Source organism: Amblyomma maculatum, chromosome 3, assembly GCF_055883805.1.
Source record: "Amblyomma maculatum isolate TAMU_Amacu chromosome 3, ASM5588380v1, whole genome shotgun sequence".
Taxonomy (NCBI): domain Eukaryota; kingdom Metazoa; phylum Arthropoda; class Arachnida; order Ixodida; family Ixodidae; genus Amblyomma; species Amblyomma maculatum.
Window position 1 is genome coordinate 135271384 of NC_139346.1, and position 144179 is coordinate 135415562.

A 144179-nucleotide genomic window follows, 5' to 3' on the forward strand; every position below is an offset into this window, starting at 1 on the left:
GGTGGAGTAGTTTCTCGCTCAAGCCTTTGTGACGCACGGGGGTCCACACCCACACTTGGTCCCCTGGTTCGTAGTGGGCCTCCCTGTGCCGAAGGTTATAGTGTCGAGCGTCGGTGGCATGCTGCTCCTTGATGTGCAAGCGGGCCAGCTGACGGGCTTGCTCGGCCTGTTCTGCGAAATGGGCGGCGTCGGGTTCGACCGCTTTTTCCCCGCACGGGAGCATCGCATCCAACATCGTGCGGGCCTCTCTGCCATATACGAGACGGAACGGCGTAAACTTCGTGGTTTCCTGCGGCGCCGTATTGTAGGCGAAGGTGACATACGGCAGGATCTCGTCCCACGTTTTATGCTCAACGTCGATGTACATTGAGATCATGTCGGCCAAAGTTTTGTTTAGTCGTTCCGTTAATCCATTTGTCTGAGGGTGATACGCTGTTGTTGTGCGATGCTCGGTATGGCTAAGAATTAAGGTGTCCCGCAGTAGCCGAGCTGTAAACGCCTTTCCTCGGTCAGTAATGATGGTAGACGGTGCACCGTGTCTGAGCACAATGTCGTTCATAAAGAATCGAGCAACTTCGCCTGCAGTACCTCGGGCAAGGGCCTTCGTTTCAGCGTAGCGTGTTAAGTAGTCTGTGGCGACTACGATCCACTTGTGTCCGTTCGAGGATAAAGGAAATGGGCCTAAAAGGTCCATGCCTACTTGCTCGAAAGGTGTGAGGGGTGGTTCAATAGATTGTAACATACCAGATGGCTTGAGCGTGGGTTTTTTTCGCCGCTGGCATTGTCGACAAGTCTGTACGTAACGTCTAACGCTCGGAGAAAGATGTGGCCAGTAGTAGTTCTGCCGGACTCGGTTTAGGGTGCGTGTAAAGCCAAGATGCCCTGAAGTTGGTTCGTCGTGGCAGGCCAGGAGGATTTCGTGCCTTAGATCAGCCGGTATAACTAGCAGGTATGTTTTCGCACTCGACGTAGAATTCTTCTTATAAAGCACCCCATTGCGGAGGCAATACGGCGACAACCCCCGAGCAACGTACCGGGGTATTGTAGGATGCCCACCTTCAAGATGGTCAATAATCAGTCGCAGCTCGTCGTCGGCACGCTGTTTGGAGGCGAGATCGGACGTAGTGACTGCTCCGAGGAAGCTATCGTCGTCGGTGGCATCTGACGAAGGAGGGCCGACGGGCGCGCGGGACAGGCTATCGGCATCGGTTTGCTTCCGGCCAGACTTATAAATAACATCGAAATCGAACTCCTGTAGGCGCAATGCCCAACGTGCTAAGCGGCCACAAGGATCCTTTAAGTTTTTCAGCCAACACAACGAGTGATGGTCAGTGATGACGCGAAACGGTCAGCCATAAAGGTGCGGGCGGAACTTGGCAGCGGCCCATACTACCGCCAAACATTCTTTTTCAGTGGTGGAATAGTTACACTCAGCACGGGAAAGTGCACGGCTGGCGTAGGCAATTACTTTCGCGACCCCGTCTTGGTGCTGAACTAGAACGGCACCAAGGCCGACGTTGCTCGCATCCGTGTGTAATTCTGTGTCGGCATCATCGTCGAAATGTGCCAGGATCGGGGGTGACTGGAGCCGGCGTCGTAACTCGTCGAAAGCCATCTGCTGCTCGGCGCCCCAGGAAAATGATGCGTCATCTCGAGTCAGGAGAGTCAGAGGGCTGGCCATCTGTGCAAAGTTTTTGATAAAGCGACGATAATAGGAGCACAGCCCCAAAAACCGTCGGACTGCTTTTTTGTGGGCGGGGACGGGAAAGGCAGCAACGGCAGCAAGTTTCTCAGGGTCAGCTCGGATGCCATCAGCACTCACGATGTGCCCAAGAAACTTCAATTCGGTGAACCCGAAGTGGCACTTTTGAGGCTTGAGAGAAAGGTTGGCAGACCGGACAGCTTCGAGAACAGTTCTCAGGCGGCGTAGGTGTTCTGTGAAAGTCGGTGAAAAAATTATTACGTCGTCGAGATAAACAAGGCATGTCTGCCACTTAAGACCTGTGAGCACAGTGTCCATCATCCGCTGGAAGGTGGCAGGAGCACAGCAGAGCCCGAATGGGAGGACGCGGAATTCATAGAGCCCATCTGGTGTTACGAAGGCAGTTTTTTCACGGTCCCTCTCATCAACTTCAATTTGCCAATAACCACTCCTGAGGTCAATGGAGGAGAAGTACTTGGCTCGGCGAAGTCGGTCGAGAGAGTCATCAATCCGTGGCAGCGGATAGACGTCCTTCTTTGTCATACTGTTCAGTTTCCGATAGTCAACGCAGAAACGAAGTGTTCCGTCTTTCTTTTTAACGAGGACTACAGGCGAGGACCATGGGCTGCTTGAAGGTTGAATGACGCCATCGGCGAGCATCTCCTTGACTTGCTGTTGGATAGCGTCTCTCTCCCGAGGAGACACACGATAGGGCTGCTGATGGATGGGTCGAGTGCCTTCATGCGTGATAATCCGGTGTTTAATGACCGACGTTTGCTGCACCTTAGATGAAGACGTGAAGCACACACGAAACTCCAGCAATAGATCTTGAAGTTGCCTCTTTTCAACGGAGGAAAGGCTAGAATTGATGTCGACAGCGTATACGGCATCATCCGGTTCAGTGCTAGGCGTAGCTTCCTCTGAAGCAAAACATTCGGCGACTTCGTGCAGATGGTCGACGTAAGCAATGACAGTGCCACGGAACAGATGTCGATGTTCATTGGAGAAATTGGTGACAAGTACCTCCGTCTCTCTTCCACGAAGGAAACAAAGACCTCTTGCCACAGAAACTCCCAAGGCGAGTGAGAGGGAGACATTAGGCTCAACAACCCGGAGGCCGTGATGTGGCTCGTCACAAGTAACTCTGGCGAGGATGCTGGCGCGTGGTGGCACTGTGAGGCTATCATCGGCGACTCGCAGCGTGGAGTGGGACCCGCGGTACTCATGCTTTTCAGTGGCCAGTTTGGCGGAAAACGTCACCAAGCGGTTCGGTAGATCTATAGTGGCACCGTGCTCACGAAGGAAGTCGATGCCAAGAATAACATCACGAGAGCATTCGCGTAGAACGAGAAAAGTCGCAACAAATGTGCAGCCTCGCACCGTAACCCGGGCTGTACACATACCCAGTGGTGCAACCACATGTCCGCCTGCCGTACGTATGTCTGGTCCGTTCCATGGCGTCAGCACCTTTTTCAGTGTCCTTGTAAGCCGCCCGCTAAGGATAGAATAATCGGCTCCCGTATCAACTAAAGCGCTGACCTCCTTCGTGTCGACGATAATAGGGATGTCCAGGGAGACCCGGCCAAGACCAGGGCCTGTTGACGACGGTTCGGAGTGAAGTGAGCGGTGTGGTGGCGGAAGCTGGACGGCGGTTGGGTGGTCGGCGTCAGGACAATTCAATGTCGACGGCAGGTCGGAGTGAAGCAAGCGGTGCGGCGACGGAAGCTGGGCGGCAGTTGTGTGGTCTGCGTCGGGGCAATTTAAGCGACACGGCGGTGATAACTGGTCGGCGATGCGGACGACGTCGGGGCGATCTGGTCTGTGCGGCGAAAACTGGACAGGAATTCGGCGTTCAACGTCGGGGCGAATCGAGCGGTGCGGCGGTGGAAGCTTTACGGCGAATCGGTGTGCGGCGGCCTCGCCCCCAAAGGTCGCCGGAGCTAGTTTTCCCGATGAGGACTCGAGGAACCATGGCGTCCAGCGGTATACCGTGACCCAGAGGGTGAAGAGCGACGAGGCGAAGGCGAGCGCGACTCGCGACGAGGACAATGTGGCAGACTGGCGGGTGACGTACGCTGGCGGGTTACGTACTCGGCGATGTTCTGAGGCCGCTGACCAGGCCGTGGACGAGGGCTGTCGGGGGAAAATCCCCTAAGGCCCATCTGACGATAAGGACACTGCCGGTACAGGTGACCTGCCTCGCCACAGTGGTAGCATAGAGGGCGGTTATCTGGAGCGCGCCAGAGATCAGTTTTCCGGGGCGCCTGGCGCCGATCTTCCCAAAGGGGCAGCGGTGCCGCAGCGTGCACAGCGACCTGAGGTGTCGTGTAAGGCGAAGGGGTAGGTAGCAGGGCTGGGCGGCGTGTGACATCAGCATAAGTCATCCGCTCGGTGGGGCCCGGGGGTGGTGGTGGAACGACTGTACTTGTTGGTGGCGTGAGTGCATTCTGGACCTCTTCACGGATGATGCTGGCCAGGGAAGCTGCGCCAGGAGCTCCATGAACTTTCTGGAGCTCCTCGCGAACCACGGTGCGAATGAGGTCGCGAAGGGAGCTCATATCTGCCCCGGGATTGTAGTCGGTTCGGTCAGACGGCGGTAGTGTGGATATGGAATTCAGCGGCCGACCGTACTGGCTGCATCGCTGCTGTAACAGTTTCTCCATGGTCACAGCTTCAGCCAGAAACGCCGCGACGGTGGTGGGCGGGTTCCGCACGAGGCCGGAAAAAAGCTGTTCTTTGACGCCGTGCATCAGGTGCCGAACCTTCTTCTCCTCACTCATGGACGGGTCGGCGCGATGGCAAAGGCGCATGACGTCTTCAACGTACATTGCGACCCCCTCGTTCTGACGCTGAACTCGAGAGGTCAGGGCACGCTCGGCATTCTCTCGGCGGTCACTGTTGGCGTACGTACCGAGGAGCTGACTTCGGAAGGCCGGCCACGTAGAGAATGTGGCCTCGCGGTTCTCGAACCATGTCCGAGCAGCGTCTTCAAGGCTGAAGTAGACGTTCCGCATTTTCGCAGCGTCGTCCCAGCCGTTAAACGTCGCGACCCTTTCATAGTGAGCTAGCCAGTCCTCGGCGTCTTCAAACTGCTCACCGTGAAATGGTTTAGGGGTACGTGGGGTCTGAAGGATGAGACAGGACGAAGGGGTGGAAGGGACAGTCATGGTACGGGCGGGCGGTGTCGTTGCCACAGCCAGAGTCTCTTCGTCAAGAGGGAAGGCCTCGGGGGACAAGCCTCGGAGCCGTCGGCTGGTACGATGAACCGGAGTGGTCACGAGAGGCGGCCGCGTAGGGTCGTCCGCAGGAGAAGGGATCATCGATCGCACCTCCACCAGTGTCACGACTGAAGTCAGAGGGCGCCGTGAAAGTACACGTATCCAAGGACCCGAGAATAAGGTCGGCTTGTCGTTTCGAACACAGAGTCACAGCGTCCAGCACCAGCGCGCCGCTCGTGCCAACCACCGCTTCGTTGTCGTCAGCACCAAACACGGCTGTCGCGCGGCGCTAGGCACGTGGCAATATATATATATATAATCTACGAGATGAGACGGTAGGATGACACACGGTAGAAAAATGATCCGATGTTTCGGCCGGGGTCCGACCTGTGTCACGGAAAGAGGGAATGTTAGTATTCAAATTTAACGAAGGATACTGCAGTTTTGCTGACAAACCAAACGTTTTTCTCGGTATTGAAGGTAATTACGCGACGTCGGTATAGCATTTCGCCGCTTAAGACTGCGTACCAGCAACCGACGTCTTCCTGTTTGTTGGTCTCGAAGTGACCGGGGGTGACCTGATTGTCACTGGACTGGAGACTTCTTTTGCCGCACCTATCGCCTTTCTCCGAGCAGGTTGTTCCACATCTGCGGGGGGAGCTCTCCCTTTCACCCTTGCTTTGTGGACGGGCTTTTTCGCTGATGCAGCGAGATACCTATGTCGGGCGCAAAGGGTGGTCATGTCTTTTGCCCTGGCCCCGGTTTGAACCGCTCCTCGTGATTGGTTGTTCAAGAACGAATGAGAGGGCGTTCTTTCTGAAAAATAAAGATGCATTGTATTGTATTGCACTGTAGTCTATTAAGTGTGGCAGAGGCTTCATGATTGATGCCAACGAGTACTTTGGCATGGCAGCTGCGGTGATTGTTAAAAGCGAAGCTGCGGCAGGTAGGGTGTAAAATAATACTTCGTGGGTGACCCTGTGGACCAAGAAAAGAAGCTGCTCAAAGGAGAGTTACGTGTACGTAACGGAGAAGTATGGTGCGTGGTGCAAAATCGCAGAACATTTCTTTAACAAGCTTTGTTTAGGACAGTTATTTATTTTTAGGTAAGCCCAATGAAGACCTTGCAATTCATTGTCTGCGGGATGTCGCCTCCGCACTTACATCGCTTGTACCGCGGTTGTAGGAGCAGCAAGATCTTAGCTCATTCGGTGCTTCGCTTCTGTTTGGGGGCATCGGAAGCATAAATTGCGGGGGCCAGTTGCTTTTGCCTCTGACCTTGGTCCCACATATATTTCGAGGGATCTAAAAAGTTTTATATCGTTGAAATTTAAGCTCATACGTAAAGGTATGTGGAATTCTAAGAAAGCATGGCAGACGGCCGAAGAAAGCAGTGGAGATGGCGAAGAGATGTTCCACCATGCTCTATGCCACCGATTTACGGTGCATGTTTTACGCAGCGCTACGCTTACAGACAGTGCCGTGTAAACGAGGAAGGAGAAACTGTAAAGGGTGCGAGATCATGGTGAAGCGCCCGTCGCAATTTTTTCACCTCTTTCATCACTTTGTATTGATGGAAATAGACTGTTATCATCATTGTTATGTACTCTCAAGTTCAGAAAAAAAAAATCTTCCGTCGACCGCCTAGCGACGACTTAGTTGCGATATGCGCTTACTGACGCGTGCGTTTGAACATTGGGCAAAGGCGAGTTGGAACGCTGATGTACGAATTTCTTTTCGGATTCTACTACTGTTAAAAGTTCTGTGCATTAGCTTTATGCGTTTGTTATGCTTATTTTCGATTGCAGTCTACCTTGTGAATGCAGTAATATGTAGTCTTTATTGTTGCAATTGACTGCGAGACTGAAAAAAATAGAATTAGTTACGTTAGACTACAGTGAAACAGCCAGCAACGCATTCAACCAAAAGCAACGGACAACAACATGCTTCTAAAGGAAGCCCTAAACTGGGTGACAACAACAAAACAAAATACTAAAAGCAAAAAGGGTGAATTCTCGCCGCTGGTTCTAACGTTTTTGCGTGCTGTGGGATACTGTATGAACATATTCTGCGATAATACGTTTCAGCAAAGTGTTGGCTACGGTTTCAATCAAATATACAATAAAATGCGGTAACATGCCTTTCTGTCTACTTTTTACTATTAAATATCCTACTTCTAGTGCTGCAGTGGCACACTATATTTCTTGCCTTGACGATCGATTAGAATGAGAAAAAAAAAAACACCTGGAACAAGCAATATGCACCTACTCACGCAACCTGAGCTTGGAGTGGATACACGAAAGAAATTTGGACTACCTGCTTTGACACAAAAAATATGTTGAGGTAAAGTGGGCTTCGAGCAGCCAAATGTAGCTAATGATGTCAATTGTTTCAGGTTTGACGCTCAGCTTAGAATTATTTAAAAAGAAGAGTAATTTTGGTCGCATGAATCTCTAAATTTACACCATTATAATGTGCGGAGCACCTTCATATCGGCAAAAATGGTGAATGCAGACTTTATGCAGGATCTTTATTGTTATTATTGGCTAGAATATTAATGATTGCTTCTCTGTGCATGGCTAGACTGCGTCGGAATCGCGGTGACTGTACCTGGAAGCAACAGACGCGTAACAACCGAAAAGGCAGCAATTGAAGACGGATCAGTATCCCTGCCACCCTTCCCTAATCGCCTGCGCTCGGGGCGGCTGGCATGCTACGTTGTAAAACCGGACTGTTAAACGTCCTGTAGTTTTGTAGTCCATCGCCACGCATGCTCCTGAGATTACTGCCACCACCTCTCATATGGGGACCAAAGGGCAGTCCCATTAGAGAATTTATGTGTAGCCGGTGGCTCTGTGGATCGAACCCGACACCTTACAAATGGAAGTCAGATGCTCTAGCACAAGTTGGCAGCTCACCAAACAGAATCCCCTCCAAAGACGAAGTAAGCTAGGGCTGAGTAGCTTCTCAAAAGCAGGCCCCACACATATTTGCAGCAACAAAACGGAGACGAGCCCCTTGTGCCGTGGCACCACTGCAATGCTGCACTGTATTCGCAAACATTAGAATAAACTCAAAACGTGAATCTGCAATGGGGCAAGCGCGGGTACTGGTGTAGTGCCTGAAGCTAATTTTCTAAGGATAGAAATTAAGGGCACCCCGAGATAGCTGTTTTTCGAAGCTAAGGAACAGAAACCAAATACAGAAAGCATAGCTGATACAGCGATTTTTTTTTAACGTAGCAAAACGAAAAAAAAAAGGTCTTTCTCGTGTACGCACATTTCGTTCCCGCGTTTACAAAATTATCCTTGGATATTCTACACCTCCATAGCAACACAACGATTATTAGCAGCTGCCAAAGCATTTCAGAATACCTTTATCCTGACCGTTGATGATGGAAAGTATGTCTTTTTATTTAACTGAGTCACTGCTAAATCAAGGAAATGCAGCAATAGAGCACTCAGGTATGGTTTATGGGGTTTAAAGTCCCAAAAGCATCTCATGCTATGAGACTGCATACAGGAGAGCTCGGAAATATTCGGCCACATGTGGTTCCTTAATTAACGTGTCTCCATCGGAAAGCGACTGCCGTGGCCTGGATTTAATCGACTCGACAAAACTTCGGTACAGCAGTAAAGCGCCCTAACACTGCACCACCACGGCGGGGATAGTAAAGGGGCGAAATGCTCTTAACAATGCAGCGCTCAGTGACCGCCAGGTGGCATTTATACTACAAACTTAGAAGCTGGTTGGTTGTTTTGTGGGGTTTTCCCAAAGCGACTCAGGCTATGAGAGACGCCGTAGTGGAGGACTCCGGAAATTTCGACCACCTGGGTTCTTTAACGTGCACTGACATCGTAGAGGACACTGGCTACTTGCGGTCGCCGAGGCCGGGATTCGATCCCGCGTCCTTGGGAACAGTAGTCGAGCGCCGTAACCATTGCGCCACCCCGGCAGGGTCAGACTTAGAAGCTGCCGGGCTCAAAAAACACATTGCACGTAACATAAAGTTCCCAGAAATACTGCAGAATACACACCTGCTCAAAGTGAAGCGCTGCTCACGTCGTTGAAAATAACGTCTGCCGTGAGAACGAGGGCCCAGAAACAGCCGTCAGGATATTCGGAAAGCTCTTCGTTGTCTTCCTCTCCTGCTGCTTCCACGTGAGGAATTTCAAGATAGCAATGAGGACGCCGAGGTTTCTTGAAATAAAAAACCACGAGACAAATATTTGTGGCAAATGTTTGCCAAAAAGGGGAAGCCGGGTGAATGTCTGTGCACGGTTGTACATAAATGTGGGTTTCGCCAGCAGAAATTTAATCTAGGAGTCTTTATTACTACTTGAAATTGTCGAAACAAAATGCAGGTGGGCGACGCACAATCCAAGGTAGCCGCGCAAAAATAATAAGTGTCCTGCAATCATATTTGTTTCATGTTCTTTGTTAATTGCAGTAGTTTAGGACATCTGGTAGCTACTGCTCTCTGTCATACCTAAAACGAGCATAAATGGAAAAAACAACTTTTAGAAATTAGAAGAGATTAGCATTATGGAATCAAAGAATGTGCACACTCAGGCCATCTTGTTGTTAGGTAGTTGCTTCCAGTGTTTGCTTTCAGTTTATTGAGATGCTACATAGTTCATGCACATTTGACGGTAAGCATATATATAAAAGAAATATGAGAAATCATAGATGTGTTTAAGGAAGTAATTGAGAAAAGGCTGAGATACATTACAAAAATATTTTATTGGAGAGAGACTGGTGGTGCGTGTGTAGTTACGAGTATGTGTGCAAAGAGGTGAGCAGAGAGGTGTGAACACACTGTGGCTCCCAAACTGTGTTCTGAAACCTCCAAGAGGTTTAAGCAATTTGCTTCCAGATATGTTTATTGTCAGTACCGACATGAATTGCCCGTCTTTGTTGTGACAACCCGTTTGCTGTACAGCCTACATACACCGGGACGCTTGTAAAAATGGATTGCAGTTAAGGAGGCAGTATATTCAGGCGATACTCTATGCCACCGCAGTAGTGAAGACAATACGGCAAATTTACTTGTGTTAAAGAATAGCGTATCTTCACATGAGCTAAGGCCAAATTTTATTAGCTGCTCACTGAACCACGAAGAGACTTTGTGATTAAATGGACCACAAAGAGGAACAATTTTCTCATTAAATTTTGCGTCATCGGCAAGGAGTCTGATCTTGGAGAACAGGTGGTTAGGAAAGCTATTTAACTGAGATAAAATAACGAACTCAAAATGTCTAGCAGAACAGGGGGCTCAATATCAGAGGTGACGTAGCGCATTTATTACCATGTGGTTTGGTTGGGCTTCAGGGGTTTTACGTCCCAAAGCGACTCAGGCTATGGGAGAAAGCGTAATCAAAGGTTGTGGAAATTTCGTCCATCTGTGGATCATTAATCTGAATTGACCGCACAGGACACTGGCTACCTTTTCGCCTCCGTCTAAAAGCGGCCGTTTCTGCCAGGAATCGATTTCGCATCCTTGAGCACAGCAGTCGAACGCCCTAACCACTGCACCACAGCGGCGGAGCTTATTAGCTTATGGGTGCAGAGTTAAAACTAAAGTAGACACTGTGCTAACATCACATCTCTTGCTAAACATCAGGACTACTTTGCTAAAGATGAAGAAGACGAAGAGAAAAACAAGCGGTCTATTTAGAAAAAAAATGTGTTGGGAATAAAAAGACGAATTGTGATTAGAGGACAATAAGTAGTTAGTGAAGACAAAAGGGTTGGCTTACGATGAATACACCCGTAAATTATTTTTCTGTTCATTAAAAAATGCGCCTCAAAATTAAAAATGACGCTTCACTAAAAGATTTGTTCTAAATGCTCTGAAAGAATGTGTTTGTGAAAATTCCACAAAGCAGCGCCACATACGTTTCCGGCTTTCACGCTTTCTACGGCGGCACCCCAATCGGTCTGCGTTGGGAAGAAGCGAAAAGGGAAAGAGCGGAATAAACGCTCTCCCGACGTACAGCGAGGAGGGCTCGTCTGTCTTCCGCTAGCGATGTGTGCAGTCTGCTTTCTGGGCGTTCTACCCGCGCCCTTCTTAGGGCATGTAGGTGACCCGCGCATAGCTTCTCGAGGCTCAGCCTTTTACAACCCCTATAGCAGTTTTGAAATCTGATATATAGTAGGGCGAATCTGTGAAATTGGTTCGGTTTGGCACTGGTGTCATCGACCTCGCCTTCCAATCGTTGGCCAAGAACGAAGCGTGCAAATACGAGTAAATATTTAAGCAGTATCTATGACACGTATCTGTGTGTTCATCGAAGAACTGGAACCTAATGGTAATTACCCAGGGAAAACGGAATTTTGTTGGAGAAGGAGATTTACTTTACCCTCCGAATCTATTAAAGTGATGTCCACTGCAAGAAACAACGGTTGCACAACTTTGGGGCAACAATAAGCTGTGCAGGGAACAAAGAACTGTACGAACACGTCATGCAAGGGCCTACAGCATTTTTCCGTTGGAATGCCATTTCCTGATTGATCGCAGAGCCAAATGAGCTCGTTTTTAGGTCATTAACTCTGTCCAAAATTTTCCCAGGTTGCTTGACCAAGCGAGATACTAATAAACAAAGAATTCGTGCTCAGACAATCCAAGTGCTTGCTCATGTTTTGGCGTAGCTTAGTTATAAACTGGATAACTTTCACTGCTTTCCTGATGCAGCGTATTGCGATACAGACGCTATTAGTTTGTGGAATGTGTTCAGAGCAGGGTGATACAATTGGGCAGACAACAAGACATAAATCAGACTATTCGAGACGATACTTTATTTTGGATCATGTTTGAGCTTTTATCGACTATGAGATACTAGCCATTTGAAAAAATTAACCGCTAATGATCAAGTTCAAAGCTTACAGTTTCATGATATGCTCTTTCATAACTTCTAACAAGAATTATTCATTAATTCAATATTTAAATAATTCATTTGTTCAGTACTGGCAAGGATGGCCTGAGGCCGAAGCGGGAAACGGGAGGATTGGGACGCCGGAGTCCGCAAACATGCCTAGTAGTGCCACTGCAGGGGACCGTCCAGTCTTCGTACGTCTGGATGTGGAGGTCAGAAGTACAGTACAGCTGGTGTGCAGGCTCGCCGCTTTGGAGCACGTCCAGGTAAGGTAACGCAGGACAAGAGTGGGCAGGGTTACTGGGTGAGCCGGTCCTGATTCGGCGCCATCGACTCGAAATATCCAGTGGCCGGAGACATAGACGAGCAGTGGCGGGTCGGCGGTAGGTGTGAAGTCGCGGCACCAATGTCATGACTGAATCGGCAGGAGCTGCCGACTGTGGTTCCAGATTGAGATAGGAATGGAACAGTCGGTGCTTTCGGATTTCCAGTCAGACAAGCTAGTCTTTGGCCGTTCGGGCACGTTTGTAGGGCTTAGTTAAAGCGAAGCCGAATGCGTATGTCTGGTGTTCTGTCGGGTATTGGAATCGATTGTTTCGTTTGAGTTAATAGATTTCTGCGACCCAAAAGTGAAATTGGATTGGAAATCGGTATGCTAAGGTACATAATTCATATTTGGCCTAACTACGCGAAATGACCCGTAATTCTGGCTTTTGTAGTGTTTTAGTTGTTTGTAAAGTTTTGTTTACAGTGCAAAGTGGAGTAAACGGGATGTTTCAAACAACATAAATGGGAACGATCACCTGCCCGCTATAATAGGCTTATCATCTTCGCCATCACTAATACTGACGAAACAGCGACTGTGGAAACTTCATTTAGCAGACTGAGCGGTTTTTCAAACATTGGGCAGTTTAACAAATTTATTCAGAAACCCTTAGTGTTGATGCACTAAAAGAAGTTTCACGGCCTGCTTATTAATGCCGCATGCATCGCAATTTCGAGAGTCTGCAGGAGTGGTACAATCAAACTACAAAATATGGTGGACTCAAGAGTGTAAGAGGGCTAAAAAACTACAAAATAAACAATTGGGCGCTTTCCGAAGATACCCGACATACTAAAACCTAATAGTTTTTCAAAACAGAGATAAAATTCGATACATCAGTTGCAATTTTGAAAGACAATCCTGCCAAAGGCATGTGCCGTCCATAAAAATCTAAAACAAATTCTAAAAATATTGTGGGAACGATTATAAACTGAAAGACAGCTTTTCAGTTTTCACAGTTTCTTTCCTGGTAGCATAGGAAGGAAACATTTTGTAATGTTTTCAGTTCACTCTATTACTCATCATCACACTACTCTGAAACATTCCTAAAATGCAAAAAACACAACCAAGAAACGACTCCCAACGAATGGTGGTAGAAATGAAGCATACAATAGCTTAATTACGCTGCAAGAAGTAAAGAAATTCCAAGCTGCCAGTAAACAGACCGCACCTGGTTGACAAAATTCACCACTAAAGGCTCGCTCATCTATCCGAATGCTCTGTATAGACACTATCGATAATGTTTGAACGGAATTTGGGTTGTAGAAAAACTGCCAGAGGTAAGAAAAAAAAAAAGGCTGGTATGGTACCATTTTTTAAACTTCTAAGTGCGCCGACCTCTCCTGGCAGTTATAGGCCCATATCTTACCAGCAGTTTAGCGAAATCTTTTCAGACGTTTTTAAACATAACACTAAGTTTTGTTTTAGGATCCGTAAACTTCTAAACATTCATCAGCGCGGTCTTCAAAAAGGTGTGGTTAAAAGTGTTTTTTTAAACAACCTCCAATGAACCCGAAAATATTTTGTAGAAGTTGAAGCATCATCAAACAAGAGCCTGAAACGGTCAAGCAGTTCTTGGGCTTTCGCACTTGCCACACGTTTGAATTGTTATTCGCTACAGCGTTTTTGCCAGAGTATGCTCTACTGCGCTCGAATAAGAAAAATAAAATAAATTTGCAATGAACGACAGTGCTAATAAACAGTGTTCATGTAATGGCACAGTGCAAAACCTATTTTCTAGATTAGTTCACTTTTGTCGCCAGGAAATGGAAGAAAGTAAAGCAGGAATGCCTTTGCGAAAGCCATCGGCTGGCATGTCACCGCGGCGTGGTAGTGGCACTGTTTGCTCAAGAATTATACGGGGTAACTGCTAGAGTGTGGATAAGGGGCGACATGTCACCACCGGGACAGCTCCCTTCAAAGTCATCCAGGTCGATGTCATACACCACGACCGGCACGTCGCCCATTCCGTCATTGTAGGCGTTGCGCATCCGAGTGCGCAGTTCTTCTGGGCCAGAGAATGCGGCAACCTGGACGGAAAGGGAAGACGTGTTCATTAGTGCTGAAAAATCGCGTCTAAGCGCGTATGTTTCAAGCGTTCAGTTAAACTCTGGTGCAGTGGCCTCAAACACGCTGGCCGCTTACGGCCCATAGATCTGCGTGATGCGGCCAGCCGGCTGTAAAAATTGCAGCATTTGTACATTAAGCATGTGCCAGCTTTAGGAGTCAGGCTTACCAATAGAATTGTTTCAGTCTGAAATAAACTAAAAGACCGCATCCCTAGACTCTACTTATTTTCTCTAAAATGAACAGAAGCGTGGGACCCTTGATCTTTGTTGAGCTTGGACGGACGTTTCCTACCTTCAATAGCGATACGCTTGAGGACTTCAAACATTTTCAAGTATATATTTTTTTTTCGACAGTAAGTGGCACTAGTATTAGACGTTGTACCCTACCAGTAGCTCTCTATGGGACATCCTGAAGTTGCGGGCGTCCGGCGCTTAGGAAGGACAGATCACGTGCTCCTTTCTTTTTCCGCGAAAGATCGGAGGATGCTGCCTGAAAATGAGACAGACTGGTTGCATTTTATTTTATTGTAACTTGTTTTTTATTTTTACCACTTGTATTTTTTCATTGTTATATTTTTCTGTTATTTTAGCCTCCAGGGTTGCGAGGGGCATTTCTTAAAGCGGCTCGTATAGCAGTATCAGTTTGAGATCACTGCAGGTTTCTCTAGAAATGTGCCACTATAATAGTAGTGACGTCATCACTCACGTTTCGCCTATGCTGCGGCGCTTACCTACATCTGCAGGATGGCGAAATAATATTCTCTACGAGTTCCAAAAAAAGCGCCCCTGGAAACAACGTCACTGAATCACTAATGAAATCCACCTGCTTCCCAGCTAAAAATAAATAAATAAATAAAAATAAATTATGCAGGTATGGAAGATAAGTATCCGGAAAAAAGCCCGCATTTGTAAAGTAGGAGAAAATGTTCCCTATGTGGGTGCACACAGAGGTTCCGTAAAAAAATTAATATCAAGATTATGGCCTATTAAGATAAATTAGAGTAGCGGAATGGGGAGTGTAATACTTGTCAGTAGCATTATTTTTAAATTATAGTGCTTGAGATGGTTACGTACCTTGATTTTTGTTTAGAACTAAGTGGTTCACGTGTGTCAATATATGATGTTTTCTAAGTGCAACCGTAAGCTTTGTCAAGTTAGTTTGTTTTCCTGGTAACTACTTAGCTAAAAGGAATACAGACTTTGGCTTACTGGACCATTAAAGATAAAGAATGGAGGACTTTCACTTCAGTATAGATAGATAGATAGATAGATAGATAGATAGATAGACAGATAGATAGATAGATAGATAGATAGATAGATAGATAGATAGATAGATAGATAGATAGATAGATAGATAGATAGATAGATAGATAGATAGATAGATAGATAGATAGATAGATAGATAGATAGATAGATAGATAGATAGATAGATAGATAGATAGATAGATAGATAGATAGATAGATAGATAGATAGATAGATAGATAGATAGATAGATAGATAGATAGATAGATAGATAGATAGATAGATAGATAGATAGATAGATAGATAGATAGATAGATAGATAGATAGATAGATAGATAGATAGATAGATAGATAGATAGATAGATAGATAGATAGATAGATAGATAGATAGATAGATAGATAGATAGATAGATAGATAGATAGATAGATAGATAGATAGATAGATAGATAGATAGATAGATAGATAGATAGATAGATAGATAGATAGATAGATAGATAGATAGATAGATAGATAGATAGATAGATAGATAGATAGATAGATAGATAGATAGATAGATAGATAGATAGATAGATAGATAGATAGATAGATAGATAGATAGATAGATAGATAGATAGATAGATAGATAGATAGATAGATAGATAGATAGATAGATAGATAGATAGATAGATAGATAGATAGATAGATAGATAGATAGATAGATAGATAGATAGATAGATAGATAGATAGATAGATAGATAGATAGATAGATAGATAGATAGATAGATAGATAGATAGATAGATAGATAGATAGATAGATAGATAGATAGATAGATAGATAGATAGATAGATAGATAGATAGATAGATAGATAGATAGATAGATAGATAGATGTATTTATTGAAATGAAAAGGCAGAGAGGTTGGCCCGAATAATTCAAATCTGGCCTGCTACTCTGCACTGGGGAAGGGGAAGGAGAGAAGAAAGAAGGTCATGATGGGTGACGATGTGGGAGAAGGCATATGAAATATATATACAGACACAGCAGCTTGCTTTACAAGCGCGAATCAAGTCCGCTGGCGCTCAAATAACGGCAAAGAGCACGCACTGCCTGGACGCCTTTCCCCTTGTCCTGCCAAGCGCCCAGCAGCAGTTCCTCCGACAGAGGCCTCTTGTCTAAACGCTTCAAGGAAGCAGCTAGCACATTTCTTTCGTTCGCATACTCTGGGCACACCAATAATACATGGTCCACAGTCTCTTGGATGCCACAAGTTGAACATTCCGGTGAGTCCATCTGTCCAATTAAATGTAAGTACTTGCGCGTGAAAGCCACGTTTAAACGAAGTTTATGTATCAAGCATGCCTGATGACGCGGAATATCACGCGGAACATTAAATTTAAATGTTCGATCGAGCCTTCTTAGACGGATGTGTCGGGCGTCTGGTTGAGCCCAGTAAGCTGCTGTAGCAATATTCATACAACTCTTTAGAAGACACGTCGTATCCGCTCTTGAAAAAGGCACAGCTGTTTGGAAGCCATTGATGAGTGCGATTTTCGCTTCAACATCGGCCTGCTCATTCCCATGGAGGCCGCAATGGGCAGGGATCCATTGAAACATTATCGTGTGGCCTTGCAGCTGGGCAGATGTGATGAAATCCATAATGTTTAGTGCCAGGGACTGATAGGCAGTGTGGCGTAAGAAGTTTACCAAAATTTGTAATGCAGTCTTCGAGCCCGTGAATATACACCATTTTTCAGGTGGTTCCCCACATATATAGCGAATAGATTCCCGAATGGCTACAAGTTCGGCAGCGGTTGATGTAGAGGTATGTCCCAAAAGGAAATGCAGAGTCGTTTTCTGAGCTGGTATGACCACAGCTGCAGCGGATGCCTGTGCTGACACAGATCCATCGGTGTATACGTGAATACAATTGGGATATTCTGACCAGATGTGTGCCAGAGTAAGTTGTTTGAGTCCGCTAATTGGTACCATTGATTTCTTTAGTATTCCGGGAACACGAAGGTGCACCAAAGGTTTATCCATAGCCCATGGTGGTTGGGTGGGACGATATGGGAGGGCATATCCTGTCGGTACTTGCGACTGATGGCAGCGGAGTGCACTTGTAAAACTGCAGTCCGGCCTCTCATCCAGAATCTTGCTGAGTGGGTGAAAACGGTGTCTTGTAAGTGCTCGTAAATATACACGAAGTGGTTCGTGTGACAAGTATATGGACAATGGGCGAGCGTGTGCCTCTTCAATTGTGCCTTTGTTAGAGGTGCATCTGGGCAGTCCAAAGCATATTTTCAGTGCCTGCGCTTGCACGCTCTCTAAAGTCCGCAAGCAGGAAATGCTCATACTGCTCGTACTGGGAGACTGTACCGGATGTAGCCAACAAACAGAGCCTCGTAAAGCCGTATTAAGGAGCGCTCATTTGGGCCCCATTTGATGCCAGCTATGTAACGAAGTACATGGCAAAAATTAATTAGCCTTTTCTTCACCATAGCAATATGTTTCGGCCAAGATAGTCGGTGGTCAATAATTACTCCCAATAATCTGTGCCTGGAGACGTATGGCATTACGACTCCATGAAGGGTAATCGGGTAGCGGCTGACACATTTTCCCGTAAACGCGATCACTGCACACTTTTCTGCCGCTAAAAATAAACCATGACGCCGTAAGTACATCGATGTTAATGACACAGCTCGTTGCAGTCTCGCACGTAGTTGTGGGCGCGTCGAACCAGAGGCCCAGATGCAGATGTCGTCAGCATATGCACTTATGTGGATTTTATCTGGCAGTTCACTCACGAGGCCAACTAGCGCAACGTTAAATAAAGTTGGGCTGAGAACTCCTCCCTGTGGAACTCCACGACCGACCTGAAAGCGGGTAGTATCTCCTTCAGGCGTAGTCATGTAAACAGAGCGGCCGCTGAGATAGCTTACAATCCACAAGTACAGTCGGCCACCAACTCCCACGTCGTCAAGTCCATCAAGAATAGCTTCATGGAGGACGTTGTCGTAAGCTCCCTTTATATCTAAAAATGCAGCAGCTACTAGTCGACGGTGACGCTTTTCGTGTTCTACTGTCGCCACAAGGTCGATGACGCTGTCAATGGAAGAGCGTCCGCGGCGAAATCCAGTCATCATATTCGGATAAAGATCATTACTCTCCACATACCACTCAAGTCTTTCCAGCAGCATGCGCATAGAGGACACTACACGAGCCAATAGGAACCACTGCCGTGAATCAGTGGATTTGGCTTTCGGCTGCCGGACTGAGGATCGCGAAAATGAGTTCCGGCCTTAAGGTTAGGTATATTTCTGTAGGCGGAATTTAACGCTTTCGAGTATTGAGTGATTGCTGCGGATGTTAAGGAGTCAGCGTGCACAGCATAAACAAGTTCGGAGGACTCCACTGCAGCGTACATCATGGCTTTATGCCGCTACGAGATGGTAAAAGCAACGTACCACCTACCAAGTTGATTGAAAGTGGTGAAGGCATGAAGCAGTGGTGACATCACATGACCGATGCTGAGAATTGCTGATAAAAGGGTGGACGGTGCGCGATCTTGTACCCGGGCTGCTGGAGATTGGAAGCATAGTGCAAAAATCGCGTAACTGCTTGGAAAGCAACATATGCCTATCAGGTGCAGTTCGCCGTGAACTATCGCTATTGCTGTTTCATTAGTGCAATTGGTTCCGCCGAGTTGATTAATACTCTCCATTTGCATTAAGACAACAGTGTTAAAGTTTGCGTTATCCAGAAAATTCTGCGCCAGCTTTGCGAGCGGAAAAATTCGTTGGAGGCAGTTAGATCTCTCTTAAAGGGGCGATTACATCGATGTATTACCGTTTTATACTTCTGTGAATAATATACAGGTCTCTGATTTTACACGCAAAGCTTTAGTGCCTAGCGCGCGGCGCAAATTAAAAAAAAAAGCGCGATAGAAATCGGAATCGAGAAACTCCTCCCATTGAGACCACGTGACGGGACCAAACAGGACGGAGACGCTAACGCGCAAATGGGAATTGAATCCGAGACCTTTTCATCACTGGTCAGACACGCTTGCTAACCCATTAACCCCAGCCCACTACGGATATGTTCACATGGGTTAGTTTAAACTGGGGCTCCCTAAGTCGGTTGGCCTCTCATGGAATGCTGAACCTTAAGACTGTATGCTATTGAGTATGTGTAAGATAATTGAGGAACACATTGAGGGACTAGTGAATAACCGAGTAGGAGAGGGCATGACTCAATGATTCGCAATGTAAGCCTTGCGTGAGCCGTTAACGCTGTCTCACCATAGGCTTAAAGGCGTAAACTAAGTGTCTCCCAAAAATGTTTACGTGTGAAAATACATTTAGGAGATTTTACTGTGACGGCATGGAGTCGCAAGTAAGTGCACCTGGACATTCAATTTATATAGCTACGGCTGTTTAGTATAATTCGATCTATACTGTTCAGGCGGGCACATTGCTGCCGCAATGAAATGTGGGTGGTAAATCGGCAAGCGCACCTTGAAGCCTCCGCTGTCCGCTTCGTGCGCTATGGCACACTCCGGATTCAGTGGTGATCGCGTGACGTTGTGGTAGCAGACAGCAGCATAGTGGGTCTTCCCCGGCTGCAAAGTGCTGTTGTCCCAGGACGAAGGACCAATACTGACTGCTCCCAATTTGGCTTCACTGGCTGTGAATAAGTCGGGAGCGACCTGCGTAGTCGCATCAAACCGGTGGCGTAATATGTATGTCATTCACTTAAAGCATATCGAAATCGGTGAAAGGGGGAGGAATTCGGAAGAAAAATGAGAAGGTTGCTGCAGCTTCGCGTTAAGAGTAGACGCGATAAAGCCGGCTGTTGCATTCCGCGAATTTTTAATCAGTCTTGTTTAATTTTTTTTTTGGGGGGGGGGGGGGGGGGGATAGGAAGGCACATTGTGTCTCACATTTCGGAAGACACGTACACTTCATTTGTAGATACGTTCATAGGAAATCAAAGGAGCTGTACCTGTCACAGTTCTCGGCGGACACCTGAAACTTGTCGCATGGGAAGGGATGCCGCCTGACCTAAAGGCCTACATGCGCACAGCTCGCGGTAATTTTGCGGTCAGTTTTGAACATTGACGACAAAGTGCAAACCCAAAATGGGGTACGATTGATAGCTACATTTAATTTGTAAATTGCTTTGTAGGACAGAAAAGACGTATTATCTGTCAAAGTTCTGCACGCATCCACAACGGCAGCCGTGGTTGAGGAGCTAAACTGTGAGTTGAGCGGCTGCGTAATGGAACGCTGTTGACGGCGCCTACGCCGGATCTTTTCACGCTGTCGATGCATATCTGAAGCGCCCCATAAGGAAGGGAACACAACCTTAACTACAGGCCTCATTTTCAATGGAGGCGACACGGAGAGGCGACCGTGTGCTGCGAGAGCATACGGACCGAGCACATCCCAAACCTCTCCAACTCCTTCTATGCAGACGACATTGCCTTATGGATAACAATTGGTATACTTTCAGAATTATGGAAGAAAGCCTTCAAGGAGGCGCCCACACGGTAGTGCTCTTCTGCGAAGTCTGAACTCTTGCTGAAGTCTGAACCCCACCCCGAACCGCAACAAGAAAGAAAAACCCTCCATACATGTCGAGGTCAATGGTCTACCAGTGCCAGAGATGCAAAAGATACACATCCTAGGCATGTTATTACAGAACAACGGAAGGAACACGGACACCATCTCCGAACGAACATTCACTGCACACCAAACTACGCGAGTGATTAAATTCAATTCATTTCTATTCAATTTATTTACATCATTGATGTGATTAGTCCGGGATAAAACGTGATTAGTGATAACATGAGAGACCCCTGGAACACCGCCCCCCCCCCTATTACAAGGCATACAGCTAGAAATACGCAATGCAAAAACCTAAATTCCATTTTGGTAACACTTCTACTCAAATACAGCGTATGCATACTTGTACATATTGACATGCATTACATTGACACAATGCAACAGCAATGTTAAGACGTTAATATGGCTCGAATGTCTAGCAGCCTATTTTTTTACAATATCGCCGCTTAACAATAACAGGTGATTCAGCAGTGTTGTAATTCTAAAATGGAGCATATGTTTTCCATAGTTGGTGCGGGAAAAGGAGTTGGACCATTTTCCTCTATTTCGGAGTACATAAGTCGGAGTAGTTTGCGTGAGGTGAATTCAATCTACAATCTCGCGTTGGCTACATCGCAAAGATTTCTTATACCTGGTCCCTTAGTAGTATTCGTAAAGGTTTTAAAGTGAAATGATAACATAACGAGCTAACAGGTGGTCGGCAGGGGCATGATATTCAACATTTGCTATTGAATGAAGTGCCTTTATCGAAGCATACAGAGTTTACTTCGATTTGTTTCCGTTGTAGTACCCCACACATAAAGGCAGTAGTTTAAATGCGATAAAAAGGAGCAGTCTGAATTTTTAACTTCGTTGAGGTAGGAAGAAGATATTGGAATTTAGCAAGAATGTCGACGCACTTTGATGGACGAGCGATAGCGGATTCCACCTCATCATTCCACCTCGTATGATTCTGGAAAAGTATACCAATTATTTTTATCGTGTTCCTGCATTCTATTTTAGGGCTTCCTACCTTTATGTAAATGTTCTGGATGGTCGTATTTCTTGCACTAAACAGACCTGCTGTAATTTTTTCTATAATTAAGAGGAGGGCATTGTTTGCATTTCAGCCTTTTAAACGATATAAGGCCTAATTAATAATAGGAAAGAGGACTTCCAAGGAGGCTCGCCGAATTTCTTTTCAAGGAGGTTCACCGAAATCTAAATTTGTACGTTTATTTTATTATGCAATAAACACATTTCACTGGTACATATTGCAATCAAGATGCCGCCACAGTCTGGAATACGCATCGTTCTTCGGTTTCTTCCGCAATGCGAGCTCGAGGGAGACGGGTCTTTACATACGCCTGCACGTACGCCGCCTAGCGGAGCGATCGACACCTAGCGTCATCTATCGGAGAAATTACAATCTCGTGATTAGTTTAATCTACCCATCTTTTCCGATAGATGTCATCAAGTAGAATCATTTGGTACTGGTTTCATTTATGTACGTCTACCCGTTGTTGAGTTACACCCCCTCAAGATACGTCCCAAATTGAAATATGCTTTGTTTGACTTGTCAAGGGCCTTGCCGGGGTGGCGCAGTGGTTACGGCGCTCGACTACTGTTCCCCAGGACGCGGGATCGAATTCCGGCCTCGGCGGCCGCTTTTCGATGGAGGTGAAAAGCAAGGTGCCCGTGTGCTGTGTGATGTCAGTGCACGTTAAAGAACCCCAGGTGGTCGAAATTTCCGGAGACCTCCACTACGGCGTCTCTAATAGCCTGAGTCGCTTTGGGACGTTAAAACCCAGAAACCAACCAACTAACCAACCAACCGACTTGTCAAGGTGGGCCTATAATTCGGCTTCCGGTGAGATATGTTTGCGTTTAAATGAGTAATTGTATGTATATAACGTTTACCTATTATTTAATCACGGTTTTATTTATATATAACAACCCATAGGGCTTTATTTACATACCAATTTTGGTAAACAAATGTCCTCGGATTACTGTTCCTTGTCGGATTATGCGTAATGGAACGATTGGCAATACATTAGCGGTCCCGTAGCGGAACGGTTTTGCTGCCCCGTTATGAGATTCATGTCGGGAGGTCTACGGGAACTACTTTTAGTAGCCGCCACCTTGGCTCTGATGGCACGACGAGAGCCGCCATCTTGGATTTGGGAAACCGAAACTGGCGTCATTTCGTCCCCTGATATCATATTCACGTGGATCTACTTCTATTCGCCATGTTGGACCTTGATGTCATTATTGGCACCCGATGTTGGCAGTCATCTTCGATTTCATATTCCGAAACTAGGCCGCCATCTTTGATTATGAGTCAAAATCACGCGGATTCAATGCTATCCGCAATATTGGATTATCAAGTTGTAATTGTCACTGAAATGTGGCCGCCATTTCAGATTCAGAAACTATGCCGCCATCCTTTATTATGACATCATAATCACTGGTTTCATTTCTATCCGCCAGAAAGGATTATGACCTCAAATTTGGTCGCCATCTTTGATTATGACATCACAGTCATGTGGTCGCCAAGGTCGGCCGACATCTTGGAATAATTAATACCCTCAAGAAATAATTGCCGACATCTTAGATTTATAACTGATACCACTAATCAATCACCAATTGGCTATATCAGTGACTTCGTCACTGAATCACCAATCAGGTTGCAATTGATTTAGTATGGGAGCCTGCATCTTAGACTTATCGGTGATGTCATCAACTGGCTGCCATTTTGGATGCGATGTCACCAGTCAGTCACCAATTGGGTTGCTATTTCGATTTCTTGTGAGGGCCGCCATCTTGAATTCATCGGATCTTGAAAATTGCATGCATTAAGGTGGTAGCAGACAACGATAAATCGAGAAAAGTGATGAGTAAGAGCTAAAACTCTTAAAACATTTGCTGTCGTTTAGCTCGTGGTTAAACCTACAGTTACGCGAAAGCAATCTGCATGGCTACTCTTAGTTTCGGCTTGAAAGTAAAGACATGGCTTTCGCACATAGTAGTTTACTCTATGGTTTCCGCTTTATTTATGCCATAGGGGAATCATTTCACGTGTGAGCACGCCTCGCCTCTCATCGTTGCCCATACTCAATCGGGTGTAGATTATTTCTAGTGGTATGACATCATCCCTACGTAGAATTCCGGCGCACACCGCCCTTACAGCGTTCGAACGAACAATGTGCCCTAGCAACTCGCTGTTGCCGTTAGCCTCTACCAACTACCGTTAGCCTCTACCAACTTCTTCTACTTATTTTTCTCCTTTTCTTTCTTCTTTCTCGTCTTCATTTTCTTCTCTTCTTCGCCTTTTTCTTCCTCTTCTTTTTATTCTTTTCCTTCTCGGCATACGGCGCACGGTGCCACGCCGATGGCTTGAAAACCTAGCGCAGTGTGGCTTTCGCTATAAAATCGTAGAAAGTTCATGCGCTTCGAATCCGCTTCAGGCACTTTCGGCTTGTGTTAGTATTTCACGTGGCTATGAGAACGCCGCGCGACAGGAGCGACATCGTACCGCCATCCCACACTTGAATGAGCGCTGCAACAAACGCGCTCCATGGAAAGCCAAGGCGAAAGCCTCTGTAGGCCTACGTGTGTGCACACTCGACAACCACCGCGCTATAAAGGCTTTCGCATCATCGCACTTTAATGGTCGAAAGTGCCCCCAGGAATTAATGCGGACGAGAGCCAGTCCAATAAACTTTCAGTGCAATGCTAGTCGCTTCATTTCTCGTCTAGCGCATTGTCACTACCACATGACAATATGAAAGGCGCCCATTGTAAGAATAAACAGAAAGTGTGTCCTTCAAATTGCAACTCGGAAGCACAAGTTTAAATATTGATGCAGAACCGAAGTGCATGGAACACTGGAATGAAATGCTGCTCTATATATGAAACCCCCTTGCTTTAAACATGTCGAGGTGCCGAAGGTCAATATCACGATGCTGCTTCATATTTTACGTGCGAGGTTTCAGTTTCTGGGATTTACATCATCTCAGGTGTTTAAGCAGGTCGCATACAGTGTTCCTCACGAAAGCGAAAAAAAAAAAACGCGCTGACGTCGGCACAGCCGTACCACAACGTGAATACCGCCGTGAACAAAGGCCAGCTCTCTTACATAAGAATTATAAATACAAGGTGACCGTGGAGTAAGAATGGGTAACATTATCGACGTTTTGACAATCGAACCTTCTGATGCACACAAAAATCCGTCTTGTTACTGAAGTTTTTGCTGCGCTCTGAACGTGAATTTAAGGATTTCATAGATGACATACAGTGTAAAGTATGCTAATGAGCAGCAGCAAAAAAGAAGCAACCGCTCCGTAGGGCAGCATGGAGCTATATTTGGATTTATATGGCGCAAAACACAGCAAGTGTGGCGACGAGGCAGTACGCCCATATCTTGGTTGATATGACGCAATCACGATGCGCGAAACATTTGCATTTTGTCTACTATGGGAAAAATTATGTGCGTATCGTGAAATTATGTGAAAATTACGGAAATTTTCAACCAGGAGGTCGACGTGACACAAATAAATGCCTTATTTCTCGAGCATAGACAAGAAAACTCGGGTCCAACTGCAGTGTACACAAGCACGGTCTGAAACAACCGGCCGATAAGAACGGCGTGTGCCGTGGTTGCCGTTCGTTTGTTTAATGGATTTGGTCCTCGAGAATGCAAGTTGTTTTAAAATAAAGTACGCTTGTCCACAACTGCTGTAATAGGACAGGGTCCTTGCGAACCTCACCGAGATCGAGTAAGCGAGCTTGTCCCAGTGGGCTTGTGGCAGGGTGCTCCGGATGTCGGCGAACACGCCCGCTGCGTACTGGCGCGCACCGCTGCAATGGACAACACTGTGGAGCCTCAGCATGTGCGTCTTCACGACCAGGTAGTCGAGCAGCGGCAGGGCCCGCGGTAGCTGGTAAAAATGCAGCTGGGCCGGTACGGGTGGCACGGCGAGAACCACGGACTTGTTGGTGCCTTTGAGCTTGCTGAGGAAGTCGAAGAGATTGTCACCGTCACTGGCGTTGCCGCATGCATCTCCCGGGTGATTCCAATCCAAGTAGACGCCCTGCACATGGCGTAGTAGCTCTAGCGCGCCTGTGCATATTGTGATGTGGGGGTGATCAGGCAGAAGGCAGCATAGAAATATTGGGTTGACGTTAAATACGCTATTTACTACGCTGACGTGTGCCCGGAGATTCACGCATATACGAGGCTGACCCCGCCGGGCGTTCGATCCAAGCGTCCGTGCGGCTCCTTTCATTTGGTGCTTCCTTGAACGCCGCACCATAGGCATATATAGAAATAGACGCAGTACAGCAGACATCAAGGGCGTTTAAAACTGGTTGACAGCAAAAAAAAAAAAAAGTAGAGTATCTGTCACAATTCTAGTCAATTACTAACGGTCTCGCAGTCAATGCCTAAGCAGCGCGGCGGGCAAGGCTTCCGCTTTGAAGCACTTTAGTAGGCCAAAGTGCCTTCTGAATTTTTTTCGCCCGGAGGGTGGACCGTAGCTCTTCAATTTTCTTTCGTGCTTCCCCCAGCCGGCCATCGATACGTTGGTGAGGTTGAAGGAACTCACATTTACGCATTCAAGGGGCAGCTGATAGAGCACTCCTATTACTGAAGCGCACTGCCCATAGGGCATGGTGTGCTTTTACCAACACCACTTCTTGTCTCCTTTCAGGAGATACGACAGCATGTTTCGAAAGCTTCACTCAAGCCGAAAAAAGTGGTACCGCAAACCTGTTCGCAACCTTCTTCATATTATGGGACACTTTGCGTAGGTAGGGGGCGACTTCCGATCGCAATGTCGTGCCCGTGTCTTTCAATGCTTGGTGCGTTGTTTTCCTTTCACTTTTTTCTGGTAGGTTTCGCCAACAGGTGTCACGATTTGCAAATGGTACCCCGTAGTCATTATATTGCTAATTCGTTCACTAAGCTGGTCAGCATTTCATGACCGCGAGATTTCTCAAGCACCGATTTCAGGCACACGCTAGCTATGAATTTTGTTACGTTGATATTGGTTTGTAAGAAAGAAAATTGTATATTTTCTCGGTGGACACCGAAACCGCGCTTTAGGGGAAGGCATGAAATGTGATGGAAAGAGGAGAGAGGGAGAGAAAGATATGCCGTAGTGGACGGCGCCGGAAACATTTTGATCACTTAGGGATCTTTGAATTGCCCTGACATCGTTTCGCCTTCCTTCTAACACGGCGATCGGCGTTCTCAGAATACTTGATGCACAACGCAGATGAATTGAGGAATTTGCGGCCAAGCTGGCATTCTTCAAAATATGTAGAACGTAGCCCGATAAGCTATAAGTATGCGCATATAGCGTAGACCTGCGTTTTCGTGCATGCTGGAAAACGACATTTATCTCCTGCGGCGAGATCACACATGGACTGCTTCTTAGCACTGTCTCTTAGATAGCGCGTACGCCATAACTCTTCTTTGGTAGCACATATTTTCAGTGTTTACTGCAACATGACTCACTGCATAGATGTAAGTCTGAGTTCCTACGTCATATGGGGCCGAATAACGCCGTGTCCGTACGGAGATCCAAGAGGAGGATAGACTATAGCAGATATGACCTGGCATTGAACATTTCATGTTGCTGCCTGCAAGTACGTCACTTGACTGTGAAGGTATTTTCTGTCAAATTAAATTCAAAGCTCATCACTGAACAGGCGGAGAAATGTTAATGCAGTGGGCATAATTGTGACTGAAGAGAAAGCGGCATGTTCTGCATGGATGCAGTGTTCGTAAGTTACAGGTGGTTAACGTTTATTGCGGGCGACAGCTTAATGGATACTGACCACTGATATCAGAAGTGAACACAGACACTGGCCTTGTGGGAGAGTGGCAGTAGTAGCTCAATAAAATAGTAACGTGGGCTAGTCGGGTAGTGTTCATAATGAAAACGTAGGCGCGGACGTAACAGACATGCGCAAAAGGAAGGAACAGGAGACGTCACGCGTTCTGTGTATTCGTTTTTTTTATGAGCCTGCTTTGTTTATGACCACTTAGTTCGTAATGGCAGGAGTAGCTCTTATTCTATTATCTGCCACAGTGGAGCAGATACAGATGCGTGCACTAAAGGCTTATCCCGCCAGAGCGTATGCAGCATCAATACCCGAGAAGTAGAGAGACGAAACAGCAAAAGAACTCATTACCAGCTCTCCCAGACTGGAATTTTAAAATATCAACCACCTAGGCAAGCTCCTCGGTATTACGAAGGCAATGATTGAATTCAAAGGTGACTGTTACGCACGGAGAAATTCGCACGGCTTCGACCGATTGAGTCAGCGATGCTTAAGCGGGAAGATTCCGTGGACAAGAATTGGGAGAAGTTGCGGCTGTCTCTGCGTTCCCCACCGATCGCCAGGTACAGTGGCAATGGCTGGCCCCTGCAGTCGTCGGGATGAAAACGGCACGGAAAGTCAGAAAAGGAGCGATGTTGCACTCTGCAAGCGCATTACCAACAAGCATTCTGTGGTGTGCAAGGAAATGTTAAGCGGACGGGCACGGAAGTTCTTTCCAATACGCCAAAGCCATAACAATGGCTTGCAGCTTACAGCCGAACCTATTGTAAAGCACTCTGTAGTTGGCAGAAGCTGAGTATGCCATGCAAGAAATGTGCCAATTTATTAAAAGGCAAGAGAAAATGCCGCGATGATGGGAGATGCAGCGCTTAGACCATTTCGGAGGCGTTTTGACACTGTAACAAGCCCCACAGAACCCCCCCTTGGTTATTCCCCTGCTGTGCTGTCCAGCTATTCCTTTTATTGCGTGAGAGTAAAAGATGTACACTCTTATGCGTCAAAGGCTATGCTTTGATTTTGCTTAAAATATAACAAGCTGATCACGCAGCAACATGTCCATAAGGCCACACACCTAAGGTCATGCCATACTGATGTATCGACGCCGACGCTGACGAAGGTCGGAGCATTAGGACGTATGTGAGTCATTTGAATAGCTTTTCGGAACTAATTGCATATCGGGGAAGAAATTCTGCGCTCTTATGTCCCTATGACTCCGCAGGACTTCATGCAACGTCTAACGGACGAACCTGTACTCGAGCTCTTCTTTTCCTTCGTCTTGTGTTCGTCAGGATCCATGTCACATCTGAATGAGCTGAAACCCGCATTCATAATGACGTAACACGCCTCCTGCTGTTGTGAACCCCACCCAATAAATCTGATCCTACTTTAGCAAGTATAAATTTCAGTGGACGGCTTTTTGTTCTTATCACTGCGTGCCTGCACTGGGAGATTTGCGTTCGCGCGTGACCGTCAATCTTGACACAGTAATTTGCTCCTAGACCTTCTGGGTGAAATTATTGAGAACAGACTTGCTTGTGTGTAAAGTTTCCCGCGACCTGTCTCCCGGTGAAGGTTCTCCTTAAGTAGTTGTAGGTTCTCTGGGTGCCTTTGGCCTGCGGCTGGTTGTCGTTGGTGAGCGCCAAAGTACCGAACACCATGCCGGTGCAATAGGACACCGGCACGTATCCGTGGTGGTAGAACCGGTTCACCCGCGTATACCTAGAAAAAGAATTCCGCACGCCTTCACGTTTCCATGGATAAGCTGGGGCCAGATGGAGGTCCGTTCGATTGCGAGTAGATTGCGTGGCTGCTATTCCGCTTTCTTAATGTCTTTTGCACAACCTTATAGCTGTCCAGCGCTTTGTTCTCATTTCAGCAAATCAAGCCCACCACTGTTGAGACCACCTAAAGTTGTGAAGCACCACAAACAAGGACAATATAAAAGAAATCAATTAGCAAAAGTTTTTAAAAATAATTTTCAAAAATGCTCTGGTTACATGTCCTGGTGATGCCAGATTTGTCAAGAAGTATTCTTTAACTGTTTTTATGCGTCCATCAGGAACAGCACGAATGGACTGCACTGTTAGCATATATTTTGCCTTTAGGCATGTCTTGATTCTTCTTCTTGCGGTCGCGCTGCGCTTTCTAGTGTGTTATGTTTTCAGGCTAAGCTGCATCATTATATTTATTTTTGAGAGAGCTCTCCCGTGGAAATAAGCGAAGAATTAAGACAATTGAAGCTCCCATATTAGTCGTTGGCGTGCCATCCCGTGTTCAGCGCATGTGTAATAATATAAGTCCGTCAACTTCCGATTCTCGCCTCTAGCCTCTTCGACAACTGCGGCTTGAAGCAATCAATCAATGAAACCTAATATGGAGCAATGGAAATGGCGTTTATTGTGGTGGTATTCATTACGCAGCTGCGCTACTGCTGCTCTTTCGGTACCCTACAGCCGAAAAAAGTTTCTAAACAACTGCATGAATGACTCGTATGTGCACGGCTCACATTTAATTCTGGCCAGTTCCAAACCGCTTTTCATACTTCCTGCCAATTATAGTGAACCTCACCAATTAGGCTGTGGTGTCGCCTATTAAACTGTTCAGCTCGCATGTCACGCATGATGCGCCTTTTCACATGCAGCACGTACATAGTCGTACATTCCAAAGGAAAAAGGAGCGAAGGTAGGCTGGATGGGGCATAATCAGTTTGCATATGGTATAAAAAACTTTAGCATCCCAAAATGGCATCGGCTATGATGCACGCCGTAGGTAAGCGCTTCGGAAATATCGAATAGCTGGAACTCTTTAACGCACGCTCCCATTACACAATACACGGGTGCCATCCGCTTCACCTCCATCGAAGCACGGCGGTAGCTGCGGTGGTCGCACCTACGTCTTCAGGGTTAGTAATCAAAAGTTCTGACTGCTCTGGGGCACTGCGCCGTTCCCCTAATCTCGTATAAATACTAACAGGGTGGAGAGACCTCGCGACCTCTGCAGCAATAAGACGAGTAAATTTTATTTCCAAGCTTTTGGTGTGTATGAAAGCGCTGCGCAGCAGTTTTGGGCAGGGTCACAGCTTGTAATGGAATCATGCTTATTTGATGCGTCTCAGCCAGATACTAATTGCGCTCAACCGTTTTCCCCGCCGACCTCTCTCTCTGAAATACGGAAATAACAATTCGTATTGTTGGTGGTCGTGCATATATTCCCGTAAACGAGCTGTAAGGGAAAGTCAAAGACGAACGAGTGATGATCGAAAACGTAAGCGTTTTGTCTAAGCAAACTTCAGCGCGAAGCTCAACGATCCAGTTACGATCATAAAGATAAAAGAATATACATCCTCATAAACAAAATAAAAGTAAAAAAAAAAACGTGTGTTTATCACGTGTGCAGGGTAGCCACAAAAAAAGAAAAAAAAAACGCCAGTGCGTTACTGCTAAGAAACGGTGAACTCCAGATCGTAACCTGCATGGTAGATTACCCGCGAATATCATGTGAATGAGGGAACAGTGCACTTCAGATTGCTACAGTACTCTGTAGTACTCTCTGAAATTCGTATTCGAAATACGTATTCGAAATTCGAAATACGTATTCGCATGAAATACGAATACGTATTTCATGCGAGGCGCCCGCGCGAGCTGGAGTTTCCGGGCCGCGCGCGCCCGACAGATGGCGTCTGGTGTCGGGAGCCTGTGTGCGAGGGTATACTCTCCACTCATGAAGCAAACGTCGAGTCACATGGTTAGTTGCGTGGTCACACCTGGCGAGGTAACGCTCGAATGGCGTGAGCGCGCCCGGCTGCGATGACGGCGAGTCCCATGGTGTCATGTGACGACACTGCTCCTCCGCTTGAAGGTCAAATTGCGGCTCCAATGACCTTGGCCAAGCTTATGTTTTGAAATTGGAGCGCTTGTTACAAGATGGACAAATTCCACCATGATGGACGTTTTCACACAGTCACACCGCGCCTGTGTCCTACATCGCTTCATCCAGAAATTTCGTCACTCTGCTGGCATCACCTGAGAGAGAGAAGGGCGCGCGATGGTTCGTGTATTTGGCGGCCTTTGTAATGCGAGTTACGATTTTTTTTAAGAGTCTTTTTTTTTTTCGGGGCTATACTATTTCGAGGACGATCGAGCTCGAGTTCTGCAAAAGAAACATACTATGAAAAATTGAAATAATGAGCAAATTAACGCATTCAGCTAATTAGCGAACTAATTGAAACCTGCCTCTTTCCTTGTGTCCGCCGCAGCCCTTATATAGCCCCTGGGTTAAACTACTCGTAAGTCAGTTATCTTGATTTTTACATTTCCGATGTTTTGAAGAAAAAATAGAAAACACCCGGTATATTGGTATCAACCTTACTGACCTCAATCACTGCATCCAGCAAACCGATCTTATCAATGTTTTGTTCATTTATATGATAAATGAAAATTAATGCTTGAAGCGACACGCGGGTAACAGGCGGTAATTCCATGCGAACCTGTACAAACTGCGTCAACACTGAATAACTACACGTGAAGGAACGAAACAAGACAGTGGAGTTATTAAGTGACACACTTTTTTCCGTGTTGCGTTCGTATGCATGCGATTAAAACATACAATAACACGCATGCATTCCTGCAGTTGGATGAAAAATGAACAGGACGGGTTACTCCGCTAATACTTTCAGACGGTGTACATTTCGCTCGGACGGAAAAATATATCCATAAAAGTAGCATGCCGGCATTTTTTCTTTTTGAGGCGCTGAATCGCTGAACGCTTCTCAGACAATTAGTTTACAAGTGATCCTGGCATTTGTTGAGAAGTTATTTATGAGTAATCGATTCAAATTAAAGGCTCTGTATTTATTTATTTATTTATTTAAAAATACTGCAGCCCCTCAAGGAGTGGGTACAAAAATGTGGAACAATTCCACGCATACAAAAGTACATACAAGCATTACAAATATAAACGCTAGAAAAACAACATACAATGCTACGACTCAATTGCCGACGCAAAATCAGAGATTGATAGTGCACTAATGTTGCCATCCAAAGAATTCCAACACTCCACAGTGCGCGGAAAAAAACTGTATTTGAAAACGTCAGTGCGGGCAAAAAAAGGTTGGATATTAAGATCGTGATGGCTCCTGGTAGCAGATGGTTTTGAAAACGAGATATGCTTACCCTCTGAAAGGCAATTAGCAGAATGAACTATGGAGTGAAGAAGTTTTAAGGACTCAGTTTTTCGGCGGGATGCAAGCGGGCTTATGTTTAGGGAAGACATCGCAGATGAGGGTGAAAAATGAAAGTCGTAGCGGCGAAAAATAAATCTTACAGCTTTACGTTGCACAGATTCTATTTGATCGATTTCACATTGCTTGTATGGATTCCAGACATTAGAAGCGTATTCAAGAATAGGGCGAATTAGAGTTTTGTACATGAGCAATTTTGCTTCTTTAGGAGCATCCCGTACTGTGCGTCGTAAGTAACCTACCTTTTTAAGAGCTTTAGCTGGGATGTAATCGGTGTTTTGACCATTGCATATTGTGAGAAAAAACGACGCCAAGATATTTATATTCATGAACCATTTGCAGTGATGCATAGTCATAAATAGAAGGTGATAGGCGGTTGGTGAAAGACATGACAACTGTTTTGCTGAAATTGATGTTCATCTGCCACGTATTGCACCAGTCACGGAACATACCAAAAGACTCATTCAGAAGGAGGTGATCATTAACAGAGTTGATAGTGTGGTACAGTACGCAATCATCGGCGTATAGACGGATCTTGGAGGTTATACTGTCAGGTAAATCATTAATATAGAGCAAAAATAGCAAAGGGCCAAGGACAGAGCCTTGGGGAACACCTGAGGTAACATCGGCTAAAGAAGAATCGACGGAATTGAAGCGAACAGACTGGGAGCGGTGTGAGAGGAAATCGGCAATCCAATCAGCGAGTTGAGAGTTATTGAGAATTACTTTTAGTTTGCATAACAATTTAGAGTGAAGGACCGTGTCGAAAGCTTTTGAGAAATCGATGAATATAGCATCGATTTGGTTACCGGCGTCTATGCTGAGAAGAATGTCATGTGCAAATTCGGTTAACTGAGTCACTGTACTAAACCCCTTACGAAACCCGTGTTGAGCACTGGACAGAAGATTATTTGCTTCAAGAAATTCTATAATGTGTTTATAAATAATGTGCTCTAGGATCTTACATGAATGTGCAGTTAAAGAGATCGGCCTATATAGTTAGAAAGCAGTTGTTTGTTGCCGGATTTATAGATAGGGAGTACATTGGCGAGTTTCCATGAGGAAGGGACAATGCCAGTGGAAAGAGATTTTTGAAATATAATTGAGAGATATCGAGATGACCAGAGGGAATAACGTGCTAGGAAGGTGTTTGGGATACAGTCCGGTCCAGCGCATTTTTTTGTGTCAAGGCACAAGATAAGATTTAAAATCCCCGGAGTGCTAACCATGATATCTGAGATAGAATGATCATGATTAGGAAGACTGAAAGGTGGAATCATGTTATTATCACGTGCAAAGACGGAATAAAAGTAGGCATTAAATGCATCAGATATTTGAACAGGGTCAGTCACAATTTCTTCATTAATAACAAATGAGGTGGAGGAAGTGTTTGAGGGTAGAACAGAGCGCCAAAATTTACGAGGGTTATCTCTTAGCAGCCCTTGGAGCTCAACGCGGAAATAGAAATCTTTAGCAGAGTGCATTTTAATTCGAAGTTCATTTTTTGCAGCTTGAAATCGAGCAACAACATCAGGGTTATTGTTACGTGCCATGTGTCTCAGCCGGGCTACACGACGTGACATCTGTAAAACATCGCGATTAATCCAAGGAAGAGTAGGATTTCTTTTCTTTGTTTTGACGGGAACAAACTGTTTAATGCACAGTCTAACAATTTTTTCGAAATATTCAACAAGGTCATTAACGTCGCCGTCACGGCTGAGCGCGCAGAAGGCGTCGAAGCACTCGGCTAGTTTGTCGATTACGGAGTTGTCGTCTGCGTGGTGGAAATCCGGAAATGACGTGAAGGAGTACTGTGGGTTACTAGAGAAGCGGGACAGGGTAAGGAGAACTGCTTCACGGTCAGAAATACCATCGACAACCGTACACTGAAACCCGGTGTCTATTAGGTTGGGGCTTAGAAAGATTAAGTCTAGCAATGAATTCAGCCTGGTGGGAAGCGTAACTATTTGAGTGAGTCCAAGAGAGAGTGAGAGATCCATCAACTCTTTTGCTAAAGAAGCGTCACGGCCAGAATAACACATCGATGGCCAGTGAATACCAGGCACGTTGAAATCACCCATGAAGATGATGTTTGATACTGAAAGGCTATGTATGAACTGACCAACAGAGTGCAAAACATCAGCAGAGGTTCCGGGGGGTCGGTAAAAAACGCCAATAATAACAGTCTGTTTTTCTAAATAAAGCTTGCACCAAATTGACTCGGTGTTGCATGGAGCAGGAAGTATAGAAAATCTAAGATAAGAACGCAGAAGTAAAGCAACACCACCTCCTTTGCCCTCATGCCTGTCAGCACGGATAGCAAGGTAACCAGGTGGGGTAAATTCAGAGTCATATATGTCAGGGTGAAGCCAGGTTTCAGTGATGCCAATAATGTGAGGGTCATGGGAGGACACAAGCGCGAGAAGATCAGGGAGTTTGTTAGAGATGCTTCTAGCATTAAGATTTAAGACAACGAGACTTGGTAGCGAGCTAGGTGAACGTCAACGGGGTAACGGAGGAAGCTCACTAGATTCGGTAGCTTCATGACAGGGTAACGAATGAAGCTCAGAAGATTCGGTCGCATCGTGATGGGGGTCCCGTTTCAAGCTACTCGAAGCTTCATCCCATGTGTACCTGACACCATCAATGAAAGCGTGATTGTACCGAAGCTTCACTTTTGAACCACCGTCACGAAGCGAGGAAGATGCATTCCATATTTTCTTACGAATGGCACGGACGCTCGCAGAGAAATCCTCAGTGAAGTAAAAATCTTCCCCTTTGAGTTTCGATACGTTTTTCATGACAACAATCTTCTCACTGAAGTCGAGGATCCTTAGAATGACAGGTCGTGTACGTCCATCACTGGGTCTGCCGATGCGATGACAACGCTCAATGCGCGGACATTCTATGCGAAGATTTTCGGTAAATAGTTTGCGGATTTTGGACAATAAACTGGCGCCATCTTCATCAGGACTCTCATGTAGACCGTGCACAACAAGATTGTTCCGCCTTGACCGGTTTTCTAAGTCTTCATTCTTTACAACCAAGTTGGATATTGTTTTTTTTAATGAGGTAATGTCCGAACGGAGGTTAGCGCTCAATGACTCAGAGGCTGAAGGAGTTGCAGATGATTCCAGTGATGAAACACGAGCTTCGAGGACATCAAGACGAGCGGAAAAAGTTTTTTTAATATCTGTAATGTCACTAGCGATTCGTTCTTGACCAGCAATCAGTTGCGAGAGCTGAGAAAGGACGTCTGCGACCCCCGGAGTGGAGGACAAGTCAGTATTGGAACGCGTTGCCCGCTTCCCACTAAGATGTTTAGACGAGTTAGCTGAGACTGATCGTTTAGGGGGGCCTGGGTTTTGTTCAACGTCCCCGCTTTGTAGAAGGCGAGAAAAGCAAAATACAGCATTTGAACAGAAGGTAACAAAACTGTGTGGGCAGGAAAACAGCAGCAAACAACGATCATCAGATCGAACGCAGTGAGCGTTCTTTAGGTAACATACCTGCACGAAGAACATGCAACGATTAGGCATCTTGTAAAGGCTGCTGCCGTCCTGCCCACTGAAGCAGTACGCCGGTGCGGTCCGATTTATAGTCCGAGGAAGAGTTGACGTAGACCAAGGGCCGATGGTGATTGGACGGTGTAGACATGCACGTGGGAAGCCGTCAGGTGCCCAGGGGAGCACGCCAGGTATATCACCAACAAGGGTGACATGGCAGTCCGTAGCGAAGCTGATGGTCCCATCCACGTGCCGCAAGCTTGATGGTTGCGCAGGCGCTCTTGAGTCGAAGTCGCAAAAAAGCGAAACAGCAACAGCCGCGAGGATCTGCACGAAGAACATGCAACGATTAGGCATCTTGTAAAGGCTGCTGCCGTCCTGCCCACTGAAGCGGTACGCTGGTGCGGTCCGATTTATAGTCCGAGGAAGAGTTGACGTAGACCAAGGGCCGATGGTGATTGGACGGTGTAGACATGCACGTGGGAAGCCGTCAGGTGCCCAGGGGAGCACGCCAGGTATATCACCAACAAGGGTGACATGGCAGTCCGTAGCGAAGCTGATGGTCCCATCCACGTGCCGCAAGCTTGATGGTTGCGCAGGCGCTCTTGAGTCGAAGTCGCAAAAAAGCGAAACAGCAACAGCCGCGAGGATCTGCACGAAGAACATGCAACGATTAGGCATTTTGTAAAGGCTGCTGCCGTCCTGCCCACTGAAGCGGTACGCTGGTGCGGTCCGATTTATAGTCCGAGGAAGAGTTGACGTAGACCAAGGGCCGATGGTGATTGGACGGTGTAGACATGCACGTGGGAAGCCGTCAGGTGCCCAGGGGAGCACGCCAGGTATATCACCAAGGGTGACATGGCAGTCCGTAGCGAAGCTGATGGTCCCATCCACGTGCCGCAAGCTGATGGCGGCTATGATGTGAAAATATTTTTATAATGTGCTTCCGGTGACTGCTTGCAACATATTATAGAGCTACACTTCGCTGCCCATTTGTATCCGCCCCATTTTCGCAGACGTCTACTGCGCTTCCTCTGTGCGTCGTCTCATTGGATGATCCCAAATCAAGCAGTCGCGATGAGTTGGGGTGAGGCGTGGTTGCCCTTGTTTCCTTTATTCCTCCTTATGCGCCGCTGTAGGCTGAGTTGAGGGAGAAGAGCATTATTTTTGATAGCCAATGACTTCGATGCTTGTGAATCTAAATTAACAAACATCGTCTTGCAGAGTGGGCTGATGGCATACGGATTGCTCGTGCGCTTTTTCAAACTTCAGCAAATAGCTTATCATGGCCCCTTTAAAATGGAATTTCATGGCGTCTGCTTGTTTTCGAAATTTTCGTCGTCGAAGTGTGGACCAAGGGAAAATTGCACCCGCAACCATATCTGATAGCAGATATCCATAGCGACTCAGGTATCGGAGTTGGTCTGTTCAGAAATTAGTTCAGCTTCCATTTCATGCGTTATGCCGGCTGCTTAAGTTCCAGCTGTTAGAAGCCTCATAGGTCAACATTTGTCACTCACAGGGATTCGTAAAAGCAGAACAGCCTTCGGTACTGGAGCTGTGTATCGTTCGGGGCGAATACGATTGGTGGTGTCCCCTGATGCACCAGCGCTGGCGCTTGGCGAATGGGCAGAGAGCAGATTCCGTCCACCGTCCCGTTCGGTTCTGGAACATCCTCGTCGTGGCTGTACAGGGCGCCAATAATCGATGCCGGGGCTGTCGCGGGTAATGTTGCCTGCAGCGTCGAGAAAATAAGGAGACGCGCGTGCAGAGCTTATTGACGCAATGACAAGGCATGAATGGACACTTAGGATAACGCTACCGAATGTTTGCTGTTAGCAATATTATGACGCAATGACAAGGCCGGCTATTGAATGGACACTCAGGATAACTCTATCGATTTTTTGCTGTTAGCAATATCAACTTGTTTTGTATTTCGTGACTTTGCTGACGCTTGCCAGGCAGTAAAGCATAAATTGATGGCTCATATATTCTGAGTTGAACATGATACTTTAAGCACCGCTCTGATTCAATATCGCGACTGTTTGGTGAAAATGTCGAGAAGTTAAGTGAACCATTAAGTAGACGCGTACTCCGTGATCGCTGGCAGTGAGCGGTGTGCTCTACTAACAGCCGAAATTAAAGCTAACCGGACCGAGCTCTAAAGATATTTTATCAATTAACGGCGTTGTTGATTCGATTGTAGCAGCTTTGTTATGACCTATGAATGGCGTTACAGATGCCAATGATAATGTTATTGCGACGAAATCTAGCCTGAATTTCCGCAACTTCTAACGCAGTGGGATAATTTTGAGGGTTAAGTAGGATAGACTATAGCTGTATAGCATTGACGAGGGTCGGTATCCAGCGAAGCTAACACTGTGGCAGCACTCATCGCGTAGGCACTTTCTCAGTTAATGTTTTATCTCAGTAGACAGCGGATGCAATAGACGCTGTTGCTGCTTCTCGTCCCCCCCCCCCCCCCCCCCCCCCCCGACAATGATCAGTAAGGCGAATATGTATGTTGGCCAGGTTGCCAGAAGTGACCATGTGTAGACCCCTTTTCCACCACTTGCGTGCCTTAGAGGCAGCGTGTCTGAAAAAAGATCCGAGGTCCTGGAAGGTTCAACTGCTATCTGAACCTCCGATTTCAAGAGCAAAAGCGAGTTTACAGCGCCTCGCAATTTGGCGACGCACGAAATGGGGAGTAGCTGGTTCCCATGAAGGAGTGCTTTTGAACTAAATAAAAACACGACATAGTGCACTGTGTTTTCCCTTTACTACGCTGTTTTCATCATAATTGAAAACAAAAACGGCCTCACATTCATTTGCGGCTCCATTGAGTTTTTATGGTTATGATTTGAAAAGGATTTATCAACCTCGCTGCTTTGCAGGCCTTATTTAATGTTAACGACTGAACACGCCACGGGTTGGTGCGTCAGATAGATGTGTGCGTGCGAAGAATTACTTCAGTGTTGAGACGTTCATAAGACCGGCGCGAAAACCGCGAGCACAGAGTGTGAAGTATGTATTTGTCGGTGAAACGTCGACTCAGTTTTCACGTCTTCATTCGGTGTAAAATTTGAGAAGGAAAGGCGGCGGATTATTTTTAATTACAGACATTGAAGCACAAAGAACATATACTATTTTTTGCTAAAGAATGATGTGCGGTGTAATGCCAATACTCTATCTCGCTTCACCCTGCTTGAATGCTGGTTCTGAAGCATTTTAATGTTCTTACTTTAGGCTTGCTAGTTGTATTACTTATGTCTTGCATAGTTAGGCTTTCTTTCTTCTCGCTTCTTTCATACACTCCTCACATGTAATCATAATATTTTGTAGCTGTGAACTTCATTTCAGGCATTATTTTTCGGTCTCAACAACAACAGCTGCCGAGTAGCAGAGAGGGCGGACTATCCTGTGTGATAACTGCATCAGGTTTGAGCAGGTTCGCCCAGCACAGTTAACTGGTTATCTACTCCTGTACTAATTTCATAACGACTTTTTCGATGCAAAATGGAGGGCTAGTGCATCAACAGCGCCCGAGGATCTTTTAGACGGACAGCTGCTTTTTCTCCACTGCTCCGCACTTGTATATCGAAGCACTTCAAAACCAAAAACCACTCTAGCATCCAATGCCAATCGCCTTAAACAGGGAACCATACCAAACGCAACTGTCCGCCTGTGTCACCACAAGCTGGTTTTCTCTGGTTTTCAACATCTATCCATTTTTCTGATAAAACTGCACCAAATGTTTAGAAAGAAAAACTACTTGATTAATAAAACGAGCAAACTCAAAACACCTTCGTCAGCGTCTGAAATCACTTCGTCTGCAAGGTACGTTAGAGAGTGGGTTCTGGCTATGATTGTTTATTTTTTTGTGATTAGGACCTGCTGTTAAACAAACACAACCTACCTACATTTTTCGTGTCCAGTTAAGAAAAAATGTAAGGCAGCGCTATGCATGATATCCTAATATTCCTCACTGGTGATGAATATGTACACAACCAGGCATGATCTATGCTATGCGGATGGCGTTTTTGGTGAGTCTCCGTTAGAGTATAATGGAAACTTGCTTGGAAGTAATATACATTTGCTTTGCCTGAAAGGGCAATGTAACGTCGGTTATATGGCCATTTCTACAAATCATCATCATCGTCATCAGCCTGACTATACCCACTGCAGGGCGAAGGCCTCTCCCATATTTCTCCACTTAACCCGGTTCTGTGCTAGCTGCATCCACTTGACCCATGCAAACTTCTTAACCTCATCCGCCCTCCTAACTTTCTGCCGCCCCCTGCTACGCTTTCCTTCCTTTGGAATCCAGTTTGTTACCCTAAGCGACCATCGGTTATCCTGTCTTCGCACTACATGTCCTGCCCATGTCCATTTCTTCTTCTTAATTTCAACTAGAATGTCGGTAACTTGAGTTATGTCTCTGACCCACTCTGCACGCTTCCTATCTCTTAATGTTACCCCTAACATTTTTCGTTCCATAGCCCTTTGCGTCGTCCTCAACTTAAGTAGAACCCTCTTGGTTAGCGTCCACGTTTCAGACCCATAGGTGAGTACAGGTAAGATACAACTGTTGTATACTTTCCTCTTGAGCGATACCGGTAAGCTGCTAGTCATAATTCTAGAAATTGCGTTATCTCAACACTATGTACACAGCCTGCGAAATTGGCAAGAAGAGGCCACGGAAAAACAGCAAACAAAATATATTTTGTATGTTCCTAGAAATCTGAGTATAGTTCGCATTAAAAACGAAATTCAGTATGTAGAAAGAATGCATTCACGTAGATATTATGTTAAAAAAATGCGCATTTTTCACGAGAGAGATCCGAAAAGGTACTTAAGGAAAAGTAAACGACTGGCTTGATAACGGAGGGTACAATAACCATGTTGCAAAGTTGGCACGAAGAGGGTAGAGAAAAAAGCATCTTTTTTATATTCCTAGAAATCTGCGAATAATTTCGGCTGAAACACAGTTTATACTTAGAACGAGAAGAATGCATGTAACTATTGGATTACAATAATGTGCATGTTCCGCAAGGAACCTCCGAAAAAATTTTATAAGCGAAGTGTATATGAAAGATTTAAAACCATTTCTTCGTACAATAATACAATTATTATCCTTGCTGAAGCAAGAGTCTATGTAAAATGGAAATAAAGCATTTTATGAAGGTAAATGTTAATGAAAAACGGCATTTAACAGATATATTTACTTAGTGCGTGGGAGCGCTTCGCTTAGGCTTGGCCCTAGTCAGTTTATCAAGCAAAAGGATACATTTCACGTACTTTTCTCGTACTGGACAATTTTCACCGCCTGCCGACAAGAAAGCTGTGCGCAGATTCCTTGGGCTGTGCGCTTATTATCGACGATTTGTCAGAAACTTTTCGGGAATCGCTGACAAAGGCTGACGTACCTCTTATGCAAAGCGCCACAAGAGAAGCCTTCGACGAACTTAGGCACCGCCTGCAGTTCCCTGCTGTCCTTGGCGACTTTTATGAAAACGCTGAGACCGAAATTCATACCGACGCGAGCAGTGTAGGCCTAGAAGCCGTTCTCGTCCAGAAGGGTGCCGGACAAGAGAAAGTGTTCGCCTACGCTAGCAGGTCTCTCACAAAAGCCGAAGTCAATTACTCGACGACCGAGAAGGAGTGTCTCGCGATCATCTGGGCAATTTCTAAGTTCCGTCCATGCCTATAGGGTCGACCATTTAAGGTGGTAAGCGACCATCACGCGCTCTACTGGCTGGCTAATTTGAAAGATCCCTCCGGCCGCCTTGCCTGATGGAGCCTACGACTTCAAAGCATTTGACGTGACTGTAGTCTATAAGTCGGGCCGCAAGCATTCCGACGCAGACTGCTTATCCCGCGCTCCCGTCGACGCTCCCCCGAAGGACGATGACGACAACGCCTTTTTGGGACCGGTAAGCGCCAGCAGCTTTGCACAACAGCAGCGATCAGATCCTCAGCTGAAAGACCTAGCCGATTATTTGGAAGGCAAGACTGCTTCCCCTCCTGCTCTGCTTAGGCGTCACTTATCGTCATTCGCCTTAAGAAATGACGTCCTCGTAAAGAACTTCGCTCCAAACAAGACCGCGCCGCTTCTTGTCGTGCCTAAAAGTCTCAGGTAGAAAATGTTTCATGCTTTGCACGGCGAGCCAACCGCAGGGCATCTCGGGTTTGCCCGCACGTTGCATCGAATCCAGGAGAACTACTGGCCACGACTGCCTGCCGACGTTGCACGTCGCGAGAAAACGTGCTATGGGTGCCAGCGATGCAAGACGCCGCCGATAAGACCAGTTGGGCTACTGAACTTGACACCGCCCCCAACCCTGCCCTTTCAACAAATTGGGATGGATCTCCTCGGTCCCTTTCCATCTTCCTCTGCGGGTAAAAAGTGAATCATCGTGGCCACCGACTACCTTACCCGCTACGCCGAAGCAAAAGCACTGCCCAATGGTACTGCTACAGAAGTCGCTAAGTTTTTTGTCGAACAAAATCTCTTTTGACACGGCACCCCTGGAGTGCTCATCACGTACAGGGAAACAGCATTTACGGCAGAGCTGACGTAAGCCATCCTGGAATACAGTCATACAAGCCATAGACGAACTACTGCATACAATCCTCAGACAAATGGACTTACGGAGCGTGTCAACAAAACGATTGCGGACACGAATGCAATGTACGTCGACGCCGAACAAAAGACGCGGGACGCCATTCTACCCTACGTCATCTTCGCTTATAATACCGCCGTCAAGGAGAGAACCAAGTCGACCCAGTTCAGCCTTGTGTGCGGCAGGGAGCCCACGAGGGCGCTCGACGCAATGCTGCCGCACGTAACCGATGAGGAGAATCTGGATGTCGGCGCCTACCTTCAACGCGCAGAGGAAGCCCGAAGACTCACCCGAATGCTGATTAAAGATCAGCAACGTACCGACGCCCGACGTTACAACTTACGACGACGCGATGCTGAGTACAAGCCGGGAGATCAAGTCTGGGTTTGGACGCCGATTCACCGCCGCGGACTGAGCGGAAAGCTTTTACACCGATACTTTGGCCCGTATACAAGGTGCTTTGCCGACTAGGACATTTAACTACGACGTCGTTCGCGACGGCGCCGTGCGCACCCAGAAATTATACATGCTGTACGCCTTAGCGATATTACCCGCACTAAAGGATATTCATGTTTGCTTCGCAATGTTTATGTTAATTCATGTCTGTTTATTTTGAAACATTCAGGCAATGCTTTTAAAGGGAGAGTAATGCCGCGAACTATACAAAACTTTATTTCTTCTTTTTCCGACAGCCGCCGGCATGCGGCCTTATCAGTGCGATTCCAACACACGCATCGATTATGTATTCTTTGTTTGGTTCATTTATTTTGTTGCGAGAAGTCGCCTTATTATTGTATTTGTCGCGAAGGATGCGCCGGCATATATCGCTAAGATTCTGACCATTAGCGTCTGTTTTTACAATGTGCTAGGGTATGCTAGTCCCCAGTTGCAGTTTTATCTCGATCTTTCTTCGTAGCCTTTAAAACGAGCGCTAGTACGTGAAACGGGCATTCGTAGTAGGACGACTGCCGAGAACGTTTGTTGCTATCGCCGCCACCGATTGCTTAGCTCTCTTTCGGACGCAAGCCAGTCCAAATAAACAATTTGTTCTACATAATCTCAAGCCTTCTAATTTGTCGCAACGGCATTTTCACCACTACGTGACAATATAGAGTTAGAAGTTATTTAGGCCTGAATTCTTTCTTTTGGCATGCTTCAGTTTCAGCCAAACTAAATTAGATGACTGAGAAGTAAGAACTCTCTAATTTATAATTATTATCCTAATACAGGGAGCATGGAATGACAATTGAGTTCGTTGCTTCTATACTTCTGTAGAAATTTATATTTTGGAGTTACAACGTATCAAATGCATACCTTTTATTGGAGCTCTCAAGGTGTGCAACTAAAATGTGAAAGCTCTTCTACATACACCAGTTCGTTATGACAAAGTTCAGTTACTAAATACATATTTTTCAGTGTTACTAGTGCGTAACGCGTTTAAGAGCGACACCCCCAGCCGTATGATGAAGCCTCGTGTGGGATGCTTAAGGTGCCAACTTGTGAGTTTTGAAACGCCCCTAAAACAGTAACCCGAAAGTCTAAAATCGCTAGGTTTTCTCATGTTGTCGATGCATTGAGAGTGAATGAGGGTATCATGCTATCATCTTTGAACCATAACGGGAACACGTTATATTTCCCACTCGGTGGAAAATCCAGCGTCCGCTTGACTGAAAAATTATCATTAGTTAAGCGTGGTAGTAACGTAGTCACGACGTTACATTTCTGATGTTATTTCAATGAAAAGAAAATTAAGTGGTGAAGTAGTGCAGTTATAGTCACGGGTTAGTCACGCTACCTTCTGGATAACCAAAGCTGGTTTATTTGGTTGGGTAAAAAGAAGCATGTTATAGTAATAAGCATACAGAAAGCTGTAAATAGGCGCGCCTGAGGACACCCGATCGACAATGGTGAAAACACTCGTCCCCAAAGTTTTAAAGTGATTTTGGATATATGGCAAGCGGAGCTAGTAGTTCCATTTCGAGCAACACTCAAAATGGAGTGCAAGCACAGAACATGAAGTAACTGTATGATTGAATGTGCTTTCCACTGGCGAGCCGCGCCCAAATTTGTAAACAGGTGAATCTGCGGCCGCATTTTCTGAAGCGTTAGAAATAATAGAAAGCCCAGTCCGGTGAGAAGTGTAAGGAACGTTCAATGTTCCACCCATAGGCAGCAGCCGATATCAAACTTAATTTAGAAGATATGTGCTGACTGCCTACCGAATCTTTAACTCAACGCACACACTAGCTATTAAAACGAAGTCACAGTTGTCTGCACGTGTACAGTATTGAGCGTGGAGCGTGCATTTTTAAGGTAGCCTTACTCTTGATGTTTTTTTTCGCAAGGAAACAAAGCAGAAAAATTAAGAGCGCTGACAGTGTTTCACATTCTCATCTGCTCCTAACTGGTTAACAGTCGATGGGCTCGAACCAGGCCCATAGTTCGTGCACACCCCGGGCCACTGGGCGGCAACACTACAGAGTCGCACTTACTGTCCTGACAGCTGAATGCGATGCCGGCAGCGTTGGCTTCGTTAAGGCGCCACCTGGTGTAGCCCTGGTGGTTTTGCCGATGGTGACCACCCAGTAAGGCACCAGGAACACAGCCAGCGGGATAACCAGCACGATGCATCCCAGGGACAGCACCGTCAGCAGTAGGGAGACGCAGTAGCAGCGATTACCGTTCAGAGGGCTCAGGGTCTGCACGGGTTCAAGCACTTGCACCTCAGAACTTGCTATCGTCCTAATGTCACATAATAAGCCTGCCATCGTTGCAGGATAGGTTATTGCAATCGTAATCATATATCTAGAGAACTTGAGAACTTGTTATGAAGCGAGGTGATGGTTAGTTAAGAAGTGCTTGGGACTGGGCTAGTTGGAACATCTTCTCATAAATGCTGCGCTGCTTAGTTGTACACGGACAAAGGAACTGGACAAACGCTGAGGTCAAGCGCTTAACCTCAGCGTTTGTCCAATTCCTTTGTCCATGTACAACTAAGCAGAGCAGCATTTATGAGGTGATGGTTAGAGCAGGGGTTTTTCGAACTGTGATTAAAACAATGAGTCTACTTGGGAGTATGTTTATATGTTGCCCATTTACGTGTAGGAATTTAAGTAAAATGTCAGAGGGATGTCTCTGGCCACCCTCAAGCGATCTGAGAGCTCAAGCACGAGAATTGGGGGGGGGGGGGGGGGCAGCAAAAATCCAAAGCAGGAACGCTTTGCTTTTGTTGTCAATGATGGTCGGAACATTTGTTATGTATAACCCTCGAAAATTTGACCGCGATCTTTAGCAAGAATTATGAATACTTAGTATAAACGTCGATAGCCGTACAAAAAGTCTGGAAAGAGAAGGAAACCCCCCCCCCCCTTTCATCACACCATGGTTCAGTCCAGAGCTGGACACTCCAGTATCAAGGCAACAATAGGAAACATAGTTTCGATCAGAAAAGTAATGATTACTGTAGTCATCTTAAGTCCGTCTCGCTTCCGTATAGCCATCAGATGATCTGAAATTTAAGTTGAGGGAATTGGCCGCATTCATATAACAAGCATAAACATTTGTGCCAAAAAAGAAAAAGCCTTCAAAGTGTTGGCCAGCCTTTTTTTTTTATCCTTTAACAAGACGCACACCCGCAGAATTTATGCTAGAATTTGGTATGGCCTCAGATCTTTTCTGGTCAAATGAAGGTAATAACAGCTATTCCTTGAATATTAATTCCAGAATTGAATTTGCAGTGCGCTCCGCAAGGTATTTGCCTGCTGTTCGTAAAGATAACTTTCAAATACGAGGCTATGGACTGAAAAATAAAACTGCATTTCTTGTCTTACATTTCAGTGTAAAGTCCTTTGCACACTCTGATAATTATTTTCGTAATCGAGATATGGAATGTTCAAAACAATCAACGGTGTTTGAGACTCGTCAAGACGCAGTTTATAGCGTGCGTTGTTTTTGAACGAGTTAAATAGTTACCGCTAGTCAAAACATTCAAGCCAGGTTTTACGAAATAGAGCGTAGGGCTGGTTAGAGAGAAAAGCTGTCACCGTATCTTCGTTTGAGAGGAACCCAGTAAAAGAAGCAAGAAAAGTTTCTGCTGTCCGAACAAAATTGCTGTTTGCTATTTGACTGTGCACCTGTTGTGGCCATATAAATTTCTTTAATAACATGAGAATGTTGTGCAGCTGCAACAGAAAAGTACAACAGAACTTCAAACTAGAGAAGCGTAGTACAGAACATCAAAAAAGTGCGACTTTATAACAGAACTACACAATATTTTGTCGTATATTTGGCACAGTTGTGTAGTTTGTCCGCAGGCAAAGTCCCACTGACTGGCCTACAACCGCGCTTTAAGGGAGAGATTCAAGGACAAGTCGGAAAGCGTGTCGGACAAAACACGCACGCGAATTAGTGTCAAAGTTTATACCGAACTGACTTTTGTTCATGATCTCGATTCATGCAGCGTTCAAACGAGTTGGAATTTGTCACTGTCACACTGACATTTAGGAAGGCTGCTGATATTGCCCTGCCGCTCATAAGAAAGATTGACATGCGCCAGCTGCTGGCTGAACACATATCGCCGGAATCGAGCAGTGCCTTGTTTTTGTTTGCTCTGAAAGAGGTGAACACTCCGCAAGCGCACCATTTGTAGTGTTCGATAAATTCACAAACTCAGTCTTTGACAATGTCGACGTTACGGGGAAGACAGGGCGGCCTGCCACAAAAAGCTCGCCTGCGAGCCATTGCACCAGGAAGTGCTCAGTGTTTCAAATAAACACAGTGGAAAACTGGTGCCGAACTTCATGGCTCCAATTTTAGTCTTTATAATTAAAGTGTCATGTGTACACAAACGATGTTATCTCTCCTGGGAAGCTGTAGCTTCGGTGCATTATAACCCTTTATTGCATGCCGATCACGAAAAAAAAAAAAACAACTAACTTTCATCCACTAATTTTCATCAGTGTACAAGGTTAACAGCCTTTGGCATTGCAAGCTGTTCAGCACAGCCCTAGAAAACACTGTACTGGGTCAACGTACTTGTGGCATCTGCAACATACATGTAAACAGAAAAACTGGCTGAAGTCCTTGACCTCCATATATTAAAAGTATTTCAGGTTCTAAATTATTATGTATCACTATTGGAGAATTAAATGAAGCCTCTCTGCGAAACAGTGAAATATTGTATTTTTGTACTTTTTGAACGACGCAAGCACACACGCGTTGGAAACTGAACACTCTCATGACAATCTACCACTCCCCGGTCCTAAGCCTGCATCAGAAGGTGAGAAGCAATTGCCTAATGGCACCAGTAGGGTGATTTCTGTTATTCGCCGGCATTGCTGTGTGGTAACTTTATACTGCGCATTGCACACAGGCTGCGAAAACTGCATTTTCGTTATCTGCGCCAGTACGCATCAGGGAAACTTAGTGATGGGATGTGTGCAAGCCACGGTGCCGTGAGAGTCGCAGACGCAACGCCTTTTTCTTATTCCGCTCTCTCCGCGCCGATGGGATGGCCGAATAAACGCCAGACTTTATCGCGGGCTACGCCTGCGTTATAAGGAGGAGCGAGAGTAGTCGCAGGCGGGGGTCGAGTGGGTAAGACGTTCGCCTTTTGAGCTCGAATAACCGGATTCTAGTACGACCTGTTACAACTCGCTCGAATCGTTTTTTTTTTTAGCGTGAAGACACTGCAACAGATCAAGGTGCACCAATGTCTAGTCACAGGCTCAACTGCTCTTTCGTTGTCTGGTGAGCTTGTAAGATCTGCAACGGGGAGACATGCGCTTGAGCCACTTATTCCGAACTCACTGTGACGTGGGGCCACGTGGTTGTGATATTACGAAAAAGCTTAGCCAAAAGCTTAGCCAAAACTATAATCAGCGACAACAAAACCTGGAATTTTGCGAAAGGATGGATCTCAGAAAAGGCCAAGAAATTCATCTCATAAATACATGAATAGAACCATATCCATCATATATATGGATACCAGCACACTAGTCTGCCCTAGCAACGAAGCTGCGCACCTGCTGGCCTGAGATCTCTACCAAGGGGCAGTGGTAGAACAGCCCGAATGCAATGGAATAAAAGATTGCGCTATCCCATATAATGAGATCACTGATCTTACAAACTAGATCGAAAAGTCTACCCTCCCTCATATCGGTCTCTCACTAACAATCAAGCACGCATTTGGAGGCGATTACAAGCCGGTAACTATACATCTGCCTGGTCCGGGTTTTCTTAACACAGACCGGGGAGGAAAAAAAAATTCTAAATGTAAGAATCGCAGCCAAAAAGGCATGCTAGATCATATAATATGGGAATGCTCCGACTCCATAGACGCCGGCATTATCAGTGACAGTAGAGAAGCCTGGGAGGTTTGGCTGCGGAGTGGAGATCCCATCGTTTTTTTTTTTTTTAATTGGTTCACAGGCATGGAAAGGCGCTGTATATGTCACACTTGCTCAGTGGACACCTGACCGAGCCATAAGGGAAGGGAGGAAGGTGGGTGTGAAAGTAGATAGAGGGAAAGAGGATCCGTAGTGGAGGCCTGAGGAGCAAGTTCGACCACCTGGGTATCTTTAACGTGCACTAACATCCCACAGCACACGAACGCCTCTTGGCTCTATCTCAATCGAAACGCAGCCACTGGTGGTTGGAATCGAACCCGGACACTTCAGCTTCGTCGGGCGTCTCACCACTGCACCACCGCGGCGGGGCTTATACCTCAAGCGATCGGATGTTTTGGGGAAAGGAAGGCGGAGTATATTATAGCCACCTTGTCCTGCGGCTCCTGGAAGGTGAATGACTTGCACACGTTGATACTGTGTGTTGGTTTATAAGGAGGTAGGGAACAGAATCTGTCACATATTTTTGTGGTCATCTGAACCGCAATAGCAAGTGTCATGCTGGTTTAAGGAAAGGCGCAGCGCCACATTTTTATGTCGCATAGCAACAGTTTTTCGTGGTTTTTGAAGGTATAATTGAAACCAGCGCGAAGACCGGGTCTGTGTAGCGTAGTGGAGCTTCCGCTTCAAAACTCATCAGTGTATTTTAGAAAACGTGACCGCACCGAACAAATTATGCAATTCCTCCTACATTCTGCTCCCTTGCTGCTCATAAACCTCACTGGCCTTCGAGCGTATGTGAAGAAAGAACCATTCTGCTTTTCAGTGCAATCTCAGAGTGTTCGCGCTCTCCGCCCTCCCGCTCGCTCTCCAATTCCTTGGTTGTCTGGGCATACCTACCAGAGTGCTTTGGCTCTGGCTTCCGCTCTCGGTGAACAAGGAAGATCTCCGCGAAGGCCGGTGTTGCAGCGAATGATGCTCCTCCGCTCCCACCAAATCTTGTGAAGGAGTTGCTGGCGCTCGAGGCACTGTCGGCCCTGAGAAGCTTCCTCGCAATTGTGAAGGCACTGACTCCTGGGCATATGAGGGTTGCAGTACCCGCACCGGTACTTCCTGTGTGGGAGTTTTAGCATGTGCCTGGAGCTGTGGAGCTTCCAGCGTAGCACCAGCCAGTTCCCTGGCTGCTGCTCCCTGGTTCGGGGCTGCGTGAAATAGCTGCAGCGCTGCCCGAGCCAAAGCCAAAGACGCATCTCGAGCAGCTGCTTGCGCCGCCTCCTCTGCAGCTGCCTGGTCCGCGATCACACCCTGCGCCTGCAGTGCTGGTGCAGTTGGCCTCGTGCTGGGGCGTCTCGATGGTTGGTGACGCAGCGAAGGGTCACGCCGCAGTGGACTGGTAATCTATAGGGCAAAGATCAAGATTTCGACTTTTACTCCGCGTCTAGCAGCGGCATCCCTAGTGAAAAACACCGTATGAGTCATAATAACCTCATACAGATTTCTCATACTAAACCCATACAAATCTCATTGATTCTCATATATTTCTCATATGATGAATGAGCTTAATATGAGATTATATGAGATTTGTGTGAGATTAGTATGAGATTAGTATGAGTTTAGCATGAGAATTTGTATGAGGCTATTGTGACTCGTAGGGTTTTTTCTCTAGGGATTAATGTTAGGCTGTACTGTATATCGTGATTAAAGTTCGTTACGTGACAAACACATGAAAAGTCATATTTATAGGTGCCTTTCAGCCATGTGCTTCAGACAACTTGCCTAATATTCTGGAAAACCTGCGCAGCTATTTTTAACTTATAGAGCATAGATATGAAACTAGAGGTCACTTAATGCATTATTTTGCACCAAACTACTCAATGCAACAGATGTTTGGTTTGGGCTAGTTGGTAGCAGTTTCTTGAAGACATAGCGCAAAAAAAGACGGGGACAACTAACACAGAAGTAGACAGGACGGGCGCTCACTAAAGTTTTCACTTAGCGCCTGTCCTGTCTACTTCTGTGTTGGTTGTCCCCGTCTTTTTTTGCGTTATGTCTTTAAAAAACTACTTGAATTTCACATCGATAAGGCGTGAGGATGTCTCCGCTGGCAGCTGCAACGCGTGCATATGCGATAAGGTGAAATAAGAAAACCAAGTTTGAACTGAAGTGAGTACACATACGATCGGCTAGTTTTGTGACTTAGGGCACGGGAAGATTTTCAAAAGAATATTTACTGTGAAAAAAAGTTGTATAAAAGATTTGTGCGACGTTGTTCTTCCGGAGCCCATCTGTAGGGCCATATACAGGGGAGACCCTGGCAGGAATGTACTGAAGAGGGTAAAGAGAATGCAAGTGCTGGCGGCGGCTAAAACTTTCTTTTATAAGTTGCATACTGGAACTTTGCCAGTAAAAGTGTTTTTGCAAGAAAAAGGGTTATTTCTGCCGTGGGGTGCACATTGCTTAATTTGTAAATAGCCAGAAACGATAGATCACGTATTTCTTCACTGTTGGGAAGGGGTTTATTTTTGGGACGTGCTTCAAAGAACCATAAAGAAAGATTTACCTATTAATCCTTACTGAATACGGTACTTACCCACGCAAAATGAGGAGGGGGTTCCATATGATTCAGTCATGCTAATGGGCCTCCACAGTATATGGCGTGCACGCATGGCAGGATATCACTGTGATCCTGCTGCGCGTCCTGCACGAATTTGTTTTTCCGCGAGGCTCTCCATTGGTTTATCGAGATTGTGAAGTTTGACGATGATAATCATGAGTGGTTGCCAAAGGTAGAACCTTTCATGGATCTTAAGGAATTTTAGAAAAGCTGGCCCCTGGCAATCTTATTAGATCAATGTCTTGTGTGTGTTCGTTTTGTCTTGCAAAAGTCAGGCAATAATGAAAAAAAAAAAAGGGAACGTAGTCGTCGAGAATACCCATGTGTGCACGTGTTTGCAAAACTAAATCACATGCCTTAATGCCTTCCTGCTTGTCGCGAAGATACAACATAAAGATATGAACAGCGCTTACTTTGCATACGTCATACGTCATACCTCACTCAGATACGCTCGCTGAGTCAGATATATTTTCGCACCGTTTGCCTTTCACTGCATTATATTTGGTTTTACTGCAAGCTCCTGTGTATGCGAGTGGCTTCGTTCTTCAAATGTGTTAATCGAGTTGTTCCCTCTCTCGCTTCCAACTCTATACCTAATAAGGGTCAGGCAACCCTTCAAGGAATTTGGGCTTTTTAGTCGTCTGTAGCCGTACGCTGTACGTATCTCACTGTGTTGAAAAAAAAAAAAAAAAAAACTTTTTCTTGGCTCTGATGTGGTGTCCAACGGCACATCGCTGAGCATATAAACAAGAAGTAACACTTAATCAACTTAGCGACTAACAGTTATGTTTGTGACTCATGTGGACGTCATACTTTTAAAGCGTTGGCCGTACTTATCGCTTAGCCAAGGTTACGCTATTCCACGAATCGTATATAAACGGTGGTTGCTAGGGCAACGGTGCGCCAGCGCTGTGCAGAGGGTATCTCCACAAGAACGCCGTTCTTAGAGTTGTTGTGGCTGTAGGAAGGAAAAGAAAATGCACGGGCCTGCTACTGGCTCTGTAGCTGAGCCGCCTCCGCTGGCCGAGCGAAAAGATTTCAGTACGTTCGAGAGCCAACCTAAGGCAGCTGCTAACTGCATGTAATTTCCTCACGTTTCAGTAGAAATGAGTTCACGAAGAAAAAGCTTTTTAGTGAAGGTAACAAACTATTTTTTTTTCGATGCTCGCAAATAAGCTCCGATGACGTCAGAATTCCGCACACGCTATGGCGCGGATGTGGTTATGCGCACTTGGGAGCAATAAATAGTCCTTTGAATTCGTTACCCGACAGCCGGCGGCTGCTTTTCGAAGGAAGCCAGACGAAGAGGCATCCGTATGCCGTGTAATGTCAATTCACATTAAAGATCCCCAGGTGATCGAAACTGCTCCGTAGAACTCTACCATGGCGCTTTTTTCTATCTTTCCACTTTAATTCACTCCATCTTTTCTAACCCTAACGGTGCGGTCTAGGTATCCATAGAAACAAGTACGACAGGTATACTGTGGCTTCCCCCCCCCCCTTCCCTGTGAACCATCCTTTAATCATTTATTATTATTCTTTGCAAGAAACCAACCTTTCACTCTTGCCTACCTTAGCGTGATACTTTTTACCGTATGGTTGCGAACTGTATTCGGGATCTCAATGTGCTACGTGTTCAGGACGTCGTAATGTTGCCCATCTCATGTAGGGCGGTTGCTTCAAAGCGAGGAGAAGCGTAAGCAAACCTAAGCAGTGCATAAATAGCGCTGGGGAGGAAACGACCGCACCTTGATGTTGGTACTGGTTTCTCCATGATGCAAGGGAGCGCTGTCTGATTCAAAGGAAGAGGCGGAACTCGTCGTATACATAGTAGATGCTCTCCAGGTGCGAAAAAATGGCTTCTTGGTCTACTTTTTCTTCTTCGTCTTCTATGCATGTGCGTGCCTACCGTTGCCATGGCCGGAGACCATACGCGTGAAAAAAATTAATTTTCAGGTAATTAGAATTGTAATTTCTTTTATAGATTTTATTTATTTTTATTTATTTAATCATACTGCAGGACCTTCGCGGTCACTTGCAGGAGTGTGTACAATACTAGCACGTGGCCAACAAAGAAGGAAAAAAATACCAAATACAGAAGTGTTCCCTCATTCGAGCAATAACGCAAAGAGTAGACGATTGAACAGAAAAGCCAATTTTCGGGATATAATCAATAAATCATTCCACGGACCTACACATGACCGCATTTTCGGGTAATTTATTCCAGTGGGAGATTGTATCATGGAAAAAGGAGTACTTGTAGATATTTGCACGGCTGGCAGGTTGACGGACTCTTTTACTATAATTAGTTCTAAATGAGTGTTTGAAAGGAGGGTGTATATATTGGTGATTTTATTATTTTAAAGTGACCGTGAAATAGTTGGTACAAAAACTTTAATCTTGAAACTATTTTTCAATGGGATAGCGTTTGTAAATTTGCTTGAATGATTAGGCTGGTGGTTCTAGTTTGGCGTAGATAATTTGAGTAGACAAAAATTACTGCTAATTTATGGGTGCGTTCTATTTTGTTGATTAACATTTTTTTGATAGAGGCTCCAGAATATATCCACATATTCTAGGGTAGGTCTGATAAGTGTTTTATGAGCATGATGATTACCGTGGGCAGCGCATTATCTGAACAGCAATATAGACAATATAATTAAAAAAGTTAAATATTGTAGCGTGTGCAACAGCAGCCGCTAGGCGGCTGTTCATCGAGAGTCTCGTGCGCGGACTCGAAGAAGTGGCCCCGTGGCGTTCGAGAAGAAGCTGAAGTCGGCTGCTGTCACTCGGTTCTCTGGACCTGCTCTCCTGTGCCTGCTAGGTCAACCCCATATTAAAAACCAACCTTCTGGTTACGGGCCTGAACGGTTACGTGACAATATACATTTGTTCAGTCAGCCACAGCACTGCACAAATAAATGCGAAGTAGGCAAAGTTATAACTAAACCGAAAAATCTTTACTGCTCTCAATTTCTCACCGTCTCAGTCATAGAGCGTACAAGCTTCGAAAAGACATGCACATGTAGCGGTACAAGGTTTATACACGTGTACTTCTCCCCTTTTCAGGCGTTTTGCATCTGATAGGCTAGGCCGTCTATCGTTTTATTTCAGAGGCATTGCCAGCATTCGACAGAAGGTCAATGGCAGGAATGGAGTTTGCGTAAAATGCGCTTAAAAAACACGCCTTGGAAGGTAATATTGTGACAGAAAGTGCGGCGAGATATGCCCAAGAAACGGCATACTGGGTAAAGGCGAAGTATGAGAGTAGTCAACGATGGGTGAGAAGAGGACAAAAAGTTTGAAGGATACTTAAGCTCAACCCTTAATAAATATGACGTGACAGCCTTAATGGTCCCCGTTTGTCAAATGCCTTTGGGATCCCATGTATTAATCCTTAAATTTATTCCTCTAATATTTCACAGATACTCTTCAGCATAGAGTCGTTTGTAAAATGCCGTCAGGCATGTATATAAATCCCCTTTTAACTAAGCTGAAAGAATCTGCCTATTTGGTTTTAGGAGTAGGGCATTTGATTTACAAAGCAAAGGTCTCGCAATGCTGAATTCTGATCTAACCCTTGTGGGAATTCAACATTTCCCTCGCCCGCACGACGCGGCGAACACCCTCTCTCTCTCTCGGGGAGCCCTCATCTTTCCCCTTCTGGCCACCTTCCTCCGGTGCTGTGGCGGAGAGCGCGGGGGTGAGAGAACGGCCCCTCCCTCCCCTCCCCTCTCATCGTTGCGGACAGCAGCTTCACCCAGAGAGACGACGCCGCGACGCCGTAGCGCGTGGATGCTGCTATGACACCGAGGAAGAACATTGGGCGTTCCCAATAAACAACTTGGTTTGCCTCGGTGTGACGTTCTTCACGGCCACTGCTGTGGTCAGAGCTAGCGGTGTGGCCTCGGTTCTCAGAGCGGAGCCGCAGCCCCGTGATAATCCCCACAAAATGGCGCCCAACGTGGGGCCCCACTGGCAGTCCAGTTGGGGAGGCTAGCTCACGAAGAATGGTGGAATTCCACGCAGTAAGTCGTCCGAAGTCGGCTGGGCGATCCTAGCCGGTATGCGAAGCCTAGCCCGATGGCAGGGGCTTCCAACCGCTATTGCTATACGCCTCCAGTGAAATCGCAGGTGTGGTCCGCGAACGAGTCATTCTCAAGGCGATCCTGAGCTACTCGTCAAGCTACTGCCAGTTGCCTACGCTACCCCCCTTACACCCGCTCGGGAAAGCCGGCCCGTTGGTTCAGCTCACGATAAGTGCCCACTTGCCTACCTCCGCCCAGAACCGCCAATGCGGTAAGTCCGTTTTGCCCGTTGGCTCAAAACCAGAGCGGCTCAAGTTTCAGAGAGTCTCTATCAACCGTTTGTCTTTGAGGAAAGTTAAAAGGCATTTGTAGCGGGTGCTGCTGAAACCTCGTCGCGCCTTTGAAAAAGGACGTGTACGATGCACTATGGTGCACAATAAACCATATCCAGAAGTCAAGAGTGGATGGATGGGATACAGGACTATTTCTCTCTGAAATGTGGCGGCAGTTTCCACCATGCTTTTAGTTTTTCTATATATATATATATATATATTTAGTGAGATAATAAATCCGCCATTACGTGCGCCCTTTTTGTTATTAAATGTTTATTCGTATACGTTTAAACTTCATGTGACCCCTCCTTTTCAGCCATCAATCTTGCGATCGCTTTTCTCAAACTTTCTACGCAGATATATTGTTATGTATCTGACTATGCTCCAGCTATCTAGAGCTTCAGAGAGAGGGGCGGTGCCTGCATCGTCATCCAGATGGATACCATCACATTCAGTATAAAATGTTCAATTGTGTTTGAGAACTCACCACACACTGCACATGTTTCATCTTCGTTAAACAGTTGTAGCTGCGCATATTAAGGCATTCTGATCTGGAGTCAAAGATCAGGGTATTGTTTCTTCGGGTACCATTTCCTTCTACTGCATTAATCCAGTATTTCCCTTCTGTGCTTTTTAGCTGTCGGTTGATGATTTTCATTTTTCCTTAGTTGTGTCCTGCATACTTACTGATACGTTTCCTATTGCTTTCCCCCCATGAGAGCCAACGCTTTCAAGGTACAAGCATTTAAATACTTTAGCTTCAAAGCTTATGTATTACCTTCCAAATTGCGCGGGCATTATTAGTATAAAAATTGCTAGTGGGCACCTTGGACCACTAAAGTGCGATGAGGCGAAAGCCTTTATAGCGCGGGGGTCCGCAGCCGCGTGATTCCGTTCCCTCAACGGTAGGGTCTTCTGAGCAGCGTCACCTGGCGACAGATAGCGGAAATATTGTAAAAATGAATAATAGGGGGTTTTAAAGCTGCCGTAATCGCAGACTAGTGCTGCGGGAGATAAGGCGACAGCTTCCAGCGTCGAGGAGCCGCCGGCAAAACCAGCCAAGGACGGCGGTCCACTTTGCGGCCGCGATCTAATGTGTCGGCGGAGAGGAGAGTCCACGACAGATTGCCACCGCAGTCAGGCCTGCCGCCAGCACGGGATGGCTCCGGTGTCAAAGACGTCGTCTAGCCACGCGCTAGACGCGAGAGGTAAGCACCATGTTACCGGCATCTTTCCTCTGTATGAAAATGGCTTTTGCGGCTTCGATAAAAGTAAGTACACTTAATGTCAGGGGACTGGCAAGCAAGAAGAAGCAGGGCCAGGTGTACCGCCTTTTAACTGAGCATGGCATCGACGTCCTGGCCGTGCAGGAAACGAAAGTTGATGGGGAAGAAGAGACCGGTAGCATGGTGCGACGTTTCACGTCTAGGTATTTTGCAGTAGTGAGCCACGCAATTGGCACGTCTGCGGGCTGTGTCATTTTTGTTAAGAAATTACCCGGACTCGAGGTTCAGGCACAGATGGCATGTCCGTCGGGCAGATGTGTTTGGGTTGATTTTCTGTACAACAAAAAATATTGGCGCATTATTAGTGCATATACGCTCCAAATGTTGTGGATGAGAGGGTAGCCTTTTTTCAAAACGTACAAAAGTACATTAGTTGTGAGAAATCCCTGATTGTCATGGGCGACTTTAATTGCGTCTTGAGAGGCTGTGAAAATCCAGTACAAGAGCGCTTAGGGACAGTAGTACTGAGGCTCTCTCAGAAATTATAGACACTAGCAACCTTGACGACGTGGCGGAATGTTTAGAAGGATCGCGTTTTGTGAAGTTTACACATTTCCAGCGGTCAAGCCACGCGTGGCTTGATCGCATTTATGTGTCTACAGATGTCATATCAAAATGCAGTAGTTACAATGTAGTACCGATTTCATTTTCTGATCATTGTTTAGTGGAGTGCGGGAAAGGGACAAAAAAGCGAGGCAATCAGTTTTCGTGGGAGACGTGGAAATTAAATAATAAGCTCATTACAGACGATATCTTCAGTAGGAAAGTAAGCAAAGAAATTGACAAAATAGAGTCTAGGGGGGAGATGAAAATATGGCAGCAGTGGGAACTTTGCAAAGAGCAAATAAAGATAGCAGCAATCGAACGGTCAAGCTGTACACGACAAGAAGAGAAGCGTGAGGAGGACAATTTAAGATCCTTGCTGGATAGACTACTTGAAAAAGAAAACGAAGAGCCTGGTAAATGGATGGACGTTACTAGGAAAATAAAAAAAACAGGATTGAACTGTTGGAAGAAGAGCGCTATCGTGGTGCGCTTGTGCGGGCGAAGGCGCAAGATATAGCTGCTGGGGAGACAGCGTTGAAACGAGCACTAGGAATCGAGAAGACGCGTGCTCAGAGAAATCACACTGAACTGATCGAATGGGGCGGAACGTTATCTGGAGAAAGTGGTCATATAGCAGGCGTTTCTTGAATATTATCGAACGCTGTTTACAAAGCAAGACGTGGAAGTAAATGCATTCAAAGGAAAGTTTCTGGGCGTTTTACCGCGATTAGATGATGAGCAGAAAGGTAGGCTGGAGCTGTCAATAACCGCGTCGGAGGTCGAGCTTGGCATAGAAAAATTGAACCCGGGAAAATCTCCCGGCCCCGACGGGTTAAGCGCGGCGTTCTACAAAGCATACAAACATGAAATAGTGCCGGTACTGACAGCCGTGTACAACGAGTCCTACAACGTAAATGTATTGCCCCCGTCTTATGGCAAATCCCACACAGTGTTGATTCCTAAATACAATGAAGCAGATAAGTTACAACAGGTTACAGCATATCGCCCTATCGCACTCACGAATGTAGACTACAAAGTGTTTATGAAAATTCTAGCCCGTAGACTACAGTCAGTAATTCAACAGTTAGTTGGACTACACCAGACGTGTGGGATCAAAGGTCGATCCATTGTTTCCAATGTGCATAGAGTGAGGAGTGTGCTTGAGTGCTGTGATCACACAAACAGTTGTGTAGCCATCTTCAGTTGGATCTGAAGAAAGCATTTGATTGTGCCTCACATGAAATCCTGTTCTGCATACTCGACCATGTGAATGTAGGGTCCGTCATTCGCGAGGGAGTGGCCATGGCGTACCAAAGCTGCACAACAAGATTGATTGTAAGTAAGAGTTTGGGGGCCCCTATAAACGGGCAGCGATCGGTGCGCCAGGGTTGTCCCCTCAGCCCTCTGCTTTTCTGCATTTACATCGAGACACTGTGTTTAAATATCATAGAAAACGAAAAAATTCGTGGCTTCCAATTGCAAGCTGCAGAGGTTAAGCTGCTGGCATATGCGGACGATGTGGCTGTATTCGCAGTGAATCGCGAAGGGGTAATCGAGGCCGTGTCGTCAGTAAAAGAATTCACAAAGGTTTCCGGCAGTAAAGTTAATTGGTCAAAGTCCCTGGGGCTTTGGCACGGAGAATGGCCAACGGCGCCCGAGAAGTTCGCAAACATTTCCTGGGTGACAACACCGTAAAGTACTTGGGAGTCCCACTAGATAGTTATCGCGATAGCGAATCGTACTGGAGGGCACAGACTCAAGTCATGCGGGAAAAGGTGGAGGGGTGGAAAGGGCAACAATTGTCAGTTTTCGCCAAGGCCACAGTGTGCAATGTGTTTTTTATGTCGAAGCTGTGGTACGTGATGCAAGTGTTGCATTGTGCACGGATGAACGTACAGAGACTGCACCGGATATTTGCCATTTTTGTGTGGGCAGCAGAATGGGAACGATGTAGCCGGACAAGTTTGTTTATGCGGGTGAAGGACGGTGGACTGTGTTTGGGGCATTTGTTTCTACGACAGATTGTCAGCAGATTTCTTTTTGTTCGCGATGTAAAAGATCCATTTTTGCGTACTGTGTGCCAATTAAGGCTCGGAAATGCACTGCCGGACTTTGTTGTCTCGACCGAAAGTGTATCGGGACGTATTTTTGGTTATTTTAGAGAAGTTGTCGCTAGTGTGCGATTCCTGTCTGTTCGATTTTCTTATGAATATTTATCTTGTGTAAGCAGGAAGAAGCTGTACAAGGATTTGTGCGACGTAGTTCTACCCATACCAATGTACAGGGCCTTATACAGTGGAGGACCAGGACGCGACGTACTTAAGCGGGTGAAGGCGATGCAGCTCCCGTCAAATGCAAAAACTTTTTTCTTTAAGTTACACACGGAAACACTGCCAGTAAAGAAGTTCTTGGAAAGGAAGAATTTATTTTTACCTTGGGGTTCGCATTGCTTAATTTGGACACAGCCAGAAACTATAGACCACGTTTTCCTACATTGTTAGGAAGGGGTGTACTTTTGGAATATTTTACAAAGGACTTTAAAAAAGGAATTTTCATTAGGCTCGCATGGTATTAGGTACTTGCCAGTAGAGAATGAGGATGGGGTGCCATTTGACCTTATTATGCTAATGACCCTCCACTGTATTTGGCGCTCGAGAATGGCAGGATACCATTGCGATCCTGACGCACGGCCAGCACGGATCTATTTTCGGGAAGGCATGAATACATATATTGAAATTCAGAAACTTGCTCCTGAAGCTCCCGAGTGGCTCGGAAGATTGGAGCCATTAGTGGCCCTAAGAGAATTTTAGCACGACGACGCCACAATCCACCTGGCTGATTGTTGTATTAATGAATGCTCATTGTGCCCTGTAAGTGGTTTTGTGTATTGTGCTGAAGTCAGGCAATAAAGAAAAAAAATTCAGTGGCGCAATGGGTTGACGCTACTTACCTCAGCACTAAGCGAATAAAAGATCTGTTCGAATCCTGTAGGACCAACTATTTTTTATTTTTTTTTATCCGCAACATTAAAATAACCTACCAAGATCATTCCTGGGGAGTGTTCCCTTTAGGTTGCAATATGTATTGTTTTTATTTCTTAATAGCCGCAAAACCAGCCGTGAACAGAGCCACGAAGTGATGCGATGACAATGGTAACACTAATCAATTTCCTTCACCGTAATCATTTCCTGCTTTCAGTGAGTGTATGTTACCTTTAGATTGCGTTCAGAGACACCTTTCGGTAACTATCGCCGGTTAACCCGCTGAGAGGCAACCAGTGAGGAGAAAGAAGTTGCGGGACCCTACCGTTGAGGAGACGGAATTACGCTCCGCAGCCCCTACTACGACACCTCTATGTCATTCTTCTGCCACTTCCACGTTCTTCCTTTTTTTTTTTTGCGGCTAGGTTAAGGTATCCATGGAGAATTGTGACAGATACTGCGCCTTTTATTTCCTGTAAATCAATTTGAAATGCCGCTGATGATCCGGGTTCGATCCCGACCATGGCGGCTGCGTTTCAACGGAGGCGAAACGAAGAGGCTTCCGTGTGCTGTGCGATGTCAGCGCTCGCTAAAGATCCCCCAGGTGGTCGAAATTACCGTAGCCCTCCACCACACCTCCTCTTCTCTCTTTCCACTTTTTTCTCCCGCCTCCTTCCCTTCTCTTACGGTGCGGTGCAGGTGTCCACAGAAACAAGTGTGACAGATACTTCGCCTTTCCCTTCCTGTGAACCAATTATTATTATCATTATTATTAAATGCCACTGATGCCTGCTGCACTGCGTCTGCTTCTATATGTTGTGTGGTGCGGCGTTCGAGGACGTGTTGCTGCACATGCCTGATTTTTATTGAATCACGCAGCCCGAGCTCGTGTGGTCTTAACCTACGCTGTGTTTGTCGAGTAATATTCTTTGTGTGTAAAATCGGTATATTAATTTGGCAATAAAGAACAATAAAGAAGAAGCGGGTTAGCCTCATATATGCGTGAATTGTCCGGTGGCGTCATAAGCAGTCATGACGTCGTGATCGAATGGGACGTCATCAGTTGTGACGTCATGACTGGGTATGACGCCACCCAGTAATTCAAGCATATGTGAAGCTGATCCCGCCGGGCCTCTGCTCAAGGCGTCCGTGCTGCGCCTTTCATAACTAGTCGTGTAGTCATGACCATATGTGACGTCTTCATGATATCACATCCGGTCGTGATGTCACAGCCAATGAGGTCACTATGTGATGACGCCATAGTCACAGTCATTACTTATGAGAAGTTAGTCATAATATTTACTAGTTAGTCATTAGTTAGTATACTTATTAGTGACCAGTTAGTCGTTAGCCATAATTATTACTTGTACTAGTTAAGGATTGACACGGTTGTGGCACTGTGATGACGTCATAGTCACAGTCATCTCTGTCATGACTTATGAGAAGTTAGTTTAATATTGACCAGTTAGTCATTAGTACACTTGCTAGCGACTAGGTAGTCGTTAGCCGTAATTATTACTTGTACTAGTTAAGGTTTGACACAGTTGTGGCCAGACGGATAGGATCATGGCCGCGAGTATAAGCCACTAAAGCGATAATCTCGAGGTATCCCGCGGAACCTCGCGAAGACGTGTGACACTTCTCGTGGCCGGACGGACAGGGTTATGGCCGCGAGTATGAGCCAGTAAACGATTTCGCCTTAATATCTGACTGTAATTCCAGTGCTTCAAAAGATGCCTATCCCTACAGGCTTGTACTGCCTCGTTTCTGGGTTTACAGCGGACACCTAGTGCTTATCATGCAACAGCTCTTGATTTATTTCTAATTTGGACTGTATCCTTCCCAAAAGCAAAAGCACATTCCTGAATGTATGCATTGTCAACACTATCCTTTTCCATCCCTCTTCGCTTTTATCCCTCTTAGTGCTTTGCATCACTTGTACCCCCACGATGTCCTATGCTTTTTTTATCTCGGCGTCGTATCACCCTGCTACCTTAGAAGGATGTTCGCGCTTTTGCGTCTATGTGAAACATCAAGTTATTTGTATTCTGCCGCTCTGAGTATTTCTTGGGCTTATGTTGTAAGCACCTACCATAAGTCAGCCGATCTTAGTTAATACGCTAAAACTGAAGATTAGAACTTGCCATTTGCATTCACAAGAACTGACCAGGGTTTGTAAACCTTCTTGGCTCTCTGCTAACAGCATGCTATCGCACGCATACTTTAAACGGGCGAGTCGCTGCTCTATGACATTTGAAGCCTAATTTGTACTAGTCACCTGAATTATTTTTACAGCCTTTTTTTTCCCCGTTTGCCACAAAAAACCACAAAAAACACTGCTGACAGAGAACAATCTTCTCGTAATCCTTTGCATACCTCAAGTTGGCTTACAATGTTATTTCATGCTTGCTATCACGGTATGTTTCCTGTAGGAATCTATATCACGACCGATACCTTTATCTTTTAGCATGTTTTACAGGAGTTCCATTTCAACGTCTTATGTCCCGTTCATCTTGAGGAATGCTTAATTCATGGGTCTGGTTATGGTTATTTCTATGCATTTGGTAAATACGAGCAGGCCATCATTTAAGTACCGGCGTCCCCCACCGAAGCACCGAGATAGGGAGCGTGCAGTCTGGTTCAGAGAAACAACCTGATTTAATGACATTCTAGTGGAAATAAAAAAGAAATGGACATGGGCAGGGCACGTAGTGCGAAGAGTGGATAGCCGATGGTCTCTAAGGGTAACAAATTAGATTCGTAAGGAACGAAAGCGCAGCAGGGGGCCACAGAATGGCGGATGGACGAGGTTAAGAAGTTCGCAAGGCTAAAGTGGATGCAGCTAGCACAGAACCAGGTTACGTGGAGCAAGGAGGGAGAGGCCTTCGGCTGCAGTGTGTATAAACCGGTTGATGATGATGATAATGATGATGAAACAGAAATATGCCGCGGCGCAGAACTTTTCGTAAACACACGAATTTTGACCAATCAAAATCGCCGTTTATCTTACACACGGGCCCTATGAGAAGTTTCGCAATTGGTATTATTCAGGAGCTCTGGTCGTGGCGTAAGTGGTGCCATCTTTTAATCGCATGAGGTAATAGGTCCAGGAATAACGCGGAATTAACAAATGAAGGCAGTAGAGGCGAGGCTCTAACATTTTGCACCTGGAAGCAAAAATGTTTACAAAGAGCACAATAGAGAAATGCAACCATGCCGGCTCAAAATACCACTGGTACAATGCTCTGTTTCTGCACACAGAGCAAACAAAATGTGAAAAAGTCCTGGCTCAACTCCAGGGCAGAGTACGCATATTGTATTCCAGAGATCCCCTTTTATCGTTAGCTTGGCAGCCTAATGTGACAGTTTTGGTGTCAATATTTTCACGGTGGAGCTGTGTTTTCCTTTTCTATCGTGTGAAGCTGCAGGGTCTCCTCTGCTCAACATGCCATGTCTGCACTACTGTTTGGGATCCCACGTACATTTGTGAAAAAAAAAAGAAGAAAATTAGAGATCTCCCAGCTTATGTCAATGGCCGGTGGACATACCGACATGAGCGTGCCGGCAACGCGCAGCTGCTGTTGGTTGGAGAACAGCCGCCGTTTATTAGCCCTGTGTCTGACTGTTCTAATACAGGATCAGCAGCATTTTCCTGTTAGCCGTGGTGAGGTTGCTAACCTAGACAACATCCTTCTCGTCCTTGGTATGTTAAAGTCAGAGGAATCCCTTTTGATATCTACGAAGAAGGAAATGAAGGATAAGAATAAATAGCGAAATAAATATGCTGTTTTACTACAGACCGCCCATTAATGTCAAGCGGTATGCACGAGGTTTCCCAATTTTCATGCTTTTACTCCGGATGATATAGGAACGATACTAATCATGTCTGAATGCTTGATATTTCCTGATGACAACGTTCTCAAAGGCCAAGTCTTCTGCCGTAGCGTAGCCTGTATCTTCACCCGATTCCCGCCGTTCGTATGTTCTCCCCACAGTAGGCAAACGACGCGTTTTATTACGTACTTCCCCGGTATTGCAATATGGTCGCACGGCAGCACGGAGGTGAAAACATAGTTAATTAATATAAATCAGTAAAAACACAGCAAAAATTATGGCTGAAACTTAAGTTCCGCCCTTACGTGTATGACGTGATAGTGTAGGTGACCACGCGGCGTATGATTCCCCGCTTTATCAAATCCGTATGAACATGCATGTGTGTAGTCTAGGCATCCAAGAGCACTGGAAGAATGATTTTTATTCTATTTCCCCACCTCAAATCAGAGTTGGCAGGTGCTCCCAGCTTTCTTATACGATGTGGTCTACTCAAGATGCACATAAAGAATCAGTGGCCGACCATACAATCTGCCAACTACCACCAGCCAGTGCCATGCCCGTGACTGCTCGCTCACAACGTCGTAGCCGACACAGACGCCGGATTTCTCGCTCACGGGTCTTTAACACAGTCGCGTTAAAAACTTGAAAACATACGTCCTATTTCGCTTTTTTATATATGAGACTGAAGGTGTGAATGAGGTAGTTTTTATGAACGTTTGCTGTTTTTCTGCTGTAGCAGTGTAGCTCATGCCTAAAATAGAAAAAAAAAAATGACGATCTCTTTCTGTTTAAAGTCGCCAGCAAACTGTGCCGTGAATTCCACATGGTAATGGTCTAAATACGAAGACAGTCAGAATAGTAGCGTCTTAAGTGGAATAAATGATATACCCGAGTCGTAAGGGATTCAATATTCGAACGGGAAGGACGCTACGCAGCCGAGTTACGTTTGAAAAAGACTATGTTTGTGTAGTTCTATTTGTTTTGAACTGGTGCTTCTAACTGCTATTTGCAAAGAGAGGTTCTTCAGCGGCTTTAATTTTCCCGCCATAACCGGCTGTAATTTTTCCAAAAGGCTATAAAAATTGCTAAAAATATTTAAGACTTCGTATATGTGATAACGCGAAAGCATGAATAGAAGCGCTAAGGACAGAGTAGCCTCTTCACGATGTACCCTATAGCGTCATTACTGGCACCGCCTCTGTGCTTATGCAAGCACTTACATGCTGGAATCCACCTCAATGCTCATTATTTTGCACGTGTTACACAAGTCACATATTGAAAGATGCTTCCAATCGGTCTTCAGTGGTTGGGGCCATGTTGATTGAATCGAGATAAGTTTAAAAACGCGCACGTTCTTCTTAACATCAAACATGTCGACCCGGCTTGGCGGTTTTAGGGAACGTGTCACGTCACGCTGACCAGGTCTATATGAGGGTCCCCTCTCCACGTGCACACTGCCTCGTGAATGCGAGGAGGAAAGCAGAAGCACGCGCTCAGGGGAAGTGTTTCCTTCCCATGACCTTACATTCGCACTACTCCCCTCGCAGGTATGCTCCCATGCTCCCCTCGCTTAAGTAACACTGAACGCGATTTTGCAAACACGGGTTCCAACTCTGGATTGACGCAATCAGCTTGCCAAGCTAACAATTCATGGAATTCATATTACCTTATAATTATTGCTGACTTCGACAACCCATTCCGGATTGGATGTGAGATGTGGGTGTCAGCGATATTCCATCCTTATTCCAAACTAACAAAAAACAACTCTATCACAAATTGGCGCTGCGATCGCTGAGTGTCTCATCTTGCTTCAGGCAGCAATACACAATATGTCTCGCAGTAAGCAACTTGTGTCCTGTCTTCGATACAGAATGCATGTATAGCTGCGGACATATCCATTGCAACTTCAACAATAAAAAGAAAAAGAAAAACAGCCGTAGCTACGGTTGACTAAGACACTCATACCACTTACTATAAGATAAAATGCTTTTATCCCTGTTAAACAAATGAACAATCAACAATCAAAACTCCTGGAAGAAGTACTTTACTGCCATGCGGTGGTGACAAGCGGACCGCGATTGCACTAAAATAGACGCTTTTGTAGGGCTCACTTGCTCCCGCAAAAGAGTGAGTGCGCGTCGGTCATCGAGCTGTGAATACCGGCAGCGCTTAATTTAAACTTCGAGTTTAAATTGAGCCCTTAAATCAGTTCAAAGAAACTAGAAAAGCTTAGAATCACATGAAAGCCATCGGGCTTGGCTACAACACTCGAGATACACCTCGGTCGGTGCTCCTTGCGCTACAAAAAAAAAGTGATAAGGCCGCAAATCGGAGACAGTCAGCTTGAACAAACAACGATAAGATCTCGTGTCGGAGGCCGTTAACAGCAACAAATAGATAATAAAACTATTCGCGACAATAATGCGGAAAGTGAACCTGAATTGTCTTGTAAGCAAACTAGCGTTTTTTTTTTCACCAGTTTTATTAGGGATGATAAAAATATACCGGATTTCATTAGTTGCGGTAATGTTCGACAATCGAATCGAGATTTTTATAACAACGCACACGATTTTACGGTTTTTAAAGATGACAAATTTCTAAAATCGGAACAGCAGAATGACTTATATGGCGTTCTTGTCTGTGTTCGTGGAAGGACTATATAAAACAGCTTAATTTGTCACATTACAGTGGAGTAGTCGTGTGCTGTGTTGTGTCCGATTTAAAAACGCATATAAGCAGCTCAGGCTATCATGCGCGAAGGACAAGTTTCTAAGTGGTGTATGCTATTTATTCTAAAGTTTGTTTAAGGCACCCACTTCATTTAGAAAGCTAAAAAGCATGATAGGTCAACTAGCCCACTTTCACCTAAAATGAAAGATGGATGGAAAGGAATGTCATCATCATCATCAGCCTGACTATACCCACTGCAGGGCGAAGGCTTCTCCCATATTGCTCCAATTTGCTCGGTTCTGTGCTACTGAATGCACTAGACCCCTGCGAACTTCTTAACCTCATCCGCCCACCTAACTTTCTGCCGCCCCCTGCTACGCTTTCCGTACCTTCCTAAGCGACCATCGGTTATCCTCTCTTCGCACTACATGTTCTGCCCATGCACATTTCTTCTTCTTGATTTCCACTAGAAAGGAATGTGTTCATCCTAAAATCGAGTAAAATACTGTTTTTCTTTGTGTTTCAAATGTTGTGCATGATAATAAAATGCGGTTTATGGTGAGTTCCTCTTCGCATTATTCACACATGGGTTTGAGTCCTTTTCTGAACAAAAAGTTGTGTGTCATGTGGGTTTGAACAATGTGGAGATGGCATAATATCACTTTCATGAAACGTTCCCGATGATATATTTTCCATTTCCCTAAAATTGGCTGCAGGAACGGCAGTTTATTTTCCTCCTTACTCCCATGTCGACTGCCATTCTTCCCTTAGCTCGGTGTGCACTAGCATCGTGCAGTCTCTGCACGGCATATTTATGTTGTTTATTTGTTTTTCACGGCCTTTGGCAGCGCAAATGTCTGCCCTCTCGTTCCCTCTAATGCCGACATGACTCGGGATCCAATAAAATGTTATATAATGTCATTGATTGATTGATTGATTGATTGATGACCTAGACAGGAAAAGTAGGAAAGGTAGGCTTGAAAATCAATATGCAGAAGACTAAGGTAATGTTCAACAGCCTCGGGAAGGAACAGCAGTTTACATTAGGTAGCGAAGTACTGGGAGTAGTAGGCGAATATGTCTACTTAGGACAGGTAGTAACCGCAGATCCGGACCGTGAAAAAGAAATAACACGAAGAATAAGATTGGGATGGAGCGCATTTGGTAAGCACTCGCAGATTATGACCAGCAGCTTACCGGTATCGCTAAAGAGGAAAGTATACAACAGTTGCATCTTACCTGTACTCACCTATGGCGCTGAAACGTGGAGGCTAACCAAGAGAGTTCTACTTAAGTGGAGGACAACTCAGAGGGCTATGGAACAAAAAATGGTAGGGGTAACATTAGGAGATGGGAAACGTGCACAGTGGGTCAGAGAAATAACTCAAGTTACCGACATTTTAGTGGAAATTAAGAAGAAGAAATGGACATGGGCAGGACATGTAGTGCGAAAAGAGAATAACCGATGGTCGCTGAGGGTAATAAACTGGATTCCAAGGGAAAGAAAGCGTAGCAGGGGGCGACAGAAAGTTAGGTGGGCGGATGAGATTAAGAAGTTCGCAGGGGTCAAGTGGATGCAACTAGCACAGAACCAGGTTAAGTGGAGAAATATGGGAGAGGCCTTCGCCCTGCAGTGGGTATAGTCAGGCTGATGATGATGATGATGAATGTCATTGAACAGAGGCTGTTGGTATGTTGTGTATTTGTCCCCAAATAGTGGTGCAATTGCGTTTTTGTTGTGAATGGCTGTGAGAACACACAAGGAGTCTGTGTTAAAGGGCCATTGTCCACCCTCCGGTCGAAAATATTTTCTTCTCCGGTGATTCCGAGACTTCGCCCGCAGAACGCAAGGCGCAAAAATGTTTTTTTTTTTTTTGTTTTTGTTTTTTAAAGAGTAACATAAAGCAGTCACAGCCACCGGAATCACCCGATTCGGTCGTGTTTCTCTCCTCCTGTTCCCTTGCAAAAGGTTTTCACTGTCCGGCCCGCAAGCCAAATTCCCCTTCCTCCTCCGCGTTTGGCGGAAGGTGGGGCGTGGCACTCTGCGGGTGCGAAAGAAAAAAAAAATAAACAGGCGAGATAGCGCGCCTTGCTGCATTCAGTCCGACCGTGGTGAGAAAAACGTGCGCAGCGGCAGCGAGTGGTGGACACAATTAGTGGTGTATGCCCATCCTTCACCCGTCAGTCAGCGGGACGCACCAATGCATGTCGTTTGCTACCCTGACGTCAGCCTAGCGCCCTGTAGAGAACGGGGAAGCTGGTTTCCCGAAGGGGAGGATGAGAGAGCTTTGATCCGCTTTTCTGCTGCTTTGTAGCGCGGTTATCGCTGTAGCATGTTTCACAGACTATCTCCAGTATCTGATCGATACACTGGGCTCCATTGCTTAACGGTGGCCATTTAATAATACTGTTTGTGATTTTCTTGTTCACTTTTTTTCTCACAGCCACTGCAAGTGCGTAACATTCAGCAGTAAAAACGCTTGCACACTGAAGTATTTTGACCTTTTTTTCCCATTGTCCTAGTATTACTGCATAACCAATGTATTTTGTTGTCTTTGGGCCATCTGTATAAAATTGTGTGCACTTGTCATTTTGTTTTTAGGATCTGGAAATTCTTGCAAGTTGTGTTAATGTGTTTTCTGTTTACAAAACTTGGGGTGAAATCATAAACAGAAAGGCTGTACCATGGTGGTCAATATCAGGAAGGGCATGTAATATTCCTAGCTGTTGACAATTATCCTCAAATCTATGTAACAACGGTTTTATTGACTGCAGTCTATAGATATGCGGATGATACCACTTTAATGGCAGAAAGTGAAGTGGAACTCAAGAGACTTCTGATGCGCGTACAAGAAGAGAGTGAGAAGTTTGGGCTTAAACTGAACATTAAAAAGACGAAGATCATGGCGTCTTGCCCTATCAAGTCCTGGAGCATCAATGGACAAGAAGTGGAAGCTGTGACAGATTTTCTGTTCTTGGGCGCCAAGATTACCTCGGAAGGAGACTGCAGCCATGAAATTAGGAGACGCCTGCTTCTGGGAAAGAGAGCAATGGTTAGCCTTGACCGCCTAGTAAAGAGCAGAGACATTAGTCTGCCAACCAAGATCCGTATAACCCGTGCTATGGTCTTTCCAGTTGTGATGTATGGATGCGAGAGTTGGACTGTGAAAAAGGCTGACCGCCGAAGAATTGACGCGTTTGAATTGTGGTGCTGGCGAAGACTCTTAAGAGTTCCTTGGACTGCCAGAAGATCAAATCAGTCGATATTGTCGACCATAAACCCTGACTGCTCATTGGAGGGTCAAATTCTAAAGTTAAAGCTCAGCTACTTTGGTCATCTGATGAGAAGAGAGGAGTCGCTGGAGAAAGATTTGATGTTGGGAAAGGTTGAGGGTCGCCGGAGAAGGGGTAGGCAGCGAACGCGATGGTTAGATGGCAGTCTCGAGGCATTGCAGATGAAGCTATGTGATGTTAAGAAGATAGTGAGAGACCGGAAAGCGTGGCGTGACATGGTCCATAGGGTCACGAAGAGTCGGACACGACTGAATGCCTGAACTGAACTGAACTGAGGAGGAACACTTAGTAAAAATATGGTAGCATATATGTCTCGGTAGGGAGAGTATTTTCAGGATATATGAAAATGTGAGTATGGTCTTCCTACATTCTGGGGATGATTCGTTTGTGTCTACGTAAAGACTGTGTATCCGTGATATTCTATAAGCGCCAGTTGAAAGACGCAAACCTGATTTATGTACAGGGTCCGAACATTTCCGATATGAAGGACTTGCTGACCCGTATCCTATGCAGCCATAATCCAGGCAAGAGCGAACGACAGAGCGGTAGATGTGCAAAAGGCAGGTCCGGTCAGAGCCCCAGTGTTTGCGTGAGAGGACTTTGAGTACATTGAGAGATTTGGAAGCTTTCTTTTGGAGCGTGGTTATATGATTTGATTTAGATTTGAGTTTTTATTTGCCTTGATGCGGTACATATTAAGTATGTCAATAAATTTCTACAGACGGAGGCCCCAAGGTAAAAACCGTCAGAGCGGCCTCCTGTGAATAAGTGCAAGTGCAACGAGGAAAGAGAGGTTTCTGTTAAAAGTTAAACCTAAAAGTCTGTGTTTGTGTTTTACTGGTAGTGTCATTTCATTTAGGTAGATGGTGGGGTCAGTCCTCAGAGAAAAGAGAACAGCTACAGATTTTTGTGTTGAAAGCCTGAAACCATTCCTATCTGCTTAATCGGTTGTCAAATGTATAAGCTATAATACACAACTGTAAAAAAGACTGTCAGGTCGTGCCACATTATCTCACTATCATGGCTACGGCAGCGGATGAAAAAGTTCGAAATTAGTCAAAGTTGTTCGAATTCTAAAAACAGATTCTGCATCTTAATGTCTGTAGGTCGATTGCACAAAAAAGATTTTTCGAAGATATACAGCCTTAAGCTCCATTTTCAGAAAGTTAAACTACTTATATCTTAAAATGTTTAACCTTGTTAACATACGAATCAGTGCTCAACTACTTCTATTCTTCAACAACTTACGCTGTAGCCACCTAAACATTACTGCAGACGCCTTCTTCGTGGATTTTGAAAATAATTCTGATTATGTTCCTTTGCAACGGTATCTAGTTCCTAAACTTTGAAGATTATCAATGAACCCCTTGTAATTAAGCTAGAATTGCAATTCGCTTACTAAGAGGAAAGAATCTATGTGTTTTAACGCACCCGCCTCATACTGCTTCTCAAGCATCTTTATTGTTTCACTAGGTAGTGCACTTTCACATTTGGTATTTTTACAATAAATACCAACCCAACCACAATTTTTATGTACGCGTAGTCCCAGACCACTTCTCAATCGGGGGTCTCATTCATAAGAGCTCAACGTGATGGGACAAATCGTTATTGTTTTTCAAAATTAATAAGAAGTGTTTACTCTTTTTTCCACCCACAACAACAGTACCAATTAGCTGTGCCGTACGTGGTTTGAAATTACAGTTATATAAATGCCTCGCCGGTCGACCTGTTTACTACAGTTAATTGATCGACCTATGTAATAATCATTACTAACGACGCGAATCCCACTCCCAGTCTCTTCGCTTCTGAATGACCTACGTTTCGGTTAAAATAGTAATCGCTGCTTTTCGGTCAATTGCAGATTAAGGGAGCCCAGTTTCATGCCATCATTTGACAAAGTAGCTACCATCACGTGGCCATCATGCTTTATATTTAGTGAAAATACCCTATGAGTCAAAATAACCTCATACAGATTTCTCATACTGAGCTCTAAAAATCTCATATAATCTCATACAAATATCTTACAACTTATGAGAAATATATGGGATTGTACGAGATTTGTATGAGTTTTGTATGAGAAACCTGTATGAGGTTATTGTGACTCATATTGGTTTTTCGCTAGGGACAGTTTATATGAAGAAATGTGGTCACCAAAACCAAACAATTTTTGTATCCCTCCCCCAACCCCCTGCTTATGTAATACCCCCAATGTGGAGGCCTTCAAGGCAATGAAGTGAAATTATGATATTCAGTATTATTTAGCGCACCAGTTTCCCGTCAGATTTGGTGTGAGTGAATTCTCGAAACCGCCCTATATGTTGGCAATGCGGCAAAAATTCACATTCTTCAGTACGGCTAGCAGCGATGCATTTTGCGCTGTTCGACTGGCAGCCATTGCTTGCAGTTATGAAAAAGAATTTCGATCCATTAGTTCTAAACCACGAACAAGGTCTTCCCAGATCTATGCATAATTAGAAGAGATGAGGGCAAAATAATGAGAACTTGGTCCCTATGCAGAAAAGTCATAGTACGATCTTCAAAACTCCGAGGGTGACATTTGTCAGGTGAGGACGAGGCCTACATAGACGTTATAATTATATTTTTATTAGCTGCACAGCAGGTGTGATATCATTAATTTGTGAGGCCTCATTCACACAATTTGCGCGTCAGGTCACACAGCCCACTTCGCTTAAAAGCTTTTTTTCTTCATATTGACTTTCCGCTCATTTTTGTTTGGCTATTCCTTTTTTGGCTGTTAGTGGTGAGCATATGTGTCCTTGTATCACTGGCCTAGCTTTTGCGAACAATTACGTTAGCTCCAAACTCATTACTGGAAATCAGACATGTTATAATACTAGCAACCAACGGGTGCTACCCCACTCTTGAGGGGAATAAATGCTGCGAAGAGGCGAGTTTTGAATTTTACAGCGATGGCTTTAAGGGATGGGTGGCTGTGACTTCATAAATAATTGTTCATCTTAATCAAAGTGTGAACGAGTGGTTCTAAGCAGGCGCCTCCGTACAATCGCAACCAACTAAGCAACCGGTAATACACCTGTAACATGGACTAATTTAGTGTTTCTTTCAGCGAGAGACAATTGCATCTAGTGCCATTCAAAGCATGTCATACGATGAACGTTGTCAGCCCTACCTGCAGAGCGCACTCGGTGCAAAATGAGTTCTTCGAACTTACTCTCCCATGCTCAAGCGCATATGGCCCCGTCCAATCGAGCTGCAAGCTTCTTTCTATGACCGGAATTCCCCTAGTATATTGCTGGTTTAGGTCAGCGTTTGGACTATAATACAAAACAGTGCGTAACGTAGCGCGAGCGGATATGCGCTCGCGGTCAGCGGACACATCGGACGCAGTGGGCTAAAAGGGCTGCCCTTAACGTTCAGATTTGACTCATGTACTCTGGTGGATAGCCTGCATCTCCTACCTTGAGGCAGGTCAGTTTTGAGATTGGTGGCCATTTGTGTGTGTGGGGGGGGGGGGGGAGGGGGGGGGAGGGAGGAGGGCTGAGGTGTCGCAGTGGGGGGAACATAAGCTTTGAAGCCTGCTTGTTGCCTTGCCGAGAAGCACATTTACTAACAACTTTCCCAGGCATTTCATTTTGATTGGTCACGTAATGCGTTAAATTATGAAGAATAAGTGTCCACAGTCATCGCCTTGTGTGGAATGTAGTTTTGGTGGTAAAACAGCGAATACATTTTATAAATACGCAGCTGTAATCTTTCAAGGCAATATTTTCACGCGCTTTTCATTTGAATCCGGGACCTTTACTTATTATTTATTACTTGCCAAGTTCGACAATGCAGATCTGCGGAATTTTTTACAAGCGTGTCTAAATTCCCCTGAGCGTATTGCTGACAAGTATTCCCCTCAAGTGTTTGCATTTACGGCAGCCTCCAGAAATTGTTATGTGACACATTCGAATCATCATGAATATTACCTGAAGCCGCTTTTGCTTTCTTCATAGGCTAGATCTGGACCTATCATCACAAATTATGACCCCAGCCTAGAGGCGGTCATCTTCAAATGACTGCTTTTAATTTCAGGTTGCTTGATTTAAAATCCTTAGCAAAAGAGCGGAAGCTCAAAATCGTGCACGGGAGTAATATCTTCTTGCATTTATTTATGCTTATTTTATCTCTTTATGCAAAAGCAATACTAGATTTCTTGCATTCTTTCTAGTGCATACTATACTCCGCTATATATACCGAAACTACCAGTGATTATTCAGACATACGTGCCAGTATGCCGCCGTGCACGGACTTGCATCCATTTGAAAAGACAATCTCACCCCCACAACGCTGTCGTAACATCGTAACATACTAGGTAGGCTTCTTATCGACGACGTCTTTTATCCTTATCAAGTGGCGTTCTGAACGTTTTTTGATTGGCTTGATAAACTATTAATGCCCTGCCAAACTTAAGAGTCCAGCACAGCTGGTTCGCGATGTCTGTACAAACTGTCTTAACCGCGGTTGCTTGCTTCAGGTTGACGATATCTGTGCGCATAAGTTCAGTTGCATTCGCTACGTTAGAGAGCACATATCGCCAGTCGGCAGTTTATCTGTACTTGATCCTTCATACTCACTCAGAGAGCGCATCCTGATTTCCGTGCTGGCCCTTAGTCATATGCCATTGTATTCGTTAGTTGTCGCTGGTAGAGTGAAAATAGGTTGCAATAAGTAGAAAAATGCTTCATACGTATATTTTAAGCAATGGCTCATATCACCGGTAAAGGAACTTATCCATTGTCCGGTACTCCCACGAATCCCCCACCGAAGTGAGAGTAATTTATGTATACTATTTATACCATAATATGTTATAGCGCATCTGCATAGGCGCCGGACAAGCTGGCGAGGGCAGCTTCAGAGCATAAGCAATGGACCGCGCCGTTGCGCGCTTTATAAAAGGAAAACGCGCTAGACACGGGAACCTTCTGCTTTTGCGGCTTGACACGGAGGCGAAATTTTGGAGCGGCTTGAGCTGACGCATGATTTGTCAGCAGCCCGGACATGTAGCACAGGCACCAGACAACGGTTTTCTCGGTGCACAGGGTAATGATGTTCCCACCCCAAAGGCGACGTTGCTTACTCACTCTTTGCTGCACGTGAGTGACCGGTAGCTATTAAGCATACCCTTTATTCAAAAATTCACCAAGTACAGCTTGCATTTTCGACAGAACTGCCCATTGACTGGTGCCTTGACTTGCGGATTGGCAGTTACAGCTCTGCTGTTGAGGTGAGCTACTGTTTTTATGTCTACAGTGTCATTCGCGTCATGATTACCCACGTTTTCCGACATCAATTTCAGCATCTGTTTCCATTAGCCAGCAGAAGATTGTACTCGGTATAAGCTACCGACACAGAAAAAACAACCTCGCCTCAATTTAATTTTTTTTTTCGCTTTCTACGATCTTCTGCCACATGCATATTACCGAATTAACAAGACGTCAACTACGTACTTGCAGGAGACTTCATTTCTTAAGAGTTAACTCTACATGTCATTCTGAAGTCCTTCGTCTATAATTCTCTCAGCATCTTAAGAATTTGTAGCGCCAGCTGTTGTTTTAGCGAACTTAACAGTACATACAATCTTATCTAAACTGTAGATGTTCGCAGCCTGCATCTTATTTCATCTACATATGCTTTACGCAAAATTAGCATTACAATCTATCCGCCTGTCTATAGCGCTCTTTTTACACAAGCTTTGAATTTTTTTGTCTCATTTTAACCTCCTGTCGTACCTGGAGCAAGCCAAAAAGCCCTGTGTGCTACGGTTGTTATTCATGCTAAGTAATCTATTGATGTTCGAATAATGGTAGACAAAGATCTCACCACTGCAGAGAGAATTGTGTCTTAAGACAAGTTTTCTGTGTCTTCATGGCCTTGTTTCAGCAACGGGTTTTGCTTTGGAAGAATGGATGAACTCACAAAACGTTTCTGTTCAGCATGAAACTTCCGATGGAATCTTTAGTCCACCTGTCTCGCCCGTAGTACCAGTGCTTTCGGTACTTTCAAACGTGAACTTTGAACGTTCTCCACCTACAGCTCCGTTTGGCAATTTTTAATAAGGAATATTTCTTTTTATTCTTTTATGTGGAGTCAGAGATGAGACTTCCGCACCGGGTCGTTTCCAAAAATATCTAGGCTTTTAGTGGGCTGGTAAATGCAAAGTATCACAGTTATGTTAATACCATAATATTTTGATTTGCATCTAGTTTATAAGTTGCCGCACTTCATTTTAAAGTTTGCTCACGCAGGAGAAACCATTATCGGCACAACTACTCGCCATCAGATGGCCGTTGTCTCCCTAGGCCTAGCGTTTTTCCTCCATGCGTTAGGGGAACATATCGAGGTTGCGTTTTGCCGTTTTTTTTCTATGACGGTACGTTTTTCAAGAACAAGACAATTAGTTAAGCATCGCACGGGTGCAGATACGTCATGTAAAGGATATTTAGCGCTGTGGAAAGTAGCCAAGGTTGAACACGAATATATATCATTCAGTAGTGAATTGTGACAAAATTCATTTCAAAGTACTTGTTTGATAGCAATGGCAATAATTCTAGAAAGTAATTACCTATTTACTTGTGATAACGAGTAGAAAAGGTCCTCAATATTGACCAGAAATGCATGACATTCGATTTATGCTGCCGAATGCAGAAAAAAGCTTGTGTAGAATTATTACCTACTCACGGATCGCCCATTTGAAGCAAATTATATTTCTCGCAGAGTAACAGCCACACGTTCATGATAAAGTGAAAGGTCTAAATTACTATCGCATAGAAGTACTTGCGCCAACTGGTTTCATTTTTGTTAATGACCTGCGAAGATAACGTTTTGCATTTGCTGAGAAAAAGATATGAAGGAAAATCACCTCAACTAGGTTAACAAAGCCGGTAACGATTTGATATTTTGTGAAACTTGGGCAGGTGAAACCCATACAACAAAAAGATATGATATATGGTAGCACTAAAGCACGCAGTGTCCAGTCTTCTGATAAAGGAATACCTGCAGCAATTCATGTGCGAGTGTTCCCCTGCGTTTCCTTAGACTTCGTACTTTCATGTGTTGGCTCTTTGATTTGTTCTCAATCACAATCTTGACAGCGGGCTTATAGACGCGCAATATACTAGTGAATAGCGAGTGCTCATACTTTCTTGCGCGATCTTCCACACTTCAGCGGTTTGTTTAATATATAGCTCTCCATGTATTGAAGGGATATTCGCAGGGAGGGGGGAGGGACAGTAGGCGTATTACTCCAATGCTTCTGGATGCAGCAGTATTTATAATAGCCTTCGCAGGTTCCACACTCGCCATTTCTTTGGGGGGGGGGGGGGGGGTATTCAAAGTGCTTGTTGAATAACCACTGCCTTCTAGTTATACATCACCCGTTACGGTGACTGTGCGTCAGGTCGTCATGCCCTCACCAGGCATTCCTGACTTTCAATAATACGGAATGATGTATCGAGCTTATGTGCCCTCAGGAGTGCATGAAGTTGGCCGAGTTGGTTGACATGCATACAGAAACGTTCGCGGGTAGACGCAAGGACAAGTCGACAAAAACAAGGACGAGCGTAGGATAGCGCTCATCCTTGTTTTTCTCAATTTGTCCTGCTGTCCACGCTCAAACGTTTCCGTATTATGTGCCTTCGGCCACAGGGATCAGAGCTTGTTCAGAACTGCTGAACGACTGGCCAATGTTAATGGCTGCCTCTCCCGCAATCTTATTACAGTTGACGTAGTTGTTTTAAGACACCTTTGAACCCTTATTCCGAAATTAGAGTTGACTGCTTTGGTAGTATTGCTTCTAGATTGAGGATGATGTAAGATGGGAAAGGCATCTTATGTGTCAGGTGATAGAGCAAACGCAACCTGACACTCTTTGAAACGTAATGATCAGTGCCGATCGCACTGATCACTGCGCGCCTAGTGCGCGCCTAGTGACAGAGTTGAGACTTGTCAAATCCGTACGAGCAGTCAAAGTGCATTTTGCTACCTTCGATACAACCTGTTTTTAAAAGACTGAAAATGCGAGCTATCCCTTCAGAAATATCAGCGTATACCTTTTGTTGTGGGCGTCAGTGTAGGTCACTCTGTTTTTCTTAGTTGACTCCAGTGCTTGGAGCTGAGGGTGTATGGGTTACTAAAGCTCGACAGTTGCCAGCCAAGAGCTTGAGGATAGAGGTCTGTGGTGGTTAATTAGTAAGTCCGTTAGTTGGAAGGTCCTAATCAGTTGGGCAAAATCTGTGTAGCCATTCCGATCGCAGTACTGTACCTTGTCGCGTGCTTGACAGATACGTCACCACATCGAAGGTTATTTCTTCGGGAAAGTTATGAAATGCGAAACCTAGAGCGAAGTAAAAGAGCGACAGCAATACGGGCGCAATTTTAACACGAGAGCAGAGACCATGCAAACATTCTCTGTGTAGATTTGCTGCGGCTGATGATACCTAATGCTTTGTAGATTTAAGTGTTTGTTGTCAGACAATAAACGATGGTGACACTTCTATGTGCGCTGCTAGAGAAGAAAGAAATGACAAGGAACACGAACTTTATCATGCAAATTTATTTTATCTAACTTTCCCCAGGACACAACAAACAACCCTCCTTTTTTTCTGGTTTCCCTAACCGCTTTCCTGTTTTCTCTTTTGTTCTTTTTGAAGCGGAAGCTTTTAGACTAAACTGACAGTGCACACGGACCTGTTACACGTCATTTGAACTCGTTGGGATGAACGGGCTGCAGTGCGTGTCCTGGGCGTGTGTCAGACCACAGCCCTATGCAAGAGACAGCTAAACTGGCCTCTCAACGAGTGCGCACTCTTTGCGTCAATCAGGCACAGGGAAAACCTATGCGAAATAGAACTGCGCACCGCTGATTCTCCATTGCCGGAAACATACTGAGAGTGAAAAATAGTTCCAGCTGCCATCGTTTACTGACTCTAGTGCCAATACTAGTATTTGTGCTACGCTCGCCGGCAGCGAGTCGTTAGGAACTGTGCGAGTTCAGGAAAAAGGGGCCAGAAGTGACCCGCGTTGCTTCCAGAAACTAGCACGCCGTAGGTACCTACGGTGCGGGAGGACGAGGTGGAGTGTGCAAGAATTATGGCTCCAGTGGCAGCTCTAGTTGAGCTCGTCAGGCATGCGTATTCTCGGGATAACTATAAACAGCCAATTCGCGCTGCCCTTGAAACCAACGTATATGGATCACTATACTTGCTGGGAAACCACTGTGTTAGCGTTCCGTTATCGTTCACCGAAAACCAAGTCCCGACGACTGTGGCGTACCGCTGGAAGTACCCGTGCTTGTGTTTAGTGCTTTCCTATGGTCATCCTTCATCTCTTTATCTCTCTATCTAAATCGCCTGTGCATCGTTATGTAAAGCTCGTTCTATTACAGTAATAAACGGAGATGGTTGTACACCGAGTCTCTTCCTCAATAGCATGGCAGTACACGAAAGCCCTGTTCCTAGCAGCTTTGATGCTAATTGCCTCCAAAGGAACACCATAGTATACACATGAAAGGCCCGAAAAAATAGGGGAAAAAAGCTAGTAGGGCTAATGCAAAATAGGGAAAAGGTTACTTTTTTAGAAACGCAAATAATTGTACGATGCCCATCAGTGCGTGTCCTATGCCGTAATCCAGTCGACAGTCAGAAGCATGCATTCTTGATTTTGCAATCATTGACATGCATGGTACATGAGGAGATGGAAATAAAGGGCGCCTTTATACTGATCGACCGGATCCCATCCCATTTGAAAGAGCGTATACCATCAGAGCGTATTCCACGCAAAATGGGAATTTTTGTGAAAGGAACGGAATAAAGGTCTCTTTTATTTCAATCTAAAAAAGAAAACGCTGCAAACATTTACACGCACATTCAGCAGCACATGCATTCAATTCGTTATCATAATGGCACCAACAAATAAGTGATGGGCACCGTCGCCATGTTAATGATTATCAGTAGTTGCACAGAAAGGAAGAGAAGCATCGATTTGCTACGCTGATTCACTGGATGATAGTTTCTCTTTGTTGTTTTCCGCTTAAGTGAGGAAAAAGTTTAAATTTTAGCCAGGTTTACACATTTGGACGCCATAATTAGTGCACATATTATGCACAAGCTAGAATTCCGCATTCAATCTTTGATATTCTGATTATTTGTTGTTAAGAATTCCAGTTATTAAATTAGGTGAGTTTCATGTTTTGGTGGCTCCTGAATGTTAACTCAGCCGATATCCGAACAAATTAGGTTGCTGGAAAATGTGATATTTTCTACAGCAAGCTTTTTTCTCAGTAATAGTTGAAGTTTAATTGCTAGAAACACATTCTTGGACTTTCTATAACTGGGGTTTCACAAGCCGGTATAATTTCGCGCTATTTGCAAGAGAGAAAACGTAGGGGTGCACCAAGCTCCTCCTTACGGGAACGGTGCTATAGTGTTAATGCCCGCTTCGGCTGTCAATAGATGCATTCAGCATACCGTGAGCCCGCCCGCCACAAGTGTGGATAGCACCGGTTAGTCCCGATGAGCGACAGCTCGCCTTAAGGGCGCCTGATGGCGGCGTGTGCTCGCCAGCTAAGCGCACGCCTGCCGCGTCAGAAACAATCAGAGCGTGTGCACTGCCAGTGAGTAGTCTCCCAGTAAAGAGAATGACCACTCAGTACTCGGTATGCTAAAAGTGCCTAATGTGGGTACATTACGTGACCTAGTAGTTGACGTGCACGGCAGGCGACCCAAAGGTAGTGAATTGAAAGCTACGCCGCACAGCGGAAAGTTTCATCTGCTACGTTTATACATGAGGAAATAAAGCCGTCTCGGTAGTTCGCCGTCGTTTTATTCACACTAAAAGTCGTGTTATAATTTCATTCCGGGCCACGACGTTGACTGAATTTCTCCTGATTCCGATGCTGCCCGCATGACGCCGGGTTTTTCACTGAGCGGGAGCTTTAATGTTGTTAGCTTAATTAAAAGTACAGCTATCATCTGCATAATATTATTCAAAGCAAGTAAAATCGTAAGATGCTTTCTAGTGGTACTCCAAAAGAAATTAGGTTTAGGACCGGACGAGTAAGAATTGATATTTATGATTTGCTTCCGATAAGTAAACTGTGACTGAATAATATAAAATTTACCTCCTTGATGCCTCAAAAACAGGGGACCTTTGGTCGAAAGAGTGAAATTTTCGAAACCATACTCTGAATTTGCTACTAATGTATATTAGGTTTCTTGGTTAGAAAAAACAGTTTAAAAGAAATCTTTGGAAGGTTGAGATTGACCTCTATATATTTCGCCGTTTTTGACGCCCTTCGTGTATAAAACTTTGTAGCGGTTCAGCTCTCCTCGAACCTTGTTTCTTCTGCGTCAGCCTTCGGCCGCAGCCGCATTCGCTGTTTGCCGCTTCGATCCTGGCACGTTTCCGCACTTGGTAACCCTCTCGGTAACTGGCTAGTCAGGCTTCTCGAAGTATTGGGGCCTCGGCACTCTCTCTGAGTATACTATATTTTCTATATCTAGCCAGAGTGACTTCCTCTACGCCAGCCGCCTGGTTTTGCCACGCCATCTGGTCGATTCGCCGACAGTATAGCTCTCGGACACCGCCTGCACTCGACCATATGGCGTAATTACTAGGCTAATAGAGTGGCGCAGATGGAACTAATGAAGACGACGATGTTTGCTCCACAGCGCACGGGTGTGTTGCAGTTTTACACGAAGCGAGATCGACTGCGGCCACAGCATAGTGTGCTTGTGCCTGGGCCAGGGAAGCTTATCTGTTCGTTCTAGCACGGATTTGAATGTTTTTGCGGCGCAGTTATGGCGAGACGCAGATGACATAGGCGCTATCACGATTCTGGCATATGTCCGGGTCTCAATCCTCTGAGTACACAAGATGAGGTGAATGAAAGGTGAATTTATACGCTATATACAGTCATGGTACAAGGCACAACAATACCGGCACGGGAGACGAAAGTTGCTTCGGCCCCGCCGGGGTGGCGCAGTGGTTACGGCGCTCGACTACTGTTCCCAAGGATGCGGGATCGAATCCCGGCCTCGGCGGCCGCTTTTCGATGGAGGCGAAAAGCAAGGCGCCCGTGTGCTGTGCGATGTCAGTGCACGTTAAAGAACCCCAGGTGGTCGAAATTTCCGGAGTCCTCCACTACGGCGTCTCTCATAGCCTTAGTCGCTTTGGGACGTTAAACCCCACAAACCAACCAACCAAAGTTGCTTCGCACAGCAACGGCCAGGGAGACTCCGCCACGTCCGCTCGAGGGGAGCAGCACTGCATTTGCCGACGACGCTCACGAAAGACTCGCTTGACCATCGGCCGAACACATTCTTTATAGGCGCAAAAGTCGGCGTTTGAACGGTCCACTCCGGAAGCAGGAATTAGCAGCGTCCTAAAAGTTCAATAACGAATGCTCTGGGCTCCCGCCGCAGATCGGTCGTGGTGACGCCTCCGTGGTGCCGGCTGTCGTTGCGGTGCCCTTGTGTCTTGTCCGGGCGCGTCCGACGTGAAGGCTTCTACTCAATGCGACGTTGTCATGCGGAGCAGCAGCGGGGAGTGCAAAAGGGCGTCAGGCGCTCGCCGACACTCGCTCTGTTCCTGTCGTCGACCGCTGCAGGAGCCGAGGGAACCGCGGCTAGAAGCCCGATAATAACAACGCATATGCGGAACTTAGTTTGCAAAGTCCAGAGCTGCGGAAACTAGGTACTGGAGGCAAGGGAGGGAAGTGCGGTCCACCTCCGTACCGGATAATTCGACAAACCTTCGCATCCTTGGAAGCTGAGGTGTAGTCGCGAGGAAATAAACCTCTGCTTCTTTTTTTCTCGCTCTATCTCTTTTCTGTCTCTTCTGTCTATGTCACCATGCCAGTGGAAAGACGGCTACGATAGTGTTTGCTTTGTGTCCATGGCCTTCGTAATCTGTCCCTGTTTCTTGACGCCGTGCCAGTTTGGCTTCGCTTGTGCAATTTGCGAAGACCGTCTAGAGTCGTATATCTTTTGTGTGTAGGCTCATTACACGCTGTGGTGATTAGCATCTTTGTTTACAACCTTCGGGTGCCTGGGGGGAGGAGGAGGGTCGTTCGCCAGCACTACGTTAGAAAGCAAAAGTGAGCGCCGGCCCACGCCCTTTAATATTTGAGGAGCCACTGAAGAGCAGCGCTTAGCTTGGCACGGAACCGCTAACATGCATCCTCTCTTCTGAAGGTTTGAAAGTTTTTCGAATACAACTTGGACCGAAACGCAGAAGAGCCGGTGAACGATCACAGGGAGGCTAGTGCACGCAGTTACCCTACGCCCATACGCGATGTATGTATGCATTTTATGTATGTTGCGTTTGCACGAACGTCGCGCCATTTTTAGGACAGAGATTAAGTTTTACGGTCAAATTTTTATATAAGGCCTGCCAAGGATGAGTCCTGTATTTGCTCACTTTCTCACCCCTCACAATCTTATCTCTTCGGTGAACACGAGCTCTTCAGGAGCGAGGTCGCATGCATTGCACGCGTATGTGTAAGCGCTCTCTCAAGCTCCCGTCAATCTACTTTTTTTTCCTAATTTACCAATTTGCTGCTGAAAACAGGTCGCGCTTAATATTAAGTGTTTGTTTGGAGTATGCTTTTCGGAGATCGCGCACCATGCGCGCGGATGCGTGTGAGCGAACTGCTTTAATGCCCTTCGCCTACTTTGCTATTACTGCTGCGAGCTCGTCGCGCTAGATGTGACACTGCTATCAGCTTCTAGCAGCAATGGCATAGCAATCGAAAAACTGCAATAAAAGCAGTAAGATCACGCGCATACGCGCGCGCGGAGTGCGATCTCTGGACAACACACACACACTTTCCTCCCACCTTCCAGAGCGCGTTTGGTGCCGCCCGGCTTTGGGAACGTTCCCTTTCCCCGCACGAAAAATTGTTTGGCCCCTATTTGGGCCTCCAAAATGAAGGGCATAACTGAAGGCAGAATTGGTGCTAACGTTGCAATTGATGGCCGCTGGGAGGTATGTGATGTTTCTGCCCTCCGCCGAACGTACATGAGCTGGGAGCTTGTCGACAACTACTTTTCCTGCACAAAGCAAGAGTTCAAGGTCAAACGTTCGCAGCCGTTGACCTTGAGGGAGAATTTGAGCTTAAGCTTTGAAACAAACGTTTGTTATCTCGTTGAATCCAAAGCCTTTGTTTCGAAATTCGATACAGTTTTGTGATATTGATTGCTGATTGGATCGCGACAGACACCTGGGTGGATCCAGCACACTGAGAGCTGCTTCAGATTGCCCATTGAAATATTCCGTTGGGTTGGATGGCGGACTCAGCCAAGGGGATGTTCTGCCTGCGCGTGGCTTATTTCTAAATGTCTCAGATTCGGACAGACGACACATGTCTCATGTATAAAAAATGACAAATTAGCCATGTTTTCCGAATAATTTGGGAAGTGTATCGATAACCGAAAGCTCTAAAAAATGTTTAATGCTTTTTTGCTTTACTGATTACTACGGCGTTCACCAGCCGGATTTTCTTGTCCTTACGATTAACCCCTCTCTCTGCTTCCTCCTCCTCTTGGCCGTGCACCACGCGGACTTTCTTGCCGTTCTTAAGCTCAACAAAGCCATCGGCATCTTCTTCCTCCAGGCGATATTCCGACTCTGACGGAGTCCTCGCGCATGCCGCCTGCGGTGCTGCCTTGTCAGCATCGGGACACGACATTGCTTTGTGGCCCTTCTGTCCGCATTTCCAACACGAGGATGGATTATTGGTTGCGAGTTTGCGGCAGTTAGGTGCATAATGGCCTAGTTGTCCGCAGAGATAGCACCTCGGGGGTGACTTTACTATAGGTTGTGTCTGTTGGAATTCGGGCTTTTGAGGGGTTTCAGAATTTACAATCCTGCTCAAATTTTCACCTCCCTGGTCTTCTAGGAATTGGTCCGCAAGTTCCATCATTTCTTACAGGTTATTCGCTTTTCTTTCTTTTAAATAAAGCGATAGACCAGGGTGACTGCTGCCCAGGAATTGCTCCTTAATTAGGAGTTCGCGAAGTGCGCCATACTCTAGTTTAATTTTTGAGAGTTCAGTCCAGCGGTCGAAATAATGACTCAGTCGCGCAACATACTGTGTTGCCGTTTCACCGTCCATAGGTTTTCCAGTCCTGAACTTCTCACGAAACCCATCCGTCGTAAAGCTAAACCTTTTAAGCAATGCAGCTTTCACTTTGTTATAGCTGCCTGCATCTTCAGGAGGAAGTCTTCCAAAAACACTTAATGCTTCGCCGCTAAGGCAAGTGCTCAAGGTGGTAGCACATTCACTATCTGTCCAATTTGCGTTTATGGCGATCCTTTCGAAACGCAAGAGGAACGCGTCGAGATCGTCTCTTCTCTCGTCGTATTTCGGAATCAATTTACTTGCGTCTATCCGGAAGCTATGTCCTTCACTGGAGCTATGCACTTCAGCTGAACCGTTGTTGTTCCCCGACTTTTGGAGCTGAAGTTTCATAGTAAGTAATTCTTTTTCTCGCTGAAATTCCTCTTCCCGCTCCTTTCGAGCCTTCTCTCGTTCATTTTCTTCTCTCTCTCTTTTTGCTCTTTTTCTCTCTGGCTAACCCATTTGCGCAGTTCGGCACCGGACAACCCCAGCTGGGTGCCAGCCTCAACCAACTCTTTCAGATTCATATCTGAAGCGCGAACCGTCTGGGTGTAGCCTAAACACTGCTTAGCGAACTTCGCCTAAACGCTTCCGCGCGGCACTACCTCTCGCTACCGCTCTGCTGCTACACTGTTTACGACCTCTTCGTAAACTCTTCCAACTCGTTCTCCGTCCTCTGAGCTTGAGTGCACCAAACGTCCTGTCGCGGACGCCAGAATAATTGTCACCCGTTAATAATTAAGAGGGGTATTATTAACGATGCGCCCTTAACGGTGCGCACACTCCCAGGCACCCTTAGAGTGAGTGGGGATAGCTGTTCCGGTCGCTAAGGAGATGCCCTCGACCTGCGTGGCAAGCTCAGCCGGAATTAAGCTACCTAGTAGTGACAGAAGGGGGTGGCCGTTTGGTGCCCAGCTGTCGCCGGTTCAAACCAGAGGAAGGATCGGAGTCAGAAGTAACAAACAAAACACAATTTATGCACAGCAAGAGACGATACAAATGAATACGCAAGATCACTTGAAATACAACAGACGAGAGGTTCACAGAATACAAACGCTAAGCATGCAACTACAGAATGATTCAATAACACAGGCTTTACAACAGATCAAACACGAGAGAGTTACATAAACAAACACCAAATTGTTCACCGGGCACTGTTGCAGTCCGACGCCTCAAGAGTCACTATGTGGCCGCCATACGAGACGAGCGCCGCTCCCTTGAAAGTCCGTGGGCTTGCCAGCAGCGGGTGATCCCCGGGAGTCCAGCCGAAGAACAGGCGAGCACGTCGCAAAACACTGACGAACTGACTGACTGACTTAACAAGCGGCGCGGTCGCTTTAAATAGGGCGCGCCGCGTCTGTTTGTTAACACGCGTCAAAGCTAGCGCGCACACACACTTAGCTTCGCTGGTTATAGCGCTCTCTTCTCCTCCCGTTGAGCCGCGCGTCGTCATTGGCTAGGTCCCATAGAAGATTCTGGAATTTTCTGGCGCGTTCCAGACCGATGAACCACCGTCCTCCCCGGGCAATGGGAAAGAGGGTTACGACAACGCGTACAAAGTTACGCGCTCTCCCGCGCGGGGAAGGAGGCTTTTCTCTCCATGCTTTTGCACGCGGGCGTCGCGCCGCACCGGCTTGATGAAAATGTGCGCCGATTTCGTGACAGATCTTCTGCCTGCGCGTGGCTTATTTCGAAATGTCTCAGATTCGGACAGACGACACATGTCTCATGTATAAAAAATGACAAATTAGCCATATTTTCCGAATAATTTGGGAAGTGTATCGATAACCGAAAGCTCTAAAAAATGTTTAATGCTTTTTTGCTTTAGTGATTCCTGACAAACCTTTCTAGACAGGAGTCAAAATCACTCATGTGTGCTGTCTACTTAAAACGCATTGCATACGTCGAAGCAATTTATTTTTAGAGTGAAACTCCTGAAGCGTAAGCGCTTCAAAATTTTCGATTATCAATGTGGGATAGCGTTATTCTATGGAAAAATATATACCGGCTTACTACCTCTATCATGAACGGTGTTAATGGACTGTTAACTGCGCACAAGTCAATGTTTGCAACGAAAACCTCAAGCAAGGGCAAGAAGACAAGAATGGCGCGTAGGCATTACAATTAATTTCAATGACGACAATCCAAAGTACACAAAAGTACAATAGCCCTTCTGCTAAATTTTTAAAATAGATAGGGACTAAAGGAAGAGTTCCTAAGGAGAGAAGTTTACTAAAAACGTATCCAGTCTTACGCAATAAGTACAATCAGTTTCGTGACTCCCTACCTCGACATCAAGGCCGGAGAAAAGGAAACACTAAACTGATCAGAGTTATGAGTTAAAAAGGTGCTTGGACTGACCATATGTACACCTCTGCCGAGCGATTGCTCAAACTTGGAATGCACAAAATTTAGATGTAATCGGTGGAGGCGCTCCGAGTCTCCCAATTAGAATAAGTACGAACGAGTCTGACAGGGTGACTTGCAAAAGTAGGACTCTACCCACGCAGAGGGATTCAAGCGAAAGCCGAAATTAGTAGGGAAAGCAGGAATGCCTTGGCAGTCCTTCCTTCCCCATAAACAAGCATCTAGCGTTCAACGTGGAAAGAAGGGCTAAACGAGCAGGAGTTTAGAGCGAAGCTTCGAAGACATGGAAGCGAAGGAAGCTGCACACATTGATGCGGCTAGTGGCAGAACAGGTATGGCGGCAGCCTCGGCAGTCGATGGCCGAGTGACGCAGGTATCCGCGGCAGCTATCAGAGACCGCAACGTAGAGACCGCGGAGGAGGTTGCGATAGCGCTCGCTTGCGTGGGAACAGAAGCCAAATTCATCATTGGCGGCAGCAAAACTACCATCCAAAATTTTGGAAAGGGGAGCATATCGTCGAATACAGCCATAATCCCCACCCAAAAAAACACTGAATAGGAAAACGGAGGTCATTTGGACAAGCGCATGGTGCCGTCCCTGGTAACGAGGTGGCTCACGAGCTAGCTTGTTCTGTCTACTTGTGGGTAACAGTATAGAGCTTCCCGTACACTGGACACAGGACGAGCGTCCGAAAAATTATGGGGAAATTATAATTCGTTATAAATTTGGATGCAAATTGGTGTCACCGCCAGATGTTGACCCAAATAATAGAGAAGCCATCGCGTGGAGGCAGCTGCTGACTAATACCTTCATCAGCCCGGTCTGGGCGTTTCACGCGCTGCTGGAGTTTAATGACATTGATCAGTGCGAACACTGTGTGGCAAGAGGGACCTCTGGGTCACATAATTTAGTGACGACAATCGCCTGGAGGGGGAGAAAATATCTCAAATAAAGAAGCCTGGGAGAATCTTCTTCGAAGCACGAACCCTCAGGCACAGCGGAGCACCAACCATCTGGCAGAAGAGGCCACAAGAAGCCATGCTGCCTGCAGCCTCTGATCCACGTTCTCACTACTCCCCGTGTTACAATGCCTGCGCGCCGGTGGAAAGGAGGTAGTCACCATTTTTGCGATGGAAATAAAATCTTTACCATCAATCAGTTAATCAATGAATCAAACAATATTACTTTTTGGTGTGGTAAAACTATAAAAGCGGGGCTTGGAAGGGTGGTGTGCAGACATTTCTCGAGAATGATTTTGTGATGTCTTCTGATTTGTTTCATTTCTATTCTACTTCGCGCTTTAAACCGGTTGCGAAGTGCACCTCGGCATTGTATTTCAGGATGATCGCGGCCTTTCTTACCTGCCTGCTGCTTTCAACCGTTCGAGCTTCAGCACAGCGACCACACATAATCTTCATCTTGGCAGATGATATAGTAAGTAATAAAAAGTTCTTACGGATTTAGTTGTCTCCAAGGTTAAAAGAACGGAAATACTGAGTATCCAGGAGCATGACATTTGTTTCTTGAGCCGGCACGAAACTGCGGTGTCTGATGAATTGCCCATGCCGTTCCCATGCATAGGCTCAGAACGCACGGGTTCAGTGGCGGGTGCGGAGTAACACACGGGCTAGATTCCTGGTTCTGGAGCTCCGTGGTCCACGGGATTACGACAGCGCCGATAAAGTTTCCTTTTAGCCCGAACAACAGAGGCTAGGCCGCATCGCCTTTCACGTACAAACGATGGTAGCGATGTTTCCATATTTTTGCTACGGGAGTGGCGATCTTCAGCCGAATGATGGTGAAGAAAGTCCATCTTTTCCTATGAATGTGACTGTTGCTGTCAAACCGTCGTCCACGTACTCAGAAATAGCCATATAACGAATTGCTGGTTAAAACAAAAAAGGAAGTCTGAGGGAGCAGTGTGATGGGTCTTATTAAAAGGGGTGGGAAAAACCTGGAGATGAAAACAGTGAAATAAAAAAGATTGTATCCACAGATACTTTTTGTTTTTCCAACCAGAAAAAAATGCTGACAAATTACCAAAACACAGCTTCAACAATGCCAACTTGAACTGATATATTCATACAATGTAACGCACGGCGGTGGCTGCCTAAGTGCTCAAATCCTACTAGCTCAGGTAACGTTTGTACCAAAGTGACATATTTCTTGCACGGCCGCTAATTGTTTGCCATCATTTGAAAAAAAAAAAAAAACCCGCTAGATGGTCAGCGAACCATCATATTTTGAGAAAAAGTATTCTTTCTTGTTTTATTAGTGACAAAGATATCGGCGAGTGAAAACTTCACCGCGTTTTCACATTAAATTCGAATGTCGTAGTGAGTAAAAAAAATAATTCGTGCTATGGTCTTTTTAGTTGTGATGTATGGATGCGAGCGTTGGACTGTGAAGAAGGCTGACCGCCGAAGAATTGACGCTTTTGAATTGTGCTGGCGGAGACTCTTGAGAGTTCCTTGGACTGCCATACGATCAAATCAGTCGATATTGCCGGCCATAAGCCCTGACTGCTCATTGGAGGGTCAAATTCTAAAGTTAAAGCTCAGCTACTTTGGTCATCTGATGAGAATAGAGGAGTCGCTGGAGAACGATTTGATGTTAGGCAAGGTTGATGGTCACCGGAGAAGGGGTAGGCAGCGAACGCGATGGCTAGATGGCATCCCCGAGGCGCTGCAGATGAAGTTATGTGATGTTAGGAAGATAGTGAGAGACCGGAAAGCGTGGCGTGATATGGTCCATAGCGTCACGAAGAGTCGGACACGACTGAACGACTGAACTGAACTGAACTGAAAAAAAGACAGGCAGAATTTGCACTTCGCTCTGAGGTGAATAACATGGCTTTGTTGTTGACTTTTGCTGACTTCCCACGTACGTACTTTCTGATGTGGCTGTCAAAGGACGTTCCTTTTAAGATTGCCGAAGGAGCACTGGTCTCTGGAAACTGGTGGATGCTTACGCAGTAAACTAGGAGAAGAAAGCCAGGGTAATATAAAACGCCCTCACACAATGCATAATATTTCACCGCGTGCTATCCATGCACCAGCCAGGACGACGGAGACTATATTGCTCACCACATGCACAGGGATGGGCAGACACTTCACTATTCGGCGCCTGCCAGATACCGACGCCAAATCTCGACGCCCTGGCATCAAACGGAGCTCTGCTAAGCCAGTACTACACTCTGCCTACGTGTACGCCGTCACGCGCCGCCATCCTGACAGGACTCTACCCAATCAGGCTCGGTGAGTGTCCATTTCCAGTGGCGTCTCACTGCTTTCATTCTCACTCGATGACGCCGCAGAAACCGAGTCGATTGCCGTTATGCAAACCAGAATCGTAAACACAAAAATAATAAACAAGACGGAAATTAATGAGTGGATGCGAGTGAATAGAGTGGAAGAAAAACAAATAGAGTAAATGTTATTGTACAGCTTTTCCTGGTATCGCAATACTTCTACAAACCATAGAGCGCTTCAGCAATCTGCTTCGCCGCTGTTCAGGGTTTTCTTCGCTAAAGAAATATTACGATGCACCAAAACACACTTTCTTGGCATTATAAGAGCGCTGCTATGATGCTTAAGAAGGAGGTTGGTGCCTCTACAGGGCGTACTCGCAGGAATTCCTTTTAGCGGTCTGAAAAACCACTAGGAAGGATGAATCTATCCCAGGTGTGACGCGTCCCTTTGCAATCATTACGGTATTTTCTGGTGAATTTTGCTGCAAGAGAATCACTCGAAACTCTGTACACGACCTCAGTCCTCGATATTCTGAAACTGGACTCAGTCCTTACCACTCGTGTTTGATGGAGTTTAGGCGGCGCTAAGTGGCGAAAATCAAATTCCACTGTGAGAGCAGTCTTCGCTAGCCTGTTTCATTTTGTCTCAATTGGAGCGTTAGGTAACTCAAATAAATTTAAGCCAGAAACGCTGTTGCCGGTAACTGAGTTTGAGTTTCTTTCCAAATTGTCATTGTTTGTCGATCGTCTCATTCGACACCTTTATCCCTGTCTAAGTATTTGGAATGACTTCGTCCTGAGAATCAAAACCAACTAGCCTGACTGCGCCCACTTCTCCAATATTTCAAAGCAGGTGGAAACTGCTTATGCTTTGCATAATTTTACCTCTTGTCTTTCGTGCTTACATATGTGCAGGTCTTCAGCATGAGGTTATATATCCCGGTGAGCTTGGTGGCATGAACACCAGTGTTCCGACGATGGCTGAGCAACTGCGCAAGCTAGGGTACCGGACCTACGCTGTAGGAAAAGTGAGCGTACTTCAATTACAATTCTACGCATTTGGGCAAAGAACGTTCTTTGACCTACTAGTGTGACGAAGGAGTGGAATATCATATGTATTTGAATATAAGTCAGCCCGTTAATGTCATGAACATTTTGCAAATAGGTGTTTTCGCACAGCTCTCCAGATCACGCTCTACGTAGTACTTTTGCCACGGCATTCATTACTAACACTACACTGGCCGTGGCGCTGGTGACACGCGAGAATAGAGAACACACATAACACATGTGCATTTTAATGAAGCTGGTGGAGTAGTGGTGGCCGTTGGCAGAAGACCGCAAATGACATTACAAGGCGTTCGGTTTAGATTCCGGTGCCGTCATATGGTTACCTTTTCTTCTACTTGTTGTTAAACTGTCTTTCATCCCGCAAATTCTCGCCCTGCTAGTGTTGACATTCACTAACAGTTTCAACGACAACCAATCTCTCTATGCTTTCCTTGCCCTCAATAAACGCTGTCTTCTTTCATTTGGATCTTCCAACAGGACCATCATTTTGCTATTCTTTCTGCCGCAACATTTCCACGCTCTCATATTTCTAACGCAGGTGGCGCAGACTAAGCGACATATTCTTACAAGGATTTGGCTCGCTCAAGTGAACGAATATACCTCAGAATGTCCGCTCGGATAACAGCGGCACGGTTCTTTTTTTTGTTTGCACGTTTAGCTTCAGGGAGAAGACAAATTCATTGCGATCCGAGAGTAGGTCGTATACTCACAAAAAAGCGACATACCGTGCTTGATTAAGCATTTATTTTTACAACAATCACATTTTTGTGGCCAAACTGCCGCACACCTCGTCGGCCATGGCGGCCATGTTGACTGCGGCCGCTCAAACCAAAAATGCAAGCTTTCCGCGTTCCTACTGGCTCGCATCCGCAGGAGCTTCCGGTTCGAGAGGACGCCGCGCTGCCCGCGCATCAAATATCTGGTAGGACCAGATCGGAGGCGGCGCGCGTTTTTTCCAACGCCGGGCGTCGAGTGCGCTCCGCCAGGCGTAAAACGCCGGTTTGACGCGGCAAAAACGCTCCATGTATTCCGGCCTTAACGGCGTCCGGCCAGCGGCGGCCACTCGCCTGGGCCTCGATTTTTCGTTGCCGCTGCATGATGTCGTGCGTTCATGGCAAATGAAATGTGTACGAAGCTTGTGCTTTGTCTCAATACACCACATCACCAAATATTGCCGATAAAAGGCACCATAATTTTTTTTATTGTTTCCGGATCTACCGAGCTGCTAGGTTTAACCGAGTTCACTTCGTTTGTTTGCTATGGGGACCAGACGTCAGAAAGCGCGGAAGGTTCAAATGAGTTTCCACGGCTCAGCCTGCATTGGCTAACATTGGCCGATTTCGTATCGTCTGAGAGAGCGGTTTATATCAATGGTACTTTTAAATGACTCTCGTATAACAATAACGACACATTTTAGTTAATAAAATAGCTTTGTTAACTTTTGTACATTTAAAAGCGTTTTCATGGTCTACCGTAGGGACGCTGCAATCGATGCGGCTCTACGGTGCGGTTCCACTGCGTCGAAGAGTCCCCTATTCTGAAGCTCGCCGGTCGGCTGGTACTTTGCGCCGGGGCGTGATATATTCTTGGGCCCCCAACGCATTGGGTCCCCCTGTTCTAAAAACCTCTAATTTTAATTAAAAATTGTGATTTTGGTATTTTCTACCACTCGATTGAAACTGTTTTCCAAGGCCACACATTAAAAGCCGCGTGACAACCTGCAGGAGCGAATAAAATGGCATCTCAGACATGGGGATCAACGCGCAAAATACAGTCGCCATGCGCCGCTTTTTTTTCTGTACAATTTCTGGTGGTGATGGCATTGCTAACTGATTTGTAGTATGAAAAGTTTGCGGTTTTAATCACGGTAGCCATTTTCATATTTGAACGCAGTACTCTGTCTGAATTTACCCTGCGTTTGTCTTAATTTTATATGCACGCAGGATTCTACTTCTTGCGCAGCAATTTCAGATTTCCTGAAAACTGATACCGTTAGCATAAGTTCATTAGATAAAATGCATGCGTCTCTTGTTCAAGCATCGCCATGCGTGTATTAAGAAGTATCGTTCTCTAGAAGCGTTCATCAGATTTGACCCCTTCTACTATATTGTGGTTCCGAAAAACAAAAGACAGATTTACTTGCTATTTTGATACAAACAACGTGAACTATGTCATTAGAGTCAGTGTTCAACATCTGAACTTATACCATACGTTATATAGGTAACGTACGCTTGGATAGTAACTCAAATTTCAGAACGGCTCAAAAGTCGGGCTGCAGAAAACTATTTCTATGAATAACATGGTGACTGAATTTCGTGGTGAAGTGAACAGCTCGTAACAAATGATATATCTATATTTTCTTTCGTAAAGTGCCAGGAATACTGTTGACACGGTAGTTGTAAGTGCTGAGATTTTAACTGGTTTTCTTTTGCTTCCCCCAGTGGCATCTAGGATACTCGAGCGTTGTGTACGCTCCCACACGGAGAGGTTTCGACTCCTTCTTCGGCTTCTACAACTACGGGCAGTACTACTACACTCCCGTGACGAGCCTGGTGAGCTCACCGGTGGTTTCAGAAGGAGTTTTCTTATTGATTTTATATCCACTTTGCTTTTTGTCCTCCACTGCCTCTTTTGGAAGTTTTTCATTATTTTGTTGTAAGAATGAGTCAACTGCTCAAATATATTATAGACTGGAACTGTGATCGGCAAATGCAAGTTGGGAAAAATTTAATGTGTTTATAAAAAGACGTTCTATTTACATTTTATTTACTCGCGTAGCGCAAGGTGCTGAAAAATGACAGTGAACGGATTTAGGATCCCTGAATTACTACAGCACAGCAACAGCAAGTCAATAGCGGGTGTTTTGCGAAGAGTCGGAACAAGTGGGTTTTATGTTTTATGAAGCGAAAATAAATAACATTTTGTTGAAATATATACGAAGCTAGCTTATGTATTATTGGTGATTGATAGGAAATTTATTTCTCTTCTCCATTGTCCGAGCAGCTGCGGCGTTGAGCGCATGATGCGGGAAAAAATTACGTTCGTGGTAGCCAGCCTATGCTGAGACAGCGATTGATTATCGTGTGTGAGCTCAATGATCAATAGCCTCATTTTGATCTAGGCGAACTGAAAGAACTATCTTCTGTGAAATATCAGCGCAGGTCAAGTAACCTACAGGCAGCCGAAATTAATCTAGGAGTTCTTTCCTGCAGCTGTCCTCGTAGACCAATAATATTGATATTACCTCTTGCATTATTATTCTTCTATTTGAAACCTATTGATATATTCTCTTCTACGCACTTCTATATTCCTGCCTATTTTTTATGGACAGATTTAGTGTTTCCTACCCCAGGTTCATCAACAATAATAGTAAAGTCTCTGTTACATTGTCACATCGAACCTGTACGTTAATTTGCTGCACTGCTCGATATATCAGGTAATAACAGGCGTACAACAGGTTCTGTGCTGTCATTGCGTGTTGCTTGCAAAATATGTTGAGAAACTCACGACTACCAACCATGTTAAGGCATTTAGAATAAACTGCCGCACGCATTACTTCCGCAATACACCTTCCATACATCTTCCATACATCTTCATGACACGAAGATGTATGGAAGAGCATAACCGTCTCCAAATACAATGAGATCACATGTTGTGTTTTCTTGAGTGTAATATTAGCCGAAGTTGCTGAGAGTAGGTAACAGGAGAGCAATAAAATGACCCAGTGACGAGCGTCCTTCTTTGGCGAATTGTAATATACATTAAAGAGATCTAATGTACGCATCAAGGCAGTTCAAGTAAGCATAGGTTTTGCAGCGCGTAGCCGGACAAGGACGAAGACGGAGGAACACGTAAGACGTGTTTTTTCACACATCATGTTTGCTGGGCGTTCGAGCCAAGGAGCAAGAAACCCATTTTAGCTTATGGTTCTGCTCATTCAAAGTTGGTTAAAAGGAATATTGTACAGTCTAGTTTTAGTAACGCCTTGGCGAAGTCATGTAAGCACAAATTTCAGGATAGCTTTTCAGCTCATGTGTGCAGGCTGACGCAGTGGGGATACCCGGAGGAACTTCTTCTGTCGCTTGAAAAATGTTAAACAACTCCAAAGGAAAGATGACAGGCCCTTCAGCTGAAGTCCAACAGCGAAATAAGGTAGCAATAATACCTTATATTCACAAGATTTCTCATAATCTCAAGAAGATTGGTAAGAAGGCAGGGGTTCACGTGGTCTTTTCAGCCCCGCACCGGCTATCAAGACTTTGTCGCATGGTCAACAAAACGACAAAGAGAGATAATGACTGCACCATAAGGCACAAGAATCCCGTCGTAACATGCGCAGAAGGAGTTGTATACTCTATTAATACATCGGCCAAACCGGCCGATGTATTAATAAACGTTTAATGAAGCATAGCAATGATTTTTCAGGGTCATCGTCCAAAAACCTGCCAGTGCATTGTCGCACATGCGACCGCAATACAAAATGCTCCCCTGTCTATAAGAAAACGACCATTCTAAACAGACCCCAAAAACAAGCTTACACGCGAAATAGTGTTAGCCGCTTTGATTGCTAGGCACAAGGATGAATGCGTCAGCACATTCTCAGTTTTCCTTTCGAACAAAGAAATTGATTTTCTCTCTGATTGTGCTTGATTTTATCTTTGATTTTATTTGCACTTTTTACATGCCTTCGTTTTATACATTTTGAATTTTAGTCTGGTTTTCTCGCTCTTTTAGATTATAACCTTTCACTTTCATTGCTTGTTAATTCATTTTCTTTCATTCTACATACCCATGTAAGTCACATTGTTCAATTTATTGTTGGGTTTTTGTTTTGCAGTGTTAATTGTTGGCTTTCAATTTTGTTCGAACATTTTCATCTCTCTCTTTTTTTTTCATGTTTCACTTATTTTTTTGTCCATCTCATATGTTTATCTGCAGTTTTTAAACGAGTTCTTCTATAAAAAACGTTTTCTGTGCATCCACTTTTTTCAGCCATTGTTGCTTTAATTGGACTGGGAATTTTTGTTGATTTTTCACGCACTTTCGCCACGGCCTCTTTTATCATGTTATGTCGCTTTCTCATGTTAGTCGTGTGTTAGGCATTTAGATTTATCGATATTTTTATACTCGTGGTTGATTTTCTTGCACCGGTTTTTCACCACGTGTCTAGATTTTGTTCCTCTTGTGGGCGTTTCTCTGTGGTATATATAAGACATGGTGGGCTGATTACCAAAATAAAGTTGCAGTTCAGCGCCTGTGCGTCTTACGTGTTCTTCCGTCTTCGTCCTTGTGCGGCTACGCGATGCAAACACTATGGAAAACCAACTAGCCCGACAGCTTGTCCTCTTCAAGTAAGCAGACTTAGTGTTGTGGGCAACGAGAAGAAACTCTCCGCCACCTTTCACCTAAAAATTGAGATTGAGTGAATTATAACTAGAGCATAAGATTGGGATGGGGCGTATTTGACAAATATTTGCAGATTATGACTAGCAGCTTACCGGTACCGCTCAATAGGAAATTATTCAACAGTTGCATCTTACCAGTGGTCACGTAGGGGGTTGAAACGTAGAGGCTAATGGAAAGGGTTTTACTTAAGTTGAGGACAACGCAGAGGGCTAGGAAACGAAAATAGTAGGTGTAACATTAAGAGATAGGAAACGTGCACAGTGGGTCAGAGAAATAACTCAAGGTAATGACATTCTAGGGGACATCAAGAAGAAAAAATGGACATGGACAGGACAGGTAGTGCGAAGAGAGGATAACCGATGGTCGCTTGTGAGAAAACATTAGATTCCAAATGTAGGAAAGCGTAACAGGGGGCGCCAGAAATTTGGGTGAGCAGACGAGGTTGAGAAGTTTGCAGAGGTCAAGTGGGTGCACCTAACAGAGGACTGGGTTAATTGGAGGAGTATGGGAGAGGCCTTCGCCCTGCAGTGGGTATATTCTGGCTGATGACGATGAAGATGATGATGATGAACTAGATGCGTAAGGAAATATATGAAGGAAAGAGAAGAATTAGGATGGCGTGCAGTGCTGCCAAAAGCTCATTATTATTCGTGGATAACAAAAAAATTGCAGCCTAATAGGTCTTTTTAAATTACCGCTTACTCGTTAAGCATTCCGTTGTCTTTGCGCTGTAAAACAACACATTTGTTGTTTAAGATGCTATGCTATGCTTAAGATCCTCCGCCGAGACCGAACCCCCGTCATGGCGGTCATGATAAAGAAGTGTTAGAGTGGTGATAAGATAAATGATAAGATAAAGAAGGCTTGTGCATCTGAAATTTAAGAAAACAAAACGCGATGATTACTTGCGACGGATGCTTGCGTTGACGCATTAGCACAAGTTAAGACTCAAAAGTGCGGAAGTTTCAAACATGGAGGCTATAAGGAAAAAAAGAATCCTAAACGTTTTTACCACTGTCTGAGGAAATGCGTGTTCTGATTCTACTCGGATAAAAGAAATTATTTTTAATCAGCAGATAAAGTACATTTCTTGTCGACGAGAATTTAGCATTCGGACAGAAATGTTTAATATTGTTACGGGGCGGAAAGCCAATGAAGAAAGGTTACAGATATTGACCGATGGCGAGGATAGATGACGTTTAATGAATCGCGGCGGGTCTAGCGCGAGCGCAACTACTCGCGCCATTGGCCGCTTCTTCCTCGTCCGTAACATTACCCGAGGCCACCGAGCGATCGTCCCGATAGTCGGCGAGGCGTTCGCTGATGTTCATGAGTCTATGGCATGACGATGGGCATGTTTGGATGGTTGTAGAAGAAGAGGAAGAAGGAAGAAGGGAACGGCTTGCCGGCACGATGATTCTCGTTGAAACATGGCTCAGGAGGCTTTCAGACCACAGGTCGCCAAGACCTGATGGCCGAGGCCAAAGCACGCATCGCATGGCATGGGCAGGGGTGATTTTTTCATATACGGCGGCGCCTTCAATCGGTGGGGTCTTTGGTCGAAACATCGGGTCGGTCTGCTCAGTCGGGTCAGTCGGGTCACATGGTCGTTCAGTTCTCTCGTGTCTTCTGGTCGTATGGGTGGCGTCTCGGGTCAATCTCTACTTCGTCGTATCTTCTGATTGGGGCGAGGGACAGTGCGGAGGAAGGGCAAGGTCTTGCTGGGTCTGACAGGTTGTTGAACAGCCATGTGATGCCTCCTAATCTTCTGCCGACGGCGCAAAAAGACGCAGGGCGCCGGAGCTCCGCGCCAGCAGGATGAGGGGTGATGATGATATACCCGGCTCCTACATCCGAATGTTCTGGGGTGGAAAGCCGATGAAGAAAGGCCACAGAACATTACCGATGACGATGGCAGAAGACATTTAATGAATCGCGGCGGGCCTATAGCGCAAGCGCTCCTACCCGTGCCACTGGCTGCTTCTTCCTCGTCCGTAAAAATAATATAAACAACCCTCTCACTAGGTGGGCGAGAGCACGTTCATTGAACTAGAAAGCTATTTTTAAAATAATTAAGTCTTCATGAGGTATCCTTTACCATTGTGCATTGCAGTCGGCCTATATTTCATTTTGTCTGCCCATATGTTGTTTCCGTTTATGTATTGCAGACGCTACCTTCATCTCTAATTCGTATGTTGCTTAAAGGCGCTGCGCGTCATGCCGTATATTTTTTTGTGCTGCAGAGTGACATTTGCGGACTGGACATGTGGGAGAACGAATCGCTGGCTGCAGACACTGGCCAAGAGTACCGAACCAAACTCTTCACCGACAGAGCTGTTGATATTATTCGTGGTCACGACACAGAGAAGGTGCGATTTAGGACTGGTTTACAATACGAGATGGCTCTTGCACCAGAAAGATCCACTGTGAGCAAAGATAAACATCTAGCCTTCGGGGTCTTAACACTGTTAATAAATTTGAAATGGTGTTCTATATAGGTGTATTCTCTTAGAATATATGTCTAGGCGCCAGGTTTTATTTCGGTCAGCCGCATCCGTCGTGCAGCATTTCAGGTTTGGGTGGTGACTTCGCATGTTGATGATAATTTTTATATTTATTCAATGCTGCCAGCTGCCTTTTGGCAGCTAAGGCAGGAGTGTGTACAACGTGTACAACGGATCGCAACAACAGAACTTAAACATAAAAAACTAAAAAATTGGCGCACAGTAACATTCCTGCTGAACATATCAGCTTATCAGCTAGAGATAATTGCATTACATTCCCACCTAAGCACCGGAAAGGTAAAAGAAAAACATCAAGAGCATTCGCTAGAAGCATCAGACAAGATTTATTAAATGTACTGGCTGGAACTGACTGCAGATAAAAAGATTCTGGAGATGGGGAGATTGCTATATTGCAACGTAACTTGTTCCAATCAGGTATCGTTCTTGGAAAGAACAAGAGTTTATAGGCATTGGCTCTGCACTGAGCGATTATAATTGTTTTATCATGTCAGTGCCGAGTTCGCCGTGCTCTATTGCACTGTATAGAACGAGAATGCTTGCAATGCAAAGAAAAAAAAAAGAACGCATTAAAACAAAAGAAAACACTACTGCAGCTGCAGGGAACAAGCCACTATATCAGGGATTCTCCGACTGTACTCCGTGGGCTGCCTTGAAGGGTTCCACGAACTAACACTGGGCACCATTCTCCAACCCCTTCGCTAGGATTTAAAGAGCTGAACATTAGCGAGAAGCGAGCATATAATAAAAGGCTGATTGCCAAAGTAAAGAAAAATAACAAAATGATTAGAAAAAGGAAATGGAAAACCAAGGATATGTCCATACACAAGCAACGTCGCTAGATTATGACAGAGAAGGGGGGGAAACACTGGACACCCCTCTCAAACTTTCTCACCAGTATGTAAAGGGTCGAACATTAGTGGGAAGCGAGCATTTGATAGAAAGCTGATGATCAAACTGAGAAGAAAAGATAAGAAAAAAAAATAATAAAAAAAGTAAGGATATGCCCATACAGAAGCAACGTCGCCAGATTATGACAGCAAAGGGGGAGGGCGGCAGTCCCTGAAACATATATAAATGCCCCTGGGGTTCCTTCAGGTGAATACATTTGCGAACCTCTGCGCTATATTTTGACTGGTCTTCGCAAATATAAGTATATGTCTTATCTAATTTGTTTTGTGTAGCCAGGCCCAGAGGAGAGTTCTCTCGTTATTTCAGCGTCCTTAATTTTGTGACAGCACTTATGAACCTAAAATCACTGTATATGGCTTCTTACGGACCTCGCAGATTTAATAAAAAGAAGAGAAGTACTTGAAATTACTGACAACATAAATTATTATCGGAGTTGAGCGGCGGGACTAGAACGAAAACACACGTGGGATTATGTCACTCTGCTAACACGCGAAAACGGGACAATGACTAAATTCTCTCACAGTTATCACCTTTTTTAGAAAAGAAATCTCCAGAATTATTTCTCAAAAACAACTATCCTTTTTAGAAACGGTTTAACATAGCGCTGCGATTCTGACAGTACATTCCGGCTCTTCGCTCCACGGTAATCGGCTCACGAGGTCTCTGAGTGGACTCACGTTCCTATCTTCCTTTTCACGTCGCAGCCATTGTTTCTGTACTGGGCGCCCACTGCTGCTCACGGACAGGGGGAGAATTTAACAGCTGACGCTCCCCGAAGAAACCTGGTGAAATTTGCCGACATCGGCGACCGTAACAGGACGCTACTAGCGGGTGAGCTGTGCGAAATTCTCTCTTCCGCTTAAAAGCTGAATTCAGCCTCAACTCACACAAATTACTGCCCACGTAAAAGTAAGGCGCTTATTCCTTCTAAACGTGACCGTACTGGAATTTGTAATTAGTCTGCCTCAGTACCAGTCTCAGCGCTGCTTGTTCGCCGGCGCATTGCTGCCCTAGCAGAAGGGACATACTCAGAATTATGAACGTATTCATCGAAAAACGTTTTTGTATGCAATTTCGATTGCCAAATAAGATTACATCCTGCGGCAAATATGATGGAAGACTGATACCAGTCCTGTCACTCTAGATTTCCACTACTCGTGCAGCAACACGTGTGCTCTATGTTAGTCTAAATAGCGATTTTGTAACAATCAACAGAAACGCTCGTAGCTAGGAGGCTAAAACATTGTAAACTTTCAATAAAATACGGACTACAGGTGCACACAGAGCCAATAACAGCTCGTTGCTTCGTTTTTTGGAGTCAGAATTTCGTACGGAAGATGTGATGGGGAACGTCAGCGATGTACCGCTCACCTCGCGAATCACTCTTATGCTTTTATTTCAAGAGGAATTTATTATGGGTGTAGTTGATTTTTGTTAATTTGGGGGCACTCTTTTATATAGAGCACATGATTTTCGCTCGGGATCTGCGCCTTGAGCGTTTTCTTACTTGCTAAAGAGAAGCTGTAGACAATGAAAGCTCATTAGAAAGGCGAGAGCAGTGGTAAACTACGAGGCGACAGAAACACAGATGAATGTCGTCATCACCAGCAGATTTCGGAACTAACCTACACGCGCAGACACTGAAGCTTCACAGAGGATGTCGCGTGGGCAGTGCTTCGCAACCGCTTACTGGAAAACGGTGACAAAATATCCTTGTCGCGTTTGACGTTGCAAGTGCGAAGGAAGCAACGGCAAAATCTTAAACTTAATTTTCTGAGCGGTAATTGTGCTTTTTCTTCAAGCCGACCGTTAGCATCCCATCAAGAACTAGCGAATAGATCAAACTAGCAGAAATAATTGAAAATAATTGTCTTTAAAGTTGCGTTAATTTCGCGGATCACCTTGCCCGTGAGTAATAGGGCTGGCAGAATTTGACAGCTTCAATGTCTTCCTCGCTTCCCAGGTGCAATAGACGCTCTGGACGAGTCAGTCGGGAGGATAATCAGCGCACTGCAAAGGCGGAACATGCTTGCCAATAGTGTGGTGGTGGTCGCCAGTGACAACGGAGGCGGTCCCTGGGGCCCCTACTCAAATACGGGATCCAACTGGCCACTACGAGGCGCCAAGGGAACAATCTGGGAAGGAGGCGTCCGCGTGCCAGCCCTGATATGGAGCCCTCTACTGCGGAGTCTCCGAGGCTCCCCTGTCCAAAAAATGGTGCATGCTGTCGATTGGCTACCTACCCTGTACTCGGCAGCAGGTAAGGCACGAGAGAGTTGTTCATGTGCTTTCTGTTTTACATGCCGTGACAGTTATAATCGGGGACAAAGAACATTTTTCTGGCAACAGTGTAAAAGCGGCCAATCCCGAACGTCGTGTTTACTGCGTACGCAGCGTACTTGATGTTAGCTTGAACCTATAGTGTCGTTTAATATTTATTCTCTATTCACTTCCAGTTACTTGGCCACCGTGGAAAATCGAAAAACCGAGTACCCTCAGTCCATTAGCGTCATTTGCCCAACACAGCGTTTCAGAGCTCTTTTTACATGCCCGCGTGGCGTGTTGTAGGTCTTCTTTCGCTGAGTTTTTAATGTCGAACGGCAAGTGGGAGCAGGACACCATTACCTCTCCTTCCAAGACATCAGATCGACTATTTCGCACTTTCTTAACAACCTCCCTTTTATTTCTTGCCTTTCTTTACGCATTGAGGAAATAAACAACGTAAATTAAAAATGGCGAATAGTAAACTACGGCACGCTTAGTCCTCGACTCCATCGCAATACAAGCAATAGAATGACACGAGAATGATTAAACTACTGTGTGCTTTGAAAAATGGGCAAAGATTAAAGTAGGGCGTCATTTAAAATTTATACAATTTTGAAAGCTTTGATCACGACTAAAACTTAAAGAAGCGTGAACGCCTGACTTCCCACGATTTAGATTTCGAGTCTGCAGCGCTGATGATGTCGACGCCGCCGGAGAAAGGAGCGTGTTGTTGACTTACGCGGTTCTACAATTGCAACGTTTCACGCATGTCTTTCTCGTACGACCCCTGGCAAAAAAGGCAGATTTTAACGGGTGGTTCTCGGGCCTTGGTGTTTACGCTGATGTAGAGCAAATAAAAGGGGAGGCAGCGGTGTCTCCTTATGGCCATTCACTTGAACGAGGCACACTTGCTCTCTTTGTCGACGGACGTCTTAAGCGACACCACTAACATGGCCAACGAAAGAGATTGTTGCTGCGCATGACTAAGTACTCGATTCAGTGAGAGTGACGATTGCAAAGGATACTACTGCTTCTGCAGTGCATGCATTTCGTGTAGATTATGACATCTTTTCGATAATAACAAAACACGCGCCTTCCATCGACTACTGCCTGGAAAGATTGCTTCGCTGCTATGGCACTGCCATCCGAAATCGATGAGCTAGGCATTAACAGTGAATAGTTCCTAACGACATGGTTCTCTACCGGAGCCAGGAACACTCATTGCCTTTCTGTACACAGGCATCAATGGACTTTCTGCGACAAAGAGTAACCCTTTTCTTCCCTGAACAGTAGAACAAAAGCACCGTAGTTGCTAGGCATATCAGCAGACGTTGTGGAAGCATCGCATCATTACTGTCTCCACTCCACCTTGATATCACACCGAATTGCGGCTGGAATTCCTTCAGCCCCCTCTCGCCTTACAACAGCGATTGCATGTTCCACTTTTTGTTATTTCTAATGCCTTCCACACGCGCGCTTTGAAAAAAAAAAGTGTTCGAGGCTTGTATTTCGAGACCTGTTGCTGTGCGCACTCTTCATAATGTTATTCATTATTTACCGCGTTTGAACGCACAGATAATTTTTTCCACTGTATTGGTTCGAAGTCTGGTCCACAGAGCAAGTGTGACAGATACTGCGCCTTTCCCTTCCTATGAACCAACCAACCAACCAACCAACCAACCAACCAACCGACCGACCGACCGACCGACCGACCGACCGACCGACCGACCGACCGACCGACCGACCGACCGACCGACCGACCGACCGACCGACCGACCGACCGACCGACCGACCGACCGACCGACCGACCGACCGACCGACCGACCGACCGACCGACCGACCGACCGACCGACCGACCGACCGACCGACCGACCGACCGACCGACCGACCGACCGACCGACCGACCGACCGACCGACCGACCGACCGACCGACCGACCGACCGACCGACCGACCGACCGACCGACCGACCGACCGACCGACCGACCGACCGACCGACCGACCGACCGACCGACCGACCGACCGACCGACCGACCGACCGACCGACCGACCGACCGACCGACCGACCGACCGACCGACCGACCGACCGACCGACCGACCGACCGACCGACCGACCGACCGACCGACCGACCGACCGACCGACCGACCGACCGACCGACCGACCGACCGACCGACCGACCGACCGACCGACCGACCGACCGACCGACCGACCGACCGACCGACCGACCGACCGACCGACCGACCGCGACCGACCGACCGACCGACCGACCGACCGACCGACCGACCGACCGACCGACCGACCAACCAACCTACCAACCAACCAACCAGAAACAAATAAAAAAAAACATTCCCGACAATTACGTTACTTCCTAATGCAAAATATGAGCGCAGCTCGTCAGCTGTTTCACCTCTTTGGATAGATTGAGGGAAAAATTTCGAGCAAGACATGTATATACTATTACGGACAACTATTTTATTTTTCACACATATTCCTTCAAGAAACACTCCATTAACAGTTCTTGACTGTCATGAAGGAAACTTTGTGCTAGGAGAAATGAAGAGAGTAATTGAGTTATCGAGAGATCGCGGGAGGCAGCACGTGGGCACATAGAAACGTTGCGCGGCAAAGTGACTAATGTCACTAGCTGCAGACGAGAAGAAAGAACCTTCGCAAATATCTTAAAATGACTTGAAACCGCTGTAGCCAAAGTTAGCAAGTGTCTCATCGAATTTATAGCAATAATAGTTTTCAAGAAAAATGAGGGCGGGCTAGATTTGGGCCAGGCCTTCCTCGAAAGTCAAGGGACGATCGGCTAGAGCTCCGGACCATTAAACTAGCTATATCTACGCAAACTACCACGAAATATGATGCTTTTCTCTCTAAGTGTGTGAATTCTCGGTTACAGCATATGTTACTCTGCAGTTCGGTGTGGGCGCTCCTATTATTCATGAATTATCCTGTCCGCACGAGGCAGTGAAGGTGGCTCAGCAGCAGAACCAATAGCAGGCCAGTGCATTTTCTTTTTCTTCTTTCTACAGCCACAACAACAACAACAACAACAATCTGCGCTGGGGAAACGCGAAAGCCTGACCATTGCGGCCATTGCGGCTGCACGCGGTATATCGCGCTCCGCTTGTATAGTTCTTGCTAGCAATGCCAGTGCTCATGCCCCACAGTGAAAATTTTATTTCCTTGGTGCGCGTTCGTTGGATTGCTCCTGCACGTGTGGGATTGGACAGTACCGTAGCTCCTGTCGCGTGGCGTTCCGTGGCGTGCGTTCTACGCATTCAAGTGTAGGATTGGCGGTGCAGCGTCGCTCTTCGACGAGCCCCTACTTTGCCATGTAGATGGTAGGAATGCTAGATAAGGATAACACATCACGCTGAGTCCAGCAGACAAATCTCACTATTCCGCCTTGATTTTAACTGGGGTCTCATTAACTGGCATTTTTTATTCTATCTACACTTTGTCTTTCAAACTTTTAAACTAATATCTTTTATGTTCTTTGTAGTAACTTTGTATGACAGGTAGTGACCCTAGATCCGGACCCTGAAAAGGAAATAACAAGAGGAATAAGATTGGGATGGAGCGCATTTGGCAAGCACTCGCAGATTATGACCAGCAGCTTACCGGTATCGCTCAAGAGGAAAGTATACAGCAGTTGCACCTTACCTGTACTCACCTATGGGGCTGAAACGTGGAGGCTGACCCAGTGGGCTCTGCTTAAGTTGAGGACAACCAAGAGGGCTATGGAACGAAAAATGGAAGAGGTAACATTAAGAGATAGGAAGCGCGCCGAGTGGGCCAGAGAAATAACTCAAGTTACTAACATTCTAGTGGAAATCAAGAAAAAGAAATCAGCATGGGCAGGACATGTAGTGCGAAGAGAGGATAACCGATGGTCGCTTAGGGTAACAAACTGGATTCCAAGGGAAGGAAAGCGTAGCAGGGGGTGGCAGAAAGTTAGGTGAGCGCATGAGGCTAAGACGTTCGCAGGAGTCAAGTGGAAGAAGCTATCACCGAACCGGGTTAATTGGAGAAATATGAGAAAGGCCTTATGGAGGGCGTATTTTCTACGAGGGACTGCACTGCTGCTGAAGGATAGCTATGTGCGCCTAGCAGGAATTTTAGGAATGATCAATGTCGAAATCTGCAAAAAGGGTTATTTCATCGGCAGTATTCTAACTCGACAGTCACGAGACACGAAACTAAGTGTGGTAAGATACAGGTAGTCCCAGATTTCAGACATTCTTCAGGGGTTTCGTAGACATGTTCGATCGGCTAGCCTTTCGCTGCAGTTGTCAAGGTGCATTACTGACAATTCGAAGCGACAAGGCTAAAAGGTTTCGATAGTCACTTAAAAAAGGCGGCTTTTTCGTGGCCGTCTGCCAAAATAAGCTGTCCTTAAGCGTTTTGTGTGGAACATACAAAGATGTTCGAACTCTAATCAACGCGAGGCAATTAAAAGAAGTCAGTATTTGTGACGCTAATCTCAAGTGGTTTGGGTCTTTACACCATTAATAAAGCGTCGGTTATTCATTGTTCACCTGCGATAATGCGGATCAAAGTGGAGCGTGACGATAGAGTTGGGAGAATCGAGTCCGTAGCGCGTTGCAGCTGGAGACGGGAGTGAAAAGTACCCATCTTTAGCAGAGTGTGTTGCGTGCTGCGGTCTGCGTTACTGGAGTTGTGGGATACCTCCCACTGGCAGTGCGCACGTGCTTCATTGGTAATGACGTGTGGCAGCTCGCCTTGAGGCCGCCAGATGGAGCTAGCTGCCCATAAGCTTAGCGCATGCGCACAGCGTCGAGACCAATCACTCAATCAGGGCTGGAGTCCTGCCGGTGGGAGGGATTCCGCAACTGCAGTATTGCAGACCGCGACACGCAACGCCGCCGGTCGAAACAAAAAAAATGCGAAAAAGGCCACAAGGAGGGGAAAGAGAGAGGAGAGGCACCGCTTAGAAAATTTCGAAGAAGGGGTGGGCTGACATCGAAACAATCCCCTGGCTACGCCCCTGGAAGGCCGTACTCAGCGTATTTAATCTAGGGATGAATCTAGCGGCCGGGAAACGCTCAAGATAGGTACGTCCGGGTGCTGCCACAGCATCCCTACACTTAAGAATCGAGTAAAACAGCGCTAGGGGAGACGAAACACGTGAACGACAGACACATGTGCGTTCACGTGTTTCGTCTCCCCTAGCGCTGTTTTACTCGATTCTTAAGCATGTACCAATCAGCCCGTATTGGCCCTTTTCTAGAATCCCTACACTGCTGTCGGTCACTGATAGAATTTTTTTTCTGATGCTGGAGCTGGATGCTACGTTTCCAACTGTAAGTAACCGATGCCATTCGTTACGCGAGAAGGCACTTGCCAACCAGCCTTTGCGATCCAGTTTTTTTTTCGCCTTTATTTTCTTTATTTGTGCTAAAAGCTGAGGCACTGATATCGCTGTTGAGTACCTATGTATTAACCAGGGTGCCACTATACAAGTGCTTTAGTCGCGTTAATCCCAGACCTGCGCGGAATGTAACTTTTGTCATGAATATATTATGCTCGAAGGGGCACGACAGTAAATTAAAGCTTCCGCTGCACACAATAACCTCGCTAGTACGTGCATCTGGCAGCTATAAAAATCGACCGCGCACGATCTTTTTCTTGGTCATTTTTGCGAGCAGGTGGCCATGCGGCTGACTTGGGCCCGTTGGATGGCTTGGACCTGTGGCCTTGGCTCAGAAAAGTCAGAGGAGAAAAAGAGACATCGTGGCCACGGAAAGAGTTCCTGGTTAATGTGAACACTATTTACGGTCAGTCAGCTTACCGAGAAGGCGACTATAAATTGGTTTCAATATCCAATCCATCAGCGACGAGTGCTTCCGGCTTGTTCGGTGACCGCGACTTCAGTCGGAACATCCCCACCCCAGGAAATTCGCGGCTGTGCGGTGAGGTAGCAACTGAGAAGTACCTGGATGATCTGATGACTACCTCGCTTACATGGAAGACGCTCCAGCGGTTCTACAGCGACTCGGGCGGCCTGAAGCCGATGTCTTCAGGATGGCGGCAGCGAGGTGCGGTGTACTGCAATCCCAAGAATTCGACTGCTTTAGTACCTGAGGGATTGCGTGATGGTTACTACCTGTTCGACCTGGCGCAAGACCCGTGCGAGCTCACTGACTTGTCGACTCGACGGCAGCAGGTAAGAAAAAGAAGCTGCCTATAGATATTGAATACCTGACAGAACACCCTGGGCGAACACTCAAAACGACAAATGAAACCATTTCTAATGGCATTTTGTTCTATTTCAAAAATGAGCCTCCTATTAGAGTAAAAAAAAAAAAAAAAAAGTTGTGAAATTTAAGTTCGGCCTGGTAAAAAATTGTGACATGGTCCATAGGGTCGCGAAGAGTCGGACACGACTGAACGACTGAACTGAACTGAAAATATTGTAGTTCTGCACAATTGTCTGTGATAAGTTACTTTGTTTTGGTAAATTTGAGATACTTGGCACAGCCATTGTCATAAACGGAGAGGCAAAAAGCTTTCATTGACATCAAGAAACAGTTTAGGCCTGAGCGAACCCCCAAATGAACGATGACTTTGCGCCGATGTGTACCTTTGGTGGTGAACTGTTGTATATCATTGCAACATTTGAAACAATGCTTATTAAAAAAAATGTTTCTGCTGAACTCCTGATAATATGGTACGTAGCAGCGTGTTCTGTGTGCACGATTGAAACACAGGAACAGTTCGTAGCATTTCTAAAATGCAGGTGAAGGGTGATAGCGGAGTGGAGCATTCGTATTTATATTCCGCCTCACGTACCATGAGGTATCTTACGACATATGTGTAGTTAACTCTGGCAGCAGAAATAGCTGACAGAAAATCCAAAGAGCGCCAAAGAGTAATGCGCGGATTCGCTGCTACGGGTTTTAAATGTTTGTGGCGAGTAGAGGCTGAGTCAGGAAGCGAACCGTGAGAAATATGTAAAACAGTGTTGCCGAAAATTATTTTGTGCTGTTTGAGACAGGACAGCGTGCTAACCTGCGCGCACATAAGAATGCAAAAGCATTTCATCTGTTCTGAAGTGAGATAAGATGTAGTGAAGTGACGTCATATGTGCGCGGCCAGGCAGAGCGGAGGGTTTATTCGTTGCACTGAAGTGTTGTTCAGTGTCTTAGACCAGATGTCCAAATGCCAATTATAAAACAGAAACGTTATTTTTTTTTTTGCTCTCGCGTGCAGTTTTGGTTAATTGATGTCTTTCATAGTTGCCTGGTTTAATGCTCATTTATGTATATTTTTTCATGGCCTTTTAAAGAAAGTTAGGAAAATCAAGAAGTTTCGTCAATACGTTTTCGTCAACACTTTCCCGTCTCTCTGCATTCCCTTATTGGTTAGGGCGCATTAGTAATGTCTTAGAAGATGCGGGATTGATACTGGCCGAGGCAACCACGTGTCGAGGGAGGCAAACGTGAGGCGTCCATGCATATTGTTCTGTCAGTGCACGCTAAGATGCCTAGGTAGCCAAAATTTCACGATCCCTGCTCCAGGGCATCGCTATTGGCTGGTCAGCTTTGGCACGTTAAACCTGTGGTACAGATGAATTATCCTCTACTCTGCCGATGCCTTGTTATCATTCTTTAAAATGATACCCAGTCGGAAAAAACTACAGAAAATGTTTTGTTGTTACGACAGAATTTCTGTGCGGTTTTTGACGAGAAACTTGTTGTGACAACAGAAAGTTCTGTAGTAACATCAGAAATGTTTGTAGTTATAGCAGAAAAGTGCTACAGAACTAAAGACAGCAGAAATATACTACAGAAAAACTACATAACTACGGAAAAGTACTATAAAAGTACAGAAAACTGTCGTTTATGACAGAACTACAGAATATTTTGTGATATTTTTGACACGATCCTGTAGTGTTTTTCGACTGGGTAGTAGGAAAATAGACACCATTTCTAGTGAAATGGCTATGGTTGCGGGGCTTTAATGGCGCAATTGTTTGCAGCAATTCTTCCTCAGCTTAGGCAGCACTTTGTACACACATTGCCAGGCGTATAACGAGCTCAATGGTTTTGCGACTGTTTTCTGTGAGGCATGTTATGCGTCACCAGCTTTTCAAGTCTATTCAAGGCGAAAGGGCTGCCATCCTAGAAGCGTTGGAACTTGCTACTTCACTTTATTCTTGACGAAAATCTCCTGGTCTCTAATTTCTTGAGGGATGTTATAAAGTTTATTCTCGTAGTTGCTACTTGCCAGACAGTTCCCCTTCTTCTTGTCATATGTGCTTGCGCTCAGTCGACGCGAGACAGACGGTTACCCTACCTTCGGTTCTGTACTATTTTGAAACCAGGTCGTGTCCAGGATTTCGAGAAAGCTGAGACAGTACGAGGCCGTGACTGAGCCATCAAAGCGACACGCGGCGGATCCGAGAGGGTTACCCGAGTTCAACGGCTGCGTGTGGGCGCGTTTCCAGGATGTGGAGCAGACGCCAAGGCGCCACTGTCCTTGCCCCGGAGATATGCACCCCGAATAACCCTGTGCAGTGCTTTAGTGATACGAACCTTTGACGTGCGCTGCATTACAATTATTGAGAACCAGTGAGCATGTTCTCACTCGCGTTGTGCTATGTTGAAATGTGTCGAAAGATTGCTGATGACACTTCGCAAGAATAAGCAGCGCTGTAGTTAGTCGTGCAAATCGCTTGCCAGTTCTGAATTGTGAGAGGCAAATATGTAAGAAGAGTTGTTACGGTTTTTACAAGGGATTGAAGGAGGCTTGGAGGTGGAGTTATTTCCCATCGTTATAATGGGCGTATACTGCAGATATTTGCTTAAAGCGCCAATAAAAATTTATTTACGAAAATTAGAAAATGCTTACGAGCACTAGCGGTTTCACCAATCGCCACAGCAACGCAAAAAAAAAGCTACTTTTATTAGTACTGAAGATATGGGCAATCGAAAATGATGCTTCTTTTGTTTTTCCCCTCAACTCACCCCACTTGCCCCTCAACGCACCCCACGGACAATTATATGCTTGCCATTGTAAGAAAGCTTCACATGACAGCATCTTTTATAGTTAAGAAGGAGTTGAATGCAAATTAAATATATGAACAAACGTCCTCATCACGAGTACACACATTCAGGCATATTTTTTAGAAATCATTTCCTCAGACCGTCCGCGTCCACCGTACCTTTAAGGAAAGCAGATTTTTAAGTGGCGAGTAATTTGTGTGGGAGCTCTCAGCTCAATATAGCAGCGGCGCGTCTTATCACTAGCAATGAAAATTTGATGCAATACCTATAGTGGATATATAACTCCCCCCTCCCCCACCGATAGCGTTATGCCGTACCAGTCGCGAAAATAGCGTCTGAACAGCCTTAACAGCAGGTTATATACCGTCCGTCAATTTGGTAAAAGTGCTTTTTTTTCAGCCCAATGTAATTATTTCCTTTTAGGATAGTTTCCCTTGCCTAGGTATAAGTACTGCAGCGGCGCCAAGATAAATAATTGTGCGCTAAAGTGCATCTTGCCGGAAAAAGCGCATAACTGTTCACATTCACAACAGGCACGCAGATAGTACTTCAGAATATAGTGTAAATAGTAAGAAATCATGAGAGGCTGAATGAGGCAGCAGTTCAGAAATGGCTGCGAATGAGCCTGGATAAACTGAAAGTTCTTGGGGGTTCAGGTTTAGAAAAGCGTGCACACGGAATGGATGATGCAAACCGGAGGTAAAAATGTAAAATTCCTTTCTCGCTTTCATTTCCATGACTTTAATATTGTAGTTAATGGCAATTTCAGCCCTATGGGTAATACACATAGTAAAAACATTGTTTTGAATTTTTATCCAAATATTTACATTATGAACTATACATACTGGTTAAGCTAAGCCCAGAAAAGGTTACTAGGAGAAATCCTGTTACTCGTTACTCTTTACGCTGGCGATGAAATACGAGCCACTGTTTTCCCGAGAAGTGAACGCGGCCGCCTGCAATTTCTGACAAAGGCTCTATGACCATTTTATTTGCTCAGCCGACGCGCATTTACTTCAGACAGACTACAAGCGGTTAGAGTTCCTCTTATTCAGGTGCTCAAAGGAAGGCTTGTTTCGATCGGCGATTAGTACCTATCAGCGCTGATGTAGGAGCAGGACGTGAATTCTTCTTTGTGTAAACTGCATGCGAATGACATTTTTTTTTTCGTTGCTTTAAACCGGCTTTCTTGACACGCCATCGTAAAAGGCTAAAGCAGTAGAGTTTTATTTTTCAAGTGTCGAATTGTACTCTTACTGGTAGAAAAACAAGACGCAACGCGTACGCTTAGGCAGCATTGTTTCCGTGTATAGGACTACGTTGATATAAAAGTGCAGGTAGTTAAGATTTACTCGGAGAACTGTTTTGTTCCAATAAAGGCGCAACATATGTGGCAGAGACATAACCTCGATGTTCCAAGGAAAGTGTTACAAAAGAGCGATTTGCGCAATGGTGAACAAGTATTGTACCCAAGTATCATAATGTGTTCTCTGCATCTGATATCGTTACTCCACAGATGTCTTGATATAATGTGTTATGTGTAGTTACCGATGCAGCTATCAGAGTAGAAATATTACTTATGCAGTTCCAGGGTGGAAATGATTTCAAATTTATTTTGGTTATCGCCTTCATGTTGCAGCAGAATCCTTTTCTAGTTCTTATACTTGTCATTTTTTCATTAGGCTGGATATTTCTTGCCACATATAAATGTCATTGCATTTCCCGCCATTGCGTATAACCGTACAATTATCAAGCAGCTGTCGATATCTACATAGCTCAGGAACTATTGTAATGACGACTCGTTCTGATTGGCTGAAACGGCGAGGGCTTTCGAAAACAATGCGGCGAAAGTTGCCTCCATTTTCATCTTATTTCCCATATATTGATTTTCTCAGTGGTGTTGTAAATCTGTCCGCAAACGCTTCAATTATATTGTCTTCATTAAATTTTTATTTTTACACTTATACCTTTATGTAACGTGTCCTATTCAGTCACGAATATTACAATCGTTTTACGCAAGCTTCCGGCGAAGATTTATTCATCTGATTACGTTCTCGAAACGCTAGGGTACAAGAGAGAGGGACTGCGCATCTTAACCTGGACGGGTGCCATCACATTCGAGTGTAATATTGTTACGGTGTGTGGCCTAGACGTCGAAAGACGACGATGACGTTTTGGACGCTGGGTCGAACGACGACGACTCTGAAGCTGAAGCTGTTGTGTTTGTGTGCTCTGGTGTTCTGAAGGTGCTCCTGATGTTCAACTCAGACTCTTACAGCTCGGGAATGCCCAGTAACGATAACGGTTCTTGCGGATTTACCACACGCTGCCTATGTATCATCTTGGCTAGAATTGTTTTAGCTTAGTGTTATAAGGCATTCTTGTATTTATCATCAAAAAGTAGGGCACTGCTTCTTCAGTTATTGTGTGGATATTCCTTTTGAATCTAGTTTTGAACGTATATTTCAACGCTCTGGTTCTCGCCTATTCGATAAATTCAGTTTTTAACTTCTGTACGTTTGCCTTATATGCATACACAAGGTTCCAGCTAACGTGTGCCAAGAGTTAAAAACATTAAATGTTTGATGTAGGCCAGGGAAACACTTTGCATACAGCTGGCAACCGTCATGCGCACTAGAAACAAATTTTGATTCGGAAATAATGAATTGTTTATTTGGCAAGTTTTTGTTATTAGTGAAATATTCACTTTAGACAATAAATATAAGTTGTAAAGCTGGAGAGCACATTAGTGAAGTGAAAGTAAAGTGGAAGTTTATTTTCCCATCTAAAACTACAGATGGAGGAATCGCAGAAAAAAGCTGCCCCTGGAGAACTTGACGAGTCTACAATCCTAATTATTGGCAGGGAGGCAACACAAGAGTTTATACAGTTTTTAAAGCGAGCTCATCAAGAAACACCAGAAAATACACGAAAAACAGCAATATGTATACATAATGAAACTTAAACCATGTTATTCAGAAACAAATTATGTAGTTCACAACGTGGAAAAGAAAACAAATCGAGGTTAATGTGGATATACCAATTTAGAAGAGATGGAAGAGTGTACTGAAGGCATTCCCTACCAAGATTTAATCGAGGTGTTTGCAGTGTCCATTCTTCGCCACGTCTTGTTGGATAGACTGATTCATTTTTCCTTAGTTCTGCTAAATTAAGAACCCCCTTTTGATTTATTTGCGATAAAGTCGCACATGTATCCTTTTTTCGAGCTCTAAAGAAAGCCCGCGAAATGCAGAAACAATCACGTGACAAGCCCATTCGAGCACCACGCTTGTGCTGATCTCAAGTATGGATTGAGTTAACCAAAATCACCTGCGGCCGTGACTCGAAGGCCCAGCTCCAGTGTTAGGCCAAGGGCCGTTATGCTGGTAAGTTGGCGATGGCTGCAGCTTGCTCAGCCATCTTGCCGCGTTCGTTGCGACTTGCATTTTCACATGTGCCATGGTCTAACGTGGGCGAAGAAACGACCGCAGACATATCGGCCTGCCGCAACAAATGGGACCTTGCAATAATGACCGCAGCTGATTTCGTTCAGTCAAGCCACGGCTTAGAGTATCGCAATCGTGACTCACGAATCCGCAGCTGACTTTCGTTTTGTAATTCGTGGGCTGTTTTTGCAGCTCGACGGCTGCACCAGTATGTGTGATGCTAAAAAGAGATTCAAGTCCTCCAAACACCGCGCCGCGTTCGCTCGTCGGACACACGAGATGCTTCGCAAGCATTGCCCATTAGTGCAGTGCTAGCTGATCGTTCACCGGTACCGACATCAACGAACACCTCAGTTGATCTCGCTCTCCCTCTCTCTCGCATGCCCTCTTCGTTTCCGCACTCTTGCGTTTCTTTCGATTTGAGGAATGAAAGTCAGCTTTGAACCGTGGTGTTAACCTGCAAATCTGTGTGTATATAGGCCGGAGCTACCTCCCCTCCCCCCCCCCCCCCCTTTTGTTTTTGGTCGCGAGTTATGTGGACACCCGAAACTCGCTTCGTGGGTATCCTGGAGTCCGAGCCTCATCCGAGAAACTTTACTCTCGTGACCGATTAGCGTTCTCATAGTCATTCATTTTAATTGACAATAAACTGTTCAATTTTTATTACGGAGTTATTCTCGAAGTGCAAAGGGCTATGGCTTCGATCCAGGCATCTTATGTGCATCCTCGTAAACCTCCAAACAGTTCGCAGCATCACTCAAGGAAACCCACTAGAGCCAAAATATGCAGGAGAAAGGTGCTTCCGAAAAGTTGGATCTGAAATTCTGTATCCAGCCTAGGCAGACAGTAAAGAGGACTGCGCGTACAGTCAGAGCGCGGCCGTCTTGCTTAACCGATTGCGAATCGTAAGATGAGCGAGTATTTGTTACAGTTTTCTTCCGAAACGCATTTGTTTACTCGTCACGCCGTGGTGGTGCAGTGGTGAGGGTGCTCGACTTCTTTGCCTAAGGATGCGGGATGGAAATCCGGCAGCAACGGCCGCTTTTTGATGGAGGCGAAAAGCAAGGCGCTCTCGTGCTGTGTGATGCCAGTGCATGTTAAAGACCACCAGCTGGCCGAAAGTTCAGGAGCCCTTCATTAAGGCGTCTTTCATTGTCTGAGTTACTTTGGGACGTTAAACCCTCGAAACGAAAGGAAACGAGGATTTCTTGGCTTGGAAGACGTTACGTACTTAGCACGTGCATGAGTCGTCTAGAGGAACAAATGTCTTGACCACTATAAATTGCTATTCTAGATTGGGTGAGTTGAGGTACTTGTGACCCGTGCTGAGGTTATTAACCTGGAGGAATTCCTTCCAGTCCTTGGTATTTTAAAGTCAGAGGCTTCTATTTTGATATCGACGAACACGCAAATGAATCATGGGAATAAAAAACGAATAAAGTCAATTCTTTTAAAAGACTGGCCTTTAATGTCAGCGAGATGCGCTCAGTCTGCCTGTTCTCATGCTACTACTCCGTGTGGTAGGAACTATATCAATCACGTCGAAATGCTTGCTACTATATGATGACGACGTTTGCAAAGGCCCAGTATTTTGCCGTAGCGGAGCCTGTGTCAGCACTCGCACCCCGCGGTTCATATCGCCTCCAAAAGGCGAACGACGACGTTTATTACATAAGTCTCTAATATTGCAGCATGGATGCTTGACAGCACAAAGGAGGTAAGAACATTGCCAAATATTATGCAAAAAACACAAAATGCAAAGCCCTTCGAAGCCGCCGAACAAGGACATCGACCATGGGCTCAGGAAACGCCATGAAACACCAGTCCTTTGTCTGTCAGACGTATGCGTATTGATCAGTCGCGCAATTTTCTTGACTTCATCTTTTTTATTTTCACCTTTTTATAAGTTTATGCTCACGTGCTATGCATGATATCACGGAGTAAGCGCACTGCCTCAACGCTGAGGTAAACACGATAACTAGCTGAATGTGCGCACTGGAGCTAATGCTCTAAATGGCACACTTAAGGTAAACATTTACAGGTATGTCGCGATAGCGCAGGCGACCGTCCCACATATATAACGCGTCACTTTAACCAAGCCGTATCAAGGCGCCTTGTAGTCTGTGCGTAATCCGCGTCTGCGTAATCCGGCATCTTATTTATAGCAGCTCTCGACTTTCTAGTGCTTCGAATTAGCTTCAGCCAAGTCCAAGTGTTAAGCGAGAAATGGTTACTGCAGTTCCTAATTAACAAAGCGTAATCAATTTCTTTCTATGTACTACAAAATAAACACCTAAGGATGTATGTGGCTCATAAAATAGGTTCAGTTAAATATATGCCTTGGCATTAACTGTTCTAACACTCTTAATTGGTTGTCCATGGTTGCGGGATCAAATCCCGGCCTCGGCGGCTGCTTTTCGTTGGTGGCGAAAGGCAAGACGCCCATGTGCTGTGCGATGTCAGTGCACGCTAAAAAACCCCAGGTGGTCGAAAGTTTCGGTGTCCTCCTCTACGGCGTCTCTCATAGCCTGAGTGGCTTTGGAACGTTAAACCCCACAAACTAAAGCAAACTCTTAATTGGTAAGGATGTGTAACACATAATCACTAAACAAGCAAGTCCCGCTCCAACCTCCAACTCTTGCGAATGTCCTGCGTTTCAGACAAATATTAATGGCTGCTCTCCGGTCGAAGACAAATTATAGAAGCTCCGTTTTGCGCCACCACCAGTAATATTTAGCTCCTGCGTTTCCGTCACATTTGGTGGAAGTGAATTGTGGAAACAATCATGTTTTAGTAATACGGCAGAAGCGCAGAGTATTCAGGTGCGGCTAGTAGCGATGTATTTTGCGCTTTTCGACTTGCGGCAATTGCTTGAAGGTAAGATATTATTTGAGTGCACTAGCTTTCAATAGAGAAGGTGGCTTTGTTACGTGTGCTCACACTTTTAATAAATAAGGGCGAAATGAGTGTGAATTTGGTTCCTAAATAGAAAAAGTAGGGTGACATGGTTTTTGCCCCACACGGGGAATTTGTGAAGAGAGGATGAGGCCTGCAGAGTCTACATATTGCATTCCTTATTAGATTCATGGTAGGTGCATTATCATAATCTTCTGAGGCCTAATGTCTCCGTTTTTGGAATCTGGTCACAGATTTCACTGTATAAACCTTTTTCCTCATGTTGCTTTCCCGTTTCCTTCACTTGAGCTGCTTTTGCCGGATGTTAGCCATTCTCACTCTTACTATAGAGTGACCATATTTCCTCACGGATGCCTGTCGCGGCATCACTGGACTTGTTTTTGCAACGAATGCCGCGCAGGTCAGCTCCAAACGCAATACCGGAAATCAGACATGCTATAACGCTGCGATCAACAACTGCCATGTCGCTCCCGCGGTGCGAAGAGGTGAAATTTGAATTGGTCAGGAACGATCTGACAGCTGTCACCACACATTCAGCTGTTGAGCTTGATCAAAGTACGAACAAATGGCTCTAAGCACATGCTCCTTGTATTTCTCAAAGCAAACAGAACAGCCTAGAATACACCTGTAACCTACAAGAATTTAGTATTGCTTTCAGCTATGTACTATGGCACCTAGTATCATTCGCGACATGCCAGACGATGAATTTTGCCACATTGACCTCAGAACGCACTCGCGCGAAATGAGTCCTACGAACGTACCCCCTCAGGCTTAAATACCTCTGGCCTGTACAAAGGCTCCGTAGGCGCGGTAATTACGCTAGTACATTGCCGGTTTGTTTTAACTCATTGGCTGCAGTACGAAACAGTGTCAGAGTAACTTACCATGAGCAGATAAGCGCTCGCGACCTGTAGACACAGCTGCCGCTGTGCTCTGTAGGGAATGTTCTTAACCTTCGCCTTCTTATCAATGTCTGGTGGATAAGCCACCTCTTCTACATTGATACAGGCCATTGTTGAGAGTGGTGGCCTTTGTACAGGAAATGCGGTCATAAGGGGGTAAAAGCAAGTACTGCTTACTTTGATATCAGTTTTAGTATGAGGTACGTATATTTCGGATACTGTTTTAAACATACTGATGGGAAGGGCCTAACCTCCCGTCGGTTAGCAAAAGCTTCTTTCAGGGTAATCCTCCACTCGCCTCGAGCAGTTAAACGTGTGTTTTAAATACATTGGATCGCAGTTGACTACAAGTGGTAAAAAACGTTTCGGGGGATGGTATGCGAATATTTCTGTCAGTATAATGAAATCTCAGGTTATGCGAGCAAATGAGCTATTTCTTATCAACTAATTAATTGCCCTCAGTTTCCGTGTACAGCTCATCCGTGCATGTTCGTTCTCAGACATTGCAGATATTATCGTTTGAATGCAACTGGGTAAAATTATGCATAAATGACCAAAACGTTTGTAGCCCTAGCAGCATTTAAAATAACGCTCGTGTGTGCTTTTTTTATAGCCCAAATCCCGCAAAGTCAGTGTTTGCTTTAGCCAAATGCCTCCACTGTTCGCGAATTTCTTGTTTTCTGTTTAAGGTAATACTAGACGGCTTCGAAAAGCTGGGTTATTACGAAATTGAAATTTTTAGGCAATTTTGACACTCTTAATTATCATGCTAACCAGCCTTGAGATCAACAAGCTGCATTGTAATAATACCTCTCGCGGCTTCCACCGTTCAGAAGCAGGCTCTTCCTTCAGCACCACCGTTCTTATCGCTAATACGACCACATCACAAACCGACGGAATAGAGGCGACTTGGTTTGGTTTGTGGAGTTTAACGTCGCAAAGCGACTCAAGCTATGAGACCCGCCGTAGGGGAGGACTTCGGGAACTTCGACCACCTGGGGTTCTTTAAAGTGCACTGACATCGCACAGCACACGGGCACCTTGGTTTTCGCCTCCATCGAAAAGCGGCCGCCGAGGTCGGGATTCGATCCTGCATCCTTGGGAACAGCAGTCGAGCGCCATAACCACTGCGCTAACCACTGCGCCACACCGGGGGAGTAGAGGCGACTTCTGTGAACTCCTATACAGCGGTTGTTCAGTGACCATGTTCTCCCTATCGAATCGTCGATGCGGATCCTAGGTGTTGAACAGGATAGATCTGGCTCCACAGCCCCATGGGTTCTATATGCATGACAGAAGGCCGCCAGTACGCCACATCATTTCGATGCACATCCCAGAAAATCAGAGGGCTTTAGCCTTGATATGGCTCTACTTTCTTGCTTTCAGTATTTCTTCCTCGGTTTGTTTACGAATCCCAGTTCGAACGCCCTAGCCTTTGAGATCTGGACAATTTGGAAAAAGCGAATACAGGGACAATCGTGTTACCACTGGCTTTCCTCTATTGACATATGTTCCCCATCTACAAGCGGAAGCTCAGTTTAATACTATTGATTGGACGCTTATAGTGCGCACTGCCTGAACCTCGAAGTTGTTCTTGCAACGTCTCCACTGGAGCATTACTTTGAGTGAATGCATCCGGTGGTACATGCAGCACATTAGAAACTGCAATGGCATCAAGGGACAGATAACTGCTACGTATAATGCGCCACGTTCAACATTCGAAAAGCAAAGCAGAGCCACCTTTCCCCGCTGAGTCGAGTGGGGAGACTCAAGCTTGCGTAAGCGCAAGCAGGAACTGCTATGCTTTACATGCCAGCCTTATATAATTGTCCAGTTATCCCTGAAGTGCGTCATATATGCTTACATGCAACAGAAGCACCCGTTTCCTCTTTGAGAGCATAGCGTGACGGTTTGTCCAGAGCAACAGACTCCTCTACATTTACAGCTAAGCAGTCTGCTCATGTATACAGGTTCCGCAACAGCACTGTGCTACGGCGCATAGCTTCCTTGACTTTGTTGTTGATACCTGTCACACAGTCTAGGCATTTTCGTTGCATGAGTGAGTCTTATTTAGATTCATAAATGCAGGAAGTAAAAATAACATTTATTCAGATTTGTGGCATATGTTTCCGCTTTATGAGGGGCACCGCATATATAAGCAATTACCCAATCTTCGCCATTTACGCATATGACACAGCGTTATTCTTCGGAGCCACACATTCAGTAGTCACGAAACAGGCCTGAGATTGTTTACCTTAATGTCTGGAATGGTCCAAGAGAATTAAATTATTATAAAACCTAAAAAACGGGTGCCGTCCACTTCAGAGTTCGTATATTTGCAAGCCATCACTTTGTCTGAGTATGGGTTGATCAATTACTGAAAATTTTCCAGCTGTTGAAAATCTACGTGTCATTTTCCATGAGGGAAAATCAGCGACTATCATTACACATTATGGCCTTAACCTCGAGGCGACAACCGTCTATGTATTACTTGTTTCCAAACACTGGCTCAATACAACATTAGAGGAAACATCGCCAGGCGCTCCTCTGAATTCGGCCCCGAAATGAGGGAGTACTTTATTAATACCTTCACATACTATAGTGCATCTATTTTTACGCCGGACAAGTCAATGAGAAGAGCTGCAGAGCATAAGCAATAAGCGACCTTGGCGAGTGTTATAAGGGGGGAACTGGCTAGACGGGTGCTTGCTCTGGTGTGACACGGTGGCGCTCTTTTGGAGCGGCTTAAGCCGGTAAATGTGAATCTGTCGGAAGTCGGGCCATAGACTACAACTGGCACGAGAAAGCGGTCTTCTCGCTACACAGGGCAACGGTGTTTCCACTAAGGAAACAATGTTGTCAACTCACCCGTGAATCCCCGTGAGAAGACCCACTAGCTAGAAGTGTGGACCTATGTCACTTATTTAAGAACAGAAGTACAGCTTGACATTTCGACAGAGCTTCCCACGGAATTTGGCCTTGGCTTCCTGAAAGCCAGTTTCCGCTCTGCTGTGCAGGCGAGATGTTTTTTGTGCACTGTTTCATTCGCTACGTAATTACCCAGCTTTTCCGACATCCCTTTTCTGAGAACTGTTTCCCATTAGCTCACAGAAGGTGTAGCGCTCGGTTACGTAACGACACAGAAACAAACTACGTCGTGCCATGTTCCCTTTTTTTTTTTAGATGCTTTTTCTCTGCGTTACCCAATCTGCCACGTGAACGGGCATCAGCTACGTGCTTGCAAGAAATTTTCTCTTAAGCGCAAACTCTACTGGAAAATTTTAAACTACCTCATCTATCACTCTCTCAGCACCCCTAAGCATTTGTGGGGCCTGCTTCCGTTTAACGAACGTAATCTATAAATTATTATCTAAAATAAAAAGTTAGGAACCTACATCGTATTTCATATACACCTGCTTTATGCCAGCAGCGTTTTCAACTATCCGCCTGTTTATTGCCCATCTGCACACCCGTTTCGCTTTCTGTTTTCTTGTCTTCTCATCCAGCCAAAATATCAAGTATGCTAAGACTGAAATGCATGTTATATTTCGTTGGTCCAATATGTTCGTGTCCGCACGGTGGTGGTCAACAACCTCATTACAAGGCAGAAAATTGTTTCTGAGGGCCAATGTTGCAAATATTCGTCGCTTTGTTTTGGCAAAGGTTTCGTTTTTTTTTTTTTTTTTCAGAACGGATAAATTCTTAAAACTTTATTGTTGAGAAAGAAAGTATAGGTGGGGACTTCTGTACATGGCCCTATCGGAGATGGCGGTTGTCTTGCCAATTGTAGAAACGCTTCCTTTCCTCCAGACTTGAGCTTACAAGAATATTCTTCTAATTTTGAAATGTTTATTAAGTAATACTTCTGCTTTCTTTTTCTCTGTGGAGTCAGAGATGAGACATCATTGCCGATTTGTTGTGCGAAATAAATACATTTTGTGTGGCATGGTGACCGTATCGTATTACCATTCGTTTATAGGTCGTTTCCAGTCGAACAAAACTTGAGAATATTCTGTAGTTATGTCGTAAACGTCAAATTTTCTTGTAGTTCTTTAGTAGTTTTCTGTAGTTTTGTAGTGTTTTCAGTAGTAGTTTCTTGTCCCTAGTTCACAGAAAGTTATGTTGTCAACAAGTTTTCTGTCAAAAACCGCACAAAAATTCTGTCGTAACAATAGAAATTTTCCTGTAGTTTCTTTTCGACTTGGTTGCCGCAGCTTTTCTTGTCTCAAGCGCTGCTTTTTCGGAAGAAACCATTAACCATTAAATGCTCAAGCACCCTATATTATAGAGGAATTCTGCCAGCAAGCCTAGGCACTTTTTCTTCACATGTCAGGGATAGTTATTGAGGTTGCACTTCACCACCTATTATTTAGCGCTGAAATACCTAATAATAATGCTTTGTTTATGCGATAGTCGTTACTACAACAACCGTGATACGAAAAAAAGGGATACTTAATATCTATGTAGCGACGCGCTTCCTTCCCACGAGCTAGAAGCCGTAATTTGAACTTTGCCTAACTGTGCCACACCATGACCGTGACCATGAGAAACAATGCAGGTTGTACCACCGTCCACGAGCGCTCGCGCGTCTTTTACTTCTCTTTCTTCCATCCTCTCAGCAACGGTACAATCTCGCGGGCTCCCGCCCGCTGCTCTGCTGTCACCGAATCACTTCAGGGAATGAACAGTTTTAGCGTACGCACGTCTCAGTTGTCTTGTCCTATCTCTGGGATCACACTGAGCCCTACAATGGTGACCCGGCTTTCAGCGCAACTAATTAATGTGGAGCCTAGCTATTCCCTACTCTAACGAAGACTGGATGTGAATCCAATCAGCTATAATGGAGCACGATCAAGCAGAGACTCCCAGCTCGAAACAGACAACTCCACAAGAGCAAAGCGAAGCCGTCTCGGATGTGACTGTCCGCTTCCCCCTTCTGGGAACGCAAATCGGGCGCTTGGTCCCACAAGTGGAATCATAATTCCAGATTGCCAGAATCACACACCATTAGCATACATTCCACAACGTGGTGAGCGCACTGCCGTCAACAGCTGCAATATAGGTGTTCGGAATTCTGATCTCGTTCCGCACGAGTCCCTCGCCACATTCCTACCATGACCTCAAGGCAGCCATGCCACAAAGAACAGCCGCGTCGGAACGAAGAACAACACAGCAACTTCTCTCCGCGAAGGAGCTCGGTGATCGACGGCTAGTTGGGTGTTGCGGAATATGACGCAGCGCCTCGGGACAACCATGGACAAAACCATGGACAATGCTGTGCTACGCGAATGTCTCCTGCAGCGCGTACCACCCAACGTGAAAATGATGCTTGCCACTGCCGCAGCCATGGATTTGACGCCGCTGGCTGCGCAAGCCTAGGGTGCCTCGATGTCAGCGTCGCCGTTCAGGGTGGTACCATCTTTTGACCGGCCCCACGCCGCCTGTTTCGCGCTGCGATGCCATGTTGAATCACGGCGGGCACTCGGAGCGGTCGCAGTGGCGTGGTGCAAGCAGATAAGCTTGTGTTGTTCGAATCTGTGGATGATTCGCTAGTGGTTGTACTTGTTTGAGAGTGTTAGACCGCGTGACTTAAGAGCTTGTCAGGTCCACCGAGCGAGCCTTACGAGCATTTTCATGTTCTAATGTGCGCTAGGTGAACCCGTAAAGGGCTAGGTTGTTTCATTTTCTCTGCGGTTCAAAGGGAAGATACAAGTGGGATCGACATAAAGCGCTTAAATATGGCGAGATAAGTTGCAGGAATGTTTTGACCTATATTTCGTTCTGAACATTGTTTTTCTGCACGCGTAGTATCCTAGCCGATGTAGAGTCTAATGAAGATGCTTTTTGGTAGCGCTGTCTCGCATATCTGAATTGAAGATTCTTAGCCTATATTAGTATTAATTGAACCGTCGTAATCGCAAGCGATGTAGCCAATGTTTTGTTTGCGAGTACATGGTCGCAACCCGATATATGCGACGTTCAATCCCGACCATGCTTCCTATTATGTTGCGGAGCTAAATGCCTAAGCACGATGTGCCACATGTAAACACGCCGTCAACACGCATTACGTTAGATTTCTGCTGGGGTTTCTGGATCGGTATAATTGTCGTCCCCTTCATGGATCACTGCCTTGTCGTGGCGGAGGGGCTTGCGAAACTCGATGAAGTCGTGAGCTCTGCTGTATAGGGCCACCCAAGATAGACAGGTCACGGCAGAGAGTTCTGACAAAATGTGATTCACTGGAAAAGGTAATGGCAACCCACTCCAGTATTTCCTGCCAAGAAAACCCTATGGCCAGTCACAATACCATTAATGATATGGCGCCGGAAGATGAGCCCCCCAGGTTGGAAGGCGTCCCACATGTTACTGGGGATGAACAAAGGGCGATTCCTAGTAGCTCCAGGACGAATGAAGCGGTTGGGCTAAAGCCAAAAGGACGCTCAGTTGTGGATGTGTCGGGAAGCGACCGGAAAGTCCGATGTTGCACGGAGATGTATCACATAGCAACATGGAATGTAAGATCTATGACGCAAGGTAAACTGGATATCGTCAAGCGAGAAATGGACAGATTGAACATTGATATCTTGGGTATCAGCGAGCTCAAGTGGACCGGAATGGAAGAATTTAACTCCGGCGACCATTATGTCTTTTATTGTGGGCACGAATCCAAGAGAAGGAATGCGGTCGCTCTCATAGTAAACAGAAGAATGGGCAAAGCAGTGCTAGGGTACAACCCCAAAAACGACCGAATGATTTCACTTCGGATCCAAGGTCACCCTTTCAACATAACAGTTGTCCAAGTCTATGCACCGATCACTACTGCTGAAGAAGCTGACGTTGAGAGATTTTATGCGGACCTACAATGCCTTTTAGACCGCACCCCATCATCAGACGTCGTTTTTCTCATAGGAGATTGGAATGCTAAGGTAGGGAGTGAAGAAATATCCGGAATTACAGGCAAGTTCGGTCTTGGTGAGCCAAATGAAGCTGGACAGAGGCTAGTAGAGCTTTGTCAAGAAAACAACCTGACCATAGCGAATACTCATTTTCAACAGCACAAGAGGCGCCTGTACACATGGACTTCACCGGACGGTCTGTACAGGAATCAGATCGATTATATTATTTGCCGGCAGAGATGGAGAAGCGCTATACAAGCAGTAAAAACAAGGCCTGGGGCCGATTGTGGCACCGATCATCAGCTTCTTGTTGCCAAGATTAAGCTTCGATTGAGGATAACGCAGAAAACTAGAAGACCTTTCAGGTATAATCTGGATCAAGTTCCATTAGAATATGCTGTGGAAGTGAGGAATCGATTTCAAGAATTAGATCTAGAAGACAAAGAGCCCGAAGAGATGTGGTCTGACGTTCGTGATATAATACAAGAAGTTGCTACTAAGGTAGTTCCAAAGCAAAAGAAATGCAAGAAAGCAAACTGGTTATCTGAAGAGGCTTTGCAAATAGCTGAGTAAAGGAGGATGGCAAAAGTTGTGGGGGAAAGAGAAAGATACAAGGTTCTCAATGCGGATTTTCAGAAAATAGCAAAGAGAGATAAGAATGCCTTCCTGAACATACAGTGCCAAGCAGTTGAGGACAACAGCCAATTAAGGAACACAAGAGCTCTGTATAAGACAAAGATATCAAAGGAAGCTTCTGTGCTAAGATGGGCGTGATAAAGGACAAACGAGGCAAGGACCTCACTGAAGCCGCAGAGATAAAGAAGAGGTGGCAGGAATACACAGAAGAACTGTACAAGAAGGACCCGAATGTGCAAACCCAACATAAGATGGTTGTGATAACTGATCTCGAGCCGGGCATCCTGAAGAGTGAAGTTGAATGGGCCTTAGCCAGCCTTGCTAAGAACAAAGCTAGCGGAATTGATAGCATTCCAGCTGAGTTGCTTCAAAACCTCAACCATGACGCTATTAACATTCTGCATACATTATGTCAGAAGATTTGGACAACCCTGCAGTGGCCACAGGATTGGAGGAGGTCAGTTTACATCCCCATTCCAAAGAAAGGCAGTGCCAAGGATTGTTCCAACTACCGCACGATCGCGCTTATTTCGCATGCTAGCAAGGTGATGTTGAAAATCCTCCAAGGTAGGCTGCAGCAGTATGTGGATCGGGAGCTTCCGGACGCGCAAGCTGGGTTTCGCAAGGGCAGAGGAACTAGAGACCAAGTTGCCAACCTTCGCTGGATCATGGAAAAAGCAAGAGAGTTCCGGAAACCCATCTACTTCTGCTTTATTGATTATGCGAAAGCGTTTGACTGCGTAGATCACAGCAGATTGAGGCAAGCTCTCCAAGAGATGGGAGTTCCAATTCACCTCATCTGTCTCCTCAGGAACCTGTATGAAGGGCAAGAGCCCACAGTCAGAACTGGGCATGGTCTTACTGATTGGTTTCCGATTGAGAAAGGAGTGAGGCAAGGCTGCATACTGTCGCCCTGCCTATTTAACCTATATGCAGAGTGCATCATGAGGAAGGCCGGTCTGGACGAGTCTTCAGCTGGAGTGAAGATTGCTGGAAAACGTATCAACAACCTTAGATATGCGGATGATACCACTTTAATTGCAGAAAGTGAAGCGGAACTCAAGAGACTTCTGATGCGCGCACAAGAAGAGAGTGAGAAGTTTGGGCTTAAACTGAACATTAAAAAGACAAAGATCATGGCGTCTTGCCCTATCAAGTCCTGGAGCATCAAGGGACAAGAAGTGGAAGCTGTGACAGATTTTCTCTTCTTGGGCTCCAAGATTACCTCGGAAGGAGACTGCAGCCATGAAATTAGGAGACGCCTACTTCTGGGAAAGAGAGCAATGGTTAGCCTTGACCGCCTAGTAAAGAGCAGAGACATTAGTCTGCCAACCAAGATCCGTATAACTCGTGCTATGGTCTTTCCAGTTGTGATGTATGGATGCGAGAGTTGGACTGTGAAAAAGGCTGACCGCCGAAGAATTGACGCGTTTGAATTGTGGTGCTGGCGAAGACTCTTGAGAGTTCCTTGGACTGCCAGAAGATCAAATCAGTCAATATTGTCGACCATAAACCCTGACTGCTCATTGGAGGGTCAAATTCTAAAGTTAAAGCTCAGCTACTTTGGTCATGTGATGAGAAGAGAGGAGTCGGTGGAGAAAGATTTGATGTTGGGAAAGGTTGAGGGTTGCCGAAGAAGGGGTAGGCAGCAAACGCGATGGTTACATGGCATCCTCGAGGCACTGCAGATGAAGTTATGTGATGTTAGGAAGATAGTGAGAGACCGGAAAGCGTGGCGTGACATGGTCAATAGGGTCACGAAGAGTCGGACACGACTGAACTGAACTGATAATTGTCGTAGTATGCGCATTGTTTTTAAACATGCGACGCTCGGCAATGTGCAGCAAAGTTTTTGTGAAAACGGTCTTTTCAGCACTGTGGATAATTTTCTTAAAGTATTTCTTTCTATCACTATAAATTACCTTCAGTAACCACTTTTAGCGTTTTGTCTTTTCTTAGCACCACTCTGATGAGGACGAGCTGGAGAGAAATCGACGAGATGGACGCTGCCTGTTCAACTTCAGAGCTTTGACAGCACTCTTTGACTTTAGATGTATTGCTTGTGCTGGAGTGTATTATTTCCTCAATTTCCAGTGTTTCGAAACACTGATACTTGTTTTTTTTTTATTATTTATTCAGCTCAACAGAAGAGTAATCTCCCTGCAAGACAGCCTGCCAAATATACACCTGCTGGAGAGGGAGACAGCAACTCCTCCTCAGCTGTTACTGCAGAGGCTGGCTTAGCAAGCCTGATGATTTTGACGACAATTGTGGCATGTAGACTGTGGCTGACGTGAACTTGGTTTAGAGTGCTTCGTTTTAACTGTTATACCACGCATTATAGGTGCGGGAGGAATCTGATTTTGGACTCCATCTTAATGTTATACCACGCCCTACACATCAGCTTTACCTGGCTTTTCTTCTCGCTATTTCGTGGTTGACATCTTTTTCTTTTTTTTTTTTCGAATGCTCCTTCACCCTGCGCCCATCATAATTTTTGCTTTAAGTTTCTCACACATTTCTTGGTTTGCATCTCTTTCATGCGCTGCTTTCATATTTTATCTATGAGGGTTACAACCGACTGTACATACACGATGTATATGTCCTTCTGGCTCGGTAATTTATATAACAGTTTTTATTTTTTTTTTCATGTTCGACTGCACTGTTATTACAAAAAATAATTTGCATTTTACGCCAAAAAAGATCCAGCGGAAACGACGCGTTCATTAGAGAAGTACAAGGGTGGCGCTGGAAACGCAAAATAAAATTTTAAGAAAAAGAAAATTTCCGAGGTGTTTCCAGCGTTGTCCGGTGTATTTCTTCTCGTTACGAACGCGTCGTTTCGCCTGGCTTTTTTTTTTTTTTTCTCGCGTACCATGCATCAGCTGGATGAACAAGCTAGAGTTTTTCAAATTCGCATCGTCTTCGGTTTTGCTGTCTTTACTGTCTTCTTGGGTGAGGTTGATAAGCTTCGTTACATACTTGTTTGCAGCTGCAAGAAAGCTCAACCTTTAGGTGTCTTACATTTATTAAAGTTGCTCACTCTTATTTCGGATTTAAAATTTTCAGAAACCAACATCTATAGTTTATGATAACCGCAAATTCAACTTTTGTGTTGGCTCACACGCATACTTTATTCATCAGCAGAGATCACTTTGAATAAAATGTAACATAGGAATCGAAGTCGAGCAACCGGTGCGCATGTCCATGGTGTAAGCGAACTTTGCATGCGAGCGAATGCACGGACTCCCGGCGAATGAGAGCCCATGAGAAAAACTTAACGAATGAAAAACTTGCGTTTTCATTTATGCTATCAACAACTAGAGAAATCGGTATTCGCGGACGCCGAGAAAAAAATAAAAATAAAAGCGCTGTGGTTACGTCCGCATACCGAAGTTCGCGCATAATTAGTATAATTCTGCATCTTTCTGTAAACAAGTAATTGCTCCTTGTAAGCATTATACGGCCGAGCAACTCGCATTTTCACTTCAAAAAATGAGAAAGCAGACCGACATTAGGTTCTGCGAGCACCAAAAAGAAACAGCCCGCGCGACGAAAGCGAATCCAACCGCAGGGCGCGAGCGGCTGACGCGGGCTCGTCAGCAAAGCGACGGATTAAAAGAACAAAACAAAAGGCCACGTGAAAAATAATAACACAATTTCTTCTACCCGCACAAGGTAGCAGAACATCCCGGAGAAAGGATCTGTTAAATACTAACAGGTTTTCCCATCCCACAGCCGCACAAGCTCGGCAAATTGAGGCCGTAAAATTAAGTTGTACAATTACGTATTCGACAATTGGATATTAAAATGGCTATTAAGAGGGAAATTACTCGCAATGCGATACTTATGAAAAAGACAATTCAAGTTAAAGCACTCTGAAGCGCCGAAATCAAAAAGTTTCGCCTGCTAGCGCAGCGAAGCCGTGTGCTTCAATATGGCGGCGTCGGCGAGGTTGTCTCCACCCTGAACGGCGGCGCTGCACCGAGGCACTTTACGCAAGCCTACAAATTGATGGAGGTGGCCACACCACATCTCACAGTCGGTGCCGTCAATACGTCCACAAGCGCCGCCGTTGGCCGTTGGACTCACCCCTCCCCAGCCGCCTCATCTGGAACGCCCCACCAGCATGGAGAACGTGAGCGAAGTAAATACAGACGTCCATCACATGCTGCTATGATCTCCGTTTCAGCGCCAAAGCTCGCCACTGCCTCTTGCCTTGAACATAGACGGAAAACCTGCCGGATCAGAAGAACGTTCTCGTCAGAGAGGTGATGTGCCAAATTCTTTGAATTTAAATTCGCATTGTAGATGCTTTGCACTTTATGAAAGTCTAAAGCACTTTAGAGTTATTTTCGAATAGATAGAATTTGTAAACAATTTGTAAGAACGAGAGAGCTAAGTACGTCATCCGATGAATATTTCTTGCTACTGGAAGTAACAAAAATTGAGCTCGAATATGTGTGGATTGAAAAAACACGGCAAGACGTTTTCCTAAATTCGTTTCGAAAGTAACGACACCAAACCTGCTAATAAAATGACGGCTGAGAGTCATTAAAGGCGTGGGAGTCAGTGGCCTTCAGTATTGATTGGGGAGGATATCACATTCGAATAATGCTGCCATATATAGCTTAAGCTTGTGCAGAATTATTAACAACTTACGCATCATCAATTTCAAGGAATGTTTGTTTCTCACAAAGGAAGGCTCCCTCGTTCCCGTAGAAATGAAAGGACAGCATGGTTGCGGCACGGAAATAGTACTCCAACAACTTTATTTTTTGTCAATGGGATATGAAAATAACGCTTTTTAGATGCTCGAAAAGCCAAATGAAGAAAAACGACCTACTCAATGTTACGCAACTGGTAAGCATTTGATCTTCAATGTACGTAGGTACAACCCATGTGTGCAATGCAATAGTAGACTCTGTGCCCTGAACCGATATCCAGGTATCACTGCCACCTTCACAGCCCAGTCTTCTAATAGAAATATTAGGGGGGACATTTATGCGCTGCCTTTAGGAGTATGACGCAATTGCGTAGGCTACCAGGCAACATACATTGTTGCCAGCCTCCATAGCCACAGCCATAGCTATGGTTGAACAAGCTGCGGCCTGTTTCCCGGGCGGCTGGTGTCAGGCCGAAGCAGAGAGCTAGTGGCGGCTAAACGGGCCCGTCACTTAACGTGTGCTGTGTGTGTCGATCAGGCACAGACGAAAGACAAATGAAATAGAACCGCGGACCAGCTGTTCTTCATCGCCTTAAACAGACCGAGAGTACCACCTAGTTCTAGAGGGCAACGTTTAGTGGCCCTAATATCAATTCTAGCGTTAGTGCTACGCTCGCCGAATTCGGTAATTTCGGTACACCGGTAACGCGAATGGTACACCATACGTTGCCTGCTAAACGCGTCTAATGTACGTATACGCGACCTAGCTACTAGCGTGCGTGGCAGGCGATCAAAAGTTTCTGAACACGAAGCCAGACTAAGCCACAGAAAGTTTTCTGCGTAAGAACTTTTAAGTTAAGAAGTGAAGTCGTGTCAGGCATTCGCCGACCTTTTATTGAGCCTAAAATCATCTTTTAAATTAATTTCATTCTGGCGTTGACGTCACACGACGCGAAATTTACTACATGCCAAATGGCATTCGCATGACACCGGGTCTTTCAACGAGAGGAGACCTTATCACTACGGCGTTAATTAAAGAGACAGTTACCCTTGTTGACAAAAATAAATTTACAGAGGGGCCTAGCTTGACAACATTGCCATGAACCACTGGCGTCGGCAACCGGCAGAACGCTGCCTTATCACTTTGATCGCTTTGCTTTTTCCGCATAGAAAAATCTTGGGCTCCTTGTTTGTTCACGTTTAGTGTTGCAAATGGCATTTATCATTTTCTTCTTTTTTTTTTTGACACGCAAGATGGTCAGATATGTATCTGGAATAACTGCAGCCACACGCGCCTGTTTATACATTCCACGCTCTCGTCACTTTGGTTGTTTCATCTAAATGTTTTTCGCCGAAGATAAACTGAGAACTCACGAGTGCAACTGCCATTCGTAGTTCAATGACTGTCGAGCACGCCTGATGGTATCGCCGCCGCTACTCCTTTAGTTATTTTGAAGGCCTCAGTCAACTCCATAAAGGGTTCATTTCAGCGCAACTCCCGTCTCTTCATTTGCTGCCTTCGACATTAATTGTCACGCTATTCTACGGCAGTAACGTCTTAAAACGCTTTATAGTGGCGATGCCAAGGAAATAGGTTTGAGAGCAGCAGAGTAAGTATCTAAATTTACGAATCATTCTCCATCACTTAGGTGTGACTGAATAATATTATGTCCTCCCCGTATGCCATCAAAACGGGTAAACTTACTTCAGAGTAACATCCTTTGACGATGTCGATAACTACTTCTGGCGGGTGTCCATTTTGTTCGAAACCAATCATGTTGAACACTCTCTAATCTAAGTGGTCTGAGTTCAAAGGGGCATCATTTCCGGTAACCGTACTCTGAATCTGTTAATAATAATAGTAATAATTGGTTCACAGGAAAGGAAAAGCGCAGTATCTGTCACACTTGCTCCGTGGACACCTGCACCGCGCCGTAAGGGAAGGGATGAATGTGGGAGTGAAAGTGGAAAGAGAGAAAGAAGAGCCGTAGTGGAGAGCTACGGAGTAATTTCGACCACCTGGAGATCTTTAACATGCGCTAACATCGCACAGCACACGAACGCCTCTTCGTTTCGCCTCCATCGGCTACCCAAATGAATTTTTGTTTATAAAAATGGCTTTGTAATCATCTTTTGGAACTTTGATATTTGCATCTATTTATCTAGCCTAATTTTGATACTCTTCGTGTAAGATAAATTATGGAGGTTCAACTATTCTCTAACCTAATTTCACGAGCGTAAGTCACCGGCCTCTGCTGCTGACCATGCTGACGCTTCGCTCTTGCTTTGTTAAGCTGCTTGGCAAAGGGCTAGTCTTTGCTTCTCGTGGTTCTTGTGTCTTAACTGTAAGCATATCTGCCATGGCTTCGTTCTACGTATTTAGCCATAGCGGCTTCCTCTACGCCACTCCTCTTCTCTTTGTCACGACGCTTTGTGGATTCGCCAGACGATAAGCTTGAGGACAATGGCCGCACTCGACCAGATAGCTTAAGTGTAGGGCGCATTCCCCAAGGTTAAATTAAGGAGCGGCGCAGATAAAAGAAGAAGGCAAACTGAGAGGACGCTTCAAATGTTTCAAATCTGCTCCATTTAACTGCTCTGCTCTGCTCTGAAAACTGCCAGTGGTGGGAAAGTGCCCCGTTGGTGCGGTTGGTGCTTGCTTGAACACCGCTTGCCCTCAACCACGATCGGCTAAGTATGTTGCTGGTCCCGGTTTTGTCTTTCCCCTGTGCTTCTATTGTTCTCTGTTGACTAACGCACGCGGTGACATTGTCAATTTAAGGTAATGTCGACGCAGTCCCCCGGCCAAGGGCGCTCCCCTTGGTCGGCTTCCCTCCTGACCGATGATCTGCCCTTGGAAGCTTTTCAGAGCTCCGGTGTCCGCAACATCCCTGTGGCACTCGTACCTAAGGATGGGGGCACCATTAAAATGAACAACCCAGGAGCTGTTCGAGCTGCCCTTCAGGAAATCACTTCCTTCTACGAAGGAATAGCCGAGGTGCGCCAATTTGGTCGCGGCGGGATTCTTTGCCGTTCGCCAGAACTATCATGCATAAAGGACCTGCTAAAATGCTCCACTTTCGCCTCTCATCAGGTAAGCAGTTTTATCCCTTCACACATGGCTTGCACAAGAGGTCTAGTCCGAGGCGTAGATTCCATATTAAGTCCACAAGAAACCCTTGACCTTCTTTCCGCGGCAGGCGTTGTTGCGGTCTATCGCTGTAGCCGGGAGGTCAATAATGTTCGTGTGCCGACAGAATCGGTTATTGCTACATTTGCAGGCACAGTCTGTCCATCGGAGATTAAAGCGTGGTCTTTAATATTCAGAGTAGATCCCCTACCATCAAAGCCTCCGCAGTGCAACAACTGTTGGCGTTATGGCCATACTGCAGGCGGTTGCAAATCCACTTTGCGGTGTTGGAAATGCGGTGATACCCATAAAGCACACTTATGCTCTGATCAAATTGTCAAATGTTGTCTTCGCGGCGGACTTCACTCAGCAAATTCTTTGGAATGTCCTTCTAGAGCGCATGAAATGAAAATTCTGGAGATTATTGACCGCAAACGTTGCTCGAGGCGTGAGGCAATTCAAGAAATTAAAGACAGAGCTCATGGGTATGCAGGTGTGTCAGCCCGTTCAGCAGCATCATTAGATTTCACGATGTCTAAAACCATAATAACTGCTGTGGAAGCAACCATGACCAAAATGGTGGATAGGATTGTGACAACAGTCACAGAATGCATATCCAGCGTTCTGGCATCTCACATTTCTCAGACTGTGCAAACTAATATGGTTTCTCCTACGGCACCTGGGCATTTATAATCAGTGCAGCACTCATTACCTGCAATGTCTTGTTCGCAAAATGAGTCTCTTTCCACATTACCTATGCAAAATTCCCACAAGTCAGACGAGGCTCATGATGCAGATATGGGAGAGACAGATACGCGAATTATAAAACGCAGTGGATCCCCGTTGTCAAACCCGTCCTCACCTCGCCCACAAGCAAAATAAAAAAAAGCAACAGCTAGGCTCTAAACCAAAGGAAAACATTTTGGGGCAGGCTGTTGCCGCTGCCCATATTACATAACGATAGGAAAGTAAAAAGTTCTTTAGTGGAAGTGTAGATCTCTTCTTTCAGCTACTACAGATTTAGTTTATCTTTCTTTAAAACAGAATCCAGTAATAATCGTTTTGCAAGAAACTTGGCTTACAACTGAAAGACATTTTCACTTACAAAATTATCGATCATTCTGACAAGATCGGTAGTCAAGAGGTGGTGGGTTACTAATTCTAGTTTCTTCAAAATTTTGTCATAGGGCTAAAATTTCTTTTCAACATTCTACTTTTGATTCTAAATTATTGGCTTTAGATTTTGAAATTCTAGGGTTCAGTCCGTTTACATTAGCGAATGTTGATTTTCCACATGGTGTTCAGGACACCAGATCTCTAGACCACCTACTAGTTAATTGTCAAAATTCGGTAATTTTGGCTGGAGATTTTAATTCGCACCATGTTTCGTGGGGTTACAAGACGGATCCCTGCGGCAAGCGTCTGTGGGATTGGCTTTCAGGCAATAGCCGTAACTGCATGAATTCTGGCTTACCAACTTTTGTACGTGCTCACAGTCAATCTGTGGTAGATTTAACTTTTTCCAGCACTAGTGTTTCTATCCTAAATTGGTCGACAATTGATGGTAAACTGCCGCTTAACTCCGCCGACATCTCAGTTGAGATCATACGTAAATTATAATCAGTTTCACTCAGTTTTGATTTCGTCTCTTGAGTCAGTGGTTGAGGCTACGGAAGAGTTAAAATCGCAAACATTATGCCAAGCTATTGCATCCTGTCGTAAGAAGTGTGAATTCTTAGTACGTGCATCTAAAGGCAATACATCAACAAAATGGTGGAATGCAGATTGTTCGCGCTATTATAGAAGAAGAGTGGCTGCATGGAAGAAGCTCCTTCACAACCAGTGCCCCAAAAATTGGCATGATTATAAATTTTTTACAGCTACATTTAAACGCACAGTCGCACAAGCGAAAGATAATTATGATACCGAGTATTTCAATTACCTTTCACAATCTAATAACCGACGTGCACTTTTCAGGTTTTTAAAATCACGGAAAAAGATTCCTGTCTCAGAAAATTTACCCTCATGTGTGTCGACTCCTAAACAAGCTCTTAAAACAGAAGAAAACATCGCTAAAGGTTTAGAAAAGCGTTTTTTGTCAACACTTCCCAAATCCCATATGTTTGTAGGCCCAGTATATACGGTTAAGGATGTCCCTAAAATTACATTTTCTCAGCTTTCTTCGATTGTAATGACATTGCCAACTGCTGCGCCTGGCCCTGATGGAGTAACGTCAAAAATGTTAAAGATCCTCTTTGAGGTGTCTCCAAATTCCTTGTTAGAATTGGTAAATTACTCAATAATTCATTCTTGGATACCTGGTGACTGGAAACTAGCCAAAGTGATTCCTTTACGGAAACATAATGGTGGTGGCTATACTTTGGACAATATCAGACCAATATCTTTAACATCAAACTTGGTAAAATTAATTGAAAGCGTCGTACTCAAACGGGTTACCGAGTTTGTCGCACAAAAACATATTCTTAGTCCCTGTCAAATCGGATTTCGAGCAAAATTTTCAATATGGAATGCACATACCGACCTTGAGAGTCGAATTCTTCTTGCGCGGCGCAAAAAAATGCATGCTGCATTGGTGACTCTCGATATAGAGAAGGCTTATGATAGTGTAGAGCCCCGAATTTTATTGCACAGACTAGAATCTCTACGTTTTCCACAATACTTAATTGATTGGATATCTACATTCCTACAAAATAGACAATTTTACTGTTCATTGAACCGAGTGCATTCTGGGAAATATCAACAAACCAGAGGTGTCCCTCAAGGGGCAGTTCTCTCGCCCGTGCTCTTTAACTTTTTAATGAGTTCAATTCCCACTCATCAGAAGGTTCGCACGTATGTCTATGCGGATGACATCGCATTCTTTACGGCTGCACCTGACATTCAATCCATCAACAGGCGCCTGCAATCGTACCTAAGCTCCCTTCAAAATTGGTTATGTGACTTAAGATTTACATTAAACGTTAAAAAGTGCGCGTTCCTTGTTTTCCAAATTTAGGATCCGGTAAATCTTTCTCTAACATTTAAGCAGGAAATGATTCCTCAAGTTAAGTCTCAAATATCTAGGGGTGATTTACGATGACCATCTGGCATGGAGGGATCACAGTGAACATGTTGCAGCGAAGGGGGCACGTGCTGTGGGTATGTTTCGCAGGTTAAGCAATCCAAGGTCTGGGATGCGGCGAGACGCAATTTTAATGATTTATGTTATGTATGTCCGCCCAATTATAGAATTTGGATCTGTGTTATTTTCTGGTTCACCTGCTTACAAAATTCGTCCGCTTGTTCTTTTAGAGCGAGAAGCGCTTAGATTATGCCTTGGGCTCCCCAAATTTGTGGCTAACAATGTATTATACCTTGAAGCCCGAATACCACCGTTGTTAACTAGACTACAATTCTTGACTGTCCAGACGTATCTAAAAATATATGAATCACAATTCCACCGCTCCACATCAATTTTTTGTTGCGAGCCAGACTCCTTTTTTGGAGTCGGATGGCCTCGGTTTCATACCCCGCAGGTAATTCTAGTGCAAAATCTGTTACTACCTTTGCACGTAGTCCTTTCTAACATCCTTCCAACAAAAGTAAGTGCATCGTCGGCAGAGGTGGGCATTTGACCTCAAAAACCTCGACCTCACCTCAAACTCAAAAAATATTTGGCGACCTCACTCAACCTCAACCTCATCAATTGAGGTTGAGGTCCCCCAGGTGACCTCACCTCACTTTTCACGTGACTATTGACGGCCTCACTCAACCTCACCTCAAACTCAAAATGTGAGGTTGAGGTCGGGCGCTCAACCTCAAAAAAAAAAAAAAGAATTATTAAATTAAACCGCAACTTAAAGCTAATATACATTTCTCGGTAATCCTAGGGTATATAGCCTAGCCAGAATTTTGTCGTATGAAGGCTGTATTTTACTCCTAAATTTATACAACAATTAATATCCCGGATAAAAGCAGAAAAACTCCGGACACTACATGTCCAACTCTGCACTAAAGTGGCAATCCTCTCCCCCTCCTCGCCTACCCTTTTGTGGTCGGTTTCAATCTAAGGTGAGTACAACGTTACTACGCATAGGCCCATAATGCAATACAAAGAGTTTATCCCATCTGACCCACGTGAATAAGATTCGTATTAGAAATAAAACAAGCCAGTTCTTACTATTAACTGAGAAGCCAAATGCTGTTGACCCTAGTGACGACGACAACAATGACGATATTCTATTTTTCTTTTCTTGCCACATAGCGCTAAACAGACAGGGACACAGCGAGACACACGGGACGGGCGCTTTTTTTTATCGCCCGTCCCGTATGTCTGGCTGTGTCCCTGTCTGTTTAGCGCTATGAGGCAAGAAAACCGACACCAACTCGCCCAAGCTTCCATCCTTGCTCGTTTTCTTAATTCGAAAAAAAAAATTGATGATTGCCGAGCTTTTTCTTTTTAATACACTGTACATTGTTTTGCGACAGAATACATTAAATTAGGAAAAAATAGGAATACATTCGTGCCTCGTTAGTACGGACGCTTTGGTTTCCGACCAAAGCTGTCCATAAAGCGAGTCATCCATAATAACGAGTCATGAATAAAAACGAAAAGTATATAATTGAAAAAAAAAAGTTATAATTGATGGCTGCTGTTTTAATTAATTTGGGTATATAAACACAGCCGAGATGTCGTTGCTACCCTCTTCTCTATAGATCCATCGACCCGAAACGTCATGTCTGTTCTTAAACCTTGTCAGCCATCCTCTTGAGTAGCTAAAGTCCGTAACGCCTAGATAGAGCGTAGAATAATATTTCTCAGTAAACATCCCCCTGTTTTACTCAACAAAAATTCCGTAAGTCATCACAGGTAGAACTTATCAAGACGGAGGAGAAGAAGCACTCATAATGTTGCCGAGGCAGCGAGCCTTCTTTTGAAGCATTTCGTCGCTCACGACAGCACCATTCGCGTACACATTCGCGAACCACATTAACAAGGCTGACTCCATTTCTTCGAACTGTGCTTGGTGCTGTCGGACTGTGGCTTTCGCTGCGATGCCGACGTTGAGTCATATATCGGAGTCCTGTAGTATATATAGATGGTATACCGTCGACCTGGCGAGGCTGAGGCCTAGTTGAACTTGGGTCCAGTCTTTCATGGCTTGGATTGACTGAGATGGCTTTTGCCGCTTGTATTCACAGATTTCCCGCTTCGCCCCTAAGTTCAGCTCCATTCTTTTGCGTTTAACTCCCGCCATGCCAAAAGTCAGACTAAAGTTGAGGGTTACAGGCTCCTGCTTCTTTGCACTCTTTTTCCCTAGTTAACCTCCCTGACTTTCCGTTCTTCTGATTCTCTTTCTTGCCTTGTACTGTTTCTGTAAGGAAGCGAGGGAGTCAAGTTGGCAGGCTACTATACAGAGGGCTATCAAACAGCCCTTTCCAGTGCCGTTTGTATGTGTTCCTATGAAACAAACACTGCAAGCTGAAGTACATTTTAGAACGTCGACTAGCCGACTACGAAGAGCTCAGACCTTGTCAAGGCCGCATCGTTATCTCATGGCGAAGCCGACATGCGGATCGCTGTGTTGCAAAATGTGCTAGTTCGGCAGCGCAACAGTGACGAAAACCAGGAGCATGAGAAGGAAGGGCCTCCAGGACGGGACGCCCGGTCTTGGTTGCGTGCTCGTCGCCTTTCTTTTGTCGCTCTACTTCGTGAGTGTGTCTTAACCCTGACCGAAAAGCGTTAACGGCTTCATGGAACACACTTTGTGTTCTGGGATAGAAAAACTTCAGTTCCCACCCCCAATTTTGGCGCTTGTCTTTCTTCTTATCATTGCTTTCTTACGCTTTTACCGGCCTCTCTTCTGTTCACGTTCAGCAGAATTTATTGCGATCACATGTTGCCATTTTCCCGACTGCGGCCTTTAGTTGCGGCGCTGCCGCTGCACCCAGAAATCTCCCGGTTCCCTCCTTTTGGGGTCTTTCTTACCTGACCCTCGGTTTGCTGTGTATGATCCCTGCCATCCACCCTCCTTTTCTCCTCCTCCTCATCCCTTGCTTTCCGCTCTTGCGCCCCCCCCCCCCCCCTCCCCTCCTAAAACGACGACACGTCCGCTTTGGTTCTTTCCAACTCCACAGGACTCGTTCAGGCATCCGACCGTATCGGCTGTCGCATAGGTTCCCGGCCTGCGCACCCTTCTTTAACTTGCTTTCGGACTCCCCTGGTTTTTTCAAACGATGTCCATATTAACGAGACAAAAATACATGGGCCGAATAGGCTGTGTGCATTCATCCCCTGTCCATTGTTCAGAGAGCGAGTTTCTATATTAACGAGGCATAAATACATTGAAAAATCTTCGCCCCAGAAAACTGTCCATAATTCGGGTCCTCCATATTAACGGATGTCATATTAACGGGGCACAAATTTTCCATAATAGCCACTCATGAAACGACTTGTGAAGACTAAATCGCCAACAAAACAAACAAAAGAGGAAAAGACAGCAAAACACCAATTAATCATAAAACTCGGCCAACGCCGAATAAACCTTCAGAAAATTTCCAAGAGGAATGCTGTTTATCTTATGAGGTCCCAACCGGCCACTCCTGGACGTTTGTTTATAATTCTGTGATCCCGTGGCGTATTGCAAGAATTGGCGGAATTGCTTCTTTGAACACCACGCTTACATTAAAAAATTACAAGGGTCGGAACTGCTAGGAAAAAGGGTTAAACGTGAACCACTTTGCTGTCGCGAACATCGGCTCGCCCGTCAAATTTCGCCGGAGCAAAATGTCCAACTCCCACCGGCAAAAAAAAAAAAAAAACAATAAATAAATACTTGTACGTCTGAACTGAATCGCCAACAATTCTGAGACGAGCTTCTTTCTAGTATTCACCTGTTTTCCTTTGAAGACTAAACTAATAAACTGCACGGTGGTGTCTCCGAAGCTGCTTCGTCGCATGCACCGTACGTGAATCTAGAGAAACCGTTTCCCCGGTAGTGTCGTATAGTTACAGCACATAAATGTAAAATAACGACAAGAAGAACGGAAAGGAGGCGAGCAAGCAGTCCGAAGGGACCGCGCCCCCTGCTGTGCACGCGCTCCTCCCTTCGCCGTCCGTCTCCATGGCATCTGGTTTTTCTCATGCAGTGAATGCCGAACAGTCACCAATACACACCAAAGGCAGTGGGGTATGTGTGTCAGCTCCGTTTCCAGAGACTGCATCGCGCTTTTCAATACGTGCAAAAAGAGAAAGACTAAATGACCGCGCTGGTAAGTGGAAAGGAGGGTTGTGCTATGGGCCTCTGAAAAGATGCCAAAGAAAGAGCCTAATGTGAGGGAAGAAGCCTGTTCTCTTTTCGGCAGTGTACGAACTTAATTGACATACAAGAAAATATATATGAAGAAATACCATGTTGACGAAAGTAATAACAAATGTCGCACACTAAAAACAGAAAAGAACTGCGCTTCCCAGAGCGTATAGAAGGTTTGACACATCGACTTAGCACTGCATTCCTCAGTGCTAGCATGTAATTGGCTTCATTCACGTATATCTAAATTGATTTTTAAAGAACAAGACAAATGTCTGAAAAAATTATTCCGACATCTGGCCACAAAAAATTTCATCCGACTGATTTGTCCGTCTGGAGCAGACGGGAGCACAAAAGAGACACGCTCAGTTCGCTACACCAATTCGTCCGTCTAGACACCAAAATGTTGAGCCGGAAACCATCTCAATACTTTCTAGCTCATAAAAACATGTAGGAGAACGCTTTTCTCTTTTTGTTTCTGCGCCTGAATAAGAGATTTCAAGAGAAACCTGTTATTATGAAGTTAAGAATCCCTTACTCTCCTCCTTTCTCCTGCTTCGCTTGATTTCACTAGAATAATTTGAGAGAGAAACAAGGGGCCTTAGCGGAGCGAAAACATTTTTTTTTTTTCAATGGGCTGCACTGTATGCAAGCCCCATATATTTTTTTTGCCTCTTCTATCTCGGCAAATAGTTAACATGCTCAGGCTTCTTTCCTGTATACTACTGCGTCTTATAAGCTGTGCCGTCCGTTTCATCCTCTTGCATGTTTTACCGCTATATTGGTTATATACGGAACGCTAGCACCTTCATCCCATTGCAGTTGTTCGGGGCCACCTGCGAATCTGTTAGAAGGAACAAGCAGCACAAGACCAAAGAGAGGTTGTTTTGGATAATACAAGAATATAAATTTACAGGACCGGAATATAGAACGATGACGTACAATTTGAAAGGAAGGACTTCGATAAAATGCTCAGATGGTATTGTGCCGGTTTTCCTGGTTTGTTCATGTTTTCCTTTTTTTTTTATCTGTCAGTATCACGTCCTCTATCAATTTCGCTGCACCATTTTCTGTTAAGTTTCCGTGTAATGTACAGCGGGGTTCTTTATCGAATGTAAGGCAGCAGCCGTGACGTTAGCGCCTGGA

General features: G+C 45.4%; 2 protein-coding genes across 2 annotated transcripts; one reads left to right on the forward strand and one right to left on the reverse strand.

Annotated features, from left to right (window-relative positions):
* Positions 1-35599: 35599 nt before the first annotated feature.
* On the reverse strand, positions 35600-36655 carry LOC146196140 (uncharacterized). The gene has a single exon (XM_084598100.1). It carries the CDS (start codon positions 36637-36639, stop codon positions 35602-35604), a length of 1038 nt encoding a protein of 345 aa, XP_084454226.1. The 5' UTR covers positions 36640-36655; the 3' UTR covers positions 35600-35601.
* Positions 36656-57561: 20906 nt separating this feature from the next.
* Positions 57562-113242, forward strand: LOC146196141 (arylsulfatase B-like). The gene is made up of 10 exons (XM_084596331.1): positions 57562-57755; positions 90012-90105; positions 91769-91928; positions 92837-92949; positions 95431-95541; positions 100639-100764; positions 102534-102660; positions 103793-104089; positions 109772-110289; positions 112450-113242. The coding sequence occupies exons 2-10, from the start codon at positions 90013-90015 to the stop codon at positions 112630-112632; spliced, it is 1728 nt and encodes a 575-aa protein (XP_084452457.1). The 5' UTR covers positions 57562-57755; position 90012; the 3' UTR covers positions 112633-113242.
* Positions 113243-144179: the final 30937 nt, after the last annotated feature.

What these genes read in the sequence shown, in the direction of transcription:
- LOC146196141 (XM_084596331.1), top strand. Translation starts at nt 90,013, where the DNA reads ATGATCGCGGCCTTTCTTACCTGCCTGCTGCTTTCAACCGTTCGAGCT. An exon ending in TCATCTTGGCAGATGATATA is followed by an intron (nt 90,106 to 91,768) that starts GTAAGTAATAAA and finishes CCACATGCACAG; the next exon opens with GGATGGGCAGACACTTCACT. An exon ending in ACTCTACCCAATCAGGCTCG is followed by an intron (nt 91,929 to 92,836) that starts GTGAGTGTCCAT and finishes ACATATGTGCAG; the next exon opens with GTCTTCAGCATGAGGTTATA.
- LOC146196140 (XM_084598100.1), bottom strand. Translation starts at nt 36,639, where the DNA reads ATGCCTAATCGTTGCATGTTCTTCGTGCAGGTATGTTACCTAAAGAAC.